The following is a 142,184-nucleotide window of genomic DNA, read 5'->3' as shown; positions in this document are numbered from 1 at the left end:
AACACTTATACAAACTCAAAGATTATATAATCCGCCAAATAGTGGCAACAACTTGTTAACCAAACAAGGAAGTTCTCGCTTTTGAGACGGGAAGGCCTTCTGTGAAGGCATGACGTCCTTTTAGGGGAAGAAGGCAGGGAAAACCACTCTAGATTAGGGGGCAAAAATCCTAGTGTGGATCACTAGGTGAAGTCTTTCTTGTATGAAAGCAAGAAAATATTAGGTTATGGTTATATATATCTTAGGAGGTTTAATTACACTTTTTATCCCTTATTTATATTTTATGTTTCAAGTTAGTCCTTATCTTTTCTACATGTTTCATGTTTGTCCCTCCTGTCAAATTTGTCACTATTACTGTTAAATTTGGACATGTGGTAAACGGAAACCACATTTGGAAAGATGACACGTGTCCAAATTTAACGGGAATAGTGAAAAATTTGACAGGAGGTACCAACTTGAAACATGCAGAAAAGATAAGGTACCAACTTGAAACTTTTAAAAAATAAGAGACCAACTTAAAACCTAAAATAAAGATAAGAGACTAAAAGTTTAATTAAGCCATCCTAATATAATCGGTTTTTATTATAATTGTTTAAGTCTTCCAAGTGTATAGGGGTGTGCATGGTTTGGAAACCACACCACACCACACCTAATTGATGGTTTTGGTTCTAAACCAAAACCATTTCAATAACAAACCGGTTATTTTTTAAAACTAATTTGGATTTGGTTATTAACCGGATCGAACCAATTTATAACCGGTTTGTAATAAAATTTAAGTTATTCACATGATCAAATTTTAAATAGGTTTTTTACTTAAACTAATTTTTTTTATTAGTTGATTAAAAAAAATAGATTTATTAATTATTTTAAAAACATAATTTTTCATTAATTTTATGATTGAATTGGTTTATAATCAACTCACAAAATATTTTTTTTAAACCCAAATTATTTTTTACTTAGCCGAAAACTTATTTTTTATATTGTTTTAAAAATATTTTTTATTATTTAAAAAAAGAGTAATTTTTAAAATTAAAAAATCTGATTTTTAAATACAAAAAAAACTAATAAATAGGAAAAAAATTAAAATACTAAATTTTTGAAAAACTAAAAACATTAAAAACTGATTTTTTAATTATTTTAAAAAAAACTGAATTTTTTAATTATTTTTAAAAATTAAAAACATTAAAAACTGATTTTTTTAATTATTTTTAAAATAATTATTAAAAATCTAATTTTTAAAATAAAATAATATTAAAATAGTATGGGTGGTTGGTGGTGGCCGGCCGCCGGAGCACCACCGCCGGCCGCCGTGAAAGTTGCCGGAGGTCCGCCGGAAACCGCCGCCCGCCGCCGCACCGGCCGCCGGTGGTCCGGCGTTGACCATCGGTTGACCACCGGTCCTCCACCCCTCTTTTAATTAATTATTTTATTATATAATAAAGAATTTTAAAAAATTGAAGATTGGGCCTGAATTAGCTATTGGGCCTAAATTTTCAAACCAATTCCAAACCAAATTACAAAATGTGGTTATGGTTTATAATTGGTGTTTTTTTATTGGAGTGGTGTGGTTTTTTTTTTAAATGGATTTTGCAAACTAAAATTGGATATGAATTGGTTAGTAATTTGGTTAAGGATAACCAAATTTTTTGCACACCCCTACAAGTGTAGAACACAAAATCACTTTGTTAGGGGGGACTGTACTAGCTAACCGATTTAGTAGTGAACCGGTATAAAAATATTGTATTATATTTCTCCTCCTATAGCCTCAATTTTTATTTATTTTTTTTACTAATATTTTAATTTTTGTTTATGTTCTTTAAGTTTTGTCATATATTAATCAGAAGTTAAATGATTTGATAAATAAAATAGTTTTTAATTGTGTTTAAAAAGACATTTTAAAAAATATTTTAAATGGGAAATACAATTCAAACCCCCATTTTTTATGTTTTGTCACTAATTAAAGTTTCCATGTGAAATTTTTTTTTTACCACCAGTTTAATCTGGTTTGAAGGTCAATTCTGGCATTAAGTGTGAATGCATTGTGATGACAGTAAACTATATGATGTTTTTAGTAGTATTTTAGAATAGTTTTTAGTAGTTTTAGTAGCAATTGAAGACCAAATGCAAGCAAATACCTAGAGAAACGAAGTTACTTAGCCAAAAAGCAAAAAAAAATATGGAAAAGGCATCAAAAAAGGGCATAAAAGGAAGAAAAGCGTGCATCCATCGTACCCACAATGAAGTCCATCGCAGCACGATGAAGGCGGTTAACAAACTGAAGAAAATCTAAAGTAAATCTTTTATCGTGCCACGATATTACCCATCGTGGCCACAATGAGGCTTTTCCTGAAGCCATCATGGCTACGATGGATTCGATGGAGCACACGAAAAAGCCCAAATCCAACCGAAAAACTATAAATAGAGCTCTTCTCCTTCACAATTATTCATTCAGAAATATTGAGTTATTCCAATATTCAAAAGAGAGTTGGGAGAACTCTAAGGAGGAAGCAAGGAGGGCTAAGGAACTTCAAGGGCATTAAGGTTCTTTTCTCTTTATTGTCTTTGTAATTTATTTTTCCTAGGTTAGGTCGAGTAAATGAACTCCCTTATGATTGCTTGAGACATGTAATTTGGTTCGAACAAGATTATATTCAATTGTTATTTAGTTATTCTCTATAATTGTCTTGTTTTAATGTTTTGTTCTTAATCTTGATCACATTATAGAACGAACTCATAGGAATTAGTTGATCACGTGACAACAGACTAGCTAATAGGCCCGAACCTAAAGACGATTCAACCAACCAATATGAGACCATTAAATTCAGTACCTGAGGTTTGGGGGTAGGATTAAGATTCACACTTAGTTAAATTCTGCATGATTAGGGTTAATCAAATAAGGTAGGAGAACACGTGAGAACTTGTTAAATGTAAAGAAACGTGACGAACAAGGGGGAAACCTACTAACGTTTGACTAAAATTTATTCAAATTGCAACAGAGATAAGGAATGGTAGCACTAAACTTATTTTAATAGAAATTAATCTATCTGATGAATAACATATAGTAAGGCAGGTATAACGTCAGTTATCAAACAGGAATAAGGGAGGAATTCGAAACACTTAATCACCTCGTGCATCTACTCGCACAACAATTTTACTTTAATTGCTCTTCATTTTATTGTTATTTATATTTAATTTCTATTTACTTTTATTTAGTCAAACTCTTACAAAACAAATAAAACGAATGCAAAGCACCTTTACTTTCCAAATTCTTATGCGAAACTAGTAGTTTTGGCACAATCCATATGGAAACGATTTACTTACTGCTTTATTACTTGAAACGGTTTTGTACCCTTGCAAATACCCCATCACATTGTGACCAAATATTAGCCAGCAATCAACAACTATAATCTATAACGGTCTCATATCAACTTTATTACTACATTGAGTCAAAATTTAGTAAAAAAAAGACATTTAGTCAAATTTATTTAGTAATAACAAAAAAGATATTTAGTCAAAATTTAGTCCAAAAAAAGATATTTAGTCAAAATTTAGTCCAAAAAAAGACATTTAGTCAAAAAAATAAATAAATGTAGTCAAAATAAAAAAATACATATTAAGAAATGAATTAAAAATTATATTTAAGACTAAATAGAGACCCAAAAAATTTCTCTATAAATTGAAGCTTTGCCTTGTGTTATTTCATACTTATAGAGAAGAGTGATCGTGACAGTGAAGTGATAATCAACTTCCATCAATTTTCATACATCTATTTAGGTATATATATATTCCTGAACTATCTTCTTTTTTCTTTTTTTTTTGGTAGAGTCCTGAACTATCTTTTTAATTATGAAATTAATGAATATGAATATAGCTAATATTATTGCATGTGTACATGTTGCACGATCAAACGATTTTGTTCACTTATGTTTCAAGATTATTTTTTTTTTTTTTTATAAGCACTTGTGTTTCAAGATTTATTTTGGTTTGTTAATATTTGTTTTATGTTTTTTTTTTATTTTGTTTATATGTTAATCATATCCTTTGATTTTGATCATATGCTTATTTGTTGGCTTATCATCAAATTTTATTTACTCATCCTATAATATCTTGTCTATGAATCCTGTAAAAATAAAACTAGTGTCTTTATGATTTTTTTTTTTGTATGGTTTTGATATTCTTGAATTAGATCGTTTATCTAGTGAAAATAAAATTAATATTTTTATTTATCTTATTTACACTGGTATACTATAGGTTCAAAATTTTATGTGCACCTACACTCTTATAATTATGAATATCTATTATATATATTGTTTGTGACTGTGTTCAAATCTCTCCAAAAAATTGTTCAAAATTTCGTACACAACCCCATATATCTCTAGTGTATATGTAATATAATAACAATGAGAAATTTATGTGTGTGTAAAAATCCCTCGCTCGACCTTTTGAGCTTTGGGTTTAAACTTTGTTAAAAACTATTTATTTTTTAATTAATTTATAAAAACTGTGAGTTTAATTATATTTAATAATTTTGAGTTTAGGCACGCTCAAACATAACCCACGAGATTGTCTAATTCTGACAGGCTTTCAACGAAACAGGCTTCTTTCAAACAACAACAACAACGATGGTTTCCGACAAGAACAAGAAGTTGAAAGTTTCCGACAAGAGCGAGAACCCTGAGGAAATCGATGGAGAACTTGTATTATCCATCGAAAAGTTGCAAGAAATCCAAGACGAGCTCGAAAAGATCAATGAGGAGGCAAGTGACAAAGCTCTTGATATCGAGAAAAAGTACAATGAGATAAGGAAACCGGTGTATGATAAGCGCAATGATCTTATCAAGTCAGCTATTCCCAATTTCTGGCCAACTGCCTTTATGATTCATCCTACTCTTGGCGATCTTTTGAACGAAGAAGATCAAAAGATATTTAAGCATTTAAGCTCTCTTGAGGTTGAAGACCATAAAGATGTCAAATCAGGCTATTCAATCACTTTTAACTTCAATACTAATCCATATTTTGAGAATATAAAGATTGTGAAGACTTTTACCTTCGTTGAAGAAGGAACAACAAAGGTCATTTCTACACCCATAAAGTGGAAAGAGGGCAAGGAAATTCCCAAAGGAGTTAGTGAGGAGAAGAAAGGGAACAAGCGGCCTCCTTCTAATACTAGTTTCTTTAGCTGGTTCAGTGATACCGAGCTAAAAGATGACATGGATGATGGGATTGCACAAATTATCAAAGAAGATTTATGGCCAAATCCGCTTAATTATTTTTCTAATGAGGATCCTAACGAGGCAGATGAGTATGAGGATGAAGCTAGTGGTGTGGAAAAGGATGATAACTCAAATGATGTCGAAGAGGATGATGATGACTCAGATTATGATTATGATGATGATTACTATTACGACAACGATGATGACTCATATGATGATGATGATGATGATGATGATTACTATTATGACGACGATGATGACTCATATGATGATTATTATTATTATGACGATGATGATGATGATGATGACGACGACGACGATGACAACCAAGAGGATGACAGTGAGGAGGAAGAATAGTGGAAAATGTAAGAGATTGACATTACCTTGTTTTATTTATTTATTTATTTAAGGTTATAAGAGTATGTTACTGATTTTTAGGACCAAGGTCAGTCAGTGGTTTTCTTTTTCCTGTAACCTATTTATTGCCCTTTGAAGAGATTTATTATGGTTTTATTTCGTGCACTTTTTTTAAGATACAAATAATCCATCAGTTTTTCCAAAGTTGTTGTGGATGTTATTTTATTTTATGTTTTGGACAACTGTTGCGGATGTTATTCATGCTCGTTAAACTGGTCTATCTGAATTTAGTTATATCATTTTATATATTAAGTTTTTGTTTTCTTTTCATCCCAACTTCGAGTGAAGTTTGTAAAGCGTCAATCGAATATGATTGCTCAAAACTTTATTAAGGTGGTCATTTTTTAGTCTAGGCGCTACTTATTTGAGTTATTACCTAATTGTATTGAGAATTACACCCTCCGTAACAAAATATAAGCAAAAGTTACTTTTAGGTTCATTGTATGATTAATGTATTTAGTCTATAATATAGTCTAAATACATTAATCATATAATGAACCTAAAAATAGTTTTTGCTTATATTTTGTTATGGATAAAGTATGTTTTAATAAAATGAGTTGAATTATTTTCAAAAAAATAAAAAAAATAAAAATGAGTTGAATTTTTTATTGTCAAAACAAAACAATAGGAAAACAAAATCACGATTTAGTGTGGGAAATCACAAAAAATACTCCTATGGTTTCTTAAAAAAATGTAGAGTGTGGATAACGTTACTCCAAAAAAAACAAAAGGGAAAAAAAACAAATACGCTTGACATTTTCAAGAGCTTCTATTTTTTTTTTTTCAAGAGCTTCTATGATTTTGGGTATGTTTGTTTCAGTTTTAAAAAAATAGATTTTTTGTTTGTATTTTTTAAAATAGATTTTAAAATATTACAAGTTTTTTTATATTCGTTTTTTCTAAATTGAAACACTAATTTTGATATAATATATTATAAACATATATTATTGAAGATCAAAACATAATTAAAATCACAATTTTTCAAAAACTTGTATTTCAAAAATGACATCATATATCATAAACATATGTTCAAACCAAATTTTCATTTCAAACTTTTATAAAAAGTTTCTTCGTAAAAATTTTTTATACAAAATTATATTACACTATAAGAATCTATTTTAAAAAAAAAAATATAACAAATAGGGTCTTTATTTAGCATCTCTATTTGTGTTACTACATGTATGGATCGATGGCGAGCTTTACAAAATCACGATATCACTGTCATTTTGTCAAACTCGCCCCAAATCCAAACAAGTAGGATAAAAGATTTTTGGATCTAAAGGGTGTGAAGAATCATAACAGAGTAAACATATATTTTAGAAACTTCAATTCAAATTTAAATGGAATGTAATACCCCTCACTAATGCACTTCATACACCTGCACATATTACATCAGCTTTTTCCTAAACTAGTTGCCAAATATAAAATGTATCCAACAAGTTGTGTACTGTTTCCATTCCTCCTTCTGAACTGAACCATGCCTTCACAGCCATGAATTTGTTGTATAAACAAGTTTAAATCCTACAACCAGAAAGGGCAGAAAAGAAAAATGCAAAAAAAGACTGTATGTTTCGCAAGGTTTCGCAAGCAGAAGAAGCGTACAGTATTAAACAAATAAATCCTACATTTTGCTGATGAGATTGAACTACCCTCTCTAAAAACACCCACTCACATGTAGGCAGAGCCAGAGTGAGCAATAAGCTTCCCAAGAAGACCAGAACAAGAAAAAGCTAAGATTATCCACAGCAACCACCCTTCTTATCATTCATATCTTGATTAGGAACAATTATCCTGGTTCCCTTCAGAAGCCCTGAACTACCACCAGGATCGGCCTCATCATTGGCAGTAAGTGTTTTCTTGCTGATAAGTCGGTAAATTTCAGTTAAAATAGTCAGAAAGGCAGTTTCCACATTAGTCGACTCAAGTGCTGATGTCTCCATAAAGAATAGGTTCTCTCTTTGTGCAAACTCCTGTGCATCTTCAGTTGGTACTGCCTTGAGAGTTCCTAGATCACACTTGTTGCCGATTAGCATTATGACAATATTTGTGTCTGCATGACCCCTCAGTTCCTCTAACCACCTTGACATGTGATCGAATGATTGACGCTTAGTCATGTCATAAACTAACATTGCTCCAACAGCTCCGCGATAATAAGCACTTGTTACTGCTCTGTACCTAAGAGAATGAGAGAAGATATAGATTTCAGATGCAGAGTAAACCAATAAAAACCTCAAATTCTCTAATCAAATTTGAAAAGAAACAAAAGTTCAGGTTATAACCAACCAATATGCAACAGAAGCTAATATGAAATTGCATGCAGAAACAACTGTGGCCGTAATAAAAATCAATTGCGCCATTTGAAACTTGTTAAAATCATGCAGAATCTATTTTGTATTTTGTTGTGTGAAAAAACTAGTTGCATAATGACAAAAATATGATCATAATTAACTATTGCGATATATATTTTTTAGAACATTTCCATATCTAACAATGATTTTTATTAACATATCCAAACAATATTTCTTTCATTTAAAGCAATTCAAAGTTCAAATTCAGTTTTAATCAAAACTGATTTTATAACATAAGATCATCCCAAATCAGGTTTACAAACAAAAACCAAAGCACCCACTAGGATGAGTTTTGGAACAATAAGGTCGCATCCTTGTGATCTATAGCTCATGCTCATGCATGACAGAGTCTCTCCACTTGCGAGGGTAAGGCTTTAAACATCGGCAGCTCACCCCAGACCCGACCAGGTGGAACCATCATACACTGAGCCGCCCTTTACCCCAAAACCCACTATATCGACAACCAACAATTAACAAATATGACTTCAAAATCAATAACATTAACACTATGCAAATCCTGATCAGTGATCACATATCCTCCAATTCCAAACAACCCCAGTTCCTAACTACATTACTTGCTAATTAAGCACACAAGAAAGTTCAAACAACATGTACTCGACAGAATAATAGAATTCTCTAGCGGGCTTATGAGATCAAAATAAATTAACAGATGAAAGAAGAAAAAAAAACAATTTGTATTAATATTTGACCTTTAAAAGTCCCTTCCAGAGTAAATGATATATACTCAATCCCAATTTCTAAATTACTATGGAGGAGCACATCGACATTAAACACAACATTTACACGCATCGAAAGGAAATAATTTAATAAGTTATTGAATTTACACATGCAACATCATCAGGCACGCCTTCAATTCAAAGTGTCAGTGTTACATGACTATACATTTTCTTTTGGTACTTATATTTATTAAATAGCATAGCTGTATTCTTTTTTTTCTTTTGTAGATAGACAATATGAAAATAGCCATTCCAACCCAAACCCCGATCATAGCGTCAGATTTCGAAATTTTGGCATTTTTTGTCAGTTGAGCTAGTATTTGTATATAATAGCATAGTTGTTTGTTGGGCCCTATTTCGATTGACTTATTTGAATTTATCACACCTTAAGACAATTTTCATAAGTTGTTTTCAGCTTATTTTCATAAGTTTTCCAATATAGCTTACAAACACACCTGGTAGCATACATAAAAATAATTTATCTTTATTTTATGTTTACTATATAAATAGCTTATATAATCTTATACATAAGTGCACGCTTATTATGATAAGAAGTTAAGAACTTATGTTGTAAGCTGCAAATAAGATGTTAAGCCAAACAAACCCTAATTCTAAAACTCTAAAATTCAATATATTTGAATAATTTATTTATGATGTGTTTGGTAGGTCCCATCATCATAAAAATTGTCAAATCAGCAATTAAAGAATTGAAGAAAAATACAAAAACAAGAAGAAATGAAATGAAATTAAACGCAAAAATACAAAAAAAGATTGCACACGCACGCACCTTTCTTGACCAGCAGTATCCCAAATTTGAGCCTTAACAGTTTTATTATCAATGATAAGCGTTTTGGTCTGAAATTCAACACCGATTGTAGCTTTAGAATCAACGTTGAATTGATTTCTTGAAAAACGAGCAAGAAGCTGAGTTTTTCCTACCGCAGAATCACCAATCAAAACAACTTTGAAAACGTAATCGATCTTTTGATTGTAATCACCGTATAAATTCGACATCCTATTTTAAACAACACGTAACTCAAATTAATCGATTTCTGATGATAATTTCTACGATAAAGATTGTGGTCATGGAGGGATAGAACCCATAGTTTTGAGGTTTGGGTTTTGGGATTAAAACGACGACGTTCGTTACGTCGCTTTTCTTGTTGCAGAAGGTTCTTTGATTTTTTTTGGTTGCAGAAAGAAAATATGATAATTTGGATTTTTTTTTTTTTGTTTTTGGTATTCAGAAAATATGATAATTTGGATTTAATCTAACAATATAGGTTTCTTCTTCTTTCCTGATCACGGAGATATGTAACTGGGTTTGTTTGTGTTTCTTTCAAAAAAGAAAAGTCTTTCTTTGAATTTTTTATTTTAACAGAAAAAGTCTTCTTTGGTTAAAAGATTATTTTGACGGAAAAGATTAATATATTTTTTTTTTGACAAACATTAATATTACATTTTTTTTTGAAGGAATATTAATATTAAAATATGTTAAGTTTGAGAAAAAATTAATAAAGCTACTCATAAGGCTGCGAAGAAAGGTAGGGCCCATTAGATTTCTTAAATCATAGTTTTTTTTTTACTAATTAAATCATAGTTTTTTTGACGAAAAATTAAATCATAGTTAAATGGGACAAAAGTTACCGATCATAGATAGTCGATGGTGATTGATGCTGAATTTGATAGGAAAGACTATGGTTTAATCGCTGCAATTGCGATTGGTAGAGGATTGAAACCGCTTAATGTCAGAACCGATCCCCAAACCAAATCAAGTGATATCAGTGAGTCGGATTCTAGTGGTTAAAAAATAATGGAACAAATTATTATTTTTTTGGAAAGAGAACTGTTATTTTGATAAGGGGGTGTTTGTTTCAAGGTTAGGAATAATATTCCTGAGAATATATGGGTTGGAATAAATATACTCATGTTTGTTACAAGGTTGGTTGACATGAAATTATTCCTGGATATGAAGTTTTCTTGGAATAAAATAACTTCCAATAACTTCTCTTATTCCCATGATTTTATTCCCAAGGAAATGGGTGGGAAAGAAAAGTTCCCATGAAAATGGGAATACATTTTAAATAACTTCCAATAACTTCTCTTTTACCCACTTTTATCAATAATTTCTAGGAATGTAGTTAATATGAACCAAACATGTTTTTTTTAAAATACCTGGGAATAAAGTTCCCATTATTATTTCCTGAGAATATGATTCCTGGGAGTAAAATTAACAACCTTGAAACAAACGCCCCGTAAACAAAAAAATTACAAGATTTTGATTTTTTTTTGTCAAACAGTCACATGACTAGAAAATCCATTTGAAAGGTGAATAAGTAAGGAGAGTGTCCAGGATTCGAACATCAACTCCTACACATATAGATTAATTGATTTAATGTAGGCATCGCTCTTTCCTTTGTCCTTCCTCCCAATTTTTTCCCTACTATTTTCCTAACTTTTTTTCTTTGTTACATATTTTCATAACTTTTTATTGTTCAATGGAGGGATGAATTGAATGATGATAATAGGGGGATGAACCTCCTATTTATGGTGTGGTCGTGTACATTCCCAATTAGTTGTAATATTCACAGTTTTTTTAGGAGAACGTTTTTATTGATTTTTATTGAGGTTGCCTTCTCACAGTCGGCACAAGGTATTTATAGTTGTTGGTCTCGACTGGTTCACTGGAATGGTTGGAGCAACAGGAGCTCCTACTCTCCCTATTAGCTGATGTTCGGTTGTTCGTCAGGTTCAACTTAAGTGATCGTTGTGATTGTTATTAGATAAGTATAGCTTCTCATTGTAATTGAACTTGAGAAAATGGACACCTAAATACATTCCATGATCTTTAAAATGATTGAAGCATGTTGGTGCTTCTAGATCCCTTATTTGTCGATGTGTTAGTTTCGTAGGGGTGAAGTCAGGGGTAATTTTCTACGATATGTCATCCGTCTTTGTCGATCTTCACAATATTTAGACCTTATCATTGGACTTGTTTGTTCGTTTTAAAGTCAATTACTTTGCGAACAATCCATAATATATTTGAGTTGGGCCTCTTAGACCCATATGGCCATGAGCTCCTTAGATTCTAAGGGTCATTTGGTTCTATGAAAAGAAAGTGAGAGGAAAAAAAATTATACAAATCAATGCATGAATGTAGACTAAAGTTACTACAGCTTATCTGATAAATTACTACAGCTTATCTCAATCCGTATTACTGTGACTAACGACATGGTTCATGGTTTCTATTAGCTTTTTGGTTTGTTTATTATTGTGATTGAGGTGGAAAGTGGTGGGGGAATAATAGGATAAGGTTGGATGGCAGGAAGGCACAAGAAAATGATGTAATGAGTCATGAAATGCATGCAGGTGCTATACTATTAAGTTCCAGTTGGTCATTAAATTAATGAAGGCGGGCGCCTACCTTTTCCTATCGAATAAGTCATAATCAATAATCAATGCCATAACATTTTGCCGGTCATAATATGCAACTCAACTCAACTACTTTGGGCAAAACAGCTTAATTAAATAATCTCTCCGTCATTGGCCATGCACAATCCTTTTATTTATATTACTTTGGTAACTGTTGGTTTGGAGTTGTCTTGGACTCGCGGTTTTTAATCGAGTTAAGCTTCATGCGGATTCGAAGGTAGTTATTAATACTCGCAATAAGAGAAGAGGGAGTGATCGAGGCTACATGTTGATTTAACACATTACTCTCGTTGACTAGAAAATGATTGAGAGGTGTAAGTGTGTCATTCATATCGTGAAATAAATTTGTATACAGATGCTTTAATTGGCATCTAATTGGTTGTGACGATAGTAGTTCGGTAATGATTTATTAGCAATGTTCGTCACATGTTAGACAAAAAACCTAAAACGATACATTAATAAGTAAATCATTTATTAATATACTATATGCTATACAAAATAACAAATATAAATAAATATTATTCGGTGTAATTGAAACACCTTTAATCTAAAGAACATTTACGTTGTGGATATGCTTTGTATGTTTGGTGTGAGAACAGATCCTCTGCCGTGTGATCTCAGTCATTCATTATAATGACTATGAGTGACTAAAGTCAAATAACAGAATTTTGGATGGTGTGGATATGCACCGGACTTCCTCCAATTAAATATTCACGGGAGAGGATCTCTTCTCGTTTGGTGTCACACCACAAAAACATATAATAGCATTTTTATATTAGCTTCTATATATGTTTTTACTTATTTTTAAGCATGATAGTAAAAGGAGCCGATCCTAAGCCATCTTTGCATAAGAAATGTTGTCAAGGAATTTGATTTGTAACTGCCTTCTGTATCCTCATACATTTGCAGTTTGCTCTTTTATCACTTAGAGACTGCAAGTAATTCAAAAAGGAGTGTGAAATTTAACCAAATAATATCAATTACTATGATGATAAGGGAGGAGTGAATAAGCAATTTCGTCCATAAATAAAATTTGTAAAATAACATCACGAATTAATAATTATGTCCCTAACAATGTAACACATCAATCAAAATAGTCTTTAAATTATGTTTAGTTATTAGACAACATAACGTCACAGTTAAACGAAGTTGTGACTAATTTATCAGAAATGATAAAAGAACACATATCCGGGAACCAAATTTCGTGCTATAATTTATCAGAAATGTGTCAACTTAATGTAGCGACAATGAGGTACAAATTAGAGGACGTAATTGCCAATTCATAAAAACTAGGGACAAATTTGACGATGGTTACCATTTCATGGACGAGTGAATAAGCAATTTCGTCCATAAAATTTGTAAATAACATCTGAATTTGTCGAATTAATAATTTTGTCCCTAACATTGTAACATATCAATCAAAATTATGTTTAGTTATTAGACAACGTGACGTCACACGTTAAACAAAGTTGTGACTGAATATGTAGACTTCATGTCACTATCATATATTCGGGAACTAAATTGCGTGCTATAATTTATAGCAGAAATGGTAAAAGAACACAAAACATGACAACCACTCCGTATATCATCAGTTGGTTTCTGAGCAAGAGCCCAATTGCTTGTATATCATCAGTTGTCAGATACGGTGTAGGAAAAAATTGTGTGCAATTTAATGTGTCATGTGATATAGTCTAATTCCTCAACTTAATGTAGGGACAATTTCGATTGATGTGGTACAAATTAAAGGACGAAATTGCTAATTCATAAAAGTTCGGGACAAATTTGTCGATGGTTACCATTTCAAGGACGAAATTGCCTATTTTCACTAATAAGCGTGGGTTTGGAAATCAGAACCAAATTAACTCTAGTTATATATGTACCTTGAATTGCTTTTGAAGATTTTTAATGTAATCAACAGCTAAATCCAACATGTCTGATGTATTAGTTTGCTGCCAAGAACATGAACAAATGTCAATCTCAACACACAACTATACCACTAATTATTTATGCAATATATTCCAAGTTAAATAAGTTTAATGTCAATAATTAGTACCTTGTCCATGTTTGGCACAAGCTCTTGTAATTTCCTCATTCTTTCACTGATCTTAGTTCTTCTTACCTGAAAATAATCACCTCTCAGAATCATCATCTATGAAGCACAGACATTCCTGGATTAGGCTTGTCTCGGTATCGAACACTGACACTTATGATTACATTGAATTATGTCAATTTTTTAAATTAGTATTGGTGTTTAGGTGTTAGTGTTTGTATCGTGTCTGGTGTCTGTGTTCATGCTTCATGGATCATCATTTACAAATTAAACACTTCCAAGAATTCAACATAATCTAAATAAAATCTTCATTCCATCCCTAAATTATTTTTTGCAAAAATGTTTCATTCCAACATAGTCAAAAATTCCTCACTGAGATTATATGATAAGATGCCTTAAAATAATTGGTTTTTGCATATAACAAAAATCATACTCTTTCGGCAATGCTTCGAGGATGAGTAGCGCAGCCTCGTTTCGCTCTGATTTTACAAGGAACAGAATCTGGAAACTGAAACAACTTCTCCATAGCAATCATCTCGGATGAAGTCTTCGGTAAACTCAAGTGATGTGATAATGTATGAACTTGATTTCCAAGTCCTCCACTCTGATAAGTAAAACAAAATATTAGTATCAAGAATATAAGAATTGAAACTTACTTGAAATCCAAAATAGGAGACATACCTGAAAATCAGAAAACATTTTCTCGTTACCGCTTCGCCCTCGTTTCAAACCACTGAGATTTTCTGAGAATGATTGAGTATCATTCCAAGAACTATAGGGGAATCCAGAACCATAATGTGTAGTATCACCATTGCTACCTCCATCATCAGGGCTAGTTGCTTCAATATCCTCACTATCTATTTCAGAGATGTGTGACAACATTCCCAACGAAGAAGCGTTTCTTGAAGGGAAGCTAACTTGACTGCTCAATCGGTTCATAGACGGACTAAGTTCTCCGTTATTTCCATTCACCGTTGCATAGTTTCCAACACCTTTCATGGTGGCAAACCCTGCAAATTATAATACTATCATCAATAGCCATTCACCGTGGCATGTTCTACCATTTGTAAAAGGTAAGCTTATAATCACATAATTCGCTATAGTGGCCAGAAAGCCGCAAATTTGTACTCGGGAACCAATTTGTGGTACGTTTACAAAATGGTTGGTCTAAATTCATTAACAATTCATCGAAAATCGAGCACAGTGAGCTTAAACTTCAAATCTTGTTTCTCCAAATTCGTTAACAAATCAAAACATGCAGGATTGGTAGAAATCACTCACACCCTTAAGTCATAATTGTCCTATTAATGGAAAAGTAACATCCTCAAAAAACTATTTTCTACTTAAAACTGAGATTCACTCAATTTAAACTAGGCAACTAACATTTACCCCCTCCGTCCCTAATTATAAGCACTCTTTCAAAGATAAAATTTGTCCCTAAATATAAGCCTCTTTTCAATTTCCTAGACACATTTATTATTACTTTTCCAAACATAACCCTACTTTACATTGAAATCCGAAAAGTCAACTACAAATACATCTTTTCACCAAGGACAATTTAGTAATTGTAATACCCAAAAAATACACATTTATTACACTACCAATTTTTCTTAATATGCGTGAAAAACCACAATGGGGGCTTATATTAAGGGTCGGAGGGAGTAATTTTTAAGTGAGATAGGAAAAAGGGCATGTCATTTCATCCACAATTTGATCATTAAATTCCAAACTACTACCTACTATACTATAAATTGTACATGTCCCCACCAGAATCATTATTTTCCATTTTCATATATACTACAATTTCTAGGCTTATGTACAGCTGATTGCAATTAAGTTCATCAAAACAAAGTACTAATATCAATTAGCCAATACTCATTACTCATAAAAATGCAATGATTCATATTTTTTTTGGCATTAACCCTCCCGTAAACCATAGTTCAGCCGCGCGAGATAAATAAAGTTTGATCAATAATTATTTTCAGAAATCAAACTCTTCTCCAGAAGAGTTCTAGGAGAGTTCATTAACCACCTGAGTCTGATTACTTGGCAATGATTCATATTTTGACCTAAAGACAACATCATTAAAATTTCCAAAAGAACACCTTGCAACAAAAAAACAAAACAAACTAAAATAAAAACATAAAGCAATAAGAAAATTACCATTTTGAAAGGAAATGTTGGAGAAAAGACCAGCAGGGGAACTACCCTGTCTAAGAAGATTTGAACCAAAACTCTTATGTGATGATGTTTCATGATCCATTCCCAATGAACCAACCAACCCAAAAGAACCATCCATAGCAGAACTTGAAGTAGCAGCTGCAGAACCATGTCTAGGATAATGAGGTGGCAATCCACCACCAACACCACCATAACCAGAATTCATTTCCTTAGAACAAGATAAACCAGAAATATTATTATCGTTACTCACAAATCTTGATTCAGAATCATCCCAAAAATGTTTACTACCTTTATTATTATTATTGTTATCATCAACAACAGAAGAAGAAGGTGTGAGATTAGAAAAAAGTGAAGTTGGTGCAGAACGAAAACGAAGCAACCCAGAATTGGGTTGGTTCTGTTGTTTGAGTTGATGGGTATTGGAATCCATTATATGTAAATAGTTTTACTGTAAAAAGATTAAAAGGGTCACAATTATATGAGGAAAAAAACAAAGAATCATAGTAAAAAAAGATATATTTGTTGTAACTTTATTAGCCACAGAGAAAAAATACTGAGAATTTGAGCTTAGAATAAAAGCAAGGGTGAGATAAGATCTTGTAAGAGAAGCAAGAAGAAAAGTTAGCACACAAATCAAAGAAGAAAGAGTGGCTATGATATGTGTTTGTGTTTGTTTGAGAAAAAATAGAGATGAAGTGAAAGGGACAAGGAAAGATAGGGATAAATATATACTAAAAAAGGGATGCTATTGATATCTATGAGTGAAGCTTTTAGATTTGCTTTTGAAAAGTGTGAAAAGAAGGAAAGATCTTTATGAGAGAGAGAGAGAGAGAGGGAGGCTGTTGTATGGTGGTGGCTATATTGAGCCAATGAGAAAGTACGGAAACCCATTGATTGGTCCCCCTCACCGAATGTATTAAAAATCAAATGAATTTGCCAAAAAAAGACTGTTAATAGTATATCAGTTTTTAATTTATTTTTGCTTTTTTTGGTAAGGAAAAAATTATTTAATTTTGTTTTTAATGGTTGCTTTAGAAATAGATTTCATACTCATAAATGTACTCACTTCTTTTATTTATTCAAATTGCTTTTGAGCTATGTGAGAGGGTTTTACTAGATTGGATCGGCATATTAGACATTGAACTATTTTACAAGTGATTTTAATAATATATTTTTACCCAAAATCTTAAAGCATTGTATTTATGGGTCCTCTTACTTATAAAATGTTCAACGTCAACTCTTCAAACCAATGTGAGACTTTTTTGTCACACTTTATAGATCTCAACATCTCTTCTCAATAGGGTTGGGAACAGGCCAGGTCAGGTCAGGCCATGATAGGGCTGAGTCTGGCCTACGATTTTTCTTCAGGCCTGAGCCTAGCCTGCGGCCTATCAAATGTTATTTTTTTTGCCTGGCCTGAGCCTTTTAAAAGTCTGGTCTGGCCTTGTAGCCTATTTAAAAGTATGTGTTACATTAAATCTTCTCTATATAGTCTTTTTAAATAGGCTAAACAGGCCTTAAAAAATTCACATTTAAATTTTTATAATTTCTACAACATTAAGAAAAAGCTAATAATATGATTAGCACAATAATTAAAAACTAATAAAATAACAAATACGATTACGACAAAGTAACCATAATACAAATTGTTTGCTAAGTGTAGTCAGCAATAAGCCAACAACCAAAATATAGGATGAGTTGCTACTTGCTCGAAAGAATGAGAGATGGAATAGAGGTAGGGTTTCTATTTTTAATTTATATGCATGAAATATAAAAACAAATATATTTTCTCTGTTTTGTTAAAAAAAAATATTTTCTCTGATATTTTGTATTTATATAAATAATATTTTTTTATAAAATATAAATAATCATTATTATAAACAGGCCGGCCTATCAGGCTTCGTAGGCCTTTTTAGAAGCTTAAGTCTGGCCTATTTATGTAAACAGGTCGTTTTTAAAGCTAAGCCTGGCATTTTTAATAACCAGGCCAGGTCATGCTAGGCTTATACAGGCCAGGCCGAAGGCCCCTGTAGGCCGTTTGGCCTATTCCCAACCCTACTTCTCAAGTGTGAGTTTCTCTTTGTGTCCATGATCCTTTGCCACTCATTTATTGCTCTCCAACCGGACTTTGATATCACTGTTGGGCCATGAAGGGGAGCTTCACCGGATTAGATCAGCACATAGGGCATTGAACAACTTTGCAAGTGACTCTAACACCACATTTTCACGCAAAACCTTCAAGCATTGGGTTTATGGATTCTCTCACTTATAAAATGTTCAACCTCAACTCTTCCAACCAGTGTGATATTTATTTCTCACACTTGATAAATCTCAACCTTACCTTCATTTCTAAATATAAGATTTTCTGTCATCGAAAGGGGCCTGAAACCACTTGATGTTAAAACTGACCCTCAGACCAGATTAAACTGGTGGTGAAAGCCAAATATATATATATATATATATATATATATATATATATATATATAATCTCCTAAGTTCTAACCCTAGCCGTCACCTTTTTTCTTCTTCTTAGTTTATCAAAGATGGGTGATTTCAGGTCAAATCTTGACCTAAAATCACCCCTCCAAATTGTTTTTTCTTTCTCGTTATTAAATAAGTGTGATTTTTCACATATTTGTTTGGTTTTGTGTTATTTGTTATCCCGTCCTTGTGCGGTGTATTCTGTTGTGCCGTCTCTGTGAGGTGTATTTTGTTTTCCCGTCTTTGTGCGGTGTTCATTTGTTTCAGGTTGAAGGATTAGATCCGATCAAGTACAAATCTATCCAATGTCGACTTTTGTGTCATCAACGTTGCAGATCTGGGGGCATGGACATTCCAGACACTTCAATATAGTCATATATGTAGGCTTATGTAATTTGCCGTTTTATGCTATTAACATGGATGCTGTGAGTTTGTTTGCAGATTCATCCTTTTTGTTTTTAGCAAATTTGAATTTGTATTACATCGATGTACTCTATCAGTTTGAATGAATGAATATCCTTTATTTTTAGTCAAAAATATATATATATATATATATATATATATATATATATATATATATATATATATATATATATATATATATATATATATATATATATATATATATATATATATATATAAGATTTCTTGGGGTTTTTTTTTAAGATTCATTTCAAATTTTCAAGTACATTAATTATTATTTTTTTCAAACATACTCCTAATTATAGTGCATTTTTTTTTCTATCATCTCTAATAAACATTCTAAAAACACATTAACTCATTCTCTCTTGAAAGATAAAATTGTAAAAATAATATTAATCGTCAACAAATATAATACTATAATTCACTTTCTTAATCTCCATAATTTTTTCAAATGAGTCTTATAATTATGAATGGATGCAATACTAATTAATTGTTAGTGTTAGTTTTTTACCTCACTAGAACCTGAATTCTGGACTTATTAATCAAATTATTGAATTGGGTTTGGATTTGCTTCATTTACTATCCTCCATATTTTGTCATATAGGATTGATATAGACACAAGTGAAAATTAGTAGAACCAACTAATTAGTGGGATCCACTTTTAATGTGTTTCACTAATATTCACTTGTGTTTATCTCATTCATAAATGAACAACGAATAGAGGAGGAAAAAATAAAATTAACTCAAATTCCACTAAATTACTTGTTGAATATCACGACCAAGTCTCGATAACTTGAAGATATTCTCTATAAAATATTTTCTTTGATCTTTATTAAATAATTTATGTATTTAGCTTGTAAATATTGTATTAGAGCATCATTATTCATTGCACACATATGAGTTCTTTAAGTGGGTCTCATTCAATTTTTTTATATTATTTTATATTTTCTAATTATTTAAACAACTCAACCACATTTAATTGTTTAAATATCCATACAATTTACCAAAAACTTTCAAATAGATCCCACTAGACGCCACAAAAGCTCACCAAAAAACATGTATTTAATTGTTTAAAAAAAACATAGGTGTGGGCCGTGTGGCACTTAAGAGCGTTAATTGTTGCAGAGAAAGACGTTCTTTAGTTTAGGAACATAGGAAAGGGGTGGATTATCCATGTTGTCAGACAATGCATTGTTTATTGCAGTAAAATCACTACAAAGAACACTGATATTCACACTACAAGAAAACATAATATTATTGACCAAACTTATTGAGGGCTTTTAGCCCTCGGTAATGCATTTGTGGGTTATTGAAGGCTCCCAGCCGTCAGTAATGCATCTTGAACAACGAAAAATTTCAAAACGGTAATATTAAGCATTAGTGACGGTGTCAGGCCGCCAGTAATGCACCAAAAGGTGTCATCAATTACGACGGTGTCAGCCCGCCAATAATTAAAGAGCCGTTTGTTGGAACAAAATTGATTTAAAAATGTTTGCCCCTAAATCTATAAAGGTTTTGATGATAACAAAGTATTAATTAACAATTGGAAGGACTAAAAATTTATTTTGAGTGCGCAGATATAAGCATCATTTAAGTCCTGAGTGGAGTTCAGAGGATGTGAACTCAGAAGTTCACAAGCGCTCAGAAGATGTTGGACTTCAGAGGTTACAACGTTCAGAGGATGAAGACTTCAGTACTTCTGTCTGTCTACGAGCTTCATCAAACTCTGAAGATCTCTTTGAAAGCTGTGAAGATTCCTTTCACCAGTCAACTCTTCTACCAATGGAGAAAAGGACCTTTCAAGCCTGATCAGTTCAGCTACCTCTGTTTTGTCTGTCCTGTCTTGAGAACGTGGGTCTTCAGTTTTGTTAGCTGAATAAGGAAAGTCCACTCTGCAGTAGTCAAAGTACCTGAAACTCTTTCTTAGTTTTGGATACAACCAACTGCATCAAGACAAACTGCTTGAAGACAAAAGTTTATCAACTCCAACGGTTCTCTTGCAACGACTCTTTTCTAGTGGTATATATACTAGAAGATTCAGCTACAACAAATATACAATTATTAAGAATTGAACGTGCGCTGAACAAACTCTGAACTCTCTGATATACAAGCTCTGAACCTTTCTCAAGTGTTTTTGCACTTTAGCCAAATACTCTGTAATATTTGTATTTGCTCTATTTAGGTTCATCTAAGAGCAGTTGTATATTTTTATATACTTTACCATTACTTGAGGAAACTTAAGCTTGTGTGCTTAAGTGTGAAACTTAAACTTGTGTGTTTAAGTGTGAAGTCTTAAGCTTGTGTGCTTGAGCATAGTTGTGAAGTCTCTTGCTTGTGTGCTTGAGCAGGTGTAATCTTGTGTGATTATAGTGAACTCCCTTGGAAGTGCAAGGGGACTGGACTACTCTCGTTTTGTGAGAGGAACCAGTATAAATTGCTTGTGTGATCTCTCTCTCTCTCTCTCTTTAACTTGTTATTTATTGTGTTACTTTTCCGCTGCTAACGTAGTTGAGTTAAGAACTTGAAAAAGTTTTAACTTAGCTAAAACACAATTCAACCCCCCCCCTTCTTGTGTTTTCACACCTTCAATTGGCATCAGAGCACCTGGTCTGTTACTTTCACTTAACAGTGAGACAGTAAAGATCTTGTGAGAACACTATGTCTGGAGGAGATGATAGTAGTACTAGAACTACTGGTGAAGGTGAGGCCAGTGGAGCTGGTGGTGGTCCTAGAAATGCTTTTGGTTATGACTACTTAAGTAATGAATCACATGAACATAGTGGCAATAGAAAAGCCCCTATATTCAATGGTGATGCTTCATTATTTGAGTGGTGGAAAGAGAGACTGTATAGCAATATTACTGCTATTGATCATGAGTTGTGGGATTTGGTTGAGTTGGGAGTAACTTTTGAAAACTTGAATGAACATGGTAGGTTGTCCATGGAGAATAGAAAGTTACTCACACCAGCTAACCTAAAAATCTACACAAAACATCATAGAGTAAAGGACATTGTTGTTGGTGCTATTAGACATGAGGACTATGTCAGAATAGAGAACAAGTCTACTGCTAAATCTATCTTTGATTCTATGTGTGCTACCTATGATGGTAATGAAAAGGTTCAAGAGGCTAAAGCTAGTCTTTTGATAAGACAATATGAACTTTTCACTATGCAACAAGATGAAAACATTGAGACTATGTTTACAAGGTTTCAAATCCTTGTATCTGGTCTTAAAGCTCTTAAGAGAAGTTATTCTACCTATGACCATGTTCAGAAGATTCTGAGAAGTCTTCCTATTGCTTGGAGACCCAAGGTCACTGCAATAGAGGAAGCTCAAAATCTCAAGACTCTGAGTCTTGAAGCTCTGATAAGCAATCTCAGAAGCCATGAGATGGTTCTGGATGCTGACTCAGAAACTAAGAAGAAGTCTAAGTCAGTGGCTTTACAGTCAACTAAGACTACTTCTAAGGCTCTTAAGACTCAGCTTCTTGATATTGAAGAAGAATCTTCTGCTGATGGTCAAGAGGATGAGATGAATGAGGATGAGTTTGCTTTATTCACCAAGTTTCAGCAATGGAACAGATTTAACAAAAGAAATTTCAGAGGAGGTAACAGCTCCAGAAATTTTGTCAGCAAAAAGGATGATCAGAAGAATTGCTTCAACTGTAAGAAGCCTGGACACTTTATTGCTGATTGTCCAGAAATGTCTGCTAAAGACAAAAGCAAAAGATACAGCTCAAAGAAGCAACAATTCAAGAGCAAATTGAAAAAGAGTCTGATGGCTACTTTTGAAGAGCTATCATCTGAGGAAGAAGTTGAGGAAGAAGAAGAGGCAAATCTAGCCCTGATGGCTTCAGCTGACTCAGATGTAGACTCAGACGATGAATCAGAATCAGATTCAGAAGTAACTGATGAGGTATTTTCTGACTGCTCTAAATCTCAACTTATAACTGCACTTAACAAGGTCATTGAGAAACATCTCAGAGTGTTAAGTAAACAAAAAGTTTTACAAGAAAAGCTTAACACTCTGACTGAGCAAGCAGAACATTTTCAAGGTCTATATCAAGAAACTCTGAATAGAGTAGATGACTTTGAAAAGGGTTGTGCTGTTTGTCACAAACCTATTGATGAGCAGGAAATAGCTCTTCAACAGTTTGTGCATCTCAACCTTGGGAAGAGCAAAGCTGCTAATAGAATTTATAATGTCTTGAGACATAGAGGAGAAGGACTTGGCTATGAATATGGTAGAACATATTCAAAGCTGAAGACCTTTGCCAAAAAGGTTGGAAAATCTTGGGTTTATTATGTTGTTCCACCAAGTGAAGAGGGAAAGAATCCTGGCATTTGTGAAAATGACAATGATGATCTGAGTGATTTAGAAGCTGACAGCTCAGAGGAACCTAGTCCCTCAGGATCTGGAAAGAAAAGTTCAGAAGATAGAAGTTGTTCAGAACCTGAGAACATTAGTTCAGAAGTTCTGAAAGCTTCAACATCTGAGACTTCAAATTCTGGATTCAAAGGAACTTCAGTACCTGAAGTTAGTCAACCTAAAACATCAGAAGTTTTTAAAAAGAAAAATTCTAAATCTCAGATGAAGTACAAGACTCAGATTATTTATGATTCTAGAGTCAGTAGATATAATCAATCAGAAAATAGGATTGATAATAGATACAAACCCTGGAATCATAAACAATCCAAATCTTGGAACAATAACAGATTTCAAACAAAGAAAAGATTTCAAAAAAGTTATTATTCCAAACCAAGGTCTTTCTCTAACACTAGACAACATAATAAGCATGTTTGGACTAACAAGCGTGGACCCAGAAGATGGGTACCAAAAGCTGAAATTATGTATCATTCAGATTTACCAACTAGGAAAGGATATGTCCTACCTAGAGTTTGGAAACAAGTTCTATGCAAAGGAAGAAGGGCTTATGTCCTTGACCAATGGCTGACAAGTTCTCAAGATAACAATCAGAACTTGATAAATGAAGAGGAAGAATATTGGGATGACCTTATCATTAACTGTGATAAAGAGTTCCACCGTAGTGATTAAAGTTGTTTCTCATACAGCCTGTCACTCATAGAAGTATCATGAATCATTCATGGTATCTGGATAGTGGGTGTTCAAGGCACATGACTGGTGATAAACAACTATTTTCTAAGCTGACTATGAAAGAAGGAGGTTCTGTTGGTTTTGGAGGAAATCAGAAAGGAAAGATAATAGGTACAGGTACAGTAGGTAATTCCTCCCTATCTATTAATGATGTTTGGTTAGTTGATGGACTTAAGCATAATCTATTGAGCATAAGTCAATTTTGCGACAATGGTTATGTAGTTGTCTTTAATAAGGAATCATGTACTGTGTCTAAACAATCTGATAACACCATGATATTCAAAGGTCTGAGAAAGAACAATGTTTATAAAATTAATCTTTCTGATTTGAATGAACAAAAAGTGATGTGTCTTTTGACCTTGAGTGAAGAAAAATGGATCTGGCATAAGAGGTTAGGCCATGCTAACTGGAGGTTAATCTCTAAGCTTAGTAAGCTTGACCTTGTCAGAGGTTTACCTAAAATTAAATATCACTCAAACACACTTTGTGGTTCATGCCAAAAAGGAAAGATTACAAAGTCATCTTTTAAACCTAAGAACATTGTCTCTACCTCAAGACCATTGGAACTTCTTCACATTGATCTTTTTGGACCAGTTAACACTGCTTCAATCAATGGAAAGAAGTATGGATTAGTGATTGTTGATGATTACAGTAGATGGACTTGGGTAAAATTCCTAAGAACAAAAGATGAAGCTTATGATGAGTTTAGCATCTTCTGCAAACAAATTCAAAATGAAAAAGGCTACACTATTTTAAAAGTTAGAAGTGATCATGGTGGAGAATTTGAAAATGAACCTTTTGAAAACTTTTGTGAAAAATTTGGCATTCTGCATGAATTCTCTTCTCCTAGAACTCCTCAACAAAATGGGGTTGTAGAAAGGAAGAATAGAACTCTGCAAGAAATGGCCAGAACCATGATGCATGAAACAAATGTAGCAAAGTTTTTATGGGCAGAAGCTGTAAACACAGCATGTTATGTTCAAAATAGAATCTATATCAGATCTAAGTTGAACAAAACTGCTTATGAATTGTTCAAAGGAAGAAAACCTGATATTTCTTATTTTCATCAGTTTGGATGTACGTGTTACATCTTAAATAACAAAGTCCATCTAAAGAAATTTGATGCTAGAGGTTATAAGGGTATCTTTATAGGATACTCTGAACGCTCAAAAGCATACAGACTGTATATTTCTGAAACACATACTGTGGAAGAAAGTATGCATGTCAAATTTGATGACAAAGAGCCTGACCAAGTGTCAGAGCTTGTGGAAGGTTTGTCTAGATTTCAGGTATCAGAGGATCAATATTCAGATATTCCAAACTACTCAGAACATCCATTCTCTGAAGTACCTCTGAACACAATAGTTCCTACAGACTCTGAACAACCAAGAACAGAAGCATCTGCTGAACCTGATGTTGATGAGTCTGAAGATGATGAGCTCCCAAGAAATACTTTCAAATACAAATCATCACATCCAGAGGAACTGATATTAGGCAACAAGGATAGTCCAAGGAAGACAAGATCTCAACTGAGAAATGAGGAATCATTAGTTGGTCTTATCTCAATGATGGAACCTTCAAAGATTGATGAAGCTCTGAAGGATGATGCTTGGATTGTAGCAATGCAAGAAGAGCTGAATCAATTCCAAAGGAATGATGTATGGACTCTAGTGCCTAAACCTTCACACAAGAACATTATTGGAACAAAATGGGTATTCAGAAACAAGCTGAATGAACAAGGTGAAGTGGTAAGAAACAAGGCTAGATTGGTTGCACAAGGTTATAGTCAACAAGAGGGGATTGACTATACTGAAACCTTTGCACCAGTTGCTAGACTTGAAGCAATCAGGTTACTTCTATCTTATGCTGTTAATCTTGGAATAACCTTGTATCAGATGGATGTTAAGAGTGCCTTCTTAAATGGTTTCATTTCTGAAGAAGTGTATGTTAAACAACCTCCTGGTTTTGAAGATGTCTCAAACCCAGAACATGTTTTTAAACTAAAGAAATCACTGTATGGTCTGAAACAAGCTCCCAGAGCTTGGTATGATAGACTCAGTAATTTCCTTCTTGAAAAGGGGTTTGAGAAAGGAAAGGTTGATTGCACACTCTTTAGAAAAACAACCAAAGAAGACATTTTAATCATTCAAATTTATGTTGATGATATTATTTTTGGTTCAACTAATGCTGCTTTGTGCAAGAATTTTTCTAAGACAATGCAGGATGAATTTGAAATGAGCATGATGGGAGAGTTGAAGTTCTTTCTTGGAATTCAAATCAATCAGAAGAAGGAAGGAACTTATGTTCATCAATCAAAATACACTAAAGAACTTCTGAAGAAATTCAATCTAGATGACTGCAAGATAATGAACACTCCTATGCATCCAACTACCAACATGGGCAAGTCAGATGATGAAGGAAAGGTAGATCAAAAGGTCTACAGAGGTATGATTGGCTCCTTACTCTATCTGACAGCCTCTAGACCAGATATTTTATTCAGTGTTTGCTTATGTGCAAGATTCCAGTCAGATCCTAGAGAATCTCATCTTACAGCTGTAAAGAGAATCTTTAGGTATCTGAAAGGAACAACTAATCTTGGACTTCTCTATAAGAAATCCAATGATTATGTGCTAAATGGATTCTGTGATGCTGACTATGCTGGAGATAAAATTGAAAGAAAATCCACAAGTGGCAATTGTCAATTTGTTGGTGAAAACCTTATCTCCTGGGCTAGTAAAAGACAAACTACTATAGCTTTGTCTACAGCAGAAGCAGAATACATTTCAGCAGCTAAGTGTTGCACACAACTACTCTGGTTAAAATATCAGTTAGAAGATTATCAGGTAAGCAGTAACAATATTCCTTTATATTGTGATAATACTGCAGCCATTCATTTATCTAAAAATCCTATCCTACACTCTAGAGCCAAACATATTGAAATTAAACACCATTTTATCAGAGATTATGTTCAGAGAGGCATTATAGATATTAAGTTTGTTGATACTGAAAATCAATGGGCTGACATATTTACTAAAGCCTTATCTGTTGAAAGATTTGATTTTATAAAGAAACATCTGAACATGTTTTCAATCTCTGAATGAAAATTGTTTTTGGCAATTAAAGTGTAAGAGGTTATGTATATCAGAACTTATGATTCAGAACATCTGAAACACAAGCTCTGAAGTACTTGACTCTGATAGAGAATTTTAAATAACTCAGAGGCTCTGAACTATTTAAGTGGGAAACGTTCAGTATTCACTGCTGAACAGTTGTCCATTAAAATAGCAGTTACCGAGTAAATTTCTGCACGTGGTCTACGTGTGTCAGGTAGTGGGTGGTTAATGATGATTTTTGGTATTCAACTTTCTGTCAATTAGCGTAACTTCCCAAATTTGCTATTTTCGTGTTAACTGTCCTCATTTAAATAAACTTACACAATACACTTGCACACTATTCACTTTCACAACCTACACTTTCATATTCTCTCTAAACCTCCAACACAAACTTTCTTTCTCTCTCGTTAGTCTTCCAAACCTTACCCTAATCTCCAACAATGGCTGGTACTTCGTCTTCTTCGTCAAAAAGGATTCCACCGTTCATATTCAAGAACCTTCAGATCGTTGGGAACGAGATGGAGTTTCCAGAATCTGAACTTACTTTTCTCTCAGAGAAGATGGTTGATTTTGATGGTCTACAAGCTAATGGGTTTGATGTTAAAAAGTACTTTATCGCTCAGGGATGGGATAAGTACTTCGACATGCTTAATGGTCCCATTTATCCAGATTTGTTGAAGAAATTTTGGATGAAAGCAAAGGTTTTTGATAAGCATGAAGCTAAGAAGGAAGAGCTTGCTGCTATTGAGAGGAATCCTAGTCTGAAGGGTAAAACTAGGAAGGAAATGGGTTTGCTGGATTATACAGGTGTACAGATTAGGTCAAATATCTGTGGGATGAACATGGCAATCTCGCCTATCCATCTCAATGCTCTTCTTGGTCTACCTAACTCTGGGATAGAGTTAGATGTGTTTGAAAAGGATACAAGATACAGGGATGATCTTCTGCATCTCATCTGCACAGATTTCTCTTTGAAAGGGAAGGTCAAGGGTTTGACTGATGAATGTAGAGTTCTCTTCAAGATCATCCTAGCTGCTATCAGTCCAAGGGTTGGTGGGACTGATACAATCTCCTGGACGCATCGTCATCTGCTGTACTTTCTTCTGACTGAAAAGAAGGTTAATCTTGGAGATTACTTTTTTGAACGTATCTGTGAAGCCATTTTTGCAAGTAAATCTCAGAGGAAAACTACTATAGTTTATCCTAGGCTGTTGTCTGACCTTCTGCATCAAGGTCATGTTGTTCAGAACTTGAGGAAGTTCCACCCTGAATTGGTTGAGAAGAGGTTCTATCCAGAAATTCTGAATGCTAACTTTCTGTCCAAGATGCGTTTGATTGCATCTAAGCCTGTTGCTCCCCCACAAGAGTTCACTGTTAGGCTTGAGGATCGTCTGTATGTCGCAGGCTATCCACTTATATCTGAAGCTGATGCTGAGCACATTATTCAGGACTATTTGGAGGTGCTCAGACAAGAAGGATTTGTTGTTGATAGAAGTATGATTCCTCCTGCTCCTGTAAGTCAGTATAATCCTAAGAGGAAACCTAAAAGAAAGGCTGAAGCTCAAGATGATCTACCAAAGCCAGATCTTCTGGCTCAGAAGAAAGTTAAAGTTGAGCAATCTATGGCTGAGCAAAGAACTAAGAGGAAGCATGAAGAATCTGCTGTCAAGGCTGCTGAAGGATCTTCTAAAAAGCCTATGGTTGTTGAAGTTGACAGTTCATCTGAAGGATCTACATCAGAAGATGAGACTGACTCTGATCAGGAGACTATTGCTGAAAGCCTTCGTAAAAGACCTGCTCCTACTCCTAAAGATAAAGGTAAATCTTCTACGTATGTCTTTAATGAAAATGAGATTGGATTAGGTTACACCAAACCTCTCAAAACCATCTTACCAACCTCTGATATTCCAACCTCTGATAACCCCCTATCTGAGCTTGAAAAACATCTGAGCCCTGACCCTCTTAATAATCACCCTTTTTCTCCTGAAACTCAACACAAATCTAGCTCACCTCCTAAACCTTCATCACCTCAATCTGAACCTCAACCAGATATTCCTGTCACTAAATCAACCTCTCCCTCTAAACAATCCTCTCCACCTCCTGAACCAACCCCTGAACAAATTGCTCCTGAACCAAACCCTGAATCTAAATCCCCTGAACCATCTCCTGAACATATTTACCCTGAATCAACTTCTGACATCTCATCACCTGAACCAACCCCTGAACCCCATCCTAACCCAAGTGCTGAACATGCTTCTCCTGAGCGTATTCACACTTGTGCTCCCAAGCCAGCTACTGAAATACCTACTCTCTCTACCATTCCCAATCCTTCACCATCATCATCCAACACTTTTAGAAATCTATCCACTCAATTTCATGAAGACTTGCTTAGATTATCTACAATAAAGGACAGGTTCTTAGTTTGTCCTTCTGATGTGGATCTTGAAGTATCAAGCATTAAGGCAAGGCTTTGCAATGCTTTGGATGTTGCTGCTGCAAAGGTTAAGGCTGTTATTGGTAAACGGGATCTGGAAGGTATAAGCTTCATGAGGAACAATCTAGCTAGGGCTGAGTTGAAAAGGTTAACGCCATTCAATCATGAAGAGCATGAGCGTGCTAAGCTTGTTGCTATAGCTGCTGCTGTGAGGCGTTTGTCTGAATTTCAAGATTGCTGGGTTGATTCTACTCTTCTGCAACGTCTTGAGGATCAAAGGATTGAGACTGAACGTCTGGAAGAAGCTGCTGCTAGAGTTGCTGAGTTGGCAAATGAGCTACCTACTGAGGATGCCACAGAAGAGGATGTACTGGATGTGCTTGCCTCTCAGAATCAAGAGGATGTGCTGATGATAGACTATCCAGAGGAAGGAGAACCCTCTGATAAAGGCAAGGCACCTATGATTGAAGAACCAGAACCTGTGATTGAAGATCAAGCTCCTGCTATGGCTGATCAGTTGCAGATTTTTCAAGAAGCACTGAGGGAACAGCAAGAAGGTCTAGAACGTCAAAGAGCTGCTCAAGAGACATTGGAAACCAAGGTGGATGGTTTAGTTTCCAATGTGGGATCCTTGAATGACAAATTTGACCAACTCTTAGCCCTTCTTAAGAAACCCTAGGACTCTATGCACATTTTCTTCATATGTTTTGCTTACTTATTTTGTCATGTTTATTTCCTTGTTTACCTTCTGAACACTTTTTCTGGTTTATCTATTTCAAGATTTTGTTTATGTTTTGATTGATTAATTATTTTATGTCCACTTGATATTTTTTTTATAAATAAGAACACAAGAACACAAGATGCTTTTAAAAAACGAAAATTTTTATTAATGATCTGATAATGTAGAGTACATTGGTAAAAAGAAAAAGAAAAAGACAACCTAATCCTAATCAGATGGATAAAACTCAGAAGAAATCTCTGATTTCTCCTCAGCATCCTCTGATGAAATTTCAATGGGATCTGGGTTTTGCTCTTGTTCTTCTTCTTCCTGTTCCTCTTCTGGAACATAGCTAGCCAAGAACTCCACATAGTCAGCATCATCTTCATTCTCTTCAGCTTCAGAGTCTGATGAGATGATTATTATCTCAGCATCTTCTGGTTTCTTGTTGTCTTTTTTATCCTTCTCTTCGTCCTCGCGTTTCTCTTCGTTCTTCTTTCTCTTAAACTCTGCGATGCGTAAACTAAATCTTTTCATTATTCCTACTTTCTCTTGCTTCACTTGTTTCTTCTTGATTTTACGTGAAGCAGGCATGCTAAATCGCTCCTTTTTATAAACCCTTGAGCGCGTTGGTTTTTTTTGTTTTTAAAATTAATTCACCTTTGTAACAACCACTCTTTCTTCTTTGACTGTCTTGGTTTTATAACTTTGTCTTACTTTTTGATAATGACAAAAGGGGGAGTAGTTACGCATTAATTGATATGTTCCAAAACTGAAACCACGCCTTTTATCTCGCTTTTATCTGTTATGTTAAAAGTTGTTACTTTTAAGTTGTTTTACGTATTTCAAGGAGGAGACTAAGTTAGTTGAAACTAAAATAAATTTCATAAGTAAGGATAAGTTAAGAGTGCAATTTTAACTTAGCCTTATGAGACTTAGGGGGAGAGCTTGCAAACCTCTCACTCTGAAGAAAGATATGAAATTTGTTTTTTATTTCAAACCATCTTAATCTTATACTAAATTAAAATATCATGGATAAAACATAAAGTTCAGACTTTATGGAGTATCAATCTTAGGGGGAGCTTGCAAACCTCAGAAACCTAAGAGAAACATGATAAGTTAATTTAACAACAATTGTCAATTAATACTTATGTTTGTCATCATCAAAAAGGGGGAGATTGTTGGAACAAAATTGATTTAAAAATGTTTGCCCCTAAATCTATAAAGGTTTTGATGATAACAAAGTATTAATTAACAATTGGAAGGACTAAAAATTTATTTTGAGTGCGCAGATATAAGCATCATTTAAGTCCTGAGTGGAGTTCAGAGGATGTGAACTCAGAAGTTCACAAGCGCTCAGAAGATGTTGGACTTCAGAGGTTACAACGTTCAGAGGATGAAGACTTCAGTACTTCTGTCTGTCTACGAGCTTCATCAAACTCTGAAGATCTCTTTGAAAGCTGTGAAGATTCCTTTCACCAGTCAACTCTTCTACCAATGGAGAAAAGGACCTTTCAAGCCTGATCAGTTCAGCTACCTCTGTTTTGTCTGTCCTGTCTTGAGAACGTGGGTCTTCAGTTTTGTTAGCTGAATAAGGAAAGTCCACTCTGCAGTAGTCAAAGTACCTGAAACTCTTTCTTAGTTTTGGATACAACCAACTGCATCAAGACAAACTGCTTGAAGACAAAAGTTTATCAACTCCAACGGTTCTCTTGCAACGACTCTTTTCTAGTGGTATATATACTAGAAGATTCAGCTACAACAAATATACAATTATTAAGAATTGAACGTGCGCTGAACAAACTCTGAACTCTCTGATATACAAGCTCTGAACCTTTCTCAAGTGTTTTTGCACTTTAGCCAAATACTCTGTAATATTTGTATTTGCTCTATTTAGGTTCATCTAAGAGCAGTTGTATATTTTTATATACTTTACCATTACTTGAGGAAACTTAAGCTTGTGTGCTTAAGTGTGAAACTTAAACTTGTGTGTTTAAGTGTGAAGTCTTAAGCTTGTGTGCTTGAGCATAGTTGTGAAGTCTCTTGCTTGTGTGCTTGAGCAGGTGTAATCTTGTGTGATTATAGTGAACTCCCTTGGAAGTGCAAGGGGACTGGACTACTCTCGTTTTGTGAGAGGAACCAGTATAAATTGCTTGTGTGATCTCTCTCTCTCTCTCTCTTTAACTTGTTATTTATTGTGTTACTTTTCCGCTGCTAACGTAGTTGAGTTAAGAACTTGAAAAAGTTTTAACTTAGCTAAAACACAATTCAACCCCCCCCTTCTTGTGTTTTCACACCTTCACCGTTAAGCATTAATGGCGAGGCTAGGCCGCCAGTAATGCAGACAGGCATTACGACGGTGTCAGGCCGCCAGTAATGAATTAGCCGTTAAGCATTTATGACGGTCCTGGGCCGTCAGTAATGCACATTTGAATTTGAAATTAACGAGCGGTCTTATATATTACTCCTATATATTCCTCTTCAACAAATCTATTACACCTTCACTTCATTTTTACATTTCTATTCTCTCTCTAAATTTTCTCTAACTTCTCTCTTAAATTTCATACTTTCAACTTAATCTCCATACAAAAAGTGGTAAGTGTTTGTGTTTTACTTTTACGAATTTAAAATTTTTGCTTTGTTATTTAAATGTATATGTTCTAATATTTGTTGTTTACCATTTTTAATAGCAAGTCTTATTCTTGTGGTCGTCGGAGGTTGTGGGTTAGGAGCGGAGTTCGTGGGCTAGGAGCGCGCCAAGTAAGAATCTACTCGGCACCTAAGTAAGTAACTTAATTTTAATTTATAATACTTAGTGATAGTTTTTTTTTACCGTATGCTTAGTAATAGTTATTAATTAGTATTTTGTAATTTGTTACTAATATTTTCTTATCACTATGTATAAAAATTATTGTTTTTGAAAAAAAAATAAAACAAATATATTTAAATTTGATTATTTCGAAAAAAGTAAAAAAAAAATTAAAAAAAGTTTTTTTTTAAAAAAAAAAACAGTATATTTATATTCTTTTTTTTAAAACCGAAATTTTTAAAAAATTCTTTTTTAAAAAGATAAATTTTAACAGTTTGTGTATTTTTAAAAAGAAAAAGTTAAAATTTTTGCTTTGTTATTTAAATATATATGTTCTAATATTTGTTGTTTACCATTTTTATTAGCAAATTCTCGTGGTCGTCGGAGGTTGTGGGTTAGGAGCGGAGTTCGTGGGCTAGGAGCGCGCCAAGTACGAATCTACTCGGCACCTAAGTAAGTAACGTAATTTTAATTTATAATTCTTAGTGATAGTTTTTTTTTTACCGAATGCTTAGTAATAGTTATTAATTAGTATTTTGTAATTTGTTACTAATATTTTTTTATCACTATGTATAAAAATTATTGTTTTTGAAAAAAAAATAAAACAAATATATTTAAATTTGATTATTTCGAAAAAAGTAAAAAAAAAATTAAAAAAAGTTTTTTTTTTAAAAAAAAAACAGTATATTTATATTCTTTTTTTTAAAACCGAAATTTTTAAAAAATTCTTTTTTAAAAAGATAAATTTTAACAGTTTGTGTATTTTTAAAAAGAAAAAGTTAAAATTTTTGCTTTGTTATTTAAATGTATATGTTCTAATATTTGTTGTTTACCATTTTTATTAGCAAATTCTCGTGGTCATCGGAGGTCGTGGGTTAGGAGCGGAGTTTGTGGTTAGGAGCGCGCCAAGTAAGACTCTACCCGGCACCCAAGTAAGTAATGTAATTTTAATTTATAATACTTAGTGATAGTTTTTTTTTACCGTATACTTGGTAATAGTTATTAATTAGTACTTGGTAATTTGTTACTAATATTTTATTATTACTATGTATAAAAATTATTGTTTTTGTAAAAAAAAAAAGTATATTTAAATTTGAAAATTTCGAAAACAGTAAATATTTTTTTTTAAAAAAAAAATTATTTATTTTTAAAAAAAAAATAGTATTTTGTGAAATAATAATCCATAAAAGAAAAATATTAAATTTAAAAAAAGATAATATATATGTTAAAAGTCGGTAGTTTTGTCAACTAAAAAACTTAGTATTTTTTAGATTTAATAAACCATAAACTTTAAAAATAAAATGTTAAAAGTTTATAATTTGCGTCAAAAAATAAAAATAAAAAGTTAGTATTCTTTGAAATCATAAAACACAACGATAAATATATGTTATTGTTGAGTAGACATATATATATGTCCAAAATACTTTTGGAAAATAAAGTAATACATTTTCATGCTCTTAGATATTACATATGATTGAATTAAATGATTCAAAATTGACATAAAATGTTAAAAGAATTACTAGGAAAAATAACTTAGTTGTATTTGGGGTGGGAAAGTAAGGGGAGAAAACTAAACTAATAGAGAATTTGAGTTTCATTTGTGGGACCTTTAAAATCAAATTTTTCTCACGGGAATTAGCAACTTTTCTCCTTTTTTAAAAAGAAAACTCAATCCCTCTCCTACCAAAAACAAAACCAATAATAAATGGTTGGCCACCACTTGGTGTATATGGCGTGCGCGTAACAATGTGGTTTTTAGAGGAGAAGCTATTAATTGGAAAGCCTTAGAAGACAAGATTATTTATATTTCATGGTTTTGGTTTATAGGTAAAATAGCTAGTAAGTCTTCTTGTGTTTTTTCAGATTGGTGTAAGGATCCTTTAAATTGCATTATTAGCATGTAATGGTTGTTTTTAGAATTGTAAGGGTTGGGTACCCCTTGTACTCCTTATAATTCAATATTTGCTTATCAAAAAAAAAAAAAACCAATAATAAATGGGTGTAAATATGTCAAAACATTGTTTGTACAATGGCCCATATTTTTTTAGATAAAAACAGGTTTGGACCCAAAAAAGTTATTGAACCCTAAAACCCGAACTGATGGATCTGATTGACCTGAAACCAAAAATAACCATAAACGATCCGAACAGGGTCTACTAATGTCGAGATATTCCCATGAGCTCGACTTGATAAGAATTAGTTTAAATCTTCTTTTGTACTAAAACAAATTTACATCATTGATTCAAAACAAAAAGATTCTTTTTTATTTTTTTACGGACAAAACAAAAAGATTCATATCATTATATAATATGTATAATATCTAATGTAAAAGCACGAGTTACAAAACTAGTTTTTTTTTTCTTCTGAAGAAAGGTACAAAACTAGTTATTATTATAAGATATGAAAAAAAAATAAACATAGGCATAAATCTATTTTTTTTTAATAAATCCTATAAAAAAAATATAAATTGAAACGTGATCTTTAAAAAGATTCTTTAAGCAAATACTTATGAAAAAAATTATTTAAAAATATTGGTTAGATTCTGTTAAAATTTTTGTTTTGGAATATTGAGACATTATTTACAAAATCTTTCACAATTAATAAAATCTTTCACAATTAAATCTTTCACAATTAATGTCTATATATGTATAGATGGGTTGGGTTGTATACACCACTTGCAATATAAGAATTAAGAAGTGTGTACTTTCTATATTTTTCTGGTACTTGAATATGTTTATTCTGTTGTTGTTGCTTCTTGTTTTCACTGGGTTGGAGACACCAGGAACAGGTATGTATCTTTATTTGTATTTTCTATTATAGTTTCCTCAACTCTTTTTCAGTAGTGTCTACTTCAAGTAACTTTCTTATGTTGATTTTTACTAAAGAATAGAAAAAGTTGTGTGTTTAAATATTGCACTAATGAAAAAACAGAAGGTATATAATTTTTGCATTTGTTTATGACCTTGTAAAATAAGTGACTTTATTCTTTGATTTTTGCATCCATATAAAACGAGAAAAATTTAGTTTTTGTTTAATTAAGTATTATTTTCTGATTTTTTTTAGCTTAATCACGTGCTAACATCACACCACTTCCATTATTGAACATGTTACTTTTCTGGAAAAAATAATCTTCCGTTACACAATAATTAGTTAATAGATCTCTAACAACAATAGGACTAAAAAGTGTAAGGGTCCGTTTAGATTGACTTCTTTTTTTTGACACAAAATTGACTTTTTTTTTGAGTTTATGCAAAACAGTTTATGCAAAAATAAGTTTTTATGTATTATTATAAGTTTTTAGAGGTAGTTTGTGATAAAACAAATTTATAAACATACACTTTTTATTAGTAAAAACTTATGAATTAACATAAAAAATTATTTATTTACATAAGCTATTTTCATAAGCTCAAAATTAAACTAAATCCAAACGGGCCCTATTTCATAAAGATTATTTTTTACCAAGATAAAAAGTTAAAATTTACTCCTTTTTTGTCTAAATATTTACTCCTTTAACTAAAATAAAAAACAAATTTGAAAAAGAAATAAAAATTTATCAATTTTATAAAAACAAAGATGACAAACATATTTAACTCAAATATTTATAATTTAATTTAATGCAGAAGCACACTCGGTTGGAGTATGCTATGGAAGAGTGGCAAACAACTTGCCTCCTGCTAAGGAAGTAATTGATCTTTACAAAACAAATGGAATTGAAAGAATGAGAATATATGATCCTGATCAACCAACTTTGGAAGCTCTAAGAGGTTCTAACATAGAACTTGTGATTGGGGTTCGTAATGAAGATATTCAATCAATTGCTAATAGTGTTTCATTAGCTACTAATTGGGTCCAAAACAATGTACTAAAATATTCTCAAGATGTCAAATTTAGGTACATTGTTGTTGGGAATGAAATAGATCCTAATACTGATCAAGCATCAAATTTTGTTGTGCTTGCAATGCAAAATATTTATACATCACTTGCATCGGCTAAGTTACAAAATCAAATAAAGATTTCAACTGCTATACAAATGAACTTGTTGGGAAGTTCTTATCCTCCATCAACAGGAGCATTTAGTGATTCATCGATTTCGTTTATAACTCCAATAGTTAATTTTCTTGTGGAGAATGAGGCGCCACTTCTTGTGAACATGTACACTTATTTCAGCTACATAAGTGACCCGAATAACGTTGATCTTTCGTTTGCTTTGTTTAATTCGCAAACGGATAGGGCAATTGATGGAAAATATGAGTATCGAAATCTCTTTGATGCATCATTAGGAGCAATTTATGCAGCTCTTGAGAAAGTTGGTGGTGCTAATTTGGAAGTAGTTGTTTCGGAAAGTGGATGGCCTTCTGATGGTGGTGTTGCTGCGACGGTTGAAAATGCACAAATTTACTATGAGAATTTGTTTAACCATGTTTCTAGTGGGACTCCTAATAGGCCTAATCAAGCATTGGAAACTTATTTATTTGCTATGTTCGATGAAAATCAAAAAGGACCTGCTGAAACAGAAAGACATTTTGGTTTGTTTACGCCTAATAAACAACTCAAGTATCAAATTACTCAAATGCATGGGTCATCAAGTTCCTCTTCCCAGTCGGGTTTAGGTTCCTCTTCTCAATCGGGACAAGGAGGCATAACTTACTTCACATCGTCATCTTCTTCTTCTCGTCAATCGGGAGGAGTGATAATTTATTTTTGTATTTCGTTATTATTTATTTTCTTTATTTAATTAGTAAGATTGTTTTTTCATAAAGTTAAACATTATATATCATGTAACAAAAAAAAACATATATCTCATGATGTAATTTTTATTCTTAGACGAGATCCACAGTTTATATTGATTTTTTTATTTGACACACAATTTATGTTGATTTGTCGTATTCAATTTATATTGATTTTTTTTTCGTAGTATTCAATTTATACCGTGTGATCTAAGTGGGATTTAGTGAAATAGTATTTTGTGGAGTTAATTGCCATTTATATATATATATATATATATATATTTGAATATATATATATAAAAGATTTCTTGGGATTTTTTTTTTAAGATTAATTTCAAATTTTTAAGTGCATTAATTATTATTTTTTTCAAACATACTCCTAATTATAGTGCATTTTTTTTCTATCATCTCTAATAAACATTCTAAAAATACATTAACTTATTCTCTCTTGAAAGATAAAATTGTAAAAATAATATTAATTGTCAACAAATATAATACTATAATTCACCTTCTTAATCTCCATAATTTTTTCAAATGAGTCTTATATTTATGAATGGATGCAATACTAATTAATTGTTAGTGTTAGTTTCTTACCTCACTAGAACCTGAATTTTGGACTTATTAATCAAATTATTGAATTGGGTTTGGATTTGCTTCATTTACTATCCTCCATATTTTGTCATATAGGATTGATATAGACACAAGAGAAAATTTGTAGAACCAACTAATTAGTGGGATCCACTTTTAATGTGTTTCACTAATATTCACTTGTGTTTCTCATTCATAAATGAACAACGAATAGAGGAGAAATAAATAAAATAAACTCAAATTCCACTAAATTACTTGTTGAATATCACGACCAAGTCTCGATAACTTGAAGATATTCTCTATACAATATTTTCTTTGATCTATATTAAATAATTTATTTATTTAGCTTGTAAATATTGTATTAGAGCATCATTATTCGTTGCACACATATGAGTTCTTTAACTGGGTCTCATTCAATTTTTTTATATTATTTTACACTTTCTAATTATTTAAACAACTCAACGACATTTAATTGTTTAAATATCCATACAATTCACCAAAAACTCTCAAATGGATCCTACTAGACGCCACAAAAGCTCACCAAAAAACATGTATTTAATTGTTTAAAAAAAAACATAGGTGTGGGCTGTGTGGCACTTAAGAGCGTTAATTGTTGCAGAGAAAGACGTTCTTTAGTTTAGGAACATCGGAAAGGGGTGGATTATCCATGTTGTCAGACAATACACTGTATATTGCAGTAAAATCACTACAAAGAACACGGATATTCATGCTCTTAAATATGGTTTAATTAAATGATTCAAAATTGACATAAAATGTTAAAAGAATTACTAGAAAAAATAACTTAGTTGAATTTGGGGTGAGAAAGTAAGGGGAGAAAACTAAACTAATAGAGAATTTGAGTTTCATTTGTGGAACTCTTAAAATCAAATTTTTCTTACGGGAATTAGCAACTTTTCTCCTTTTTTAAAAAGAAAACTCAATCCCTCTCCTACCAAAAACAAAACCAATAATAAATGGGTGTAAATATGTCAAAACATTGTTTGTACGATGGCCCAGTTTTTTTTAGATAAAAACAGGTTTGGACCCAAAAAAGTTATTGGACCCTAAAAACCGAATTGATGGATCTGATTGACTTGAAACCAAAAAACGACCATAAACGATCCGAACAAGGTCTACTAATGTCGAGATATTTTTCTGTCACTCTACTTATTTCTCGTGTGTCCTACGTCTTTTCATTTATACTCTTTCGCTACTTAAGTAGCGGACGTTATAAAAATGAGAAATTTAAAAAAAATGTCGTCCGCTACTTAAGTAGGGGACGTTATAAAAAAAATAAAGCTAGTAGGGTGTTCCTATACCTAAATAGCGGACTAGATTATTTTTATAAATTCGTAGGGCACACGAGAAAATGAATAGAATGACAAAATAAAATCCCACTAATGTCACCTGTCGGTTTGGGCCGATAAAAGATTTTGGCCCAAACTGATGCCCTTGTGCTTACTTTAGGACTAATCATGAAGTCACTGACTATTTTTTTTTTACAAAGGATTAGATTATCTCCCAATTGAGATCAATCATGTTATTAACTCATTTAGAATTGAAAATGAGTCGAGTCGAACACGTATGAGTAGGGATGACAAAATTATTCATTTATCCATTATTCATCCAATCCATTCACTAATGGATCCATCCATAACGAAAAAAATTAGTTAAGATTAAATCAAATTCATCCACCTTAATTTTAAATTTCAATGGATGATTGATTATTATTAGTTTTGAATCCAATGGATAGTCAATTTTTTTTAAAATAAAATAAAAAGAAACAAACAATTAAAAACTCAAAAAGAAAAAGTTGATCGGTAAAAAAAAATTGGTTTATTTTAAAATATTTTTTGTTATTTAAAAAATGATTAAATTTTAAAACTAATTTTTTTGTTTAAAATAAAATACAATTTTAATTATTAAAAAAAAAATTAAACAAAATACTAATTGAAATATTATATTATATTTATTATTAAATTAAAATAAAAAAGAGGGGTGGAACTGGAAGGCGGTGGCCGAACGCCAGAGTATCCACCGGTTGTTGGACCACCGTCGTCAACCGCCTCAGGCCGCCGGAAAATTTGGGTCCCACCGTCGTTCCGGCGCCGGAGGTCCGTCTTTGACCTTGCCGAGTTGCCATTTACCGGCAACCACCACCTGAATTTATTATTTATTAAATTCTATTATTAAAAAAATAAAAAAAGGGGGAAACAATTTTGGGCTTACCTAAATAATGTTTGGGCTTAGTCTTTGGGTTGTTTTACTTTTTACACCATTTCATTAAAAGAATAGAAGAAAAAAATTTGTTTTTAAAATATGAAATAATCTATTTAATTAATAAATAAATATGCTATTAAAAAAAATAATTTATTAGATGGATTGGATGGATATTCATCCATTTAAAATACCATAATGGATGGATTTGATTGGATTTTATCTCTAATGGATGAATTGAATTGGATTCTTTGAATGAATTTTAGAATTTTTTTTCTACCCCAACATTAATTTTGAATGGACGAATTTGCCTTCATATATAAACTAAAACCCTCGAGAAAAAAATTTGTTTACCAGAAAACTTTGGAAAAAAATCTTCTAGTATGTAAATTTTTTTTTGGTTACCGGAACACTTTGTATATGAAATTTTTCTAAATTATTTATTTTATTACTGGAACACTTTGGAAAAAAGTGTTCAGGTCACTTGGGGTTGGTCGAGTGGTGTTGGCTTGGGCCCTTGGAGTATGCTCCTCTCAAGGTCTCAGGTTCGATTCTCACTGGTGCCAATTTCGGTGGGCTAAGTCCATACAGAGCAAAAAAAAAACTCTGGCTTTAAATGGGGCCCCCGCAAGTGGGCGGTGGGATTGGTCCCCTTGGATTAGTCGGTCCTAAGGACGGATACCAAGTTTTCAAAAAAAAAATTCTTATTTTTTTTTTGTTATCAAAACACTTTGGAAAAAAGTGTTCAGGTATGTAAAAATTTTCTAAAAACTTGTGACTGTTCTTTGCAAACATGTTCGCTTGTGATGCCCCAAACTTTGAACTTACAAGAATAATTTCTTTTCCAAAGTAGCTGAGACACAAGCACCTACTGTTGATCCCATAATTGATCAGAGACCTTAAAAAAGAACGAAGTTTTGACATAAAAGACAAACATCAATAGCTATCAATATTCAGGTCAGTAGTTGATTAATGTTTATAGCCGAAAGATGGTTAACTTATTGTTTAGGATGGAGAATCTTGTAAAAGGATATGGATGGAGAAGAGAAGAATGGTTTATGAGAGAGTTTGGAGATGAATGATTATGATGGGATAAGACAGCAAATATTTCGTATGAATGAATCTGGTTGGAGAAACAAACGGAACGTGGTACTTGTTTTCTCAGGTGATATACACTTTAGAAAAATTTACATACCCGAACATTTTTTTTCCAAAGTGTTCAAGTATATATATATGAACACTTTTTTTCAAAGTGTTCTGACAACAAAAAATAAATTTGGAAAAATTTTATATACCTAGACATTTATTTCCAAAGTGTTCCGATAAACTTTTTTTCAAAGTGTTCCGGTAACCAAAGTTTTTTCTTCAGAGTTTTAGTTTATATATTAGGGCAAATTCGTCCATTCAAAATTAATGTTGGGGTAAATGGACAATTATTGGGGTAGAAAACAAAATCGGAATTTTAATGGATTGTTAATGGATTACTCTTTTCATCCATTAGCAATCCAATCCATTCATTTTTACACCCCTACATATGAGCTCGACTCGATAAGAATTAGTTTAAATCTTCTTTTGTACTATATCAAATTTACATGATTGATTCAAAACAAAAAGATTCTTTTTTTTTTTTACGAACAAAACAAAAAGATTCATATCATTATATAATATGTATAATATCTAATGTAAGAGCACGAGTTACGAAACTAGTTTTTTTTTTCTTTTGAAGAAAGGTACAAAACTAGTTATTGTTATAAGATTTGGAAAAAAAAATAAACATAGACATAAATCTTTTTTTTTAATAAATCCTATAAAAAAAATATAAATAGAAACGTGATCTTTAAAAGGATTCTTTAAACAAATACTTATGAAAAATATTATTTAAAAATATTGGTTAGATTCTGTTAAAATTTATGTTTTGCAATATTGAGACATTATTTACAAAATCTTTCACAATATATTAATAAAATCTTTCACAATTAAATCTTTCAAAATTAATGTCTATATGTATAGATGGGTTGGGTTGTATTCACCACTTGAATTAAGAATTAAGAAGTGTGTACTTTCAATATTTTTCTAGTACTTTAATATGTTTATTCTGTTCTTGTTGTTTACTGGGTTGCTTCTTGTTTTTACTGGGTTGGAGACAACAGGAATAGGTATGTATCTTTATTTCTATTTTCTATTATAGTTTCCTCAACTCTTTTTCAGTAGTGTCTATTTCAAGTAACTTTCTTATGTTGATTTTTACTAAAGAATACAAAAAGTTGTGTGTCACTAATGAAAAAACAGAAGGTATATAATTTTTGCATTTGTTTATGACCTTGTAAAATAAGTGACTTTATTCTTTGAATTTTGCATCCATATAAAACGAGAAAAATTTAGTTTTTGTTTAATTAAGTATTATTTTCTGATTTTTTTTTAGCTTAATCACGTGCTAACATCACACCACTTCCATTATTGAACATGTTACTTTTTTGGAAAAAATAATCTTTCGTTACACAATAATTAGTTAATAGATCTCTAACAACAATAGGACTAAAAGTCTAAGGGTCCGTTTAGATTGACTTTTTTTTTTTGACACAAGATTGACTTTTATTTTTAGCTTATGCAAAACAGTTTATGCAAAAATAAGTTTTTACGTATTATTATAAATTTTTAGAGGTAGTTTGTGATAAAACAAATTTATAAACATACACTTTTTGTTAGTAAAAACTTATGAATTAACATAAAAAATTATTTATTTGCATAAGCTATTTTCATAAGCTCAAAATTAAACTAAATACAAACGGGCCCTAAATCATAAAGATTATTTTTGGCCAAGATAAAAAGTTAAAATTTACTCCTTTTTTTTCTAAATATTTACTCCTTTTACTAAAATAAAAAACTAATTTGAAAAAGAAATAAAAAATGATCAATTTTATAAAAATAAAGATGACAAACATATTTAACTCAAATATTTATAATTTAATTTAATGCAGAAGCACACTCGGTTGGAGTATGCTATGGAAGAGTGGCAAACAACTTGCCTCCTGCTAAGGAAGTAATTGATCTTTACAAAACAAATGGAATTGAAAGAATGAGAATATATGATCCTGATCAACCAACTTTGGAAGCTCTAAGAGGTTCTAACATAGAACTTGTGATTGGGGTTCGTAATGAAGATATTCAATCAATTGCTAATAGTGTTTCATTAGCTACTAATTGGGTCCAAAACAATGTACTAAAATATTCTCAAGATGTCAAATTTAGGTACATTGTTGTTGGGAATGAAATAGATCCTAATAATGATCAAGCATCAAATTTTGTTGTGCTTGCAATGCAAAATATTTATACATCACTTGCATCGGCTAAGTTACAAAATCAAATAAAGATTTCAACTGCTATACAAATGAACTTGTTGGGAAGTTCTTATCCTCCATCAACAGGAGCCTTTAGTGATTCATCGATTTCGTTTATAACTCCAATAGTTAATTTTCTTGTGGAGAATGAGGCGCCACTTCTTGTGAATATGTACACTTATTTCAGCTACATAAGTGACCCGAATAACGTTGATCTTTCGTTTGCTTTGTTTAATTCGCAAACGGATAAGGCAATTGATGGAAAATATGAGTATCGAAATCTCTTTGATGCATCATTAGGAGCAATTTATGCAGCTCTTGAGAAAGTTGGTGGTGCTAATTTGGAAGTAGTTGTTTCGGAAAGTGGATGGCCTTCTGATGGTGGTGTTGCTGCGACGGTTGAAAATGCACAAATTTACTATGAGAATTTGTTTAACCATGTTTCTAGTGGGACTCCGAATAGGCCTAATCAAGCATTGGAAACTTATTTATTTGCTATGTTCGATGAAAATCAAAAAGGACCTGCTGAAACAGAAAGACATTTTGGTTTGTTTACGCCTAATAAACAACTCAAGTATCAAATTACTCAAATGCATGGGTCATCAAGTTCCTCTTCCCAATCGGGTTTAGGTTCCTCTTCTCAATCGGGACAAGGAGGCATAACTTACTTCACATCGTCATCTTCTTCTTCTCGTCAATCGGGAGGAGTGATAATTTATTTTTGTATTTCGTTATTATTTATTTTCTTTATTTAATTAGTAAGATTGTTTTTCATAAAGTTAAACATTATATATCATGTAACAAAAAGAAACATATATCTCATGGTGTAATTTTTATTCTTAGACGAGATCCACAGTTTATATTGATTTTTTTATTTGACACACAATTTATATTGATTTTCTTTATTTTACACACAATTTATGTTGATTTGTAGTATTCAATATATATTGATTTTTTTTCGTAGTATTCAATTTATACCGTGTGATCTAAGTGGGATTTAGTGAAATAGTATTTTGTGGAGTTAATTGCCATTTATATATATATATATATATATAAGATTTCTTGGGATTTTTTTTTTTCAGATTCATTTCAAATTTCCAAGTGCATTAATTATTATTTTTTTCAAACATACTCCTAATTATAGTGAATTTTTTTTCTATCATCTCTAATAAACATTCTAAAAACACATTAACTCATTCTCTCTTGAAAGATAAAATTGTAAAAATAATATTAATTGTCAGCAAATATAAATCCACTTTCTTAATCTCCATAATTTTTTCAAATGAGTCTTATATTTAGGAATGGATGCAATACTAATTAATTGTTAGTGTTAGTTTTTTACCTCACTAGAACCTGAATTCTGGACTTATTAATCAAATTATTGAATTGGGTTTGGATTTGCTTCATTTACTATCCTCCATATTTTGTCATATAGGATTGATATAGACACAAGTGAAAATTAGTAGAACCAACTAATTAGTGGGATCCACTTTTAATGTGTTTCACTAATATTCACTTGTGTTTATCTCATTCATAAATGAACAACGAATAGAGGAGGAATAAATAAAATAATATCAAATTCCACTAAATTACTTGTTGAATATCACGACCAAGTCTCGATAACTTGAAGATATTCTCTATAAAATATTTTCTTCGATCTATATTAAATAATTTATGTATTTAGCTTGTAAATATTGTATTAGAGCATCATTATTCATTGCACACATATGAGTTCTTTAAGTGGGTCTCATTCAATTTTTTTATATTATTTTACACTTTCTAATTATTTAAACAACTCAACCACATTTGATTGTTTAAATATCCATACAATTCACCAAAAACTCTCAAATGGATCCTACTAGACGCCACAAAAGCTCACCAAAAAACATGTATTTAATTGTTTAAAAAAAACATAGGTGTGGGCCGTGTGGCACTTAAGAGCGTTAATTGTTGCAGAGAAAGACGTTCTTTAGTTTAGGAACATCGGAAAGGGGTGGATTATACATGTTGTCAGACAATACTGTATATTGCAGTAAAATCACTACAAAGAACACCGATATTCATGCTCTTAGATATGGTTGAATTAAATGATTCAAAATTGACATAAAATGTTAAAAGAATTACTAAAAAAAATAACTTAGTTGTATTTGGGGTGAGAAAGTAAGGGGAGAAAACTAAACTAATAGAGAATTTGAGTTTCATTTGTGGAACCTTTAAAATCAAATTTTTCTTACGGGAATTAGCAAATTTTCTCCTTTTTTAAAAAGAAAACTCAATCCCTCTCCTACCAAAAACAAAACCAATAATAAATGGGTGTAAATATGTCAAAACATTGTTTGTACGATGGCCCAGATTTTTTTTAGATAAAAACAGGTTTGGACCCAAAAAAGTTATTGGACCCTAAAAACCGAACTGTTGGATCTGATTGACTTGAAACCAAAAAACGACCATAAATTAGTATTCTTCTTACAAAGTATTTTGCTTTTTACTTATAACTAACATGAATATGCTTTCTCTACGTATCACATTTTTATTTGTTTCGTTTATCGATTAATTAAAATTAATCATACATGCAAAGTTTCAATAACTAATGGAGTATATGAGACTTATTATTAGCCGACCCGTTTTTAGTGCAGATACTTGAAGCACTTGCTATAATGTCACCTTCTTTGAAATTTATTTTTTTGAAATCTTGATTAGGAAATTTAGTTTATTCATCTATGATTTCTATTTTGATTCATTGATGTTAATCATAGTGCAGGACAACGAATAAATGTGGAAAATTAACATGAAAATTCAATAATTATCACTCGGCGAGATAGAATCCGCCAACTAATATTTCAGGTTGAAACATATTCCGCGATAACTACCGCAATGGAACTCAGTCTCGCCACGCCAAAACATAATTGTTTTTCTTGCTAGGCGAGGAGCGCCGCAACAAACCGCCCGTGGCGGTATCATTTTTGTTTGTCTTATTTCTCATATATTATTATTGTTGAACTTCTAATGTATCAAAGCTTATTTGCAGAAAATAAAGGAGCAATGGGATACTCTTTTCTCTCGAGAAAACAGGAGTTTTTATCGAGGCTCATTGAATTTCAAAATTCTAGTAGTTTTTATCTCCTTACACATGTCAAAATATTTGCGTCAATAAAGGTCAACCTGATTAAGTTACGGGCTCTAAACCAACAAAAAATGGTTATCTCAAACTTGAGCTCTGAATCTTTATTAAAGATCAACTCAGATGTGAGCGCTGAACCAAAAACAAGGTTGAAAGGCCTTGGCGTTACCTGTAAGTCTTACGAGTTGGGTACGTCAGAAAAAGAAAAATTAAACAAGGTTGCAAGGCCTTGGCGTTACCTGTAAGTCTTACGAGTTGGGTACGTCAGAAAAAGAAAAATTAAACAAGGTTGCAAGGCCTTGGCGTTACCTGTAAGTCTTACGAGTTGGGTACGTCAGAAAAAGAAAAATTAAACAAGGTTGCAAGGCCTTGGCGTTACCTGTAGGTCTTACGAGTTGGGTACGTCAGAAAAAGAAAAATTAAACAAGGTTGCAAGGCCTTGGCGTTACCTGTAGGTCTTACGAGTTGGGTACGTCAGAAAAAGAAAAATTAAACAAGGTTGCAAGGCCTTGGCGTTACCTGTAAGTCTTACGAGTTGGGTACGTCAGAAAAAGAAAAATTAAACAAGGTTGCAAGGCCTTGGCGTTACCTGTAAGTCTTACGAGTTGGGTACGTCAGAAAAAGAAAAATTAAACAAGGTTGCAAGGCCTTGGCGTTACCTGTAAGTCTTACGAGTTGGGTACGTCAGAAAAAGAAAAATTAAACAAGGTTGCAAGGCCTTGGCGTTACCTGTAGGTCTTACGAGTTGGGTACGTCAGAAAAAGAAAAATTAAACAAGGTTGCAAGGCCTTGGCGTTACCTGTAGGTCTTACGAGTTGGGTACGTCAGAAAAAGAAAAATTAAACAAGGTTGCAAGGCCTTGGCGTTACCTGTAAGTCTTACGAGTTGGGTACGTCAGAAAAAGAAAAATTAAACAAGGTTGCAAGGCCTTGGCGTTACCTGTAAGTCTTACGAGTTGGGTACGTCAGAAAAAGAAAAATTAAACAAGGTTGCAAGGCCTTGGCGTTACCTGTAAGTCTTACGAGTTGGGTACGTCAGAAAAAGAAAAATTAAACAAGGTTGCAAGGCCTTGGCGTTACCTGTAAGTCTTACGAGTTGGGTACGTCAGAAAAAGAAAAATTAAACAAGGTTGCAAGGCCTTGGCGTTACCTGTAAGTCTTACGAGTTGGGTACGTCAGAAAAAGAAAAATTAAACAAGGTTGCAAGGCCTTGGCGTTACCTGTAAGTCTTACGAGTTGGGTACGTCAGAAAAAGAAAAATTAAACAAGGTTGCAAGGCCTTGGCGTTACCTGTAAGTCTTACGAGTTGGGTACGTCAAAAAAAGAAAAATTAAACAAGGTTGCAAGGCCTTGGCGTTACCTGTAAGTCTTACGAGTTGGGTACGTCAGAAAAAGAAAAATTAAACAAGGTTGCAAGGCCTTGGCGTTACTTGTAAGTCTTACGAGTTGGGTACGTCAGAAAAAGAAAAATTAAACAAGGTTGCAAGGCCTTGGCGTTACCTGTAAGTCTTACGAGTTGGGTACGTCAGAAAAAGAAAAATTAAACAAGGTTGCAAGGCCTTGGCGTTACCTGTAAGTCTTACGAGTTGGGTACGTCAGAAAAAGAAAAATTAAACAAGGTTGCAAGGCCTTGGCGTTACCTGTAAGTCTTACGAGTTGGGTACGTCAGAAAAAGAAAATAAAACAAGGTTGAAAGGCCTTGGCGTTACCTGTAAGTCTTACGAGTTGGGTACGTCAGAAAAAGCAAAATAAAACAAGGTTGAAAGGCCTTGGCGTCACCTATAAGTCTTACGAGTTGGGGGCGCCAGAAAAAGCAAAATAAAACAAGGTTGAAAGGCCTTGGCGTCACCTGTAAGTCTTACGAGTTGGGGGCGTCAGAAAAAGATACAGCGAAGAAAGGCGAGATTATTGACGCCGCCAGAAAAAGCTTATACATAACCAAAGCAAGGCGATTCATCACAACGCCAAATCATTTGCAACCGCCAAAAGGCAACAGGTATAAAGTCATTCATAAATGATATATAATTATATTTAAAGTGCTAAAGACATTGCAGGTGCAAAGTTAAAAATTTCAAAGGCGAGATTATTTTCAACACCAAACACAAAGTACAGTGGAAGGGCGACTCCAAGCAGCGCCAATTCTTTCTAAATCTCCAAAGAAACAATAGTTACAAAATAAGGCGTGCAAGCCTGACAGTACGAAAATCAACTACAACGAGACAGATTACGCTAGACTACTTACAATCTTCAAATATAGAATGTCAAAAGAAAATAAGAAACTCATGTTGAATAGAAGAAGCAGAAGTACAGACCAACAAAGTTACTATCCTCAAAGTTTCAATTTGATTTCAAGAAGACAAGGAGGGACGAATCGCGAGAGATGAAGAGGCGAGATTGGTGACAACGCTAGCTTGAAAATGCAAATACAATGAAAAAAAGAGGAAGGGCGACTCGCCAACTTGCTCAAAGTCGCCAAGAAACAATGACAACAATATTCAAAGCCACAAATGGCGTACATCAAGATATTCAAAAGTCATAGAAGGGCGTACAAATTAGCTAAGAAATATCAACAACAAAAGGAAGGCAAAGGCGACAAGCAAACAAAGAATATGAGTCAGCAACAAATGGGCGACATAGAACAACATCGAGGCATAATAATTGCCAAGTGACTTCATTCAAAAGCACTTCGCCTTCTTGAAGCCTCGTGCTTGGGGGGCTGTGTACCGGGCCATGGACCAGGGTGTGATTTGTTAAGGCCCAATACGAAAAAGCCCAATGGGAGCATCTAAAGGAGAAGCGTGAAAACAACAATGAAAAACACATGATAAGCATGATCCACCATGACTTGGAGAAGAAGGAAGAAACTTGGAGAAGAAGGAAGAAGCTTGGAGAAGAAGGAAAAGTAACCGCCCACTACCCATGAATTCCTCTCCAAGCAAGGCAGTTACTTAAGAAGCAAGGGAAGATTTTTTGCCTATAAATAGGGTCTGTTTCAAGAGAAGAGGGATAGAACTTTTTCACTGATTCTACATAGACTCACTCTCATCATGAGAAACCACCATATTTTCATTCTTGTAAAGAGAATCAATTTCTTCTCTGACATACTTGTATCAGTTATCAATCTTGAATAATACAACCCCCTATGTTCTTCACCAGATCAAGAACAACTTCTGACTTATAAAACTCTCAGGGTTGTTGGGATTGGATCAAGTGTAATCACATTCAATAATCAATAATACAACCCCCTTTGAGTTTTTACCAGAACAATCACAAACATATTTTTTGGTAAATAAGATGACAAACATATTTAACTCAAATATTTATAATTTAATTTAATGCAGAAGCACACTCGGTTGGAGTATGCTATGGAAGAGTGGCAAACAACTTGCCTCCTGCTAAGGAAGTAATTAATCTTTACAAAACAAATGGAATTGAAAGAATGAGAATATATGATCCTGATCAACCAACTTTGGAAGCTCTAAGAGGTTCTAACATAGAACTTGTGATTGGGGTTCGTAATGAAGATATTCAATCAATTGCTAATAGTGTTTCATTAGCTACTAATTGGGTCCAAAACAATGTACTAAAATATTCTCAAGATGTCAAATTTAGGTACATTGTTGTTGGGAATGAAATAGATCCTAATAATGATCAAGCATCAAATTTTGTTGTGCTTGCAATGCAAAATATTTATACATCACTTGCATCGGCTAAGTTACAAAATCAAATAAAGATTTCAACTGCTATACAAATGAACTTGTTGGGAAGTTCTTATCCTCCATCAACAGGAGCCTTTAGTGATTCATCGATTTCGTTTATAACTCCAATAGTTAATTTTCTTGTGGAGAATGAGGCGCCACTTCTTGTGAATATGTACACTTATTTCAGCTACATAAGTGACCCGAATAACGTTGATCTTTTGTTTGCTTTGTTTAATTCGCAAACGGTTAGGGCAAGGGATGGAAAATATGAGTATCGAAATCTCTTTGATGCATCATTAGGAGCAATTTATGCAGCTCTTGAGAAAGTTGGTGGTGCTAATTTGGAAGTAGTTGTTTCGGAAAGTGGATGGCCTTCTGATGGTGGTGTTGCTGCGACGGTTGAAAATGCACAAATTTACTATGAGAATTTGTTTAACCATGTTTCTAGTGGGACTCCTAATAGGCCTAATCAAGCATTGGAAACTTATTTATTTGCTATGTTCGATGAAAATCAAAAAGGACCTGCTGAAACAGAAAAACATTTTGGTTTGTTTACGCCTAATAAACAACTCAAGTATCAAATTACTCAAATGCATGGGTCATCTAATTCTACAAGTTCAAGTTCCTCTTCCCAATCGGGTTCAGGTTCCTCTTCTCAATCGGGACAAGGAGGCATAACTTACTTCACATCGTCATCTTCTACTTCTCGTCAATCAGGAGGAGTGATAATTTATTTTTGTATTTCGTTATTATTTATTTTCTTTATTTAATTAGTAAGATTGTTTTTTCATAAAGTTAAACATTATATATCATGTAACAAAAAAAAAACATACATCTCATGGAGTAATTTTTATTCTTAGACAAGATCTACGGTTTATATTGATTTTTTTTATTTGACACACAATTCATGTTGATTTTTTTTTTTGTAGTATTCAATTTATATTGATTTTTTTATTGTAGTATTCAATTTATACCGTGCGATCTAAGTGGGATTTAGTGAAATAGTATTTTGTGGAGCTAATTGCCATTTATCACAAATTTCATAGCATCTTTGGAGACTCATATTGATTAATTTGATTTTAGACGGGAAACAAATTGCGTCAAGGAAATATTTGAGGCCTATTAGTATTATTTTTTCAGTGGATCAAATTAGTAAGCATGTTTATTTTATTTTTTTACTAGCAGTAAGCATGTTAATTTTCATAAAAATCTCTTGAAGTAATATTTAACTTTTTAGACAAGATTTTGTCAAAAAAAAAAAAAAAATAGACAAGATCGATAATTTATATTGAGAGTTGAGTGGAGATTTGGTGAAAGAATATTTTGTGGAGTTAATTGACATTTGCCACACATTTCATTAAATTATTGGAATCTCATGCCCATTGTCAAGCCATCTTTGAGGGTGCACCACTTGCTTGAGCATTAGGTGTGCCCCTAAGATTAAAAGAATAAAAAAAGTAACTTAATTTTAAATTTCTTGTTCTCTCTCTGCGAATAATTAAAATATTTCTTCTTCGCGCTCTCTCTTGAACCAAACAGATTCAAAATACTCGTGAATAGGTTGCATTATTGTAAATGATCCAAGACATTTTGAAACATATGAAATATGTTAAACAATGGCTCTGGGACAGTAGTTAACCATATTAATATGGAAATTTTGAGTATTTACTATAGGAACATCCTTGGTCACTTGCAATTTAAGGCTAAGATTGATGCACACATGTAAATTATGTTGAGAAGGAAATGCATCAGCTTATGTCAATGACATAAAACTAGCTACATCTAGTTTTTCATACCTCCAATAATCTTACAAAATCAACACCACCAAAAAAGATAAAGGTTAGCCACATGAACAAAATTTACAACTTTTTCCATCCTATTTCACTGAATTTTGATGTGATCAAATCAAGGCTCTCGGACACGGTTCTCATTCTCGGTCGCAATTCTGGATCAAGCTCTGTGCAATTCAGCGCAATATGAAATGCTGCAACAACTTGTTTTTTAGCATTAACCTCGGGAAGAAGTGTTGGATCTATAATCTCTGACAATGGTTGTTCTTCCTTGAACGCTTTCCTCACAAAACTCTCAAGCTCCTTCTGATCATTTTCTGGTCCTAAATCCGGCAGCCGGCCTGTCAAAAGTTCTAACAACACTATGCCGAAAGAATACACATCACATTTCTGAGTGAACTTTCCACCAGTCATTCGCACCTCCGGTGCCATGTAGTTCTTAGAGGAAGCAGCAAATTTTGAACTCATTGCTGAGGCTAAAATAGACTGGTTTGAATTCTGCCTCTTATGTGTGAATGTGGTGTTAGATTTTAAGGTACCTAAACAAAGACGGGTAAGACCAAAGCCGGATATGTAAGGTTGAAGATCGTCATCCAATAGTATTTTCGTTGATTTTATGTTGCCATGGACATACTTCCTACCACTAAACTCGTGTATGTACATTAATCCCCTTGCAGATCCTTGAGCAATTTTTAATCTTGCCACCCATGATAATGGTGGCAACGATTCGGATGGCCCACCTGCAACCGAAAAACAGCAAATACAAAGAAAAAGGCTTAAATTTCGATATGACATAGCATAAATAAACTGTAGAGGAAAACATCAATCTATGTACGAATTTGATGTTATAGAACCAAATATGACATTGACAATGACCAATCATAATTCATAATAACTGCATGCATGTTATAGAGTTGCAACTCCACTCTTTTGAACATTTAATTTGCAAAACTGTAACAATAGAGTCAGAAAATACAACAAACCAGTAGAGGAACAGAAATCTCGAAACTTTGAGGACCGCCAGATATTCCTAGAACATGGCATTAAGTGCACTAGTCAATGCAACCCAAACAAAATCAATAGCGACAATGTTCACAATGGCCCACTATCTAACGAGAAAGATTACGACAGTGATTGCATCGATCGAAAACATGGGATTCTAACTCACTCAAATGGGCTTAACACAAACTAGTTTAAAATTTGAATTTAACACGAATTCTGCTCCTGGATTCAGTCACACAAACAGCATCAATGGAATCCAGTAAAAAAAAAATTAACTTAACAACAAATTTGTTCATGGATTTTCAGTCATTCAAATGGGGTCAATACAATCCAGTAAATATTTTGAATTTAACACTAAATCTTCACAAAGCAGGACCACAACTGTTACTTTGGACAAATGTGCATTAGAAATAGTAAAAACAAAAACAAAGGTAATCCCAAAAATGTACATACATAGAGCTATTTGTATGATCACAGACAAAAGACATTATAAAAGGGATTATAGTTCTCAAGTGCAGACACACACAATTCACTAAAGGACATGAAAACCAGTGGTCCCAAAAATAGTGCAAATGCAGAATAGTCACAGTTATCATCTTCTGTAGATGTAATGTAAATAATGATCACGGCCACAATCACAATTCACATGGCCACATCATTAGCTCTCAAAAGTAAAAAAAAGAAAAAAAAAAGACTATAATTTAAACTCAACCATACCATGATAATGCACTCACAATGAATAGTACTTTATCACCTACCCATACCAAAACCAAATCACAAGTGACACTGTAGTAAGTGTGTGATGTACAGTTGGTTTGGTTACAGTTGAGTTTAAATTCATGTTTTCTTTTTTGGAAATTGAGGTAAAATGACTCATGTTTTTGTTATTTTAACTCTAAAAAGTTAGAGTGTTAATTAATCAATTCAAACCAAAAGTTGTTCATTATCACATCACATGTCTAGTCAAACTAAGGTTTAATGAGAAGAGACAAAATCAAATTTCATACTACTATGGAACCAAACACTCACTAAGAAGAAAACTCCAACTAGCAAATACAAGCAAAGCAACTAATCAAAAATTCATTTTTCAGGTTCATTGAATAACTAATGTATTTGGTCTATAATATTAATCAGATACACATGAAAAATGAATCTTTGCTTATATATGAGACCAGAAGAAGTATACAACAAACATGAAAAGAGATTTCTTAATTACATGACTTAGCAAAATTAAGCATTAAAAATAGATAGGATCATACGAACATTAACATTGTGCACATTGGATTAAAAACATAGATTAATTTAACTAAGTAAGAACCAAAGTGTGAGAAATGATACCATGCAAAGCAGTATGCAAGCTTCCATTGCGAATGAAATCAGTGATTAGAAGCTTCTCATCACTAGCATAGTAATAAGCTCTCAAAGGGACAACATTAGGATGTCTTACCCTTCCAATAGCTTCCACCTCATACTCAAAATCCTTAAACCTTAAACCTCCATCATCACCCTCACTTAACCGCCGAACAGCCACCGCGGTCGTTGCGGGAACCGACCCTTTTCCGCCACCAACAACCTTATAAACAATCCCACTCCTACTCTTCCCAACCACATAAGCAGAAGCCCTCAACAAATCCTCCAATTCAAACCCAAACCCTTCATCCACCACCACAAATCTACCCTTCTGCTCCTCCCCACAACCCAAAACCTCACCTTCCATCTTCCCCTTCTCAAATCCCCTTTCCCCATCATTCAACCTCCTCCGTCGCCGCCGGATCACCACCACCGACATCAAAACCACCACAATCCCAACACAAATCAAAACCAAACCAACAACAAAAAACAACCCACCCCTCTCCCTCTCATTATCTCGAATCGCCCCAGTCCGAACCGCATTCGGGTTCGGATCAGGATTCTCCGGATAAAAATCAGGAACCTTTGTCCTATCTAGACAAAGGTTCCGTAACGGAAACCCACACAGTCCGGGATTCCCGGAAAAAGCAGTTGGTCCTTGATTAAGCAAGGACCCCACCTGAGGAATTTCACCAGTAAGATTATTATCTCGAAGATCCAAACTAACTTCAACCGGAAGATTACCTAAAGAAGCCGGTATCTCACCGGAGAAAGTATTAAAAGAAAGATTCAAAGTACCAGTTAAAGCAGTTAATTCAGTTAACGACTCAGGTAACGAACCATTAAGAAAATTGGAAGATAAATCACAATGGATTAACGATTTGAGTGAAGTAAACGATGGTGGAAGAGGACCAGAGAGAGAATTATGAGAAAGGTCTAAAATGATGAGATTGTTTGTAGTGTTGAAGAGTGAGTTAGGAATGGTTTTGGTGAAATTGTTGTTTGAGAGATTAAGAGTAGTGAGTTGAGTAAGATGGCCTAACTCGGAAGGTATGTAACCTGTTAGTGATTTTGAAGTGAGAGTGAGTTGAGTGACTCGGTCTTGATTGTTGCATGATACTCCTTCAAAGTTACTACAAGGTGTAGAAACTGAGTCAGACCACGAGTTGAGAATACCAGTGGGGTCCATGTCTATGGCTGCTTTGAGTGCTAGTAAAGAGAGACCATCTGAGTTGAGAGATGAAGTGAAGGAAATGGAGAGACAGAGACAGAGAAAGAGGTGAAGAACAACATTGTTGATGTTGTTATGAGATGGTGGCATTTTTATTTTTTATTTTTTATCAACGAGGGGTTGCAAGAAAATAACTGATATTTTGGCTTATAATAATGACCGGAAGGAACGGGTAGTAATATTGGTATGAGAATGAGTTAAGAAGAGAAGAATGGAAGCATTGGAAAAAGGGGATTAGATGAAGAATTGAAGAGAGTGAAGAAGTAGAAGAAGAAGGTGGTTGTGTTTGAATTAAGTTGGGGAGTGTTATCGAGGTTTGTCGCTTACTTGAACAGATTTTGAATTTTTTTGTCTTAGGACTTAGACCAGATTCCTCGGATATGGATTCAGTGCAGTCAGAATTTGGTGCAGTCATGCAGTCAAATCACCATGTGCCTTTTGATTAAAATTACAAAATCCAGATTCAAATAGTGATTGGATCCAATGGTTGTGATTCACCTGCAGTCATCCGGGAATCCATATCCCAGATTCCTCGGCTCTTGTGTTTATTTAGGGGAAAATACGGATATGGCAGGAAAGGGAAAATGTTAACGTTATTATTTTTAGACGTGCAATAATGTGTATGAGTGAGTGGTTGAGCTAGATAGAATATTTTTCAGCCTAATCATGGAATAGTTATGGTCTAATTTCTCTAATAAATTAGATATTAAAAAAAGTTAAGGTTTAATGTGTTCATATACATCTCTAATAATGAGGTATTTGGATGTTACCTGATTAGAAGGATTTTAACCGGTGAAACGTTGTATCCGTATGATTGTTGGGAAAGGGGATACACCTGCAAGACACTTGTATGACGTTAAAATAAGAGTCTGAAGTGTGAGATTTTAGATAGAGAGAGAGAGAGATCAAATACCGAGTCTTTAACCAAATCTTACAAACTTTAGTATGTGTTTGGTTATGTGGTAGACAAAATTGATTTTGACATAATTGAGTTTGACATAATTGATTTTGATAAGATCGAGTCTGATAGAATTAGTTTATGTTTGGATATATTCATACAAAAGTGAGCTGAACAATGAATTTAAGTGTAAAAGTCAATTCTAGAATCAGAAACTACGATTTCTGGCTTCAAGTATAATCAATTCTGGAGGCAGAATCAAATCTACTTTTGAGAAACCAAACAAGCCAAAATCAATTCTACACGTCTAGAATCAATTCTAGCTACTCCAAAATTGAAACCAAACATCCACTTAATCAAATTTAGAATCTCAAGTTCGCACAAACTTTGGTTAAGGGCACTTCGTGTAACGATCTTGAGATTCAAAATTTCAATGCAATTTCATTTCATATTGCTAATTCTTTCTCTATCAATTTTGTTACCTCTTTAATTTCTTGTACGCCATTCATTTTTATCTATGCCGCTTGATTATATGTAATTTTGTTTTGCATCTTTGTGTGAGGTTATTTGAATGAACTTATTGCTTGTTTCATTTAGTTCGGATAGAAATTGATAGAGTCTACAACGCCTGTAATAAGATTGATCGAATTTGATTACGACAGTGATCGTGTTTTTGTAACGCTAATTTACTATCATGATTAATCGAACATCTTGTTTTAAATCTTGTTCTAACACTAGTTTAATTTAGTAGGAGCGCTGTTTGAGCCAACCTGCTCATTGGGTCAGGGGTGATATTTGAGGCATTGTCCAAGTCCAGAACAGTATTCAAGTTAGTTTCATATAAGAATAAAGCAACTGTGAGTGCAAAGAAGGCGGTCATGGGCTCAAGCCCCCACTCTTATTCAATACTATATGTAGGGTGGATGCACATATACTGCACTAGGGCTTGCTCAAGCCCCCGCGAAAAATCAAAACTATTTATTATAGTGCTACTATGTATATCATTTTTTCAACCCTCATAAAATTAACTAGACCAACTAACTTATGCTTATTTGATCATTGATGGTGAGACTTGATACAGTTAGGTAACAATAGGCTTCAGGTATGGTGGATCATGGTGGGAAAAATACCTACAAAACATGTTAGCACTACAATGCTCAAATCAGTATATGATTAAGGTAGAATGAAAGTGAAAAGTGATTGAATTGTATACCTTAATATCAAAACTAACACTCTAGATAGACCTCTTGGATCTGTAATTTGGTACTTCAATTTTTAATTCCATAATTTTGATCCCCAATTTTAATAAACTCATACATTTTGTCAAATCTGTATGACCAAAATATTAGTGATATGACAATATTTTATATGTGGTGGACAAAATAGAAGTTTTCGTCCAAATGATTTAAAACACATTTTGTAAATTTCTGAAATATAGAAAATACTTCACTATTTTTAATTTTTTTATTTATTGTAAGTGTACTTTAGAAATACTTATTTGAGCTTGTGCCCATGTAAAAGTATTTCTCCTTATTTGAATTTGAACATGAAGATGGTTTCACTCGGTAGGTATCAGTTTGGAACAAGCTTTTCTCTTTCCCTGTTGTCAGAAAATCACTTAACAAGGACATCACGCTAGCAGGTCTTCTTTCACTTTTCGTTTGCCACTCACTGAAAGAGCTACTAGTACTTCCCAAAATCCAGCTAATCAATTTCAAACATTCAAATTTGTATAAGTTTGTTCTTCATTAACTCCCTATTCGAAGTCATCAATTCGTTATGTAGATTACCAGACACCCTCGTTTGAGTAGAAATTGAAGATAAGATTATGAGATTTCTATAATTCATACAAACCATGTATCAACCCTTACGCTAACCCAATGGTTGCAAGAATCTTACTCAAATGTGTTTTTGGATTACCTAATCGTAAATTCTAGATAATTAAAAATGGATCATGATAATATGCGTCTATTTCACTTTAATTGATCAATTTTTTATCATTCGGTCTCATATATTCTCTCTGGTCCTAAATATAAGATAACATCTACTTTTTAGATATAAGTAGCAATATAGGAGTAAATAACTTTTTAATTTTTAGATTCCTTCAATAACTAATGTATTTAGTCAATATTATAAACTAGATACACAAGTTATTGAATAGACATAAGTATTTCTCGTATGTCTTAAAATCAGTGTCCCAGTTTAATCATGTGTATAATTTACATAATCTAAGTTGACTATAAATTTTTAATGTATAAAAATAAATATTAGCATACAAAATATTGTTAAATTTATTTCAATGCATATCTTTTAAATATCGGCTTTTTTTTTGGTGAATAAATATCGGCTTTTTGTAATATACTAAAGTATAACTAAAAATATTAATAGTCAAAATTATGTATTGACATGTGTGAAGTGATCAATTATGACACTTATTTTGGGACAATGAGTTAAGTTTTTAAAGTTAAAGTCAATAATTAAAGTCTCGTTTGAGAAATTCTTAGGTGAGTCATCACCTAATCATTAATTATTAGGCACGACCAATCATAAAATTACAACTCATTAATATATTAAATAATTCTAAATAAATAATAGAGTATTAATAAGAGCAAATCTTAACCAAATCAGGAAAATAAGGAAGTAATAAAACTCACGCACTAGGTTGTTATTAGCAGTTTTATTCCCTCTAAATTGTCATGGTGTTGCCGTGAAAACCAAAACAAGGAGAAAGCAAACTGTTTCTATGTTTTCTTTTGGTACTTCTCTTCTTTGTACATCATCTATATTATTGTTTCTATGTTTCTTTCTATTTACATGGTTGTATTTTTTTCTGTTATATTCTTTTTCTTCTTTAATATTGATATTTCACTTCTGCTAATTACTTTTTATTTACAAGAACCTTACCATCATAGCTGGTTGCCTCCAAGTAGCAGTACTGATCAAGACAAACAAGAATAATTTGTTCTTAGCATCAAACTATTGAATGACATTTGACATAATTTTTGTTTTGCAATTACATTTAATTAGCAATTTTAATTATAAGTTATAATTAGACGAAGAAAATTTTATGTTGCACTATATTCCTACACTTTAAGTTTAACTATATATATATATATATATATATATATATATATATATATATATATAGACTCTCTATTTCACAATGCTAAGTTTTGAGTTCATAGCTTATTGCTTATAAGTTTATATGATAAGAGCTGTTTGGTAACATTATTTTCATACGAGCTTATAACTTTTTTATTAGGTATACATGTGCACGTATTTTTATAAGCTAATTCAATTTGCTTATAACTTATTAATTTTTCTTCCAAATTCTTAATTTAAAAAATTAAATACTAATTAAACATATTATTTTTTTAATTTCATTTCATATTTATAAACTAATTCAACCATTAACTTTACCTAACACCACAAATTAAATCAATTTTCTTGTGTCACCACACATCACACATACAAATTGGGAGGGAATATAACTTGCTAAAATTTGGCGCAAAAACAAATCAAGTTGGCATGAGTTTTGTTATTTCCTTGTTTTCCAAGATTGGTTAAGATTTGCTCTTATTAATGCTCTATTATTCATTTATAATTATTTAATATGTTAATGAGTTGTAATTTTATGATTGGTTGTTCCTAATAATTAATGCTTAGGTGAGTACTCACCTAAGAATTTCTCGTTTGAGAAATTGAGTGCACAATCTACAAGATAAATTTTTCTATTTATTTTATGGGTCTTGCTAACGAGTGTTCCGGAACATTCTTTAAACATTTCATTTAAAAAAATAATTTATTCAGAAAATGAAATATTTTAATTTTCAATGTGTTGACTTCACATATTTTCAGAAAAAAGAGGTTGGATAATCATAATTCAATCATTTATTACTTTTTTTTTAATAATAAAGATATTACTTCTGTGCAGTAGAAACCTATTTTTTTGGTAAAGTTTTGAATTTTTTTTTTTTACGGATCCAATTGTTGCTTCCTAATCCAAGCTTTTGAATATAATTATTGTATTTATCCGGTCTATATTGTGGATTTAATTTGTACTATATATCTTGTTCAAAAAAAAATTTGTACTATATATATATTTTTGAGAAAAAATTTGTAGCACAATATATGTCTCGCTTTATATTATCAATAAAGTATTTAATGCTATTTTTCCTATTATAACTTTAACTATTTATTACTCTCTTCTTTCGATTCTTCAATTTATTTTTTTCATACCATAAATAAAGGATAATTTTGTAAATCAACTCATAATCTTTCTTTTTCATACAACATTAATTATCTTTCTTAATATGTATAAAAGTGTCAAAGCGTATATTGTGGTACGGAGGGAGTAATTCACAAGTACACCAATACATGAGGCTACTTTTCCTTAAAAAAAAATGGTAATGCTACTTTAATAAAAATAAAAATATTCTTCTCTCTTTTATTTATACAGTTTTAATTTATATGAATTGATCAACATGTCAGTCATTTAGAGACAGAGAGAGTAGATAAATTAGGTTAGTAGTCCCTCCAATCTCAAATAAGTATAAACAAAGATTCCTTATACAAATTTATTGAATAACTAATGTGTCTATATTCAGATACATAAATTATTCAATAAATTTAAAAAATAAATTTCTCCTGACATGTCATGACTCATGAGCAAATAAGTTAAACAAGATACCTCAATGTTATCACATGCTTTGTTCTTTACTTTTCTCAACGGCAGCAAGGCAAAGATGATACAGAGACACGCACGCACACCTCCATAGTGATGTTGTAAAGTCTGAGACAGTTGGTAGGGGAGACCACCATTTTCACCTTTCACACCTAAAGGACTTGCATAAGTTAGTGGATAGTTTGATTCTTTAAGGTCCAATCAAAGTTAAAGGCTATCATTTTATTCATGCCAACAGAAAATACAACATAAACAGCCATGTACAATAAAGTGAATATCATTATTCCTTGGCCCATGACCATAAGGTTGCATTTTGGTTGTCTTGCAACTAGACCTATACATGACATTATAAATGTGAATAAATAAAATTAATACATGATTTTAATCTCTTCAACAATTGAAATGTGAAATGCTAGAGTTTTGACTTAGGACTCTTCTTTGTAGGAATCTCTAATGCATCATAATGACCAAACCCATGGTAGAGAACTCTAATTGGATTTTCCTTGCCATATTCTTGGCCATATTCAGCTATTGATATCAATCCACCAGCATCCTGATCATACATGTATACAGTGATTGGCATCCTGCACAACAAGCATCCTCGGATCAAAATCCAAATGCGTACATAACTAGGACTGTTCATGGTTCGGTTTAGGAAGGAAAACCGAAGTGTTGAAAATAACTAAATAATTTTGTGCAGTTTGGGTTCAGTTATGTTTGATTCAGTTCAGGTTAGCAAACTGTGTTCGAAATGTTGGTTCAGTTCATTTCTATGTGATTTGGTTCGGTTTGGTTTCTCAGTATGCGATTTGGTTCGGTTTGGTTTATCGGTGTTTGTTAACAGTCGTATACATAACTGCATGAGCAAGGTAAGTTTACTTGCCCAAGAGGAAGAGAAGTACTTACTGCAAAACATGTGAAGCAATAAACAATTCAGGTTCACCTCCCCACACATGAGGCTTCCTTATTTGTGAAATATATGAATCAAAATCACCTTCAATAAACCTGAAGATATCATGAGATAGCCATGTTCATTATCAAACAATAATCATTCATCATTTCACCTATTACAGTAAACAAAGAAACATTTAGGCTTAATTAGTTAAATGGTCCCTTAAAGACATTTTAGGTTTCACATTGGTCCCTTAAAGAAAATAAAGTCCGTTTTGGTCCCTTAAAGATATCTCCGTTTAACATGATATATAGACATAATATAGACACATTTTGAACTTAAAAAGGTTATAATATTGGCAATAAAATGAACAAAATTTGCCACTAGGGACTAAAAACAAAGGAAACAAATTTATAGGGATGAAAACAAGTGATTTTATTTTACAAGGACAAAAACCAAAACTCGCTATAAAAGTAGGGATTGAAAACATATTTTACCCTATATAAAATAAGGACATTTTTCCTACAAAAGAAAAAATTGGAAATGAATTCTTACTGTTTTCACTGAAAGTAGAAATGGTTATTGAGATACCTCGATCCTTCCAAATCCAATGTTATTTTGGTGTGTGTGTGTTTTGACTTATGAAAGGGAAAAACAGGTTAAAAAAAGCTGTCTTCACTAAAATAATGTCAAGTAGTTAATGTAATCACCAGAATGCTACAGGTATGCAATGGGAAACTCACCATTCAGTTTCTTCCCTTCTTTTAATAAACTCATCAGCAACCTGGCAAACCACGGTGCAGAGAAAAATCAAGAACATGGATCTAGGCACACAATGATTACAAACAGCTTGATTTATAAGTTATTGATAGAATAATATGAAATGGATAAGAAATCAATCAACAACGAATATAAACGTCGTATTGTAGCCAATACTGTGCCTTCAATTCTTCAGGGGTTCTCAAACTTATAATTGTAACATCTAAAAATAAAGATATTTAAAAGCACACCTTGGCCCGTAAATCATCTGCTAGCTCTCTCTGGAAGCTTCCACTAGGAGGTGGTTTTCCTGACCTTAAACAAGCCCCATGAGCAACTGAGCGAAACATGCATCTTCCATCCCCAGGTATTCCTGCTCAGTACAGTAAGTTTCATAAACAATGCATGCAGTAAATGAATATAAAAGCCTAGGTTCTTTTTTACGTCACTTTGTACATGTTAATTAATGCACAAAAAAACATAGACTATATATGTATATATTTAAGGGTCATGCTAAATAGTGCCCCCAAGGCAATGGTTAAGGAAACAAAAATGGAAATAAAAGCAAAAGTTTTAAGTCGAAAATATCATTTTTAAAAATTTCAATGCATTGAATGCACTACTTTCAAAATTATATTACCATTTTTGTTTCCTTAACCATTGCCCCCGGGGTATTGTTTAACATTTCCCTATATTTAAAGATATATTTGAGAATGTGCAGCTCACCGATTACAGAATAGTTTGTGTAAACTTTCTTCCCGTGTGAGACTTTAACATTTGACTCGTCACAGGCATCATTCTTATTCTCATTTCCTTTATCCGTCTCAGCGTGTGCAGGTTCAGAACTCAAATTACACACAAGTAATCCAAATATCAAGCCAACAGACGCACAACTGCGTGGCCAAGTTATTCGTCGCACATTACATTTAACTTTGGAAAGCATTTTATGTTTAGGTACCAACAGCCTCATACTCATACTTTGACATGCAAAGGAAATTTCACTATGACTCTTCCGAGAGACTACAGAACTAAAAACTTGAGCATTTCCCCTTTGCTTGGAGCAGCATGATCCAAGGTAACCTCCTTTTATTGTTTGGCCCATAATCGTTGAACTAGATGGTTTTCTGCAAACAGAAAGGCCGACATAATTTGTCTCTGACTTCCCAGGGTAAAAACTGGAAGAAAATGAACAGGATGTTCCTCTGGTCTGAAGACTGCAGATGTTACTGCTCATCAGCAGCCGAGTACGGCCTTTTAGGACAACAGCATTTATTGACGATTGACCAACAGGAAAGCAAACACTCATATTTACATCACCTGAATCTCCAAATTATACTTTTTGTTAGAAACTGTCCAAATAACATTCCTAGAATATACATAATGGCATTAATCTCCCCACATACAAATATTATATACTGGCGTGTTATTAAATTCTTTAGAGAACCAGTGCAAAAGATTTACAAGTCGTTACACCTGTGATGTTGATGACATGCATAAAATTCATATCACTTGGATATAAACAGCATAAATATTATTTGAAGCTAGTGTACAATATAGTTCTAAAAATACAAAAATGTGAAATTGTAGTTAGTAACCAATTCATCGAAAGCTGAGAATACCAGATTAATACAGCAGATGCTATAATCCAACAGCAGAATTAGTTAAAATGATATTAAATCAAACAAAATTTGAATGCATAAAACTACAAAGTTTTAGGAACAGTATTAACTGGCCACTGACCATATATGATATATGCATTCAACACTCATTTTTGAGCTGTTCATATATAAACGTCCTTTCACTGATTTCCAGTAAATTACAGTATAAAAATGTAGATACTGATATGATTTCATAGCATGGAATACAGTTACAGTTCTTTGGTGCTAATTAAGACCAAGCTCGACATCTTGAAGACTATACTACCTCATACTTAACATGTCTTCTGGTCACTCGCTTTAGCATTACTTGAGAAATCTCTAGTTTACATATCTAATCTTCTATTTTATTTTAAGAAAAGTCTTCACCCTAACGAAACACGGCGGAATTTCACACCTTTGCTTTCGCTTGTTCTTTTCCCCAAATCCATACAATCATGTAAGGGGTTTTTACTAGTTAGATTGGAAACTAGAAAGCTTCCTTAAAAACAGTCTATTTAACAAATGTACATATAAATTCAAATTATAAGTTAAATTATATATCTATATATTCAAGATAATTACATGTGAGTGAAAGGCAAGCGGGCAAGCTGCGCCACTAATCCTTTATAGATGGTAAAACCAATCCCCTGAAAAACTACATCCATAGACCTACGAGACAACATTACTATGCATGATCCTTTGAACTCTTTTAAGAAGATCCACAGTCTTGGGTGTTAATTAAGAAGCCAAAAGTGTAAAACTAAAATATCTAATAATCTTGTACTCTACTTTTACCAACAAGAATCCATATGAAAGAACCTTAACCCTTTATTCTAATTACATCTAAATCATTAAAGCATGTTCAAATGTAGTATATTAATCTCGAAAATTCAGCTTCTCATTGAACTCTAAAGTCCTAGACAATTGAAATGTGATATTCTGGGTTGCAACTTGCAAGTTTTTAACATGGAATTACACTATTCACATCAATCCAAATTGCACCCATTTCACAAAAAAAAAAAAAAAAAAAAAAGGATTTTTAGATGAACTAGAACCCACCCAAATCATTTAGAATCATCAACAATTAAAAAATTAAAAATCAAAAAACAAACAGGGACCTTTCGGAGATGACAACATTGTATTTATAAATGCAAAGATTCATTGGACATATATCAAACATGTAGCATGCGTCTGTCGTGAATAAAAGTACTAGAATTTGAAGAAAATAAATACTACTACTAATATAATTGAAATTCTCAAATAATTCTCTAGCTGCAATTTAGTTATATATAGAAAAAGTAAATAAATAAATAAATGAAAATGAAAACGAGGGAGAGGAACCAAACCTGTTGATTGAAGAGAGAGGGTGGAGGGAATGAAAGAGGAGAAGCAGAGAATTGTAGGGAAAAGTTATACTGTGGAGTTGAAGAAAAGAAAAGTATATTAGTTGGAATTGGAAGAAGATAATTGAATTTTGAGGAAGAAAGTTTTCAAATAATGTTCTAGAGAAGCCTCTCCTATGGAGATTTCAGCATGACGGTCTTGACCGATAAACTTCACCATTTTTTTATTTTTTTTTTCTTTCAGGCAATTTTTAACATAGGTCGGTTATGTCATCAAATGATTTTAGTTATTTTCTGATCACAGTTATTTTCTGATCATAGTTGTAGGAATCGAATCGTATCCTCTCTACCAATTTTTTTTTTTACTATTTAAAATGTTCTTCTCATTGCTATATTCATATTGTGTTCACAGTTTTTACATGCATCCACTAACATTAAACAAGGTATTAGTAAATTTCTATTATCTTCGAACAATTGTACTGTAAGTGTAAAAATACATACGTTCAATAATATACCAATACATTATGTATGGTATTTAAAAATACATGATGTGTCACGTTCATTAACACATTATTGAATGCATGTGTAAAAAATCTTTACAACTGACAGTGTACAACAATTAAACTAAAAAAAATAAATAAAATAATTATAAAAAACAAATAAAGTTAGGCAGAATCTTAGGAGCACACGATAAAATCTAACCCCAAAATTGAGATTCTTAAAGGTCCAGAAGAATCTCTTCAAGCAAGAGGAATGACTTAAAGTATGTGCTTCAATCCATTTTTGGTTTTTGTTGTCTTGATAGAATTTTGTTTTAAATTCTTATAAAATTTTAACATTGGACCGGTAATCAATTCAAAACAAGTCTAGGTGTAGCCAAAAGATCAAGAAACCGTCACTAAAAGCTGAAACACACAACAAGTCAAGCTATTACACACTCTGGGACTTGCCACGACTGTGACAGGCAAATCAATAATTGAGAATCGCGCATAGAAGACCCTGCCACAGTCTGCAGTCGTGGCAGACTAAAACTCAAAATTTATCGGTTTTCGTCACTTCGTCATGCTTTAATGTACTTAATATGTAATAATGGCTTGGTTTCGGATTTGTTGGAGTTGAAAGGTGATTTGTTTATCTCACTTTGTTTCCTAATTCGTTTTTAGATCTGCTGAGATTTGTAGGTCAATAACTTATGGGTTTGCATCTTTTGCACTTGAGGATTTGGGGTTGCTCTTGAATCTGTTTCAAACCTTCGTGATTGAATTCATATGCTTTGACTCGATAGAGTCTTTGGTGCTTGCTATGTTTTCATTGGTACGTTCACAAAACACTCTCTCTTTTTTTCTCGCTATTTGGTTGTATACGGGTGCTCTAGGTAGTGCATCTTGTGTGTGTTTGATTCAGTTGTTTTTAATCACTTTTGTTGTATTTAGATTGTCTGAATTGAATATCCATTTGGAATGATTATGTGGTTTAATAGGGTTAGGTTGATGTCCCACACAATATTTTGTATTTATTTTATTTGGTTCGCGAGTCAGTTTTGACATCAAGTGACTTCAGTCTCTCCCGATCGTAGTTGTGGGGATCGAACCGTGGTCTTCCAACCAAGTTAAGCGTAAATTACCACTAAACCAAGTAACTATCGATTTCTCCTACATTATTTAGATTTAGAGAAGAAAACTATTTTGCTATTTATTTTCTTTTACGCATTTATTTGCTATTTATTATGTACAATTTTTTTGATTAAAGTACTAGTTTTTTATTTTTTATTTAAAACTAATACTTTAATAAAATAAAATAACTAATGCTACTCTATAAAAAAAAAAAACTAATACTGTAGTAACTTCAATATTTTGACGCAACATTTAATCAATATAATCCCTTTTAAAAATTAAGAAAAAGTGTCCCCGTGAGCTTAGCTCAGTTGGTAGGGACATCGCACTATATGTGCAGGAGCCCGGGTTCGAACCCGGGACACTCCACTTATTCACCTTTAAGGTGGATTTTCTAGCCATCAGGCTACTTGACCAAAAAAAAAAAAAATTAAGAAAAAGTTTTTGCAGTCCCAAATAATCATTCTTTTCCACTCAAATTTCAAATTTCTTCATCGGAAGATGCTAAAAATATAGTAATGATTTATTCATGCACGTGTAGTCAATAGTCACGACAGACAGAGAACTGAACTCAACTCAACTCGCTCACTCACTGACTCACTCACTGTCTAATCTAATCTTCATAAACCCTAGTACTTCACTCTAATGGGTTGGAACCTCTTCTTTTGGCTTATCATTTGTTTCCCCACTAACATTGCTCTTCTCGCTTCAACTTTCTACCAGGTATTAGTATTACCCTTTTTTTGTTTTTATGTATTATTTTCTTTCTCAAAGATTGATTTTTTATTATTTTTTTAATTGGGGGTTTAAGGTCTTGATTTTATATGACTTGGAAGCTGATTATATCAACCCATTTGATGCTTCATCTCGGATTAACTACTTCATTCTACCTGAGTTCATTGGACAAGGACTCTTATGTGTTGTCTGTCTCTTCACTGGTCACTGGTTCATGTTTTTGCTCAATGTTCCTATTACTTGCTATCATGCCATGCTGTGAGTCAAGTTTTTGTTCTTGTTTTTTTTTGGTGGCCAAATTAAAGTTAACTATATGTTATTTGCATGAGTCATGACTTATGAAGCACATACAATGACACGACACAAACACCGATAGGCCGACACCGATAATAATTTATGAAAATAACATGATTCAATCTAATTATAGGTGCCTGTGTCGTGTCGGACACGCCTAATTCGAGAAGTTTTTGTGCTTCATAGGTCATGACCTTGTGCCCAATGCATTATTATTTAGATTTGATGTGATGCTTTTGCTGTGAATGCTGTCTTTCCTAGCCCTTATAAATGTTCTAATTTTTTAATTTTTAGTTTTTGAGGAATTAATTTCAATAATTTGTTTTTGGTGTTAAACAAATTGGTAAACAACATTGAAACTAACACACACAAATAACTGCAAGGTCCTGGATTTGAACCCGGGTGAAGAATTCCAGCCTAACAATATCGGCATTTGCTAGTTGAGCTAGGACTTGTGGACAATTAATTTTATGTTTTAGTCTTGCTATTTCAAATAAGTCCCTTTTGGTTATGATAATGTCATTAACATAAACTGTTAGAAGGGATTCTACAAGCCATTGAGAGGTTTCTTCAGTTTAGGTAATAGGTACTCTTCCCTAGTACTACTTCCTCATCCACATTAGTCAAGAATGCTTTGAATCCTGCTGATAGATTGCATTTGTTAAGATAATTAGAAATGGGATGCTGTGATCATGATCTTCGTTCCTTTTAAGAGGCTACAGGGATATCCAAATCTGTATAACTCTCAGGTTCTGCACTTCTGCTGTCTCTACAAAATATAGTTTTCATTGTCATTATCGAAGTGCAGATCAGTGCTGGTCATTTCATAAATTCTAAGCCTTGTATAAGTGGTTTAAGTGTATGTTTGGATTAGTTCTGGATTTGGCAAACTCACGATGGCACTGCAATCTTGTTGAAGCTCAAAAGTGTAGCTTTTGCCAAAATTGCAGTGGATGACCGTAATTCTAATAATCCCACCGTCAATCCAAACATGTGCTAATATTATGTGTTTTGTGAAAGAATATCACCGGACTTGTCTCTCCCATGGATCCGTTTCCCGAGGTAGTTAGATTCATGGTTCAGTCTCAGGTCGGGAGATGGAGGAGAAGACACACATTTATAAATTTAGACAGTTGAAGTTATAAGTTTTAGATAAAAGGAGAAGAGAAATAAAAATAATAAGATCTTGAATATTATTGACAATAACTTGATGCTAGTAACAAGACTAAATGATAACCCCTATATATAGGGATACAAGACTTCTAATCCTAATTTAATAGGTAATAGGTAAATCAGGATACTAATCATAATCAGGGACGGACCAAAGGGAGGGAAGGCATAGGCCCCTCCCTCTTCATCACTGAATAATATGGAAGCTAGATGTCAAATGGTTTGGTGCAGGATTGAATGAAACATTGGTTTTGTTTTTTTTAGTATTAGAAGATGTCAAATACTTAAATTATACAAATGTTGTGAATTTGGGCGAATTTTGCTTAAAATTTTTCTTTGACTCTATATAATGATTTGCATTTATTGAAGAAAAAATAAATCCTAACAGATAATCTTAGTTGTTCCAAGATTTTTAGTTGATCCTAGAAAAAAACTAGATACTGTGACATAAATATCAAAGATATTCTGAAATTTTTAATATATTCTAACAACATTAGTAGATTAGATTCTGAGGCCATGTGATCTATAATTTCTGTTTAGAATCTAGATGGTAATGATACAGTTATGTGATCCAAATTACAAGACCCTTTTTTCCTCGTATTCATCTCCTCCTGAGATATGTATTATCAAAATAAGATGTTATGTCTCATGTCATATCCTTGTTGGGTCAAGTTTTGAGTTTGAAGGATTTTGCTTAAAAATGAAAGTTGTGCACTCAATGACTTTTGGAATTAAGGAGTTCAAATGGTAGGATAAAACTACATGAGTAAACTTTAAGGATAAAACTACATGAGTAAACTTTAAGGAGGGTCTTGATGTTGGTAACATTGGAGCGAAATCTGTGTATTAGGGTAGAGCAGCTAGAAAACATAATTTCCTTAGTTTCAGTAAGGTGATAGTTTTCTCTTTCTACTTTCCATTTTACTGTGGAGTATATGCATTAGAAGTTTTGTGAACATTCCCTTCGGATGAGAGATATTGTTAAAGGTTTTTAGAGATATTCCCTTCATTGTCAGTTCAGTTCTGAACATCTAAGTTGAAGTTTGAAAGGCATTGATAATTTATGGAAGAACGAGTTTTTGTGTAAATCAAATGAACTTATGGTGCTATTAGGTTGTTTACCTAGTTTACTGGTTATGAAAAATGTAATGAAAGTATAATGCATATGCACCACGACAAAGTTACTTGTTTTTAAATATTTTCCAGCTACAAACCTAAATCAATGCCGATGAACTTATTTGGTGATATAAATATTAGAAAGAAAATTACAATAGTGAGAAATTGAGTTTTTTAATTATTTTAGGTAATCTACTTCCATTTAAGATTAATCTTATGAACTTGTTGTATGTTCTTTGTCATGAATTATCTCATTTGAAATTTTCAGGTATGTGAAAAGAGAGCATCTTATTGATGTTACTGAAGTGTTTAGAGTACTCAATGCCGAGAAGAAACTCCGGATAGCCAAACTTGCTTTGTACTTAATAGTCCTCATTGTCACCGTGTTCAGGTTTGTTACCCTTAAAAAAATGCTTAACACTGTATCCATTTCATTTTCTAATTAAGATCTTCTATTTGAATTGTTGCTGCTGAGAGAATGATATTTTACAATTCCGAATCTGAAGAATTAAACTCCAGGGTGAACAATTTTGGATGACAATTTATTTACTTACGTTGGTTTCCGTTTTCATTGGCAATAAAAGCATTGAAGAATGCATTTTACACGTTTTTGAAAATGCATTATGGATGACTATTTATTTAGTGTTTCTAGAAATTTGGAAAGTGTCAAAAAGCTATTTATAGTATTTCCAAAACGCAGTCTTCCTAGTTAGTCATCTATTTTCTCTCTGTCGCAATTGTTCAATGCAGTAACCTTTCATCCATGGCATGATGAAAGGAGAATTGAAAATGAACTTTGCAAATGTTTTTTAATAGCAAACGGCTCCTTAGATTTTGATCCATTGTATTCTTTTTACTAGATTAAACTGAAAAGGCCATGCTTCCATTTTTGGGAGTCGTATCCTATCATACATTTTTAGGAAAACAACTTATGACTTGTCCATAAGCTGTTTTCAGCTTATTTTCACAAGCTTTTCAGGATAGCTTATGCAAACAATATAAAGTTTATCCTATTCTACACTAATAAAAGTTTTTATTTCACTACAGCTATTTATAACTCTTTCAAGGAACCTGAAAGTTGATTTTTCTAACAACTTTTATTTGCAGGCTTACATTGATCGGTGTCTACTATTTAGGCCTAGAAGACGATGATGACTTGAGATATCTTTGGTAACTCGTGTGCAATGTGGCAAAAATGTGTGAATCCCCTCTGTTTTGATGAAATTGGGATTTGATATGTACCATTAGGCTTAGGACTTAGACTTCAGAAGCTCACAAAAATAGATCTTAGGCACTAATTTGAGTGAGATTGCATACCCATCTTTCAATATGTTAAGGGTATGTTTGTTTTATATTTTGTTGAAGTTTATGTGAAATTTTGAAGTTAAAAATTGATTTTTTGATGGTGAATGTTAAGTGTATTCTTTGAGTTTGCTTCTTTGAAACATTGTGTAGCAAATTGGTTGGCTGGATATGCACATTCTTTGGGTTTAGGATTTGATATATTTTCTTCATTTGTTCTTCTGTGCTTTAGCAATTAGCAACATAATGAAGACATTTCTTTCGAGGCTTTGTCTAATGTGCACAAGTGAGACAATTCTTGTACCATCCACAAGCTTGTTTTCACCGTTAAATCAATAACTTTCACAAATTGGATCAAATGAAATGTGATGTGACATATTGATCCAATGGTGGAAACAACAGCATGATGCAAGATTTGTCTCTCGTGGATAATTAGATTTATGCCATATGAACTCAATTGAATTTTCAACCAAATCATCTCAATGTAGATACCACATAGTGATCTTAGTACATAACCTCATAGTGGAAGAGCCAAAGAGGTGACAATATTAACAGTTTCTAATGTCACTTTACCCGGCTGGAAAGTTTAAAAATAAACAACCATACTATTTTAATTTACATGTCAATGTAAATTGCGATTACACTACAAATTTTGATACTGCGGTAAAATAAAGATAAATATAGTTGACGCAATCACAATTGCAATGTGGTTACACTAGACATTTAAGATATTTATATTGTGACCATGATTATTGTTGCAGACTGCAATTTTGAACTGTAAATTGAACCAAACATCAAGCTTCCAATTCATGTTTCTCTGTCTTGAAATCTTGTCCCCCCTCCCTCAGTCTCTCTGTGGCTAATAACCTTCAACAGTTACAATACATATGGATGATATGGGTCATGGATATGGTATGGGCAAGTAATTAAACCAACACTATAAGAGCTAGTGGAATCTCCATCACAAATTGGAAAGAGATATAGCATAGAGAGCTACATCACAATATTCTATGGTCCACACTTGGAACTAGGCCATTGTGTGTTGGTTAACATTAAAATCTAATGAACTAGCTAATGTGGCAATGTAACAAAGCAAAAAATATGTGTATGCATGGTCTTTTTTGGGAGAGGATACTCTCCGATTATGTGGCAGTGAAATCCGGACCATCCAATTTTTATTACTGCAGTTTTAAACTAAAATAAATAAATATATAAATAGAATAAATGGACACTAATGTACCAAAAAAAAAATAGATGGACGCTGAACCTCATCCAGTGAAAAGTTGACGAGATGGGATTCAGGTCCGTCTTTTTTGGATTATTATAACTGGTGTGATAATATTTAAATTATAAATTGAGTTGCATTATTAGCTACTGTTATAATATTTAAATAATAATTTGAGTTGCATTATTAGTTATAATAAATTTAGAAGCATGACACAAGTTTAGTAAAATATTAGTTTTTTTAATAGTTTAAATTTTATTGAAAATGTGGTCTCAAGTACAATAGTAAGAATATTAACAAATACAATCAGAATTCATTGGATGACCTCTTATCAGATTTTTTATATGGAATTGCACATTATTTATATTCAAACACCAAATCCAATTATACTAAACGTGACGGTGTGTGTTAAGAGTCTTACATTTGATGTGGTCATATAACAAATGCACCAAATTCAATAGTACCGAACATTAAAAGAACATTTTGTAAAGTAACTCATATTATTATTGTCCATGTTCTTCCCAATTTTCTAAAACTTTGTACATATTATTATTGGCTTAGGTTTGCAGGGTTTAAGTAAATTTATAGCACGATACATCGTAGGTACATTATGGTTTATGGTTGGGTGTCATGAGTGAATCTACTTACTAACGTATTGAGTTGTACTGTACGTAAGAAGTAATTAACCCTATTTCTTCCGTAAATAAATTGTTAGAAAATATAATATAGGATAGTAGACAAAACATTAATCTACTTATTATAAGAAGAGAGATGTAGTGTGGTGAAACTCTTGATACTATTGTCATATTTCGGAAACTCTTAAAATGTGCATCGTATTTTAACACGTCTTTTGATTCATATTTCGGCAACTCCAAGCATGGCTTGTAGTTGTTTAAATATGAATTTTTGAAACTATTCTCATGCACTACTCTTGTATAATATTTTGTTGAAGACTTCTATTATGGATCATTTTTTCTCTTTAGTTGCACTTGCGACCATCCTTGTTAGTTTGTTAAAGACTTCTAATAAGGACTCAGCCTCTTGATGTTTAGTTGAATGTGAATCTCATTGTTGATCTTGTTGAAGACTCGCTCCCCCCCACCCCCTTCTCTCACACACACATTTTTAGGTTTGATTTTGAACTCGAACAAAATTGGGTCATGTGGCTACTTGTAAGTACACTGTTTGAGTCAGCGACCAAATTTTCTAGTTTAGTAAGACAATATAAGTTATAGTTCGTGTAGAATTAATCGTTTAAAAAAGTAGTTGGTGAAAAAATAAATTATTTTGCTATGTCCAGCCCAAACTGAAATAAGCTTTGATACCATTGTTTAGTAACATGATACTAGACCAAAGACAAATCTTTATAATTAACTTTAGGAGTACAGATTTAAGCTTTTAATAGGAGTGATGATGCACCAAATCAACTAAAAAATAGTTGGAAACTCGATTTGATAAGTAATTCATTGAACTTAATTCATAAACCGAATATGTTGAACTTAAACTAAAAATAAGCTCGAAAAATAAAGAAGCTCAACTTAAACTAAATCGAATTTGAACTATTTAAGTTTAAAGTGGAAGGAACGCACACAATATTTTATTTTCATGAATTTTAATCGAACCAAATTCAAATTAAAAATACATTCATGACAAATTCGAGTTGAATTTTAAAGTGATTCAAATTCAATTCAACTTTATCATGAATTTTAAACTGAACCAAATAAAGAAAGTGATAGTTTTAAAAGTAAACTGATAAGAGGTTTACCAATCCAACAAAGCAACTAATAGTTGGCATATTTTGTTTTTGTTTATAAAATGTAATTGAGAATTAACCAAGGATGTTGATACCTCAACCACATCAAAATCAAACCATAGAATCCATTTTATTACAAACATCAATCATATTCAACACTTCCGTTACAACAGTACGGAAAAATACAATACCCGTTTATCCAAACAAAACAAAACCGTAGCGTAACAACGTTGCTTTCTTTGCTACTTGAAATGCCACAGAAACAAGAAGAACCAACATAAAATAAAATAAACACTATTTTCCACTCTCTTTCTTTCTCTCCTTTTTCTCTCTTTCATAACTTCACAACAACACAACACTCTCTAAAAAACTTAAAATCAAATCAAATCAAACCAAACCGGTTCGGTTCAGTTCAGTTCGGTTCAATTGGATCATGGAGCAAACCACACTCGAATCCATTCAATTCAACGAAGAAATTCAAGGAATCATGGCTCCGGCATCGGAAACCGCGAACTCTTTCACTGCACTTCTCGAACTACCTCCGACGCAGGTCGTTGAGCTTCTTCACTCACCGGAGATTACCGGAAAACCTCCGAAACCCTATCCTCTAACTTGCGACACCGGTAATTTGACTTTCCCTTCCAACACCACCGCAAGATTCTCCGTACTCGCCGGAGAGAATAAGAACTCGCCGGAGGTGAAGGATGAGGTACCGGAGACTGAAGGAGGTGGTTGTGTCTCTGATCCAACAATCGAGAACAAGAAATCCAAAGGTGCGAAGAGGAAAGAGCGAGAGAAGAAGGTTCGAAGTTCGAACTCAATTGTAACCGTTTTAGAGAATAATTAGGGTTTTCTACTTTTCAGTAATTTAGGAGAAATTGTGTTGTGAAACGCAGGTTAAAGTGTCGTCTAAGAAAATCAAAAGTATCGGCGATGAGAATTCCGGCAACGGCGGCGATGAACTTCCGTACGTTCACGTTCGAGTTCGTCGAGGTCAAGCTACAGATAGCCATAGCTTAGCAGAAAGGGTAAACACTCTTATTACTCTTTAATTAATTAATCACTAATTCAGTTCTTTAATTACATTTATTTATAATAAAGTTTTGTTAATTTATTGTAGGCTAGGAGAGAGAAGATAAATGCTCGAATGAAACTGTTGCAAGAGTTGGTCCCCGGTTGCAACAAGGTTGGTCCCTATTCTTTCTTTTCAAGATGTTGATTAATTAATTAATCCTCATTTAATTAAATTAAATAATTGGAGTTTATTTAATTAGTATCATGATTATCATGATTATGCCATAATTTTATCTAATTGTCTCCCAAAAGTACTATTCTGTCTCTAGATTATGGAATTTAGTGATTATGCCAGCCATGTCTTTATCACCTTTTCACCAAAAATGAAAGTGCATGCTTTTCCACCAAGAAAAGTTCTCATATGGCATTCTTGTAATTTCATCTCTCATCAAACACACTCTCACTCTCTTTTTGTTTTAGATGAAATATTCATATTTAGTTTTAGATGAATTAAAAATGAATTTAAATGTTTATTAATTTTAGAAATTTAGAATTGATTTTGACATGTTTAGCTCTTTTAGAATAAAATTGATTTTGCCTTCAAAATTAATTCTATTTAAAATTGGAAATTGAGTATTTTACAAGTCACTATAAATGTGTCCAAACATAAATCATTTTACTTTCAACTCAACTTTTGTCAGAATCAAACATACCGTAGGATTAACTACGGTGGAGAACTTTTGGAAAACAAAACCAAAAAGAATACTACTACTTTCAGTCATTTTTATAAGAGACATTTCACATTTCTAGATTCATTATTAATTAATCTATTTGACAAGTATATTGATTATTCAATGAATTTAGAAAGGTGAATTATAAAACGGATCGAAAGGAGTGTCTCTTTACTTAAATATATTAGTCTCCTTTAGAAAAATTAAACATATTATCTCTAAATAAACTTACCTTTATTATTTTTTTTCTAGATATTTTTTGTTAATATTTCTAATATGTTTTGAGAGATAAAAAATCACAATTGAACACATCTATATTTAAATGGAAATTTAGTAATATATTTATTCCCAAAACATACACTATAATTTATTTTTTAATATATGCGAAAAATTAAATAAGAAGGAGATAGTATATAGTCAAAAAAATAAATGGAGATAGTATTTGTTACTACCACTTACAAAGTTAGTACCTTTTATTTTTGGTGAAAGCTTACAAGTTACTAATACACCCAAAAAGTACTGTAATACCAATCCTCCTAAACAGATTTCATTGCCGTAACATTTTTTTCTAAATGTGGAAGATGCTCAAAACCTTTACAAAAAAAAAGTTGATATCAAGATAAAATTACATAAAAGTACTACTAAGTAATATAGTGATTCTTTTTGAAAAGGACAAAAGCAAAATACACGTCATGGTTTGTACAGAACAATTAAGGTAATCCACTCTTGTTCCTTTCTTTAGCTTTCTGACTTATTGGAGAGACAGAGAGGTGGGTGTGGGCGTGTGGGGTGTGAAGGGGGGGTTATCACTTATTCTTCTAGCTGGATTCTGGCTTTAACAATTGGAAGTGTGTTGAAAATTGTATTCATGGGTCCCCTAAACAAGTGAAATACTAATCCATCTTAGGGAATGTGATGGTTACCATCAACACTTAGTTTGGTATCTATCAATCATTTATGAGATAAGGATAATAGAGTGGGAAAATAAAGCATACCTTTTAGAGGGTAATATCTACCAAATCAATAACCTAACCCAACTGGCTTTGAGTATTTTACATAATTGAATTAATTTCACCTAAACTTTAGTTAAATACACACTTCAAGAGTTTTTTCCTAAATTAAAATTTTATTCTGCATTGTTTTTTTCTTTGGTAGTTTCAGGGTTCTTACAATAGTGATGTTTTTGAGTAAGGCCTTGGAGTCTTTGGATTGTACTTGTATGTTTTGAGCTGGCTGTTAATAAATCATATTTGGTTTGATTGGTCTCACAAAGTCTTTGGATTGTACTACCCATCGGCATGCTTAATTAATTGATTTAAGGTTGCACCCCATTTTCAGCATCATTCGTTGCTGTATCTTCAAAACTAAAACTAAAATTTCGGTGAATAAAATTTGGCTGGTCTCACAAAGTGCATATACATTGTGTTGATATTTTTTCTAACAAAAGAACTAATCTAGTAAGTCAGAGATAGCTGACATGATAAAGTTTTCTTTACAGATATCAGGAACAGCATTGGTTTTGGATAAAATCATCAACCATGTGCAATCTCTTCAGCATGAAGTGGAGGTCAGATTTTATATGAGTGACATTCTCGGCAATTGTTTAGACAAACAAAGATAAGGATAAAGTTTTAGCAGCAATGTGCTGGCATGCTTACAAACCTGCGGATAGTTCTTACAAACTTTTTAAATTAGTGGCTTGTGTTCCTTTTTTCCCTGCCTTTATTTGATCCTTCAAAAATGATAGTAGTCCCATAGAAAGTTATTCGATTCTTCAAAACTAATAGTAGCTTGTAAAAAACTACTGTCAGATTCAGGAACAAATAAAGTATTGCTTACTTTTTGTTTTTTGACTATTGACATTATAAACTGACTACTTTTATGCTTTATGCAAAAGTGGTTTGACTCTAATCTTCATGTGCCTCATTTAGAATTGAGGCTTGAAATTTCATGCTCCTAGACTTATGCATTTTGGTTGACTATATCCTTAAAATTTATAAAATGATATAAATGGTATGGTATTTCCATTATAATGATATCTTTCTATTTGAGTTACATCATAACTGTGATTTTGTTCTCATTGATTTCTCTGGTTTCAGATTTTATCAATGAAACTAGCAGCAGTTAACCCAATAATTGATTCCAACCTTGAAAGCATATTGGCTACAGAAGTAAGTATTTATTTTTTTTCACTTTTATATTGAAAAAACAGGGAATTTCTTTGGCTCGAGGTGTAATCTGAACTACATGTACTTGTCTAGCTTGGCACTAAATATATTTGAAGAAAAACACATGTCATCACTTTCTGGAGCATTTTAGTTCTTATTTATTGGGAGTTGGGACCCATCTATGCTTGTGCTAAGCAATCCTGATGTAGTTTTATGAGACTGCTATCAGAAATTCTTCTAAGTTTCCACATTGATTAGAGAGTTATTCGTCGCTATTTTTGTTTACTAGCCCATCTAATTGTTTGTATGTATACATATATGTTCAAACACTGAGATAATGGAAATGGGGATAGAGAGATGGCTTGTAGTCCCCGTCATTCATTCCATTCTGTAGGCCGTCATAAGAGACCAACAAAGAACACTGTAAATACTTAACAAAAATCAACAATATGAAACATAAATGCTTGCACTTGCAGGGAGTGTCCCTCATGGACAGTAACTTCGTTTTAATTTTCTTCTGCTAATAATACTTTATTGTGACCTGTAGGGTTTGTCTCTCATGGACAGTAACTTCCCTGCCACAGTTGCACCCGTCGTGTGGCCGGAAACCCCACACAATGGAAACAGACAGCAATTTCAGATACCGTGGCAATCTGATGCATTCCACCAACCACTTTGGGGGAGGGGAGAAAACAACCCTAATTTCATGACCCCAGAAAACTCACTTTTGAGTTACGACTCATCGGCAAATTCAGGTAGACTATAGTGCTTCTATTGCTCGTTTCCTCCCAAAATACTCCACAGATATTGGTCTAATTTAATCACATTATGGTTGCGCTTTCCATTGGCATTTGGCTTCATAAGACAAAGATTGGAGCTAAGCTGTGGCCTGTGGGGGATAAAGAAATTAAAAGGCATAAAGAAATCTGGGAGGCATGCTAATAAATAATTGGCATTCAAGCAACTAAACTTATTGTTGAATTTTTTAAAATTGGCCGAATGGGATTATTTTCATTCACGAGTACAAAACTGTTAATTTGCCGTTATTGATGAATCTGAGTTTAACAACAACTTTAATAATTTGCATACAGTTTCTCTGCACTCAAATCAGATGAAGATGGAGCAATGAACCAGTACAGAAGCAGTGGTACTAGTTGCAATTAGTCTAGTAGTGTATATAACAAATATAGTTGTAGAAATTAGCCTTGATTTGAGCAGGCCCAACATTCAGCAGGACTTCGTTGTTGATTGTCCTCTGTTTGTCTGAGTAAGTTGGAAAACCTGCATTTTATTCAGCCAGCAGGCTAGCAAGGAAGAAGAATTCGTATGCTATTTTTATATGATATATTAATTAATATCATTATGTATACTAACTACAGGGGTCATTCAGTCTTAGGCGATTGATGATTCAGATTGTAAAATCATTGAACAGACTGTTAGTTACTGTATTTATCATCGAAGTTTGTTGCTTTGTTTGTACTCTTGAAGATTTCTAGTCGGTATATCTTATTTTCTTTTGTTTTTATTATTTTTACAACTTTCACTCTAATTTGATAAATACATGCGAGTTTCACCACTATGTGGAACTTATTTCCAAAATATTGAGACTTGTGTGAATTTCACTAAATAAGAGAGTGAGTGTTGATAGAATGAGTGTTGTTACTCTTATTGAATTGTTGCAGGCTTGATGTGCTTCTGCAACATTAAATGAGGGAACTTATATTCATGGGTATGCATTGCAAATGAAACGCACCGTTTCACTTAAATAATAACAAATGAAATTAAAATAAATAAATAATAATAATAAATAAACATAAACATAAGAAACCCACATCACACCCATTTCACTACATTCTTTCTCTCTCCCTGTGTATTTCTCTCTCTCGGCCAGTATACCCCTGTTCTCACTTCTCCAACCTTTCCTTCTTCCACTTTTAATTTTTTTAAAATCACCAAATTTCAATTAGAAACCAAACAACCTTGAAGATACTTGCTCCTTCCAAAGTAAAGCTTTAACAAATGTGATTGGGTATAATTTTGGGGCTAGGGTTAATGATCTAAGGATGAAGATGAGTACCCGTTCCTTAAAAATTTCTTATTGAGACTCTGTGAGGTAAATATATCATCTATAACTCAACAATTATCTTTGGGTATATGTAATTTGGTTTAGAAAATTAATGTTAGAGATTAGAGTAGATATTTGGGAAATTTATGGTTCCATATGCTTAGTTTAAACTCTAGAATGATTTTCTAAATTTTAATAAACATGATTGATGTTCAGATTCAACCGTTGCTGCTTCATCTGCTTCTCCCGGAGTCGTTGGAAAGCAAAATTAGCCGGTCTTCATAGTTGTGAGTTGATGACAATCATTATCACTTATTTTAACTACCGTTATAAATTATATGTTACTAATTTTCTATGTTAATATTGATTATAAATATTTTTATCGGGAAACATGCCTTCGAAATCGTCTTCGTCATCCTTATTTGTTTACATATGGACTCTAGTTTGATTTCTTATGATAGTTTGATTTCTTATGATATATAAAGTAGCGGATTGAAAATTATGGTTTGATTGTGTTTAATTTTACATAAGTTTTAGAAATGTGTGAAACATGGTTTTAAGAGATGTATTTTAAGAATTGCGGTTATAATGACGACGGCCTAGGTGCACCTAGTTATATGATATCAAGGAGAAAAGGGCTATCCGTTAGATGGAGCCGCCCCTAAGTGAAAGGCCGCTCTTAGGAGGAAAGGGCTATCAACGAGATGGAGCCGTCTCTTGATTCTATCGTAACGAATTCATTTTATTTGATTGGATGAGAATGCGTTTTTGTAATCGGTGAGAAAAGGGCTATCCGTTAGATGGAGCCGCCCCTAAGTGCAAGGCCACTCTTAGGAGGAGAGGGCTATCAACGAGATGGAGCCGTCTCTCGATTCTTTCGTAACGAATTATTTTATTTGATTGAATTTCTATATTTGTTTCTTATTTCAATTTTTAAACTCTATAACGAATTGAATTGAATATTATTTATATCACATAGTTACTACTATACAATAATTGTTACAAGCTTCTAAAAATCAAACGCTCGTGCCTTTGTGTGTTTCCCATCTAGTTGGTAGTGGTTGTTATCTCTCACTAAGTCTTTGTGACTTACCCCTTCTTCTTACATTTTTTTTCAGATTCCCAGTCAGCTGAGTAGCAAGTTGTTAGCACATTCAAATCTTCATCAGTCTCACTCTTTTGGTAGGCCTCCTTTATGGAAGGCTAATTTGTATATATATCTTTTGGTTTGATCGAATATCTGCAGCTATTTTGAGTCTAGGAATATTTCATTTTGGAATGTATAAAGTTAAGAATGTAAATGTTGAAACTTTGACTAGTGATGTATATGCTGCAAACAGGTTTATTTTGATTTGGAAACATTGAAAATACAGATGTGATTTTGTCGAAATTTCAGTAAATATTATTTTTTTGAAGTAAATGGTCATGTTGGAAATCTTATATTTATTGTTAAACTCGGTCATTAGGCTTGCCGGACTAGGTATTAGTTCGCGCGCCGGTCACGATTTGTGTTGGGTCGTGACAAAGTTGGTATCAGAGCTCGGTCGTAGGTCCAAATAGCTGCAGACATAGAGTGATAATAGATTTTTGTTAGTAAATTGTGAACCCGGGCACCATTTACTCGCAAAAGCTATTCGCACTCTATGATGGTCTCCCTTGTTGTCTAAATTTGAAATTTCATGTGGTCTTTGATTTGTCTCACTTTCTTTGTCGTCTTGTCCTATATTTGATCAATGTTCTTTCACTAGGTAAGGATGCCACCCAAGACTAGAAACAATAATAGAAGAGAAGTTGTTGATGAGTCTGTTGCCGAACCTCAAGAATCCCGTCAAAGAGGTCGAGTTCGTGTTCGAGGTCGACGTGGGGGTAATGTTAGAGGTCGCGGGGCTAATGCAGGTGGACGTGGTTTGCCTGCAGAAGTATTCAATGTTGAGGTGCCTAGAGGGAGGCGAGGAAATCCAGCCATGGAAGAATATAATGCTGGTTTATTGGGATTACAACAGATTGTACAACAACTTGCTGGGGTTGTGGGACAACAACAACAACAACAAGATAATCAAGGGCAGCCAGCTGTTGGTGGTCAGCAAGAAGCTGGACAGGGTGAGCAGCAGGAGACAACTCAAGCAAGAGGGATTGAGGTTACTCTAGAACAATTCATGAAGCTTAAACCCCCTACTTTTTCTGGGTCTGATGCAAGTGAGGACCCACAACGTTTCATTGACGGTCTAGAGAGGTTATGGAGAGCATTAGGATGTTCAAATATAAGGGCAGTTGAATTGGCATCATTTCAGTTGGAGGGTGTGGCATATGATTGGTTTGATACGGTGTCACGTGGAAGAGAAGTGAGATCACCTCCAATGGCATGGGATGAGTTCTCTCGATTGTTTATGGCTCGTTTTCTCCCAGAAAGTGTTAGAGATAGTTTGGCTCATGAGTTTGAGCGATTTGAGCAAACTGAGGGAATGTCAGTTTCTGAGTATAGTGCTCGTTTTACACAACTTTCTAGACATGCTCGCTACACTGTCACTGAAGAGACGCGTATCAAAAAATTCGTTAGAGGATTGAGAGAGTACTTGTTTAGATCTGTGGTTGGGTCTAAATGTTCCACTTTTGCTGAGGTTTTGAGTTTGGCACTTCAAATTGAGCAGCGACAAAAGGATAAAGGAGGTAATAAACAAGATTCTCGCAAGAAACAACGAGTTGAAGGATCACATAGTCATTACTCTAGTAGTGGCGGTGGCTCTATGTATGGTCATCAAGTGCAACAAAGGTCAGGTTCACAAAGGGGTGGTTTTAGCGGACAATCTTATCGTACTGTGCAAAGTGGTAGATCGGATCATAAGGCATCAACAGGGTCTACTTTTCCTCAGAAACATTCTAGTGGTACGACTGGAAAGTTTTTTCAAGATGGTAAGGAGTGTTTTCATTGTGGTCAAATAGGTCACATCAGGAGGAACTGCCCAGTAGCTATGACACAACCATCATCTAGTCATGTATCTGCCCCAGCAGCTTTAGCGCCTAATCGGGTTCATTCTACACCTATGCAAAAAATGGGGAATTCTTCTGTTCAGGGTTCGAAAACATCTCAACATGAGGGCAGAGGACCTGGAGGTAGAGGACAAATGCAAGCAGGAAGAGGCCAGGCTCGAGTCTTTGCTTTGACTCGTCAGGATGCTCAGGCATCAAATGCAGTGGTTACAGGTATTCTTTCTATTTGTTCCCAAGAAGCTCATGTTTTGTTTGATCCTGGAGCTACACATTCTTTTGTATCTTTATGGTTTGCCTCTCGACTTGGTAAAAATTCATCTGTTCTTGACGAGGCCTTAGTCGTGGCTTTACCTGTTGGTGATAAATTGTTCGCTGAGTCTGTATATCATTCTTGTGACATATCGATTGCGGGCCAAATATTATTTGCAGACTTAGTAGTTATTGATATGATAGATTTTGATGTGATTTTGGGTATGGACTGGTTGTCGTCTCATCATGCTACCTTAGATTGTTACAATAAGATCGTTAAATTTGAGATACCTGGAAAACCACCTTTCTCATTTCAAGGCAAACCCACATGGATGCCCCATAACTTAATCTCAGCCTTGAGAGCTAACAAGTTACTAAGAAGGGGTTGTCAAGGATACTTAGCTGTGGTTACAAATATACAATGGGATGAAGGCAAATTAGAAAAAATTCCCATAGCATCTGAGTTTCCTGATGTTTTTCCCGAAGATCTTCCTGGAATGCCACCTGATAGGGAAATTGAGTTCTCCATTGAGTTGGTTCCCGACACTCAGCCCATATCTATACCCCCTTACCGAATGGCTCCAGCTGAGCTTAAAGAATTAAAGGAGCAACTACAAGATCTTCTTGATAAGGGCTTTATTCGTGCGAGTACTTCTCCATGGGGTGCACCGGTATTGTTTGTAAAGAAGAAAGATGGGTCGATGCGATTATGTGTAGACTATAGACAATTGAACAAGGTGACAATAAAGAATAAATATCCTTTACCCCGCATTGATGAGTTATTTGATCAACTTCAAGGAGCCCAGTGTTTTTCCAAGATTGATTTGCGGTCTGGGTATCACCAATTGAAGATTAAGAGGGAGGATATACCGAAGACAGCTTTTCGCACTCGTTATGGACATTATGAATTTCTTGTTATGTCTTTCGGACTCACTAATGCTCCAGCAGCCTTTATGGATTTGATGAATCGGATTTTTAAGCCATTCTTGGATCAATTTGTGATAGTGTTTATTGATGATATTCTTATTTATTCCAAGAGTAAGGAAGAGCATGAACAACATTTAAGGCTTGTTTTGCAAACATTAAGAGAGAATCAATTATATGCTAAATTCTCTAAATGTGAATTTTGGCTAGACAATGTGACATTTCTAGGTCATGTGGTATCTAAAAATGGAATAAGTGTTGACCCAAGCAAGGTTGAAGCAGTGCAAAATTGGCCTCGACCCACCACAGTAAAGGAGATCCGAAGTTTTCTTGGTTTAGCTGGATATTATCGGCGTTTTGTGAAGGACTTCTCCAAACTTGCGTTCCCATTAACTAGGTTAACCCAAAAGAAAGTTGAGTTTCAATGGACGGATGCGTGTGAAGAGAGCTTTCAGAAATTAAAGCAGTATTTGACTTCAGCACCTGTTTTAGCATTACCAACAAGTGGTGGAGGTTATGCAGTTTATTGTGACGCTTCTAGAGTTGGTCTTGGTTGTGTTCTTATGCAGCATGGTAAAGTAATTGCTTATGCATCGAGACAACTAAAAAGACATGAACAAAACTACCCTACCCATGATTTGGAGATGGCAGCAGTGATTTTTGCACTTAAGATTTGGAGGCATTATTTGTATGGTGAAACTTTGGAGATTTATACTGACCACAAGAGTCTTCAATACATCTTTAAGCAGCGAGATTTAAATTTAAGACAAAGAAGGTGGATGGAACTCTTGAAAGATTATGATTGCACGATCTTGTATCATCCTGGTAAGGCCAATGTTGTTGCAGATGCCTTAAGTAGAAAATCCATGGGCAGTCTTGCTCATTTAGCAGCAATAAAGAGACCTATAATTAAAGAATTTCAAGAACTTGTTGAAAGCGGAGTTCAATTGGAGATTGATTCTTCAAAGGCATTGTTGGCTCATGTGCAAATTCGTTCCACCTTAGTTGATGATATTAAGGAGGCTCAAAGTAAAGACTCGGACTTGGTGAAGACGGTGGATGATGTACGAAATGGTAAAGTTTCAAACTTCTCAGTTGATTTCGATGGTGTCTTGTGGTTGAATTCTCGGTTATGTGTTCCAAATGTTGGTGAGTTAAGGAGAAAAATATTGGAGGAGGCTCATCATTCTTCTTATACCATACATCCAGGTTCTAACAAGATGTATCAAGATTTGAGAGAATTTTATTGGTGGGAAGGGATGAAGAAAGATGTAGCTGATTTTGTCTCTAAATGCTTAGTGTGTCAACAAGTAAAGGCTGAGCACCAAAAGCCTGCAGGTTTACTTCAACCTGTTGAAATACCTGAATGGAAGTGGGAAGACATTGCGATGGATTTTGTCACAGGTTTATCGCGAACTCAAAAGGGTTATGACTCTGTGTGGGTAATTATAGATCGGTTGACCAAGTCTGCACATTTCTTACCTGTGAAGACAACCTATACTGCATCTCAGTATGCTAAACTTTATTTGGAGGAGATTGTCTCTCTACATGGTGTTCCGGTGTCTATTATCTCTGATCGTGGGGCTCAGTTTACCGCTCAGTTTTGGAAGTCTTTTCAATCTGCATTAGGGACTCGTTTGAACCTTAGTACTGCTTTTCATCCTCAAACTGATGGTCAATCCGAGAGGACTATACAAATCCTAGAAGATATGCTTCGTGCTTGTGTTCTTGATTTTGGAGGAAGTTGGGATCGATATTTGCCTATGATGGAATTTGCATATAACAATAGCTATCAATCTAGTATTCAAATGGCTCCTTTTGAGGCATTGTATGGCAGACGGTGTAGGTCTCCTATAGGATGGTTTGAAGTTGGAGAAGCTAAACTAGTGGGTCCGGAGTTGATTCAAGATGCCATCGAAAAGGTTAAATTGATTCGAGATCGTTTAGTGACAGCCCAGAGTAGACAAAAGTCTTATTCTGACAAGAGGCGTCGTCCCTTAGAGTTCACAGTGGGAGATCATGTATTTTTACGTGTTTCACCAATGAAAGGAGTTTTACGGTTTGGCAAAAAGGGTAAATTAAGTCCAAGGTTCATCGGCCCGTTTGAGATTTTGGAGAGAGTCGGGCCTGTAGCTTATCGCTTAGCACTTCCACCGGATCTGTCAGGAGTCCATCCGGTCTTTCATATTTCTATGCTTCGGAAGTACCTTTATGATCCTTCTCATGTTATTAGTCATGAAAATATTCAATTAGATGAGAATTTGTCATACACAGAACATCCGGTAGCGGTAGTAGACAAGGAAATTAGACGACTACGTTCAAAAGATATTGTTTCGGTGAAGGTTCTTTGGAAAGGACCGTCAGGTGAAGAGACAACGTGGGAATCCGAAGAAGTCATGCGTTCAAAGTATCCACACTTATTTGAAAATCGAGGTTAGTTGTATAAATTCGAGGACGAATTTTTTTTAAGGGGGGAAGATTGAAACGCACCGTTTCACTTAAATAATAACAAATGAAATTAAAATAAATAAATAATAATAATAAATAAACATAAACATAAGAAACCCACATCACACCCATTTCACTACATTCTTTCTCTCTCCCTGTGTATTTCTCTCTCTCGGCCAGTATACCCCTGTTCTCACTTCTCCAACCTTTCCTTCTTCCACTTTTAATTTTTTTAAAATCACCAAATTTCAATTAGAAACCAAACAACCTTGAAGATACTTGCTCCTTCCAAAGTAAAGCTTTAACAAATGTGATTGGGTATAATTTTGGGGCTAGGGTTAATGATCTAAGGATGAAGATGAGTACCCGTTCCTTAAAAATTTCTTATTGAGACTCTGTGAGGTAAATATATCATCTATAACTCAACAATTATCTTTGGGTATATGTAATTTGGTTTAGAAAATTAATGTTAGAGATTAGAGTAGATATTTGGGAAATTTATGGTTCCATATGCTTAGTTTAAACTCTAGAATGATTTTCTAAATTTTAATAAACATGATTGATGTTCAGATTCAACCGTTGCTGCTTCATCTGCTTCTCCCGGAGTCGTTGGAAAGCAAAATTAGCCGGTCTTCATAGTTGTGAGTTGATGACAATCATTATCACTTATTTTAACTACCGTTATAAATTATATGTTACTAATTTTCTATGTTAATATTGATTATAAATATTTTTATCGGGAAACATGCCTTCGAAATCGTCTTCGTCATCCTTATTTGTTTACATATGGACTCTAGTTTGATTTCTTATGATAGTTTGATTTCTTATGATATATAAAGTAGCGGATTGAAAATTATGGTTTGATTGTGTTTAATTTTACATAAGTTTTAGAAATGTGTGAAACATGGTTTTAAGAGATGTATTTTAAGAATTGCGGTTATAATGACGACGGCCTAGGTGCACCTAGTTATATGATATCAAGGAGAAAAGGGCTATCCGTTAGATGGAGCCGCCCCTAAGTGAAAGGCCGCTCTTAGGAGGAAAGGGCTATCAACGAGATGGAGCCGTCTCTTGATTCTATCGTAACGAATTCATTTTATTTGATTGGATGAGAATGCGTTTTTGTAATCGGTGAGAAAAGGGCTATCCGTTAGATGGAGCCGCCCCTAAGTGCAAGGCCACTCTTAGGAGGAGAGGGCTATCAACGAGATGGAGCCGTCTCTCGATTCTTTCGTAACGAATTATTTTATTTGATTGAATTTCTATATTTGTTTCTTATTTCAATTTTTAAACTCTATAACGAATTGAATTGAATATTATTTATATCACATAGTTACTACTATACAATAATTGTTACAAGCTTCTAAAAATCAAACGCTCGTGCCTTTGTGTGTTTCCCATCTAGTTGGTAGTGGTTGTTATCTCTCACTAAGTCTTTGTGACTTACCCCTTCTTCTTACATTTTTTTTCAGATTCCCAGTCAGCTGAGTAGCAAGTTGTTAGCACATTCAAATCTTCATCAGTCTCACTCTTTTGGTAGGCCTCCTTTATGGAAGGCTAATTTGTATATATATCTTTTGGTTTGATCGAATATCTGCAGCTATTTTGAGTCTAGGAATATTTCATTTTGGAATGTATAAAGTTAAGAATGTAAATGTTGAAACTTTGACTAGTGATGTATATGCTGCAAACAGGTTTATTTTGATTTGGAAACATTGAAAATACAGATGTGATTTTGTCGAAATTTCAGTAAATATTATTTTTTTGAAGTAAATGGTCATGTTGGAAATCTTATATTTATTGTTAAACTCGGTCATTAGGCTTGCCGGACTAGGTATTAGTTCGCGCGCCGGTCACGATTTGTGTTGGGTCGTGACAGCAAAATCTGGTAGTTTTCTGATGGGGAAGGCATGCATTGCCTAGTGATAAAAACAGGCTTTTCTGACGATATTTTGCTGACTTATCTGCTTAATATGTATTCCATGTGTGAGAAATTGGAATTATCAGTTCAACTGTTTAAGAAATTCATTTCTAAAAGTAACATCACCTGGTGTTTATGAAACACAAACCCTCCTTAGATTAGGTGTGTACTGTGTTTTCTCAAATTACATTGAATTATGTCATTTTCTCAAATTATTATTGGTGGCAAAGTGTCGGTATCCATGTATCTGGTGTCCGTACTTCATAGCATGGTGTACTTGATGTCTTGTTTCATGTAAAATGGTTATTTTATAGATGCAATAGTTTTGTTCCAAAAAATGTAAGCTTATGATCTTCCATATTGTCCCTAAAATTTGGAGAAATCTACTTGATGCATATGCAAACCAGGGAGCTTTGAAATTAGGCAAATTTGTTCATGGTTACCTTCTAAAGCACTTGTTTAATGGATCTATCGGATGTAATATACACTTGGAAACATATATTTGTTGTATACACTTGGAAACATATATCTGTTGTGGCAAGTATGGGGTGATTTAAGTCTCATATTGCTTAGAAAAATAGATTGTGGTAGCGTGCTTGAATAGTTGTAGTACTAGTACTAGAGATGTACTAGTACTAAGATTTACCATTTCCTATATACCATAATAATGATTCTCACTTCTTTTAAGCTGTCTTTATTCACAGTCAGACTTGTTCTATTAGAAAGTTATATTGGAAAGTTTATTAACATAAAATCAACAAGATCCCAACAGATTTCAAAAAATCAAAAGGACAAAGAGTTTTCTTAACAGATGAAAAGAAAACAGATGAGAGAGAGAGAGAGAGGTAGAGAGAGAATGCGGTATAGCGGAGTTTTTCCTTAGAAAGGGTTTCGAGGTATGCGGTATGTTGGAGGACGTTTATGTAGCTAATAAGAAGAATAAGTTCGGCGAACCCTATGGATTTGTAAGATTTTCCAATGTTAAAAATGTGCCTAAATTGACAAAAGCCTTGAATGATGTCTGGTTCAGAAACTATCGGGTCCGAGCTAGTGTGGCTTTATTTAATCGTTATAACTCTGGAGAGGACGATAGTCTTGCTTATAACAAGGGTGGACAGTCAAAGGGTGTGGACCAAATCCCAACGAAGGATGGTTCCAAAGTGTTAGGGCAACCAGCTTTGCTGAAAGGTAGTGAGGATCCTCTGGTGGAGCATAAGTTACTTCCTGAGAAGGAGGACTATGGCCCTATGGATAGTGTGCAGGTGGGGGATGTAGTAGTCAAAGTTGGGGCTGGACAGAAACGAGTTGTTCGATTTGATGCTCAGAAGAAGGAGGGGGGAATGAAAAGCATCGAGATGGTGAAGCCTAAACAAGTTGCAAAAGCAAATGAGTGCGGTGTTTTCTTAAGCAAGTATCGTCCATTGTCAGATGACGTGGAATGGGTTCAAAAGGGCCTGGTGGCAACAGTCCTTAATGGAGAGGCCATTCCCGTGGTGCAGAATAGATTATCCGACGAAGGCTTCAGTGATTTGATACTTATTCCCATGGGGGCTGACAAAGTTTTTGTTAGGAGTTTGGAGGGGGTGGATGCGTTGTTAATTGTGAATGGCGCAAAAGAGTTTTTTAAACTCGTTTTTTCACACTGGATACGATGGGACCAAGATGTGACGCCTTACCGGAGAGGGGCTTGGGTTCGTCTGTATGGTGTTCCGTTGAATGCTTGGAATATCAACTTCTTTAAGCTATGTGTCCTTGATTGTGGAAGCTACTTACGCACGGATAAGTGTACTGCTGATAAAGATAGGTTGGATTTTGCTCGGGTCCTTGTAGCTACGCCTGACTTAGGTACCATTAATAGTGTGGTGACTATACTGGTGGACGGGGCACAGGTACAGATTCAGGTTGTGGAGGAATGGGGGTCTGCTTTGGGAGAGGACACTTGCCTTTTTGAGGAGGAGAGCGAGACTGAAGATTATTATTCCGACCTTGGAGAGGGGCCTGTTGATATGGAAGTTCGCCGCGATGTTGACGGTTTGGTTGAGAGCCTTGTGGAGGGACTGAGGAACGATGATTGCGACGGTCATCATGATCAGGGGGATGTTGAGTTGGCAGATAAGAAAGAGGTTAGTCAGGTCGACGAGGAAGCTGTTGAGAAGGAGGTTGAACGAGTTGCGGACACCGTTAACGCTGAAGGGAACGGGGTGGAGTCTTCCTTAAAGCATTCTAGTTTTCCTAAACCGGGCACTTTATTTGGACGTGAAGAACACAATACGCTCTATCGAAAGAGATCTGAATCTTGTCCTCCTAAAGTGAGTCGCTCTATTATCTCGGGGCCATGGAGTCTGGAATGGCTTCATGATCACAATTATGGGGATGCTGGGGTTATTTTTTCGACACGTAAGAGGCTTACCTCGAAGGAACTTAGTGGAGTGAGGAAGCAGAAAGGCAGTCATTTTGAATCTAGGAGAAGAAAAGAAAGAGGGTTGCTTAGTCATCCACTCCATAGTATCAAAAAGGTGGCTAGAATGCCAAGTAATGATCGTAGAGAGGTTCTAAAAGTTTTAAAGAAGAATGTGCGGCGTCGCCGGGGTGGGGATGAGGTGAATCGTTCTTGTTTGATGAGTCGACGGATGTCTTCTGAGGAGTCTTCTTCATCGCTCTCCGTAAACAACGATTGGCAGAATTGGGTGGCTATGCAAGGTACTGCACAAATGGCAGTGGATGACGTGTGGGGGATAGGAAAATCTATTGGGGTAAAGTTTAATGGTGATAATGTGAATATGTTTCAAGTTTTATCTAGGGCAGGAAAAGGTAAGAAGACGGCATCAGGCTCTAGATTGGAGGGGGGAGCACATCATGACTCGGAGTGCTAGGTCTGTGATGTTTTTGTGAAGCGAGGGGGGAGTGTGTTTGATGAAGATTATATCTTGGAATATAAGAGGCTTGGGTGGGTTTGAAAAGAGGAAGGAAGTGCGTAAGTTGGTGGGGGACCAGAAACCTTTCATACTCTGTCTTCAGGAGACCAAGTTATCACAGTGTGACGTTTTTATGTGCTCGACCCTTTGGGGTAGCTCGCAACATGCGTTTTCATATCGGCCTTCAGATGGGGCATCGGGGGGTTTGCTAACACTCTGGGATACATCTGAGGTGGAGGTGTGGACGTCTGATACTAGCGACCATGTGTTGTGGTGTCGGGGTAGGTTTGTTAAATCTGGAGATGAGTTTCTTCTGGCCAATGTCTATGCGCCATGTGATGATGGTGCTAAGCAAGGGCTTTGGGACTCTTTATCGGCTCGGATTAACTTGATGGGGAGGGAGAGGGTGTGTATTTGCGGCGATTTTAATGCAGTTAGACAACCTGAGGAAAGGCGCTCCTCTAGAGGGAACCATCGTAATGTGGATATTGCTCCTTTTAATCGGTTTATTGATGAGAATACTCTTATTGATCTTCCCCTTATTGGTCGCAAATTTACGTGGTTTAAAGGGGATGGCCTCGCGATGAGCCGCTTAGATAGATTTTTGCTTTCTGAGGAATGGTGCTTGACTTGGCCCAATTGCAAGCAGGTGGCGAATTTGCGAGGGCTTTCTGATCACTGTCCCCTAGTTCTTTCTGCAAGTGAGGAAGATTGGGGACCCCGTCCTTCAAGGATGCTAAAATGCTGGACAGATGTTCCTGGTTACAATTCTTTTGTTAAAGAGAAATGGAACTCACTGCATGTCGATGGATGGGGTGGGTTTGTGCTTAAGGAGAAGCTTAAGATGATAAAGGTTGCTTTGAAAGGTTGGCACCAAGCTCACGTTCAGAATTTGCCTAGTAGAATTGAGTCTTTGAAAGAGCGCTTGTCGTTTTTGGATCAGAAGGGGGAGGAGGAAGAGTTGACGGAAGTAGAGTTAACGGAGCTTCATGGGGTCACAGCTGGTATTCACTCGATGTCTCGCTTGCATGCTAGTATTAGTTGGCAACAATCGCGATCGCTGTGGCTTAAGGAGGGTGACGCTAATACTAAGTACTTCCATTCAGTCTTGGCGGATCGCAGACGACGGAATGGTACCTCGGTAATTCAAGTGGGTGGGGCTACTTTGGAGGGGGTGAATCCGATCCGACAGGCTGTGTTCTCGCATTTTGCGTCTCACTTCAGGAATCCAAATATGGAAAGACCCGGAGTGGATAATCTTCAGTTTAAGAGATTGAACCATATTGAGTGTAGTAGCCTTATCAAACCTTTTACGGAAGCAGAGGTGAAAGCAGCTGTGTGGGACTGTGATAGTTATAAAAGTCCTGGGCCTGATGGGATAAACTTTGGTTTCTTTAAGGATTTTTGGACGGAGTTGAGGGGAGATGTCATGCGTTTTATTTTAGATTTTCATCGGAATGGAAAACTGACAAAAGGTATCAATTCTACTTTTATTGCGCTGATCCCAAAGGTTGATAGTCCTCAACGGTTGAATGATTTTCGACCGATTTCGTTAGTTGGTAGTATTTATAAAATCCTGGCGAAGGTCCTCGCGAATCGGTTACGTCTTGTTATTGGAAGTGTGATATCGGAGTCTCAGACGGCGTTCGTTAAGGACAGACAGATTCTGGATGGAATTCTTATAGCTAATGAGGTTGTGGATGAGGCTCGGAAGTCTAAGAGGGAACTTATGCTTTTCAAGGTGGATTTTGAAAAAGCCTATGATTCAGTGGATTGGGGTTATTTGGACAAGGTTATGGAGAGTATGTCATTTCCTACTTTGTGGAGGAAGTGGATTAGGGAGTGTGTGGGTACGGCTACGGCATCTATTCTGGTCAATGGTAGCCCAACTGATGAATTCCCTCTCGAGAGAGGTCTTAGACAAGGAGATCCATTATCTCCTTTTCTGTTCCTTTTGGCTTCGGAGGGGTTAAATGTGCTGATGGAGGCTATGGTAGAGCGTAATTTGTTTGTGGGGTATAGTTTAGGGGAGTCGGATCCTATTTCGGTGTCGCACTTACAGTTTGCTGATGACACTCTTCTAATGGGGGAGAAGAGTTGGGCTAATGTACGGGCACTGCGAGCGTTACTAGTGTTGTTTGAGACTATGTCAGGTTTAAAGGTCAATTTTAACAAAAGTATGCTTGTTGGGGTGAATATTTCCGAATCCTGATTAGGCGAAGCTGCGTCTGCTTTATGTTGTAAAGTGGGAAAAATTCCTTTTATTTATCTGGGTCTTCCTATTGAGGGTGATTCGAGGCGTTTGGGCTTTTGGAAATCGGTGTTGGAACGTTTAAAGAATAGATTATCTGGGTGGAAGAGCCGCTTTCTTTCTTTTGGTGGTCGTCTGGTTTTGCTCAAGTCTGTCTTGACATCTCTACCTGTCTATGCTCTATCCTTCTTCAAAGCTCCTTCAGGTATCATTTCCTCTATTGAGTCTCTTTTAATTAAATTTTTTTGGGGGGGGTGTGAGGTTTCTAGGAAAACAGCTTGGGTAAATTGGAAAACTATTTGTTTACGGAAAGAGTATGGAGGTTTGGGGGTACGTCAGTTACGGGAGTTTAATTTGGCACTGTTAGGTAAATGGTGTTGGAGGATGTTAGTGGATCGAGAGGGGTTGTGGTTTCGTGTGTTGGCAGCTCGTTATGGGATGGAGCGAGGGAGATTGCGAGATGGAGGGCGGCGAGGGTCCGTGTGGTGGCGAGAGATAGTGAGCATTCGGGATGGTGTTGGAGAGTCGGGGGGAGGTTGGTTCAGGGAGCATGTTGTTAGGATGGTGGGGGATGGTTCAGATACTCTTTTTTGGACTGACCCCTGGGTGGATGAGTCTCCTTTATGTGAGCGATTTGGCCGTCTGTTTGCTTTATCAGAGACCAAATTGCGTACGGTGGCTGAGATGTTCTCGTTAGGGTGGGGGACAGATGGGGCGGCTTGGGTTTGGAGGAGGCAGTTGAGGGCGTGGGAGGAGGACATGTTGAGGGAGTGTCAGTCTTTACTTGCTAACATTTCTCTACAGGCACAGCTCTCAGATAGGTGGCAGTGGCAGCCAGATCCTGACACAGGTTACACTGTTCGAGGAGTTTACCAGCTTTTGACCACTCGTGATTCGGTTACTATGGATGATGCAGATCATCTTATTTGGCATCCTCAGGTTCCTTTGAAGGTATCCATCTTTGCGTGGCGTCTACTTCGCGACAGGTTACCTACAAAGACAAACCTGGTTATTCGAGGCATCATATCTTCTTCAGCACAGGTGTGTGTAGCTGGTTGTGGGGAGGCAGAGTCGGCTCATCATTTATTCATCTCTTGTAGTTGCTTTGGTTCTCTTTGGGCTTTGGTATGCACGTGGATTGACATTTCGTTGACGGACTCCAGTACTATCCGGGACCACTTTGTTCATTTCTCATCATCATTGGGTGGTTCTCGGGCACGCAGGTCTTTTTTGCAGCTTATTTGGCTTGTCAGCGTATGGGTCATATGGACGGAAAGAAATCATAGATTGTTCAGAGGCTCAACTAGCACTCCTCTTCAGTTATTGGACAAGATCAAGTTATTCTCGTATAGGTGGTTGAAGTCAAAGAATATTACTTTGGCTTTAAACTACCATAGCTGGTGGTCGAGTCCTTTGTTATGCTTGGGCTTTGTATGATTTTGATCTTTATATTTTTCTTTTTGTCTCTTTGTAAACTCTTGTAGCTCATCGAGGCACACCTTGTGCTGAGGTGACTATTTTTAGTTAATATATATCTCATTTTAGCTTCTTCAAAAAAAAAGAACTCATATTTTTTTTTTCTTATCATTAGAGCAACCGTGATCATGACATAGTGAGTATAAAAAAAAATTCAAAATATACTTTATTTAAGGTGTCGTATCATCAATTTAATATTGATTTTTTTCTATGAGTTGCATAAAGTTTGCCAAAAAAATCAACTTAAATATGAGTAATTATTAAATGTTAAACAAGTCTTGTTTAAAGAAATGACAAACCACCATTTTAGTCCTTGAAAGTGTATCTCGCAGTCACATTTCTCCCAAAATGTATCAAAATTGCAATTAGGTTGACAAGTGTCTCTTTTATTAATCATTTTGATCTTCAAATATGATTTCAGATAGTCAACTTAGCACTCAAATGTATTTTACGTTGGTCATTTTAGTCCATAACATTACTAATAAAAGAGATACTATGAGTGTATTTACAATTTCAATATATTTAAGGATCAATATAACAGCGAGTTACACATCCAAAGACTAAAATGATGGTTTGCTCTTAAAGAAATGATACTATATAAATGAAAAACATATACATGCATTATAGTGAAAACACACTATGTCATTCGTTGTTGTAATATATGCATCTTTTTCCAAAAATAAAAGTATTTTAAACTATGTATTGCTAAGCACATATACATATTACTAGTACATAGTAGCAAATGAAAATTGAAGTGGGGGCTCCTGCCCACACAACCATGTAAATGGCTCCGTCCCTGATTACATACGCACTTAATTTAGGAAGGGCAATGCAATTTTCCTTAAAAGAGAAGAAAATCACATGTTTAAAAAAAATTAATACTATTGACAATTTTGATTGTATGATTCTTTTATTTTTTATAAGTTGATGGCTAGAATTTACATTTAAATAAATAAGTAAAATGTAAAATGCAATTGATCAATATGAATCTTGAGAGTGGATGGTTGACCGCCGCCCCATTGTCTTGGAGAGTAGCTTTGCTCCATTTCTATTAGCTCCTTTTACTCCTTTTCTTAGTATGGATGTGTGATATGTGGCAAAATTTAATCTAAAGGCTGATATTAAAAACTTAAATTAAGAATTTGTTTAATAAAAGGAGTAAAAGGTGGTAATAGAAATAGAGCAAAGCTGCTCTCGTCCTGGAGGCTTTGTTACGATTTTCATGTCTAAGTTGGACTTCATAAACCCAATTTGGAGTCACACATCAAATGTAATGGACTCGGTGTGAGGATTTATATAGAATTGACCAATTTAAGGTGGAATTAGGTTCGATTAGTATTAATGTACCAACTTAGCGGGGACTTGGTGTGATTCTATTAATTTGCGAATGATGTTGCTGACTTGCTGTTGTTTCTACCTTTTTTCATACTATACAAATACTATTGAATTACCCCTTTGAACAACGTTAACTCATCATACCTTGTTGTTTGTTTCCATTCCAAATCAATGTTTCTCACAAGACGTAAACATGTCTTACATTCAATCCACCAATCCTTCTATTCAAACTCACGCACTCTCACCATCTCCACCACTCACATTCACCTACAACAACCACTTCTACAAATGGCCCTTACTGGCTTTAACATGAAGTTTCAAAACTACTACGAACTCTTGAACGAATGCGTGCATAAAAGGGCATTCAGAGAAGGCCAGAGAGTCCATGCCCACATGATTAAAACCCGTTATTTTCCTCCACTGTTTCTCAGAACAAGGTTGATTGTATTTTATACGAAATGTGACTCTTTGGGTGATGCTCGCCATGTGTTTGATGAAATGCATGAACGGAATGTTGTGTCGTGGACTGCTATGATTTCGGCATATTCTCAGAGAGGGTATGCCTCTCAAGCTTTGAATCTTTTTATTCAAATGTTAAGATCAGGTATATATTATATATACTCGGACCTTGTTTGGTTAAACATTTTAATTAAATGCCTATAGCATAAACGCTTATGTATAAGCTAATTCTATAATGTGTCAAGAAAAAGATGCTATTTTTATAATAATAGATACAGTAAAGTGAAATTCTTTTCATATAAGCTATAAGTTGTTTTCATAAGCTATCATGGAGTGCTTGTGAAAATAAGCTGAAAATAGATTATGGACATGTCAGATGTTCTTTATTAGCTCTCCCAAACCGTATTAAAAGTACTTATCCTAGTAAATAAGCTCAAATAATACAAACCAAATAGCCCTTGGTTTGCACCTTGCACAACTATAACAAAATTGATAATTCTTAATTAAGGACACATTACAAATGATTATAAAAAGAATAAACCATTGATTTAGTCCCAAAACTATGACTTTCTCTCCAATTTAGTCCCTAAACTAAATAAATATAATAAATAATCCTTAGAGTATATGAAATCCTTCAATTAAGTCCTTGAAGTATATGAAAATTCATCAATTTAGTCTCGAACATCTTAATAGCAGGGGCTAAATTGATGGACTTTATATACTTTAAGGACTACTTTTTATATTTACCAAGTTTAAAAATTAAATTGAAGCGAGAGTGATAGTTTAAGGACTAAATTGATGGTCCAATCATTATAAAAATGTCGTAATGTTTGTTTCCTTTTAAATTTTGTATTCAAATATTTGAAAACTTAAAATAACGTGAAAATGAAATGGTTTTCAAACCAAACAGACCTCGTCAGTGAGGTGATTTAGGAACTGATCTACATTGGGTGCTTGATTTTGCTTTATAAAGTATGGCTTGTATGTTGGAGTAGATGTTTTGTCAGTTGTTATACTTGTGTTGTTATACCCAAATTGATAACATAGAATTCTATGTAATGGTCTTTTGAAAAAAGGACTTAATCGCAGATACTTGTGTTGACTTGCACCTAGATTGTGCATAAAAGACCTATTGATCTTGTGATAAGCATGTTGAAAGAGCTAGAAGTTAAAAATTTGAATTTTCTTGTGTATCAACTTTGGACTTAATTTTTGGTTTTTTTTTTTTTTTTTAGTGGTTTACAAGTGCTGACGTAACCGTGCCTTTTCATAGGTACGGAACCTAATGAGTTCACTTTTGCTACAGTGCTCACTTCATGTACAAGTTCTCTGGGTTTTATTTTAGGGAGGCAAATCCACTCTCTTATCATAAAATCAAATTATGAAGATCATGTTTTTGTTGGCAACTCACTCATTGACATGTATGCCAAAGATGGTAAAATTCGTGAAGCTCAAACAGTGTTTGAATGCTTGCCAGAAAGAGATGTAGTTTCTTGTACTGCTATAATCTCTGGATATGCACAACTTGGTTTGGATGAAGAGGCATTGGAGCTATTTCGCCGTTTGCAAGGGGAAGGAATGCAATCAAATTATGTTACTTATACTTGTGTTATAACTGCGCTTTCTGGGCTTGCTGCTCTAGATCTCGGAAAACAGATGCACAACCATGTTCTTCGCTCTGAAATTCCCTCATTTGTGGTTCTCCAAAACTCATTGATTGACATGTACTCAAAATGTGGAAATCTCACTTACTCAAGAAGGATATTTAACACCATGTATGAGAGAACTGTTATGTCTTGGAATGCAATGCTTGTTGGGTATAGCAAACATGGAGAGGGAAGAGAAGTGCTTGAGCTTTTTACTTTAATGAGAAAAGAAAACAAAGTCAAGCCCGACAGTGTCACAATTTTGGCTGTCTTATCTGGTTGCAGTCACGGAGGACTGGAAGACAGGGGACTGAATATTTTTCAGGAGATGACCAGTGGAAATTTTGGAGTTTTGCCAATGATGGAGCACTATGGGTGTGTTGTTGATTTGCTTGGTCGTTCTGGTAGAGTAGAAGAAGCTTTTGAATTCATTAAAAAAATGCCTTTTGAACCAACAGCTGCTATATGGGGTTCCCTTTTAGGTGCTTGCAGGGTACACTCAAATGTTGACATTGGTGAATTTGCAGGTCATCAACTTCTCGAAATTGAGCCTGGAAATGCTGGGAATTATGTTAATCTGTCTAATTTATATGCGTTGGCAGGAAGATGGGAAGATGTAAGATCACTAAGGGACCTCATGTTGAAGAAGACAGTAACAAAAGAGCCCGGAAGAAGCTGGATTGAGCTTGATCAGGTACTTCATACTTTCCGCGCAAGTGATCGCTCTCATCCAAGACGAGAAGAGATATGTGTGAAAGTGAAGGAATTATCAGTTAAGTTTAAAGAGGTTGGTTACGTTCCTGATTTGAGTTGTGTTTTACATGATGTGGATGAAGAGCAGAAGGAGAAGATACTTCTAGGCCACAGTGAAAAGTTGGCTTTGTCTTTTGGTCTAATTGCTACACCTGAAAGTGTTCCAATTCGTGTCATAAAAAATCTGCGTATTTGTGTTGATTGCCATAACTTTGCTAAATATATCTCAAAAGTCTATAGCAGAGAAGTGTCTTTACGGGACAAAAATCGGTTTCATCGAATTGTCGAAGGGAAATGTTCCTGTGGAGATTACTGGTAAGAAGACCCTGATAGAGAGCACTCAATGACTAGGTTCTTGGTACTGTGCAATTTATGAGGTGAAACAGAGGAAGATGGATGAAAAAGGAAACATTGGCCTGCCAAAAGTGGGATGTAACTTATGAGAAGATTCAAAGTAGTATGACAATCGGGTCATAAAGAATTCAAATGCTGCATTTTTATTGGTTATTTCTTTACTCAGAATCAAAGAATTGAAAAATTACACCTACAGTGCAGGAACTTTCAGAATTTATTGCGCTTCTGTCCCTGTTAGCCCCGATAACCTCGACCCTGGCTTCTTCTGTCTTATCTGCCTTGGGTCTGCCTGTTGCTGCTCTCTTTGCAGTGCTTATGGCTTTTCCTTCATAGCGGATATAGTTTTCATTTCCAGGGTGCCTACCATTCTTGCCTGTTGAGGAAATCATCTAAGATGTACTACAGATATTCATATTTATTCTTGTAGTTTTTGTTTTATGATTTTGAATTTCATATTTTGATTTTGTTATGCGGTTTTTATTCAGAAGCTTCATTGGTAAGCGGTTATGTGATGGCTGCAACTTGTGTTAGTTTTAGGATGTTTTCCATGGGAATTTTCTTTAGTGGGTATTTTGTGAATGAAGTCCTTGTTAAACTTGTAATGTTGCTGCTTTTTAGCTCAAATTTAAATATTTGAATTTTGGAGATGTAGGTGTCATTTGTGTCTGTTATTCATTTGAATTTTCCATCTTTGACACATAATGTTCAAAGTAAACCACAATCTTTTGTCTCTGGCAAATAATGTGCTGTATATATCTCTTATAGAAATTGCCTCTTCTTTTTTTCCTCCTGTTCCATTTTTTTTATTCTTCGTTTCAAATTTGACAAGTGCTTCACTTATTCATGATGCGATGTCTGATCTGTTTTTTCAGCTGAAATTTGGTGCATTGCACAAATAGAGGCTTCACTTTGCTGTAAATGGATTCAATGATGACGGGTGATTTGTACTGAACTGTCTATGTTGGTGTTGAAGTTGTATGAATTGCAGTTAACCACTTCAAGAATTTGAGTGGAATTTCTATTCCAAAAAGTTCTTTACATTCCTTGGAGGCTTTCTCTGTGCAAAAGCTCATATGTTTCTCAAAGTGAGTCTGAGAACCCAACGGCGTGATATTTTGATATTGTTTTTGGAATGCAAAATTTTGATAAATTGAAAAATGAGTTCTCTGTGCAAAAGCTTATATGTTTTATGCAGAATGCTTTTGCAGTTGCTGCTTTTCCTTTTAACTTGCACGTATCTGGATCAGGTGGCATCTTTTAACAAGTAGAACTGGGTGATCCCTCAAACTTTATCCCTGAAAGTTTCCTTCCCTTCATGAACATACCTTTTGTTTCAGGAGAATGATCAATTAGTTTTGGCTCCTTGTTCGGACACCTTGTCGTTTAAATAAGCTTTTCGGGTCTTGCGTCCTTTGCAGACTCCTATATCCTGGTATAATTTGATTTTCTCTCATCAGCCATCAAGATCGTTCCTAGTATGGGGAATTTTCCATGGTAGATTGTCTACTGATGATAACCTCAGAAAGAAAGGGTGTGTTACAGTCTCTATTTGCATTCTTTGCGGTCTGCGGAGCAGCAGCTGAAATGAAACAACTTTTGACCTTTTCTTGCAAATCATGTAATCCTACAACTATTCTTATTAACACCAACCATGAAGATGAGAGACACTAACAAAAGAAACCTCCACTTCTCAATATCTCTGCATTGTTAAATTCATGCCATAACCTTCCAACCATTAAAAAAGTCCATTCCTTTCTCATTACCTCCAATGCATATACCAATTCAACTGCTTAAAAAATCCTCACTTTGTATGTTAAGTTTCATGGAGTTTCACTTTCATGACCAAATTCAGTTATTTTATAAGTTTTTACTAACAAAAATTGTAATTTTATAAGCTATTTTATTGTAAACTACCTTAAAAAGCTTATAATAATACATAAAAGCTTACGTATTTAATTGTATAAGTTGTTTTGTATAAGCTCAAAAATAAATCAACTAAAACAAGCCTTTAGTAATAGATTGAATCTCTAGCACATTCTCTAGTTGTTAAGTATTTACTCCTGACTTACTTTTTTTTTTTTTTAATATGTAGAGAAGTCATAAATTGAATCTCTAGCACATTCTCTAGTGTTTCACCGCTTATATCATTTGATTAGGTTATAATTATAAAGATAACAAATAATTGATATTATGTATGAAGTTTTTTTTTTTTTTTTTTTTTGAGAAATTATGTATGAAGTTTTTATTGTCATCTAATTGACCACTAGGTAAGGAACCCCAAAACCGGTACCACAATCACTGTATATGTATTGTTGGACAAGCAACTGATAATTTAAAATTGGTCTATAAGTTCTAATTCAACCAGCAAAAAATGCCAAAATTTTTAGGTCAGATGTCACGACTGGGGTTCTAACCCCGACTCCCTCACTTGTGTGTGTGTGAGTTTATAAAAACTTTGTCATGTCGTCTATTAAAAAAAATTATCAAAAATTTCCATTTTTTTTTTCACGCAAAATAAATTCCAAATTAGATAAAGGATTTGGTGATTTTTATTTTTTTTGGGTACAAAGATAAAAGATTTGATGCTTGATTCCTAATAAAAAAATAAAAAAAAACTAGCCGTTAATATAATATCTTTTTTATCACCAAAACAAAATAATAATATCTTTTTATTTGGGCTGACCCGATTGAAACGTAATCTAATCTTTGAAAGATTTTGCAAATTAACCTAATATCATATTCATATAAATACATAATAATAGCAATCAATAACACTTCAGTTCACAACAGTACTCTAATCTCTCTCTCTTACCTAATCTTTCTTTCTTTCTTTCTTTGTTTTCTTTCTTATTACTTGCGCGCCCTAATCTTTCTTTCTCTGTTGCTGCCAAAAAGAAAACAGAAACAATCATGAAACGCAAGAACATCGATCATGATGATGTTGTTGTTTTTGGTGTCCGTGTCTCACCAGGTGGTTGTGGTGGTTCTCGTCATTTGCAAGATGATGTTTTTACCAAGAACATCATCAACAACTCTGTTACAAATGATGATGTTGAAGATGGTGTTGTTTTTACCAACAACTCTGTGTGTCTCTGTCTATCGTTAGCTGCTGCCGATAGTGTCTCTTGCCGTTTTCCATTCCATTGTGAGACAAGCGATGATGAAATCCATTTTGCAAAGAAACGAAAAATTTCCGTCCAAGAAACAAATAAGAACAACATATGCAATGCTGCTCCTGCTGTTGTTCATGTTCCTGTTCCTGTTGCAAGAAGACCAAGAAACTGGAATTTTTCAACCGGGTTGGTTCTTTACGATGATCCATGGAAAATCAAGAAAGTGTTGAAACGAACTGATCTTGGCAGTAATTGTAATATCTTGATCAAGAGTGAATTGGCCAAAGATTTAATTGTTCCGGTCTTGGGTGGTCGTCAAATTTGTGAGAATAGAGACGTTCGTGTTCCGGTATGGGATTTAGACACAAACTCTGTCCATTCTCTTGTTTTCACCATTCGCCCTTCGAATCAAAGCCATGTCTTTAAAGACACGTGGATAAGAGATTTCGTACTTCGAAGGAACTTAAAGATTGGAGATGAAATCGGATTACTTTGGGATCAATACAACCGTCAGTTTGTTTTCTCGGTTCTCCGTCCCTATTGGGTCATCAAGTCAGAGGAGATCAACATTAGTAGTTATGATTGTGGGTAGTTATTATTCATTATGATGTTGGGTCTGTATCAAAATTAGGATGATCAAAGGAGACCAACATTAGTATTTAGTTAACAACATCATGAGTTGTCTCTACTCTCTACATCATTGTTAATTTTAGAGTATAGCTAGCACAAACCCTCTGTTTGATAGGTTCATGATTTGTTAAATACTATTAATTTGTTTATCTTCATACAAATTTTGTTGTCCAATTGGTTTTTCATCAATTGAGAACATATGTTGAATCCTGTATTCTTTGTGCACAACTTGAATAAAGTTTAACTATTGCAGTTATATTATATAAATGAATAAGTGACATTTTCTGTGTTTGAGGTTACAAAAACAGTTTTGCTTCATGATTGTTTTCTTATTCACTAAGTATGCCCTGAAAATCAGGGCTTCGTTTTGGAGGATTATATGCATTAACTTGTTATTGTATTGTTAGGTTCAGGTAAAGGAGAAAGTTGTACTTATGGTTGAGTTTCTTATTTGTTATTGTCAATGAGAAGTTCTAGTAATGTTCAAACCGTGTCGATGGAACTTCTGATTCGTGGACAAATATTATTAGTAATTTCATTGTTCTGGATAGTATTAATGATATCTTGTGGAAATGGTTATTTGCAGCAGAAAATTCTCATTCACCTCGCTAAAATTCCCATGCTTTTCTCTATCACCTCGATAAAATTTGGTTTTTGACAAGTACTGAATCCATGGTTCGTTTATGCCGAATCCAAGGATTGAGGTAAGTTTGTTAGATACATCAACAACTTGACCCTTGCTATTAGTAGTTCTCTCCACAAAGGAAGTAATTGCTCCCCGTGATGCTTCAGTTATTTGGCGAAGAAGCTCTACATCCTTTAATACTCCTTTGTCACTTAACCTGCATTTTCGGCCGGAGGAGTCAGATAGCTTATTGTATTTGCGTAGCTCCAGCGTTTGGCTAGGGTAGCCTCGGAAGGGTTGTTTGCAGCATAGTAATAGACATTTGGAATATTCCCGATCAGACTGTCAGGGTAACATACATCACTCATCCCTACCTGCTTTCCAGGCATGAATTCAAGGGAACCGTGTGTCCCGAAATTAAGAACAGCATCAGCTTTGAAAATTTTCTCGACAGTAATATGCTGCAAAACAATGATGAGGGCTAGCAGATTTGGAGAAAAGAAACCGCATAGGATCGCCTTCATAACCAAATGTAGGTTGAACACCGGTGAATACATTACCGTATTGTTTCCCGTATACCAATAGATTCTTTCCGTCTGCATTCAGATTCCCGGGAGGTTTTCCCCAATTTTCTTCTAATGCTGTTGAATAGGGAGTGAGAGCTTGGTATTCACGAACATTCATTTTGTAAGCAATGTTGAGATTTGGGCTGCTGAATTGCGCTTCTTTGTCGTGCAATATATCTTCAATCAATGCTTCTGAAGTCTCCGGAAGACCTCAACATTGTAACCATCACCTTTAGGTACGCAGCAGTTCTTACATTTCCTTTGTCTGGTGGGAAACTGAAGACAGTAATTGCTAGTTTCTTATCTTCCTGTACGTGTACACATCAATAGAATTTCAACAATATAAGTCAAACTTCTCATAAATCAAATGAGAATATGCAGTAATTTCAAAATGAAGGTTTTACTGCATTGCAAATGCATATGATATTAGTGAGACACACTTATGATACTGGCGACACTGTATGATGAGAAATTGAGATCAATATGATTTTTAGATATTGGTGAGACAAAATTATGAATTTACATGAAAGATGAAGTTCGAATAAATTCCTATAGGAAATGAATAAAAGATCAAGAATGCAACGAACATTTATATTGTCCCACAATATAAAATGCCAAGACATGAGGCTACTCTTTCTGTTAACAAAAGGCGACTTCTAACTAACATGTTTTCATTTAGGCCAAATCTAACAAAAGTAAATATCAAAATTTCACTGATACTATTAACTTCTTTTAACTTTTTCTTCCCAAAGAGCCTAGTCGTGAAACTCACACACTAAGTGCGGAGAATTCACCACAGCCTTTTACCATCTCAGCTGCACTTATTGGACTCTTTTAACAGAATAGAGTATGAAATATGGTTCAAAGTAACAGAATTTATCAGTACAGATTATTTCTATATCATTTACAGTTTGAGTAAATATCAAATATAGAAACTCGCAGATTATTTTCGATTTCTAATTCATTGAAATTAACTCTTAATAAGACAATAGGAACAAACAGAGAAAATTCATATTGGATATCAACTTCAATCTTCATTATATTATTTCCCTACACAACCTTATGAAATAATCTTGCAGGCAATTTTATGATTTTCCTTGAACCAAATATGCGATAAAGATTTTGAAAATGTTAAGTACCTTTGTTTTTCTCTTCAATTCAGCCCATCTGATTGCCCTGGTGCATAGCTGCTCCACTCTCTTGTGAAGAGCATGAGATTTTCCTGAAAACATAGCCAGTAAACAATAAACATCACTGAATTGTTCTTACAAGTAAACGGTTAAAGGACGTGATAGTGAGAATATTTTACCAGTTTTGGGATCTCGACTGGTGAAAACTATTGGCTCCATGCCACCATCTAGCTCAGGCAATGCAACTTGAAGAGCAACCTGAATTGGATGCAAACCCAAAGTACTGTTCAGCCATTCTTCAGTTGTTTGGAAAACCAGTGGCAATGCAACAATATAAGGAACATCAAGCTTCATCAAAGCTTCAATAGCCCTTGGATGATCTTGCCTAGCAGATCCTCCAACAATAGCAAAACCAGTCAAAGATATCACCGAATTAACAAACGGTTTCTTAGTAATAGGATCAATAGAGAACCTCTCTTGCTTACTTCTCTAAAAAATTACTTCTCTTGAAAGTGAATTAAAATACATTATAACTAAGTATCTAATGCTAAGAATGTGTTTGGATGGAGGAATGTTTGGAAGAAAAGTAATATTTTGAGGAATTTAATTTTATAAGTTTAAGCCTGCAACAATTCAATAAGAGTAACTGAATTTTATTATTGGACAACCTGCATTTTATTCAGCCAGCAGGCTAGCAAGGAAGAAGAATTTGTATGCTATTTTTATATGATATATTAATTAATATCATTATGTATACTAACTATAGGGGTCATTCAGTCTTAGGCGATTGATGATTCAGATTGTAAAATCATTGAATGGACTGTTAGTTACTGTACTTATCATCGAAGTTTGTTGCTTTGTTCATACTCCACTCTTGAAGATTTCTAGTCGGTATATCTTATTTTCTTTATTTTGCATTATGTCATCCATTTTTGTTTTTATTATTTTTACAAGGTTCACTCTAATTTGATAAATACATGCGAGTTTCACCACTTTATGTGGAACTTATTTCCAAAATCTTGAGACTCGTGTGAATTTCACTAAATAAGATAGTGAGTGTTGATAGAATGAGTGTTGTTAACACTCCTCAGTCCTCATCTTGTTTATTCATTGATCGCCACAACACTACATCATCGTGCTGAGTGTTTTTTGTCTTCGGATTACCTACCATGCAATGGTTTTCGATGCTTAATTTAAGAGTGTTCTTTGCAAAATGTCCCAGAATTTTTGGTTCCGAAGGAATGGCAGACTATCAATTCTACAGAAATTGAGGTGCAATGTTGGCAAAATCTATGCATATACCAATTCCACTGCTTCAAAAATCCTCACTTTGTATGTTAAGTTTCATGACCTTAATTGTGTCCTTGGAGTTTCACTTTCATGACCAAATTCAGTTACTCTTATTGAATTTTTGCAGGCTTGTGGTGCTTCTGCAACATTAAATGAGGGAACTTATATTCATGGGTATGCATTGCAAAATGTGGTAGTTTTCTGGTGGGGAAGGCATGCATTGCTTAGTGATAGAAACAGGCTTTTCTGACGATAGATCCATTAAACAAGTGCTAATTTCAAAGCCTAATTTCAAGTGCTTTAGGAAAATTTGTTCATGGTTGGTTACCTTCTAAAGGGCTTGTTTAATGGATCCATCAGATGTAGTGTACACTTGGAGACATCTATCTGTTGTGGCATGTGTGAGGCGAGTTAAGTCCCACATTACTTAGAAAAATTGATTATGGTAGCGTGCTTGAATAGTTGTAGTACCAGTACTAGAGATGTACTAGTACTCAGAGTTACCATGTCCTATGTACCAGAATAATAATGATCCTGACTTCTTTGCAGCTGTCTTTATTCATAGTCAAACCTGTTCTGTTATACAGGAAAATTTACTACACATAAAATCAACAAGATCCCAACATATTTCAGAAAATTAAAAGGAATCAGAGTTTTCTTAACTCTCAACGAGTTTTTAACACGAAACACATGATACAAGGAAAAGATTATGAACTACTCTTACTTTTCATAAAAAAAGGACACGTCACCGATGATGCCATTAGGAGTGGCGCCTCCAATGGTGCCACCATCCCTTCATGGATGGAGACGTTGACACCGATTTTTATAAAAAAAATTGTGAGTTACATAAGCACTTAATTTTTTTTTATACGCACTTAATTTAGGAAGGCCAATGAAATTTTCCTTAAAGAAATACATATGTTTTAGAAAAAATTAATACTACTAACAATTTTGATGGTATGATTTTTATACCATACAGTATTGAAAAACCCCTTTGAACATCGTTAACTCATCAACCTTGTTTCCATTCCAAATCAATGTTTCTCACAAGACGTAAACATGTCTTACATTCAATCCACCAATCCTTCTATTCAAACTCACGCACTCTCACCATCTCCACCACTCACATTCACCTACAACAACCACTTCTACAAATGGCACTTACTGGCTTTAACATGAAGTTTCAAAACTACAACGAACTCTTGAACGAATGCGTGCATAAAAAGGCATTCAGAGAAGGCCAAAGAGTCCATGCCCACATGATTAAAACCCGTTATCTTCCTTCAGTGTTTCTCAGAACAAGGTTGATTGTATTATACACGAAATGTGACTCTTTGGGAGATGCCCGCCATGTGTTTGATGAAATGCATGAACGGAATGTTGTGTCGTGGACTGCTATGATTTCGGCTTATTCTCAGAGAGGGTATGCCTCTCAAGCTTTGAATCTTTTTATTCAAATGTTAAGATCAGGTAGGTATATATAGACTTTGATGAAATGCATGAACTTGGGTGCTTGATTTTGCTTTATAAAGTATTGCTTGTATGTTGGAGTAGATGTTTTGTCAGTTGTTATACTTATACCCAAATTGATAACATGGAATTCTATGTAATGGTCTTTTCAAAAAAGGACTTAATCGCAGATACTTGTGTTGACTTGCACCTAGATGAGTATAAAAGACCTATTGATCTTGTGATAAGCATGTTGAAAGAGCTAGAAGTTAAAAATTTGAATTTTCTTGTGTGTCATTTTGGACTTATTTTTGGGTTTTTTTTAGTGGTTTACAATTGCTGACGTAACTGTTCCTTTTCATAGGTACGGAACCTAATGAGTTCACTTTTGCTACTGTGCTTACATCATGTACAAGTTCTCTGGGTTTCATGTTAGGGAGGCAAATCCACTCTCTTATCATAAAATCAAATTATGAAGATCATGTTTTTGTTGGCAGCTCACTCCTTGACATGTATGCCAAAGATGGTAAAATTCATGAAGCTCAAACGGTGTTTGAATGCTTGCCAGAAAGAGATGTAGTTTCTTGTACTGCTATAATCTCTGGATATGCACAACTTGGTTTGGATGAAGAGGCATTGGAGCTATTTCGCCGTTTGCAAGGGGAAGGAATGCAGTCAAATTATGTTACTTATACTGGTGTTATTACTGCGCTTTCTGGGCTTGCTGCTCTAGATCTCGGTAAACAGATGCACAACCATGTTCTTCGCTCTGAAATTCCCTCATTTGTGGTTCTCCAAAACTCATTGATTGACATGTACTCAAAATGTGGAAATCTCACTTACTCAAGAAGGATATTTGACACCATGTATGAGAGAACTGTTATCTCTTGGAATGCAATGCTTGTTGGGTATAGCAAACACGGAGAGGGAAGAGAAGTTCTTGAGCTCTTTACTTTAATGAGAAAAGAAAAGAAAGTCAAACCCGACAGTGTCACAATTTTGGCTGTTTTGTCTGGATGCAGTCATGGAGGACTGGAAGACAGGGGACTGGATATTTTTCAGGAGATGACCAGTGGAAAATTTGGAGTTGAGCCAAAGATGGAGCACTATGGATGTGTTGTTGATTTGCTTGGTCGTTCTGGTAGAGTAGAAGAAGCTCTTGAGTTCATTAAAAAAATGCCTTTTGAGCCAACAGCTGCTATATGGGGTTCCCTTTTAGGTGCTTGCAGGGTACACTCAAATGTTGACATTGGTGAATTTGCAGGTCATCAACTTCTCGAAATTGAGCCTGGAAATGCTGGAAATTATGTTATTCTGTCTAATTTATATGCGTTGGCAGGAAGATGGGAAGATGTAAGATCACTAAGGGACCTCATGTTGAAGAAGACAGTAACAAAAGAGCCCGGAAGAAGCTGGATTGAGCTTGATCAAGTGCTTCATACTTTCCATGCAAGTGATCGCTCTCATCCAAGAAGAGAAGAGATACGTGTGAAAGTGAAGGAATTATCAGTTAGCTTTAAAGAGGTTGGTTACGTTCCTGATTTGAGTTGTGTTTTACATGATGTGGATGAGGAGCAGAAGGAGAAGATACTTCTAGGCCACAGTGAAAAGTTGGCTTTGTCTTTTGGTCTAATTGCTACTCCTGAAAGTGTTCCTATCCGTGTCATAAAAAATCTGCGTATTTGTGTTGATTGCCATAACTTTGCTAAATATATATCAAAAGTCTATGGCAGAGAAGTTTCTTTGCGGGACAAAAATCGGTTTCATCGAATTGTAGGAGGAAAATGTTCCTGTGGAGATTACTGGTAAGAAGACCCTATTGAGAGCACTCAATGACTAGGTTGGTGAAACGGAGGAAGATAGATGAAAAAGGAAACATTGGCTTGCCAAAACTGGGACGTAGCTTATGAAAAGATTCAAAATAGTATGACAATTGGGTCATAAAGAATTCAAATGCAACATTTTTATTGGTTATTTCTTTACTCAAAATCAACGAATTGAACACTTCTGTCCCAGTTAGCCCCAATAACCTTGACCTTGGCTTCTTCTGTCTTATCTGCCTTGGGTCTTCCTGTTGCTGCTCTCTTTGCAGTGCTAATGGCGTTTCCTTCATAGCGGATATATTTTTCATCTCCAGGGTGCCTATCATTCTTGCCTGTTGAGGAAATCATCTCCAGGTATTCATATTTAGTCTTGTATTTTTTATTTTATGATTTTGAATTTCATATTTTGATTTTGTTATGCGGTTTTTATTCGGAAGCTGCAATGGTAAGCGATTATGCGATGGCTACAACTTGTGGTACTTTTAGGATGTTTTCCATGGGAATTTTCTTTAGTGGGTATTTTGTGATTGAAGTCCTTGTTAAACTTGTAACATTGCTGCTTTTTAGCTCAAACTTGTAACATTTTCTTTAGTCTGTTATTCATTTGCATTTTCCATCTTTTACACACAATGTTCAAAGTAAACCACAATCTTTTGAGTCTGTCATAGTATCTAGCAAATAATGTGTTGTGATATGTCTTATAGAAGTTGCCATTAAGATTAGTTATCTTCAAATTTGATAAGTGCTTCCCATTTTTCATGATGCAATGTCTGATCTGTTTTTTCGGCTGAAATTTGATGCATTACACTTATAGGGCTTCACTTTGGTGTAAATGGATTCAATGATAACAGGTGATCTGCACTGAACTGTCTATGTTGTATTAATTGCAGTTAATTACTTCAAGAATTTGACTGGAATTTCTAATCCAAAAAGTTCTTTACATTCCTTGGAGGCTTTCTCTGTGCAAAAGCTTATATGTTTCTCCAAGTGAGTCTGAGAACCCAACGGCGTGATATGATGATAGTGTTGTTTTTGGAATGCTAAATTTTGATAAATTGAAAAATGAGAAGGACATTTTATGCAGAATGCCTTTGCAGTTGCTGCATTTCCTTTAGACTTGCACGTATCTGAATCACGTGGCATCTTTTAGCAAGTAGAACTGGCTCTTGATAGCAAAAGAGAATTTTTCTCCATTCCTCAGTTTCAGATTTTACTCAAGACAAGAAATGGGTCCCTCAAGATTTATCCCTGAAGTTTTCTTCCCTTCATGAACATACCTTTGTTTCAGGAGAATGATCAATTAGTTTTGGCTCCTTATTCAGACACCTTGTCCTTTAAATAAGCTTTTCAGTTCTTGCATCCTTTGCAGACTCCTATATCTTGGTATAGTTTGATTTGGTCTCATATCATTCGGCCATCAAGATCGTTGCTAGTATGGAGAATTTTCCATGATAAACTGTCTACTGATGATAACCTCATAAAGAGAGGGTGACAATCTCTATTTGCTGTCTGCAGAACAGCAGTTGAAATTAAACGACTTTTGGCCAATTTGGGATTGGCCGAGCTTTTGCTATTAATATTAACATTTTGGCCGAGCTCATGTGATTTTGCACCTTTATTCTCTATTTGTAACAGGAATTGGAGCTTTCAAATAAATGATGTCCTTCGGCTTGGAATCATTCACACCTATTGGTTTAATTAGTATATTCACAACAATGGCAAAGTTGACGGTCAGAATATACATTGGAAGTATGCCATTAACTGATTGTAGCATCTACTTATATGGTTGGTAAATACTTTACAGGTCATATACCCTCCTGTGTCCCTAATTTACTCATTTTAAAGCACTTTGATGTACCAGGACATATTAATAAAGTTCCTTGTATCATTCAAGTTGACCGGATCCCTCCACCCTGTTGGGATAAAATGTAATGCAAATGGAGCTGCTAGAGCCTCTCTTAATCATGCAGGAGGAGGTGACATTTTTTCGTTTAATTTCATCTCCAATGTCAGTTGCATCAAATCCCTACCCCCCTTAAATCTCCTAAATATTGTGTTAATTATATATTTCAATTATATCTTGAGTTATACCCAGGCTTCTTCAGAGATCCTAAATTCTAACTTGCATTTTGAAAAAAATTCAACCACCCATGTCGCAATAGATAATATCGTTTATCAAGTATTATCTACTTGGTTTTTTTGACACAAAAATTGTTACATGTGAATTCAATTTGTGGATACTTCCACCGATGTGAAGCTAAACATTGCAGCAATTCCTCTATTGGGAGAATATACAATTTTTAGCTGCAATGTCTGGTATCACATCAAAGAGAGAGAATAATGAGGAGGATCCATATATCTAAAACAACCTAAACAACTTAAGAAAACAACGGGCATGTACTAAAAAAAATCTATTTTTTTATCTTACTCTTGTGTTTGATTCAGATTTTTTCAAAAATCATTTTATTAAAAAAATCATTTTTTTCATTAAAATGAGAATTTATTTTCAATAGCTTTTATCAAAATCTATTTTGTTATCATTCATCATCCCTCACCATTTTAAAAAAATAGATTTTAATGATTGTAAGCAAACGGCAAATAGCTTTAGATTTTTTTCAAAATCTCTAAAAAAATTATTTTCTTGAAAATTATTATTTTTAAATCTCAAACAAACGGGCCCAAAATTGTCTGAGTAAAATTAAGTTTAAAATTCTAGAATCCAGACATGTAAAATCTTGAAATTTTAGATATGTATAGGGGCGTTTGGATTATAGAATTTTTTAGATTTTAGAATCATAGTAAGTTATTTTTGAAAATTCAAGGATGTCTCGAGAGGATTAGAGGAAGCAAAAAAATAATTTATTTTGGGTGTTTCTTTTGGCGCCCGCGAAGTTTCTCGCGCTTCGTAATCACTGTCTGCTACTTAAGTATTTATAACATCTACTACTTAAGTAACAGACAATTAAAAATGGAAAAGAGCAGGACGCACGAGAAAAACAAGGGCGCTAAAAGACCTCATTTATTTTCTGTAAAAAAAAGAATTTTCCTCTTCCCACCTCCCATGTTTCTTCCTACCCTGTGTTTTCCTTTTTTTGCCCTTGTATAAAAATTTCATAACACGTTTTTCAAAGTTTCTCTATTTCAAATTCAGAAATTTTTTGTAAAATACATTCCAAAAATTTTTTCCAAGGAAAAAAAGAAATCGGAACGCACATTTCGAAATATTTATTCAAGGATAAAAATATAAACCATCGGGTAGAAAAGAAATACAGGGTGTGGGAAGAGAAACAATTTCCCAAACTTCCACCAAAGGTCTACAGGCCCACTTGAAAGCAGCTTAATCCAAATCCCTCTAATCACACACTCTTTCTCTTTCTCTTTCTCTTTCCCACACAAGAGGGATCGAACAACAACAACAACACAAACTCTACAATCAATCGCATCCACCATGCTCCGCCAGCGCCTCCTCTCATCTCTCCGAATCCGCGGCGGTTCAAGCACCGGTGCAAGCCGATGGACATCCCCAGGCCACGAAGAAACACCCAAAGGCTATCTCTTCAACAGAACACCCCTACCTCCAGGTCAATCTCGCAAATGGGAAGATTGGGAACTTCCTTGCTACATCACTAGCTTCCTCACCATCGTTATCCTTGGTGTTGGTCTTAATGCTAAGCCTGATTTAACCATCGAAACTTGGGCTCATGAAAAAGCACTCGAACGTCTCAGGATTGAAGATGCTGCAAACGCTAATAATGAATCTTCTGAATAGAGGTTAATTCGGATCGGAATCGGAATCGGTTAGGTTAAAGATGAAATGTTTGGTGTAATAATATGATGGTATAACTCCGAATTTGAATTTCTTTTGAAGTTTTTTTTTTTTTTACTATGATTTTTGCACATGTTTGTCAAGAAGAGATTGTTGACTCGCTTGTTATAACTTGTTTATGATCTTTTTGTTTGAATGTTAATAAGGTATTCCAGTTTTATGTTACTTTCTGGTTTCAATTTAATGTTGTTTTTATATAGTTATTTTGGTTCCTAAATGTGTGAGATGCTGTCACAATAGTCTCTGAATGTGTCAAATCTATGAAAATATACTTAAATGTGTCTTTCTGTTTGCTGCTCCAATGTAGCTCCTTTTGTTTAGTTAGTTTGATCTTGAAATCTATTAAAACGGACACTCCTCAGATTAGGTGTGTCTTGACACTGATAGGTGTGTCTCGACACTGACACAACACCGACATATATGATTACATTGAATTATGTCATTTTCTTACTATTATCGTTGTCATGCGTCAGTGTCGTGTCCGGTGTCCATTTCTGTGTTCGTGCTTCATAGCCTGAAATGTCTTCTGATGTCAATTTGTCCATAAAATTACTGACAAAAGACACACTTGAAGATGTTTGTGTAATTTTGAAACATTTTACAACTATAGTGGCAGACAGCACCTCACATATATTTAGGAACAAAAAAATAATTTACTCGTTTCATATTGCTTTAGATGAATGATGCATGTTTGGAGATATACTTGAAATAAAGCTAGAATTTGTTGCAATAATTTTAGTATGGGCATATTTGAAATTGTTCTTCTTGGCTTTAGATTAGATCATTGAGTGTTATAGTTAACATTGGGTTGGAGAATTTTCACCATTGATTTTAGTATGGACATATTTGAAATTGTTCTTCTTGGCTTTAGATTAGATCATTGAGTGTTATATAGTGAACATTGGGTTGGAGAATTTTCACCATTGATATGTGTATGCTTGTGTTGGGATTGTGTGAACAAATGTGTTGATTGTGTTATGTTGGTTTTCCTTGTTGATGATTATGGAGCATGGAAATGGTTTAGCTGGCTTTCGTCTTTAGGTTTAAAATTCAAGCTCATTTCAAGGTTTCATATTGAGAGAACCTTAACCTGCATTATCTTGTTCATTTTACATTCAAATTATTGAAATGTTGCGGACCGCTAATCGTTGACATGGAATATTGGTAGATCTTTTTGACTTGGTTCAACACACACTTTTAAGGTTGGCACTTATCATTTGATAATTTTCAGTAGTAGTAGTAGTTTAGGTTTGTGGGGTAAGTCTTGCATTCCTCTTAATTAGGTTACGGACCTGTGGGTCTTGCTCTACTACCTTGCTGGGTTTTGTAGTAGTTTCAAAATTGTGGTGCTGGGTTTTATCTTTGGATCAATTTGAATTTAGTACCCAAGTAATTTGTAGATGGCAGAAGAAGTACTTATGTGTGAGGGTAGTATTGAAACTCGTTCAGATGACTATGATCCTCTGGCTGTTTATATTGTTGTACTTCAGAACAGAGTCATTGAGATACACAATAGTTAGAATGCTGTGTGCTTTACTCCACATCTTGTTAGGATGATTAATACAGTGAGAGTAAACTAATCCAGAAAGCCTTTATAGTATATGTAAATTGTGAAGTAAACAAACAAGTCTAGTTCATCTATTTTTATATCTCCAAACATAAGGTAAGTTTGGTACTGTACGTAATTTGACATTGTATTTGAATACATTCAACAAGTGGGGTATTGCAAATAGTGTTGTGTGTGGTATTTGAATACATTCAACAAGTGGTGACCTATTTTCAGTGTTCTGATTAGTTGTTTCATTTGGAACGCTTTTAAGCAATTTCAACCCTGGTTTTCTTGATGTTTGTTGATGTTAGTTTACTTCAGATTAGTTAAGAGGAGTGTTAGCAATACTCTCTAACACTCTGATTGGTTGAAATCTATGCGAGTCCCTGACTTTGGAAACAGGTCCCACATAAAGTGGTAAGGCCCACATGAGTTTTGTCCAAATAGAGAGTGGTTGTTAGGAAGAGTGTTCAAAAGAGAGTATTGCTAACTCATCGATTAGTTAATATCATTGTAATGGAGCCAAGATGTTTGATATTCAGTTATTGATTACCTTAGTGGGTCTTCAAGGGAGTGGAATTCTAATGAGGTTTATTCATCTGGCCATTCCCACCTCTTTGTTGCCATTGCAGTTGTGTCCCTTATTGGAATACTGTTAAATATGACTGGTTTAGCATTTTAGAATTGCTAAAGAAAATATTGCTGGTGTTTAGTTCAGTTTTTTATTCATTTTATGCTGTCATCTACAGGTATATTGAAACCTTTATTACTCAAAATCTGGTTTTGTGGATTTCTTTAGGGGTTTTTCCCTTCTCAATATGGTTGTTTATTTTTTGCAAGTCATGGAAATGACAATGTGTAATGAATTATGATACCCTTATGAAATGGGAGACGATTTTTTAATACTTTGGTTTTTTCCCGCTTAGGAGTACTTGCAAGACACTCTGATACTCTTTCTAACAGGCTTTTCATGATTGAGTAAAATTCACTCGAGTCCCGTTTAATTAGGTTATCCCATTGTCTATTTAGTGAAATCTGTTTTACTAAGTGGTGTGACTACATGAATTTTGACCTATCATATAGTGATTGTTGTAGAGAGTGTATTGTTAACACTTTTTTCTTGTCTACGACAAACGTCCCAACTCTCCACCAATATTAATATATGGCCATGAATTTTAATTGATTAAAAGCATAAATATTTTTCAAAAAAATACCATAAACACTCACTTTTTAAAACTTCATAGTAGCTTTCTAATTATTTTGCCACGATTGGGGGCAGCTTCTCCATTCTTCTCGTATAAGAAGTTAAATAACCATTAAAACCAACCAAGGAACAAGGGTCATGAACATGAAAAAATTGCCTATGATCATTGATCAACAAAAAAAATAAAAAGGGCATCTACTTCATAGCAAAGAATGATAATGAAACCAACACACTTCACAACGATTTATGCTTTTACAACTCTAACTCTTGGCTCAAAATGCCAACCTTGAATCACCAAATTTTGCGACTTGCAAGCCACGACACCTGTAATATGAATATGGATAAAAATAGGAATATAGAAATAGAAACATAAACAATATTATTATTATAAAAAATATATATTTTTCATAAAATAATGAAAAGAAATATAAATAATATTACTACGAAGTTTACTACTGATTATTAATAATAATATAATAAATTTAATTACTATTAAATTTACTAAATTATCCTAAATATTCTTAATAAAATTTTTAATTTTTGATTAAAAAATATACACGGGACCATTAATAATAATATAGTAAAGTAAATTACTATTAAATTTACTAAATTACCCTAAATATTCCTAATAAAATTTCTAACTTTTGATTAAAAATATACATGAGACCATTATTTGTCACTGATACATAAAGAAATGGATAAATAAATTTTACAAGAAATAGCAAAATAGTTTCATTTATATTTTAACAATATTATATAACAAATTTTTAAATATTTTATTCTAAAATAAATTTTCTACCTAAATATAATGACAAACTTAAATATCGAATAAAATTCACTGAACCCGTACGGATGCACGGGTTTTTAAACTAGTTTTGTGATTAAAGTAATATTTTTTAATAATTAAACTTGGTTCTTCTAGATAAATAATATAAATGTATTAATCTAGTGTTTTAAAAAACAAAATCAGTTCATAGTGATAAGAATGGACTTAATATTTAGAATTACTACAAATCTTATTTAATTTGTGCATTAAATTGTGAAACTGATATTTTTAAATGAAACACAAAATAGCTTATAAGAAAAAACACAAAATATAGGTTGTAGTAAGTGGTCATTGGCCCATATCTCACTTTTGTTTTAAAACGATAATGAGTTTTGGTTGACCTTTCGATAATAATTCCTGAAAATAATTCTTGAAAACATGAGAAAAGAAACTGGAAACCTGGAGAAAAAATCATTTTATGTTAGGTAAGAATAAAAAATATTCACCTTTGTGTTTTTCATAAAAATAAATAAATAAATCAATCACCTTTATGATTGTCTTTGGAAATTGAAAATATCAATCACCTTTGTATTTTTCATTTGTAAAAAACATCATTTATTTCTCATTAAGTATTTGCTCTCTCTCTCCCTCTTCCTCCCCCTCCCCTTATGTGTTTATATGTCTTCCTGGATGTCTTATTACTCCCCCGTCCCAAAACTTTAGTCTTTTTAGAGTTTTACATGGAGATTAAGAAATGATAAAGATTGATAAGTTAAGTCATTTTTACCCTTAGTTTATTAAGAAAGAGAAAAATATATTTAATTAATGTTTTAACTTTAGTAAGGGTACAAATGATAAAGTATCACTAATTGTGTATTGGTTTCTTAAAAGGACTAAAGATTTGAGACAAAACTAAAAAGGTAAAAGGACCAAAGATTTGAGACGAAAATAGTAATTCTCTTCTTTTAGAAGTTCACAAAAAAAAAAAGTTTATTAGCCTCTAGTTTCACCATCTCTCTTGAGCCTCTCACTCTCTATTCCACAAAGTTTGTGATTCATGAATGAGCTATTGTACACTTTTTTCATCAATTGTACAAATACACACATAACGTAAAATGATTGGGATCTCTCTTCTATTGTGCATAGTTGCAAAGCTACCACCTTTACTAATCCTTCCATCTTTTGTGAAACTCCACCTCAAAACCTAACCACCACCACCATCAGCACCACCAATAATATTAAACACACACAATGAAAAATGATTGGGATCTATCTTCTATTGTGCGTCGCCGCAAAGTTGCCACATTTACTAATCCTTCCAACTTATGTGAAACTCTACCTCAAAAGTCAAAACCTAGCCACCATCTTCACCACCACGACCACAAATAGCCTTGTATCCCCTATAAACATCAAACCATCTTATTTTGCTGATTTTACTTTTAACCAAAAAAATAGTTCAGTTTCTATTAGCTCACCTAAACCAAATGACTTCATAGATCTGAAGAAATTATATTGAGGGTCAACTTCAATATCTCAAGTCATCTATTGCATACAAAGTATTAGATTATTAGAAGCAATTGATCGGGAACATGAGATCTGAAACACTAAATATAATCCCCAGAGATCATAAACATACATTATAAACATGTTCTAACAAATCATTTTGAAGGTTCAAATTCAAAGTTGAAGAAAACTTGTATGCATGAAGACTCATCAAGTCAAGATCATGCATTCAACACAATGTTTATAAAGTTGGATAAACCTTTACTACCATAAACACCCCACATTCAGTTCTCAATAAATTTAAACACAATATGGAAATTTTCTAAAACAATATTAAAGTTCTATTTATTTAAAATACTAAAAACGGTCCATGCATCACATTGAAAACCAAATCCACAAATCAACAAACTTTTAAAGGTTCATATCCAATAAGAGCTAGAAGCTAAACCCATCAATGTTTAATTCCTTTCCTATATCAAAAGAACAACCTTAAAGATTGGAATGATTAGTCTCTGCAGTTGCAGGATACTCGGTTTACACCAAAAAAGAACAACCTTAAAGATTGGAATGATTAGTCTCTGCAGTTGCAAGATACTCGGTTTACACCAAAAAAGAACAACCTTAATCAACATATATCATCCTCCAAGTTTCCCATGTCAATCATTAATCTTCTGATCCTCCAAATTTCCCATGTCAAAATCTTTGTTTGTTTGATCATAATCAGCTCTGAATGAAGTACTACCATTATCTACTACTCCTTGGTTTGAAGAGTTTCCAATATTATTGGTTGTTATTGCAACAAACTTTGAATGTTCAATATTAGTAGAATGATAATAATCATGGCTCCCATTTCCATCTTTTCCAACTTCATAAACTGAATGATTACTGAAATCATAAAGTATGATTGGAGCTGATGAGTTCATGTCATCATCATGTTGATGTAAAAGATGATGACGATATTGGTATTCTTGAAAAATATCAAGATCATGTTGATTTGAACTTTGCATGCCACATGAATTACTTTCGTTACCACCGGTAAAAGATCTGCGCATTTGCACGGGTTGCGTAACATTCTCTTCTTTCACTTTCTTTGTTGCTGCATCATATGCTCTAGTAGCTTCTTCCTTAGTGTCTAAATAATTAATAATATATGTTTGGTTAATAATATATTTGCCATTAAAAAAATAATAATAATATATGTTAAAAATAGACCAGAAATTACACATAATGATTAGAAGCAAACAAAGAACAATTTGCTACAACGACTAGAATCTCAGTGATTAATATATTGACATGTACCTTTAAAAAAAAAATTATACTCCATAGTTTTTTATCATAAGACTAAATAAATTTTATATGATTCTTTTATAGATAAAAGATATCTCATAAAAAATAAAAAAAATCAAGCGTCTAAAAATGATGGTCCGACTTAGAATAAAGTGATAACGGATAAATAAAATACGATAAATTAATGAACTCACCAAATAATCCCAAGTAATAGCTTGGCCTCCCATTTGCATTTTCCAATCTCACTTCCCATTTATCTCCATCAAGTCTTTTAGATAACGATGTAAAGCAAGAGATAAATAGTTAGAGGGGATTAAATAGCATAAATAATATTATTAATTTTGACAGAATAAATAATATTATTTAACATTTACTATCATATTCGTTAGTAACACACATTAATTTTTAATACAATTATTATTTTTTCACAAGAATCAAGTTTGACAAACATGAAAATATGACAAACATGTTTTCACAAGAATCAAGTTTGACATGAGATATCCTTCAAAAAAAAATAAAAAATTTGACATGAGATATATAGAAATCAATTCTAAAACTCTCTCATGGAAAACTAAGCACATATAATTAAATAAAAACGTGAAGTATAAAAGTAAGCAGTCAATAATAAATAAATAAATAAAAAAAAGAGAGAGGTTTGTCAAAAAATAATAAAAAAAGAGAGGTTTGTAAGATATATACGAACCTTGTGACACGCACGTATTCAATACCAGTCTTCTTTGAGGTCCTAAAATATTAAAGAATTAATGCAGTCATTAATTAAAATATCTAATTTGAAAGATGATTATTATTATTATTAATATAATAGTAATAACAACTGTTTAAGATTTTTTATTATTAGTTCATTAATTCCTTGCTTTTTATGGAAAACAAATATATTTATTTTAAATTTGAAGGTCAAATTAAATAAAGTATTTTTCTAATAAAAAAATTAACTAAAGTTTTAACATTTTATAAATTATACCTTTAAATTTTTTAAAATTATTAAAATATATGTGTCTAATATGAATCTCTAAAAATGGTTCAAAGTTAGAATCTTACATTGTTTTGTAAAAATGATTTTTTTTTTATCAAGTAGTCTAGTGGCTATAAATTTCACTCTTAAGATGGATAAGTGAGATGATCCTACGAAACAAGTAAATATTGCAAATGAAATACATGATATAATACAAAAGAAGTGATCTCTTACTTTGTAATATTAAAAATCAACTGATCTTTGTTCATACTTTTCATTTGTGAGATTTGCTTTGAGTAACCACTCACCTGAAATTCATATTCATATATTAGTATATATATATATATATATAACTATGAGATTAATTGTCAATGAGGATCGAACCTAGGACCTCATGAATATTACTCAAACCCCTCACCATTAGACTAAACCTAATGGCTTATATGAGATTAAAAAATACTACAAAATTGTAATTAATATTCAACTAACTATTGTTTTTTAACATATTGTATAGGCACGTAGTTTTCTAACACTGTTTAATCTCTGTCGAAAAAAATTTATTACACACTAGCGGTTAAATATGGCGTGTTCCGTGTCTGTCTGTGTCTATTATGTAAATTTGTGTCAAAAAAAATATAAAAAAAAAGCATGTCTTATTATGTTATGCCGAGTTTGTTAATAAAAGATTTTTTGCTGCTAAAAAAAAAGTTATGTTTTGGTAGGTTTGTTAATAAAAGATTTTTGCTACAAAAAAAAATCAAGGATATTGTTGGCATTATGAAAAATCCACACCAAAAAATTTGTATCATCTTTATATTTAGGTGTAGATATAAAGGTGATCCAACTAAATAATGGAATATATTATACATACCGGAAAATTTGTAAGTGTAGATTCACCCCACGTCTTAATAGCGATTAAATCATGAGCTATGGCTGCTTGAACTTCAGTTTCAAATCGTCCTGCCATAGAGAGAAAGAAAGAAGTTAATGTTAGAGAAAGTTTAAGCTTGTTTTCCTATAAATAAGTATTGTAATTTAGTTTTTTTAGTTAAGATTTTAACCATGTACTCCTTAAGGTGTTTTCTAGGTAATTTTGGAAGGAAATGTTATAAGGGGAAGAGAGGTAATAATTTTGTTTTCATTTTGAAATTAAGGAAGCTATAAAATATTTTTAAATATGAATGTGTGATTGAAATGTTATATAATGATTCATCATATTATTATTTTGATTTTTATAAATTTCAAATATAATATATGTCAAAACATAGAATTAACTTTGCAAAGTTCTCCCCTCTAAAAGTCTAAAAAAAAAACAATGGAGGATGTTGCACTCAGTGCCTTACATTCAAGCTTTCTCTGGTTTGTTTTTCAGTCAAATTTTAAATTTTTTTTTTTCTTGTAAGCTTAATTGTTTATTTAAATAGTATTTAAAATATTAATCACAAAAAAATTGGTTCTTATAATTTTTGCATAAATTTTATATACATAGTATTTCTAGACAAAAAAAGTGACTAGTGATTTTTTAGTCTATCATTAATCATCTTCGACAATTTTTTATTTTTTTAAAAAAATCTATTGTTTTTTAGACAAGATGAAGGTTCAATGCATGAACCATATTAATTTCTCAATTAATATTAATATCTATATTATATATTTTTAATCTTTTTCCATCTTATCACATTTTAAATTTCTGAATTTCTTTCTCCCTTTGTAAGATATCTACTACTAAGGGGTTTTAAATCATTAATAAAAATCGAGAGGTATGAGACAACTTAATTATATGAAACTATATATTCATTCTCAGATTTATGAAGATCTTAATCTAGTATATATCTATTACACATTCTTTTGGATTCATTTCCACTTTCATGCTAATCTAGTAATAGACCCGTGCGAATATGTTAATTAGCAAATTATGGTTGTTCGACAAATTCGAAAAACGTTTTCTCTGATGTGTGTCATAGTTTTATTAGCAATTTGTTGCTTGTTGATTTATTGGGGTGTCCACCCTCGTAATTTCGTTGTAATCTTTTCTTTCTTGGACTAGGCCCTCATTGTTATAAAAAAAAAATTAATATATTAATATTCCTGCCATTAAAAAATCATTTTAAATTAAATATTGAACAAAAGTAACAAATTATATGCATGTACTTACCAATATATACTGGCATGGTTGAGAAGATCCAAACCAGACAACAAATTAAACATAAAACTATTAGTATAAGTGTTTGATGGAAGCAAAATAAATATAAGAGGGTTTATTAAAAAGCTATATGATTTTCAACCTCTCTTGCCTCTCCCACTCCTTCTAGTGTTGTACTCCCAAAGAAATGCTTCATACTCATTATTACTGTACCTATATGAAAAAATAAATTATATCTTAGGAAATTTAGAAATATATAATAAAAAAAAATTAGTTGTTTATATCAACAAAATCACAAAATTATACTTTGTAACACCCCGGTATTTAGAGATCTTTAGATCTATATCGTTTTCAGTGATCTTACGGGATCTTTTTGCCCAAGTTGGTTTTATCCATTCATCCTCCTTTTTTACCGAAGCAATCCTGCGATATAGTTATATAGGGAGTGATTAAATTACACTAGTATAATATTTAGATAATGTTATACCGTTCAATTTAAAATATAAACGAGAAAATCATATTTTAAAATATCAACAATATATTTGATACATTTAAATAGATTATATAGTGGTAAAGTTGCTTAGATATAACCAACCTTTCACGTTTGGGATTAATCTCCATCAATTGAGCAAATTTAAATAATTCACTTCCATCAACAAAACTCAACATTGAATAGGTATGATCTTGAGCTATGTTTATCATTTCATCATTTCGATCTACTGGAACACTGCTTGTGATTGCAGATTGACCATTGTTACATGACATATCTTGATCAGTACCATCCATTTCACTAAGATCCTACAAAAAAAATTATCTGGATATGATTAGACATGAAATGAGCAAAATCAAAGATCAATTTTGGTCCTTATATAAACACTATAACAATGATGATAACCTTGGTATACTTATTTTTCTTTTTTGGTCCTTTATATTTTATTAAAAAAAAATATGTTTATAATAATTTATTATTTTCATTTAATACAACCATTAAAAAAATAATTTTGACTAATACTTTTAAATATTTTTAGCCTTTATTACAATCTATTAATTAAAAAAAACAAATACCCTATCAAAAATTAAATTTTGGCAAATACTTCTAAATATTTTTAATTAATAATAAATTTAGGTCAACCAAAACAATTTATTACAAAGAGTAATGCTATATATAGCGAAGAGCATCACCACGAAAATTTCACGAACGTGTATGTGGACTTGAAAATAGCACTTGAAAACCTTTGTTACCTCCTTTAAAGTTATCTACTCACAAACCCACTATTTATTGGTTTTCCTTTTAATAATAAAAAATTGCAATAAAATATTTCACATACTGCAAAAGCAAACATTAACCGCCATCACCGTCACAACCATCTTCAATATCAAGAATGTTCTTTTTAAATGGAGAAATTAAAAGAGGAAAAAAAATTAGCAAATTGTACTACATAATCATGTATGCACACTGTGATTTTCTTCAAACCTGTAACTAGAGAGCTGTAAAAAAATTGTTAGAAATCTAAATAGCATCAACGTTGCCGTGAAGAAATGAGGAAATTGATTGTTGAAACTTATGTATGGTGTCTTTCTTTGGAGGTAGAAAATGAGGGATCTATATGTTCTACTATGCCATGGAAGCGAAGGTGCAAGTGTTGACTGTTGATGAAGAAAAAAAATGAAAAGAAATAAGAGAGAAAAACGGCAGTTGCATTGTGACACGTACTTCGTGATAACTTCGTGAGACGCGTATTCGCTATACTTAGCATTTTCCTATTACAAATTATACTTTTTTTATGAAATATAAATTCATCGTTATCAAGTATACAATTATTATATATGTTTTTTTAGGTAAATTAAGAACATAATAAAAAATTACAATTATTTTCCCAAAAAAACAAATTTACAATTATTATGTGTTTTTAGACCCATTTTCTCTCAACTTTTTTCTCTTTTCATTCATCATAGGGGTGGTTTTTGGCCTGAAATCACCCCTCAACATCATTTTTGTCCCTCTTTTTATTTAAATAAATGGTTATCCACATAGATTTGCTTCTTTATTTTTTAAGTTTATTTTGTCATATTTGTATGCACTTTCATGATGTCGTTGTATGCTATTAACTTAGGTGGTGCAAGATTGTTTGTAAATTCACATTTTTTTAGTTTTTAGCAATATTAAATTTGTAGTGATCTATGTATTTTCAATTTAAATGAATGAGTACCTATTTTTTAGGCAAAGAAATATATATTTTTCATATTAAATGTTATTTTATATTTTCGACGTAATAATATTAATTTCTTGTCAGCGAAAAATATTATTAATTTCCTATGCAATTTGTCCCACAAATAATACACCTATCAATGACATGCAAATATTTGTATGGTTTTTAGTGGTATTTTAATTAAATAAAATAAATTTTAATAGAATATTTTCCTTGTTAATTAGCCTAAATGGCATTTTTTGCCCATCTAACTTTCACAAATTTTTAAATTTGGCCCCCTTAACTTTCAAAATAACACTTTTGACCCCATAACTTTCAAAAATTTGCAATATTGGCCCCTAACTTTAGCTCATTTTCAAAAGGATGACCCTCCACTGATTTTAACCAAGTCAATGCACATGTGGCAAGTAACTCATATGCCATGTTAGCATGTCTTTCCATGCGGACAATGACTCACATACCACATCAGCATGACTTGCCACATATGCTGACATAGCATGTGAGTCATTGTCCACGTGGCAAGACATCATGATGTGTCATGGGAGTCACTTATCACGTGTGCATTGACTCTGTAAGGGAGACAAATTGCAAGTTTGTGAAAGTTAGGATGCCAAAAATGTTATTTTGAAAGTTAAGGGGCCAAAATCGTAAGTTTGTAAAAGTTAGGTGGTCAAAAGTGCAATTTAACCTTTTAATTATTAGGTATAAATTTGGAATATAAAAAGAAAAGTGGAATAGATGCAAATAATGGTAGTGGAATTACTCCCTTAATAAAAAAACAATAAAGGAAATTCAATGCAAATCAAGTTTGAGTGTTGTCAAAAGGTCGAGAAACTGTCACAAAAAGTTAGAGCAATTGAAAGTCATCTCCCATCAATCACTTTGACTTCTCCAGCTTGTAGTGTTGTGCTACAATCGTAGCTGGAGCAATTGTAGTGTTTTCCCAGCAACTCCATAGCTTCAGAGATACTTTCATTAGATTCTTCTTCATCCTCCAGTTCTTCTTCATTATTTTTAGATGAGAAGGCAATGCTCTTATTTTTCTTTTCACTTCTTCCATTTGCAACACTTTCATAAGTTTGGAGTGATCCAACCAGTTCATCCAGCTTCATCTGAGATATGTTTTTGGCTTCTTCCATAGCTGTGACTTTCATATCAAATTTCTTTGGAAGTGATCTAAGCATTTTTCTTACTAACTTTTCTTCGGGAATTTTCTCCCCCAAAGCATCAAATTGATTATCATAGTCTAGAATAGTCATATGAAAATCTTGAATTGTTTCCTCCTCCTTCATGCGTAAATTTTCAAACTGAGTAGTAAGAATCTGTAATTTAGACATTTTTACCTGAGGAGTACCTTCATGAACAGTTTCAAGAATCTTCCAAGCTTCCTTTGCTGAGACACATTTTTTGATCAGTTTGAAGATGTGTTTGTCTACCCCATTGTATAATGCATATAATGCTTTTGAGTTTCCCAAAGCAAGCTCATCCTCTTCTTTAGACCAGTCCTCCTCAGCTTTTAGTTCAAGTGTTGGCTTTCCATCCATGTCCATGACCACAGGGGGGTCCCATCCTTTCAGAACAGCCTTCCAAGTTTTGCTATCCATAGATTTTAGGAAAGCAATCATTCGTGATTTCCAATAATCATAGTTGGAGACACCAACTAGAAGCGGTGGTCTGCTTACAAGCCCTCCTTCTTTTTCCATGTTGCCAGACATTCTCCCTGGAGCTCACCCTATAACCAGAAAGGGTGCCTGCTCTGATGCCAATTGAAATCTGGCACGCAGTGAACACAATGCTGCACAAGATGCTATAGCACACGTTGCAGCAAGACAGTCGCAGAACACAGTAAATAAATAAAAAATTGCAGAATAATAAATAAGACAGGTAATTGTTAACCCAGTTCAGTGCAACGTCACCTACTCTGGGGGATACCAATCCAGGAATGAATCCACTATAATAGCTCTAGTTCAAAGCCCTCGACCAACACCCGGTACTTGACTTATCACCTAGACACTACCCGTGCAATCCTACCTAAGAACCTCTTAGATAATGAGACCCCGTCCCAAATTCCCTCTAACAACACATACCATGTTGCTGTCAATAATAATAATCAGGATGGAGACACTCTCCTAAAAACTAGACCACACTCTTGCTTAAAAGCTTTTGAGTGAATCACACACGCTAACTCCGTGCTTCAAAGCTTAGGAGTAGCTTACAATTAACAACCAAAACACAGTCCTAAACTTGCATCAAAGTGACACAAGAAAGGCTGACAAAAGACACAAACTCTAAACCCTAAAAACTCACACTTTGTAAAGAACACGGTTTAGAATACATGAGAATAATAGCTTGAGGCTTCACATATTTATAGTCTTCAATGTCTTGATGGGCAAGCTAGGGTTGCAGACAGAAACCCTTGCAACAGCTGCGGCCAAACCTAGATTAAAATTGAAAATATGTTTTGTGTTGTACCAAACAAAAAAAGCGAACAAAAATATAATATAATTATATTTTTGTTTTTAATAACTTTCCTTAGGCCGACTTGGACAATTCTTGTGCAGTAAGTCTCGTCTTGCATATACACACGTGCTGGAATTAATATTTGAAGCAAATCTTGAACGAGATTGACAGAAAAAATTCTGCACTTAAAACAGAGCATCAGGATGCTGTACGAGGATGCTGCAGCATCTTTGTCCAGCATCTGGCAAAGTTGGCTTTTACAAAATGTAGCCAAACACAAAACCCAACAATCTCCCCCTTTGGCAAATTTTGGCTAAAACAACTTTGGCCCAGTGCATGGAGAGATACTGTCTAGACTTTCCTTCGAGTCAACATAAACACACAACTAGGAAAGAAAGTAGAACAATGCTAGGCTATTTAAACTTTCCTTCAAGTCAACATGAGCACACAACTAGGAAAGAAAGTAAAATTTCATCAGATGAAAAGGTAGCTAGCATGTAAGCATCAGAGGCATGCAACAGCGGAACATAACACATCTTAGCCTCAAAGTACAGACAGAGAGAAATAAACTCTCACATAGTGGATTCAAGATCGGAGAAATAAACTCCTTAAAATTTAAGCAACGCCACAGAGAATAGGAAAAATAAATTCCTATATAAGCATGCATATTAAAAGTAGTAGAAAAATAAATTCTACCTACTCCCCCTCAATATATGCAAATCTTCACTCCCCCTCAAAACATGCATATAAACCAACAACATGCTATACTAGATGCTATAGCATTCTTCATCACATCATGCACAACATATTACTCCCTCTTTTTAGCCATAAATTCTGACAAATAAAGTCAGTATCACATAGTAGGAGCAAAATACATATTTCCACAGAGTTATCAGATCATAGAGAACATAGAGTGCAGAGAGAATCAGAGCATAGGAACTCATAAAGTGCATATACAAACCATCGGGGCATAGAAAACCTGGAGTATCGGAGCCAACAGACATGGATTGTGCATGTTACAATCCAGAGAGCATCAGGGCGTAGCCTACAAAATTAAAATCCGAAAGGACATGCAAATAAAGCATAAGCAGGTCACATAGAAGGACTTGCGTCAGAGTCCTCCTCCTCTACCTCAGTATCACCACCTGCAATATCATTAAGAACACCAGGATTGACATTGAAAAAACACCTTGAGGTCAACAGTCATTGGCTTCCTAGGCAAAACATCAGTTTGACTGGTTGACAGATGATGCAGCACAGTCTGCAGCATGTGTACCCTCAAACAGTCTAAAATCAAAAGACAAATCACAACCTCTCTTACTAGGAACACCAGCCTTAGTACAAATGTCAGGATGTTGAGCTAGAATAATGTCACACATCAGTGTAGGAAAGACTATAGACATCTTCACAGTACATGACTTACCATGCAGAACAGTTTCATCAAGAATATAAGAACCAAAGGCAAAAGGTGATCTGGTCCCTACAACATATATAAACCTAGCCAAACCTGTAGCCACAGTATTGGAATGAGTAGTTGGAGCCCAGTTGCAGTTTTCATCAATCCAGCTGCATTAATCAAATCAACAAGCTTTTGGCATTGTAAAAAAAACTTCACTTAAATTCCTTTCCACAACAAGCCTTCTTTTTATCACAAATTCCTCAGAAGTGATTCAGTAATTAATTAAATGAAATCTTCATGAATTTTTATTTCTATTCTAGTTAAATCCTCTTCACACATTCACTAATGTATCGAGAGTAATATTAGAAATCTGTTTTTTCTCTACTCCATTCACAATAATGTATCGAAGTTTTTCATAGAATTCGAATATGGGCAAAATTATCATTACCATATATAACATAAAACTTCTCCGCCGATTCTTTCTAATCTAGCCTCTCGATCTGTCATTATACCCCTAGAAGTAGAAAGAATTACAATTCCTTTACATATAAAAATGATTTATAAAGTGGACTAATCCAACCAATTTTTTTCGCTATCTTTTTTAGAGAACCTCCTATAGTTCCGACTAAAAAGACGAAATGATTTTAAATTATCTCAATTGAAGTAATGAGCCTCCAATATTACGATATTAGGGCTCATTACTTCAACTAGTCACCGTGTTCTTCGAATGGATCTCTTAGTTGTTGAGAGGGTTGCCCAAAAGCAGTATATAAGGCATACCCAGTAAAACTAACAATTAAACCGGATAGAGAGATGGCAATTAGGGTTGCTGTTTCCATGATTATATAATATCAAGACTACAGTGTATTTGGATCTATAGGATTATATTCTAGATCAGAATGGTATACAAAGTCAACAGATCTCAAAAAAAAAAATAGGATTTATGGCTACACAAACCGTTGAGGGTAGTTCTAGATCTGGTCCAATACGAACTGCTGTAGGAGATTTATTAAAACCATTGAATTCAGAATATGGAAAGGTAGCTCCGGGGTGGGGAACTACCCCTTTGATGGCGATTGCAATGGCTCTATTTGCAGTATTTCTCTCTATTATTTTAGAGATTTATAATTCGTCCATTTTACTGGACCAAATTTCTATGAATTAGATTAACAAGAACCGACTAACTAGCTTTTCAATAGAAAGTCAAGTTTAGCATTTAGATCGTTCATTTTTAGCCCATTCCTTTTTGATTTGGTAGTTCGACCGCGAAACTTCTTTGTTTCTGTATTTCCGGAATATGAGTGTGTGTGACTTGTTATAATTGATCCTATTGATAGTACAGAACATAAAATAGATACGTCATCTTCTCTTGATAGAGATGGCTTTACCCCGTCAGATATTTATTCGAGTATCTGGAGCACGGAATATAGAAAAGAAATAGATTCTAAAGTATTAGAACTATGATTCATACTTAATATTTATATTTAGACCTCGCAACCGGACGAAAAAAATGAAAGAGTTAGAATAATCAATTTCGAAAAATAAATGGAACTATTTTTATTCTTTTAAACTGCCGCCGCTTTTAGTTTGATCAAAGGACAAAAGTTTCTTTGTATTTTTTTTTCATTCTATACTATTCATTGAATAAGTGATGATCCAGCAGTTCTTACTCAGGGAATTTTTGGACTTCGATTAAAGGTTTTCTTTGGAAATCATCACGGTTCTGGTATGAATCTGAGGTTTTTAAATTGATTCTAGAGGGTCTTAACAAGAAAATTCCTATCAATAAAAAAAAACTACAGTAAAATCATATTACATACACGAATAAAAAACAAAAAATGAAGTAATTAGAGTAGAATATTCAAGAGGCCAGTAAGGATCAAGAGAAAAGACAAGTGAGCCGACTTGAAATTTTGGCATTATAAACACAAAGAATAGCTTTTGGATTTCCATTTTTTTATCTTCCAAAAAGATTGGAATCATAGGATTAAGTTAAGAAGTTTAAAACTTTCTATTACACATATCCATTTTCCGAATAACCTGTATTTGAGTATTTTTGTTTGAGCCGTACGAGATGAAATTCTCATATACGATTCTCAGGGGGGTCCCTTGGTTTACCTATCTCAATAAAGTCTATGATTGGTTCGAAGAACGTCTTGAGATTCAGGCGATTAAGCTGTGTTATGAACAAAAAATATATTTACTTTGATATATAACGAAAATATAGACCTTTAGTTGAATAATAGAATGTTCATATAGACCTTTACATAGCTGTGTTAAGATCAAACCGTCTGTGTTTCTTTTATTAATCACAATCTTAGTACCTTATATATATAAGATAAGGAATTAACCATCCATATATAAGAAATTAAGGAATAGAATTCAAATAGATATACTAAATCCTTATGGATTCGATTGTATTGTCTATTTTCAAACTAATGAGCTGGTTAAGCTGCGTTCAACTCCGCTAAATGTTATCTTTTTTCTTTTTTCTGTCTATTTCCCCCGTTTTTTTCTCGGGTTTCCCTTTCTCCGCTTTTTTTCCTTTTTTTTGTTTCTATTGTGTTTTTTGTTTTTTTGTTGCCTTCGGCCCTGATTTGGTCCATTTTTTTTTTTTAGAATGAACCAAAAAACCAATACGCAAAAACAAAAAGAAAAGGCCAAGCGAGGATTTTTAGACGCGTTTCTCAACGCGGTTTTCCACAGTTTCGTTAGAACTGAACGTATTCCGTTTAATAGGAATACTACAATTTCTTCCATGTTCATTTTTTTCCTCTTTTGGATTTTTTTTGAAAAAAAAGAGACCAAGTCTCCTGAAATAGCAATAAATAATTAAATAGCAATAAATAATTTCTAAAAAAGTGTTTGATACGGAAGGAAGTTCGTCGGTTAATTTAATTATTCACGTAGAAAATTTAATTATTCACGTAGAAAAAGAATAAGATGTCCTAGAGCATAAGCTCTATTTCATCTTATTCTTCTTACACGATTAGATAAAAGAGTCGTACCAATCAAGAATTCTTTCCTACGAACTATATTCGTAATTTTAGTACCTTATATATATTAAGGATAAGGAATTAACCATCCATATATAAGAAATTAAGGAATAGAATTCAAATAGATATACTAAATCCTTATGGATTCGATTGTATTGTCTATTTTCAAACTAATGAGCTGGTTAAGCTGCGTTCAACTCCGCTAAATGTTATCTTTTTTCTTTTTTCTGTCTATTTCCCCCGTTTTTTTTCTCGGGTTTCCCTTTCTCCGCTTTTTTTTCCTTTTTTTTTGTTTCTTCTATTGTGTTTTTTGTTTTTTCGTTGCCTTCGGCCCTGATTTGGTCCACTTTTTTTTTTAGAATCACTAAAACAACCAATACGCAAAAACAAAAAGAAAAGGCCAAGCGAGGATTTTTAGACGCGTTTCTCAACGCGGTTTTCCACAGTTCCGTTAGAACTGAACGTATTCCGTTTAATAGGAATACTACAATTTCTTCCATGCTAAAATTAGGATTCATTTTCATTTTTTTCCTCTTTTGGATTTTTTTTGAAAAAAAAGAGACCAAGTCTCCTGAAATAGCAATAAATAATTAAATAGCAATAAATAATTTCTAAAAAAGTGTTTGATACAGAAGGAAGTTCGTCGGTTAATTTAATTATTCACGTAGAAAATTTAATTATTCACGTAGAAAAAGAATAAGATGTCCTAGAGCATAAGCTCTATTTCATCTTATTCTTCTTACACGATTAGATAAAAGAGTCGTACCAATCAAGAATTCTTTCCTACGAACTATATTCGTAATTTTAGTACCTTATATATATTAAGGATAAGGAATTAACCATCCATATATAAGAAATTAAGGAATAGAATTCAAATAGATATACTAAATCCTTATGGATTCGATTGTATTGTCTATTTTCAAACTAATGAGCTGGTTAAGCTGCGTTCAACTCCGCTAAATGTTATCTTTTTTCTTTTTTCTGTCTATTTCCCCCGTTTTTTTTCTCGGGTTTCCCTTTCTCCGCTTTTTTTTCCTTTTTTTTTGTTTCTTCTATTGTGTTTTTTGTTTTTTCGTTGCCTTCGGCCCTGATTTGGTCCACTTTTTTTTTTAGAATCACCAAAACAACCAATACGCAAAAACAAAAAGAAAAGGCCAAGCGAGGATTTTTAGACGCGTTTCTCAACGCGGTTTTCCACAGTTCCGTTAGAACTGAACGTATTCCGTTTAATAGGAATACTACAATTTCTTCCATGTTCATTTTTTTCCTCTTTTGGATTTTTTTTGAAAAAAAAGAGACCAAGTCTCCTGAAATAGCAATAAATAATTAAATAGCAATAAATAATTTCTAAAAAAGTGTTTGATACAGAAGGAAGTTCGTCGGTTAATTTAATTATTCACGTAGAAAATGGAAAAGATGCTCGTTGACCTGAATTTACACCAGTATCATAAATTTACCTAGCTTGGATACCAACACTAACCATCTATCTGATTAGATACCATATGAATCGACTCGAGAAAAACCTTGTATAGCTTCTTCGATTTCTCGATAAAAAGAAATATGACCAACAGTGGTTCGAATGTATATACAACGAATTTCTTTTTTTATACTTCTTATTACTAAATAATGTTCATAAATCTCATAATAGGTACCAAAAGATTCATAGTGAACTTCAATAGGAACTTCTCTCGAAGACATAATGCGTTGATCTATTGGCCATCGGAGCCAAAAAGGACTATCGAAATTGATTTTTTTCTGCCGATAAGCCCCAATTGCATCATAGGAATTGCAAAAAAAGGGTTCTTTTTTTTTCATATACTTAGAGTTATTTTTGCTCATTTTTTCATTTTTAGAATTCCTGCAATTAAACGGATTATACCTGGTTGCACCAATACCTCGACGATTTCCGCTAGTTAATACGTAAAGTCCAATAAGCATATCTTGAGTTGGTACGGAAATGGGATCTCCCATAGCCGGAGACAAGAGGTTCGTATCAGAAAACATAAGTAAATGAGCTTCTGCTTGAGCCTCCAAAGATAAGGGCACATGAACAGCCATTTGATCTCCATCAAAGTCTGCATTGAATCCCTTACACACTAATGGATGTAAACAAATAGCACGTCCTAATTGCCATCTCTCTATCCGGTTTAATTGTTAGTTTTACTGGGTATGCCTTATATACTGCTTTTGGGCAACCCTCTCAACAACTAAGAGATCCATTCGAAGAACACGGTGACTAGTTGAAGTAATGAGCCCTAATATCGTAATATTGGAGGCTCATTACTTCAATTGAGATAATTTAAAATCATTTCGTCTTTTTAGTCGGAACTATAGGAGGTTCTCTAAAAAAGATAGCGAAAAAAATTGGTTGGATTAGTCCACTTTATAAATCATTTTTATATGTAAAGGAATTGTAATTATTTCTACTTCTAGGGGTATAATGACAGATCGAGAGGCTAGATTAGAAAGAATCGGCGGAGAAGTTTTATGTTATATATGGTAATGATAATTTTGCCCATATTCGAATTCTATGAAAAACTTCGATACATTATTGTGAATGGAGTAGAGAAAAAACAGATTTCTAATATTACTCTCGATACATTAGTGAATGTGTGAAGAGGATTTAACTAGAATAGAAATAAAAATTCATGAAGATTTCATTTAATTAATTACTGAATCACTTCTGAGGGTATGTTCCAGGTTGCTTTAGAGAAATAGAATAAAAATGAGATTCTAGTCTATGTTTCAAAAAAAATTCGACGTACTTTATGGATACGACCGGTAAGGGAAAAAATCGAAGTATAAGTCACTTAATTTAATTAGACTATTTTGTAACTTCAACCTGTTTTTTAGGAAAAACACGTTGAAGTTAAAAATGTAAGGAAACCCTATTTTCTTCCAATATATAGATTCAGCATTAAGTTTAAATTAAGGAGTTCAAAATATGAAAGTAAGAGCCTCTGTTCGTAAAATTTGTGAAAAATGTCGATTGATCCGCAGGCGAGGTCGAATTATAGTAATTTGTTCCAATCCAAAACATAAACAAAGACAAGGATAATATTTTCACAAAAGCTTTCTATTAAAAAGAAAGTACCGAATGCAAATAAAAAAAAATGATAATAAAATTCAATTTTCTTATCTATTTTCTTAATTAAATACTAAATCATAAAAAAATTATAATTTAGATTCTATATTCCAATCTAGTCTATAGTTATAAGTATTATAATTAATATTATTGCTTACTGCTTGATATTTCAAAAATGGTATTCTATATTAATCGAATTATAGAATACAATAGCATAGAATAGAATAAGTAGTTAGAAAATAGTAAAGAATCCGTTTTTGACAGGAAATGGATATATCCATATATTTCGAACTTATATTTTTTAAAATAATAAAAAATGGCAAAATTTATACGAAAAATTGGTTCACGTAAAAACGGACGTATTGGTTCGCGCAAGCATCCTCGTAAAATACATAGGGGGGTTATTTATGTTCAAGCTAGTTTCAACAATACCATTGTGACTGTTACAGATCTACGAGGTCGGGCGATTTCTTGGTCCTCTGCCGGTTCATGTGGATTCAAAGGTTCACGAAGGAGTACACCGTTTGCCGCTCAAACCGTAGCAGGAAATGCTATTCGACCAGTAGTCGCTCAAGGCATGAAACGAGCAGAAGTCATGATAAAAGGTCCCGGTCCAGGAAGAGATGCGGCATTAAGAGCTATTTTAAGAAGTGGTATACGATTAAAGTTTCTACGGGATGTAACACCTCTGCCACATAATGGATGTAGGGCTCCTAAAAAAAGACGTATATAAAACTATAAATAAACATTCAAGAAAGATATTTCAAGAGAAATAAACAATTAAATCACGAGTTTAATAAAAATATATTACTATGATTCGAGAAAAAGTAAAAGTATCAACTCAGACACTACAGTGGAAGTGTGTTGAATCAAGGGTAGACAGTAAGCGTCTTTATTATGGACGCTTTATTCTGTCTCCACTTATGAAAGGTCAAGCAGATACAATAGGCATTGCAATGCGAAGAATTTTGCTCGGAGAAATAGAGGGAACATGTATCACACGTGCAAAATCTGAGAAAATACCACATGAATATTCTACCATAGTAGGTATTCAAGAATCAATACATGAAATTTTAATGAATTTGAAAGAAATTGTATTGAGAAGTAATCTGTATGGAACTCGAGACGCGTCCATTTGTTTCAAAGGTCCTGGATATGTAACAGCTCAAGACATTATTTTACCACCTTCGGTGGAAATCGTGGATAATACACAACATATAGCTAACCTAACAGAACCTATTAATTTGTGTATTGAATTACAAATTGAGAGGAAGCGGGGATATCGTATAAAAACAATAGACAACATTCAAGATGGAAGTTATACTATAGATGCCGTATTCATGCCTGTTAGAAATGCAAATCATAGTATTCATTCTTATGTGAACGGTAATGAAAAACAAGAGATACTCTTTCTCGAAATATGGACAAATGGAAGTTTAACCCCTAAGGAAGCACTTTATGAAGCCTCCCGGAATTTGATTGATTTGTTTATTCCTTTTTTACACGCAGAAGAAGAAAACTTGAATTTTGAAAACAATCAACACAAAGTTACTTTACCCCTTTTTACTTTTCATGATAGATTAGTTAAGGATAAACTAAGGAAAAAAAAAAGAAATTGGATTGAAATCCATTTTTATTGACCAATTAGAATTGCCTCCCAGGATCTATAATTGTCTTAAAAAGTCTGATATACATACATTATTGGAACTTTTGAATAAGAGTCAAGAAGACCTTATGAAAATTGAACATTTTCGCGTAGAAGATGTTCAAAATATATTAAACATTTTACAAATCGACAAGCATTTTGCATAAATTTGCAATCCACTGGATTTTTTTTTCATCTTTCATTAAAAAAAAGAAAGGTAGACATGGGTATAGGAAAATGGTTATTCCTTGCCCCCTTTATTCCACTATTTTCTATGTTAATTTCTATATTTCTATATTAAAGAAAAAAATTTGGAATAGAGAATCCATACCAAAGTTGGAATAGTGGTATCTATTTTTATCTCAAACATTGAGGTCAGTAACATTGATGAACTTGATAAGGGTGCGGAAAGAGAGGGATTCGAACCCTCGGTAAACAAAAAGCCTACATAGCAGTTCCAATGCTACGCCTTGAACCACTCGGCCATCTCTCCTACATAATGATTATGTCCCTAAACCAAGTCAATAGCGAGGCATTCTTATTCCATTTGCGTAGGCGCACTCAATTAATTTAATTGAAACTAAAAAAAAGAAAGAAATTATTTTTTTTTTTTTAAACCCTTACTTCGAGGCCTGCCGTAGGATAAAGTAATTTGATTAATAAGTCCATTTTTACGTTATCTCGTACTGTATTGTATAATTCCTTTGTTTGGGGATTCTTTTATCACGCGATAAAAAAAAATGAAATTATAGAATGGATTGCTACCCATGACTAGATCTCGGATAAATGGAAATTTTATTGATAAGACCTTTACCATTGTAGCCAACATCTTATTACGAATAATTCCGACAACTTCTGGAGAAAGGGAGGCATTCACTTATTACAGAGATGGTGCGATTTGATTCTTTTTTTTTTTACCGATCTCAGTCTTAGGAGAAAAATACATTCTTCGGAGAGAAAGCAAAAAATTTTGAAAAAAAAAACCTACGCTTGCTGAAGGTGAAATTGGGAAATAAAGTAATTAATCCCTTCTGTCGTGTATTCCCGATTAATGCAGCCTCATATGCTTCCATTTAGGTTTTTAGTATTAAGCGAAAGGTTATACCTATACCTATGGGGTTAGGTTAATCCTACTCCACTAGTACCAATAGGCCGCGTGGGGGAAGAAGCACTACGTTCAGGAATCAACAACACGAGAAAACTTTGTAAAAAAAATCCTTCCTTTCTGATCGGGATTGGGACTAACTAGAATGGTTGGGACAATAAACATCCATCTCGTTCGTATTTTGGATACCCATAGAACCATCGAAGACTGTTGAAGTGACTAATTCCGGCAAATCAAAGCGGCGTTGAGGACAAAGTCATTGTTGAAGTTACTATTTATCCAGTAATAACCTACTTGATGTTAATAAAAGATCTTTTACATGAAGGTTGGCTAGAGATTTCGTGTAAAAACACTAGTCCCACTCAGTTGATAATGAGAATATTACAATCTTTTTTGATTTGATTCCATGGATGTTTATCATTTCATTATACACATAAAGGAGGAGCCGTATGAGATGAAAATCTCACGTACGGTTACCAATGGGATAGGTGCATTTCGGTAGTAATATTCCATTTCAGTTGGAAAATGCAGTCAGATGTTTGGGGTAGTATAAATGATCAAGGAGTAGTAACTCATATCACAGGAGGAAACTTTGCGCAGAGTTCGATTACCGTTAATGGGTGGCAAAAAAAAACTTCCACCTGTCAACATTTTAAAAAAAACTTCACTTAAATTCCTTTCCACAACAAGCCTTCTTTTTATCACAAATTTCCACCTGTCAACATTTTCAAAACGATGAAAGGAAATATTTTCAATGGGTACAGGGGATACATCTTGAGGGATCCTCTTTTTCTTCACAGACTTCTTTGAGGATGCTGCAGGCGATGCAGTAGCATGTTTGTCTTCCTCAAACTCTGAATCACTAGAGGAAATAGTCTTCCTCCTCAAAAGCTTCTTCTTTGGCTCAGAGGGCCTAGTAATCTTACTCCACTGTCTTTTAAGACCATAGATTTTCTTTTCCTTGGCAATCTTGACAGGAACATTAGAAACAACTACACCTTTACCAGCATTGCTCCTTAACCTCCTAGTACTAGAAGCAGGAGTCCTCTCAGTAAGGTTGAGATTGTCCACATAAATAACATTTGAATCTTTCTCAGCAGATTCATCAACATTCAAAGGAACAAACATAGTTTTACCACTATCATCAACATAAGGGATCACATAGATATCATGAACAAAAACATTATCAGTAGTAGTTGCTTCAGAACCTTTTTCTTTGTCAGGAACAATAACATCGCCTGGAGACTCGGGTATCACGATGTTATCCAAATTTTCCCGTGCTGCAGATGTTGTAGCATCATGTGCAGCATCTTTCTCAGGAACACTCTTCTTGACATGTTCCAACACAAAGTCATCTTTGACCTCAGTTGGAGCGCAAATATCATTACCAACAAATGTTAAACACAGCAGGGGAGAACACCACATAACTTTCTCTAACAAATACTTTCTCACCACAAGAAACATCCTTATCATCAACAAACACACAATTCTTACCAAATCTTCAGATGTTTCAACATTACCCTTAACAGCGTGCATTACTAAATAAGTTGAAGAGAAAACTGCACGCCACACTTGCAATAATTGCTATAACTCTTCAGATAGGCAAATCCCAAGTTTGCCTCGCAATTTTTCAAATTGGACCGCATCTAGAGCCTTAGTAAAAATATCAGCCAGTTGTTCTTCAGTGGCAATATGCTCCAGAGTTATAATACCTTCTTCAACAAGATCTCTGATGAAATGGTGCCTAATATCAA

General features: G+C 33.8%; 18 protein-coding genes and 1 non-coding gene across 22 annotated transcripts; 12 read left to right on the top strand and 7 right to left on the bottom strand.

The window, feature by feature from the left end:
• Positions 1-4,622: 4,622 nt before the first annotated feature.
• On the top strand, positions 4,623-5,570 carry LOC123896057 (NAP1-related protein 2-like). The gene is made up of 2 exons (XM_045946503.1): positions 4,623-5,337; positions 5,497-5,570. The coding sequence occupies exons 1-2, from the start codon at positions 4,623-4,625 to the stop codon at positions 5,568-5,570; spliced, it is 789 nt and encodes a 262-aa protein (XP_045802459.1).
• Positions 5,571-6,942: 1,372 nt separating this feature from the next.
• On the bottom strand, positions 6,943-10,114 carry LOC123899165 (ras-related protein RABA4d). The gene is made up of 2 exons (XM_045950234.1): positions 9,503-10,114; positions 6,943-7,805 (listed from the first exon to the last, which is right to left on the bottom strand). Exons 1-2 carry the CDS (start codon positions 9,727-9,729, stop codon positions 7,367-7,369), a joined length of 666 nt encoding a protein of 221 aa, XP_045806190.1. The 5' UTR covers positions 9,730-10,114; the 3' UTR covers positions 6,943-7,366.
• Positions 10,115-12,602: 2,488 nt separating this feature from the next.
• On the bottom strand, positions 12,603-17,211 carry LOC123899154 (transcription factor bHLH130). Its single transcript, XM_045950218.1, has 6 exons — positions 16,361-17,211; positions 14,879-15,207; positions 14,631-14,801; positions 14,201-14,266; positions 14,028-14,096; positions 12,603-13,079 (listed from the first exon to the last, which is right to left on the bottom strand). The coding sequence occupies exons 1-6, from the start codon at positions 16,806-16,808 to the stop codon at positions 13,008-13,010; spliced, it is 1,155 nt and encodes a 384-aa protein (XP_045806174.1). The 5' UTR covers positions 16,809-17,211; the 3' UTR covers positions 12,603-13,007.
• An 18,912-nt stretch (positions 17,212-36,123) lies between these two features.
• LOC123896056 (glucan endo-1,3-beta-glucosidase-like) lies at positions 36,124-38,891 on the top strand. Its single transcript, XM_045946502.1, has 3 exons — positions 36,124-36,259; positions 37,095-38,158; positions 38,886-38,891. Exons 1-3 carry the CDS (start codon positions 36,124-36,126, stop codon positions 38,889-38,891), a joined length of 1,206 nt encoding a protein of 401 aa, XP_045802458.1.
• A 4,198-nt stretch (positions 38,892-43,089) lies between these two features.
• Positions 43,090-47,114, top strand: LOC123896055 (glucan endo-1,3-beta-glucosidase-like). The gene is made up of 3 exons (XM_045946501.1): positions 43,090-43,159; positions 43,985-45,048; positions 47,103-47,114. Exons 1-3 carry the CDS (start codon positions 43,090-43,092, stop codon positions 47,112-47,114), a joined length of 1,146 nt encoding a protein of 381 aa, XP_045802457.1.
• Positions 47,115-50,070: 2,956 nt separating this feature from the next.
• On the top strand, positions 50,071-52,278 carry LOC123896054 (glucan endo-1,3-beta-glucosidase-like). The gene is made up of 3 exons (XM_045946500.1): positions 50,071-50,110; positions 50,803-51,884; positions 52,246-52,278. The coding sequence occupies exons 1-3, from the start codon at positions 50,071-50,073 to the stop codon at positions 52,276-52,278; spliced, it is 1,155 nt and encodes a 384-aa protein (XP_045802456.1).
• Positions 52,279-52,740: 462 nt separating this feature from the next.
• On the bottom strand, positions 52,741-56,907 carry LOC123899429 (receptor protein kinase-like protein ZAR1). Its single transcript, XM_045950550.1, has 2 exons — positions 55,293-56,907; positions 52,741-53,692 (listed from the first exon to the last, which is right to left on the bottom strand). The coding sequence occupies exons 1-2, from the start codon at positions 56,623-56,625 to the stop codon at positions 53,022-53,024; spliced, it is 2,004 nt and encodes a 667-aa protein (XP_045806506.1). The 5' UTR covers positions 56,626-56,907; the 3' UTR covers positions 52,741-53,021.
• A 5,432-nt stretch (positions 56,908-62,339) lies between these two features.
• Positions 62,340-67,156, bottom strand: LOC123899043 (OVARIAN TUMOR DOMAIN-containing deubiquitinating enzyme 4). The gene is made up of 6 exons (XM_045950095.1): positions 66,752-67,156; positions 64,495-65,085; positions 64,020-64,141; positions 63,753-63,793; positions 63,024-63,122; positions 62,340-62,701 (listed from the first exon to the last, which is right to left on the bottom strand). The coding sequence occupies exons 2-6, from the start codon at positions 65,072-65,074 to the stop codon at positions 62,530-62,532; spliced, it is 1,014 nt and encodes a 337-aa protein (XP_045806051.1). The 5' UTR covers positions 65,075-65,085; positions 66,752-67,156; the 3' UTR covers positions 62,340-62,529.
• A 1,645-nt stretch (positions 67,157-68,801) lies between these two features.
• On the top strand, positions 68,802-73,154 carry LOC123898036 (protein cornichon homolog 1-like). Its single transcript, XM_045948882.1, has 4 exons — positions 68,802-69,084; positions 69,173-69,354; positions 71,945-72,067; positions 72,784-73,154. The coding sequence occupies exons 1-4, from the start codon at positions 69,007-69,009 to the stop codon at positions 72,848-72,850; spliced, it is 450 nt and encodes a 149-aa protein (XP_045804838.1). The 5' UTR covers positions 68,802-69,006; the 3' UTR covers positions 72,851-73,154.
• Positions 73,155-75,986: 2,832 nt separating this feature from the next.
• On the top strand, positions 75,987-81,350 carry LOC123898433 (transcription factor bHLH48-like). The gene is made up of 7 exons (XM_045949377.1): positions 75,987-76,758; positions 76,853-76,984; positions 77,077-77,142; positions 79,200-79,268; positions 79,801-79,872; positions 80,417-80,624; positions 80,961-81,350. The coding sequence occupies exons 1-7, from the start codon at positions 76,390-76,392 to the stop codon at positions 80,996-80,998; spliced, it is 954 nt and encodes a 317-aa protein (XP_045805333.1). The 5' UTR covers positions 75,987-76,389; the 3' UTR covers positions 80,999-81,350.
• Positions 81,351-98,307: 16,957 nt separating this feature from the next.
• On the top strand, positions 98,308-101,789 carry LOC123900170 (putative pentatricopeptide repeat-containing protein At3g13770, mitochondrial). Its single transcript, XM_045951491.1, has 2 exons — positions 98,308-99,045; positions 100,174-101,789. Exons 1-2 carry the CDS (start codon positions 98,613-98,615, stop codon positions 101,616-101,618), a joined length of 1,878 nt encoding a protein of 625 aa, XP_045807447.1. The 5' UTR covers positions 98,308-98,612; the 3' UTR covers positions 101,619-101,789.
• Positions 101,790-104,531: 2,742 nt separating this feature from the next.
• LOC123898950 lies at positions 104,532-105,610 on the top strand. The gene has a single exon (XM_045949994.1). The coding sequence runs from the start codon at positions 104,564-104,566 to the stop codon at positions 105,356-105,358; it is 795 nt and encodes a 264-aa protein (XP_045805950.1). The 5' UTR covers positions 104,532-104,563; the 3' UTR covers positions 105,359-105,610.
• Positions 105,611-106,233: 623 nt separating this feature from the next.
• LOC123896053 (magnesium-chelatase subunit ChlH, chloroplastic-like) lies at positions 106,234-106,705 on the bottom strand. Its single transcript, XM_045946499.1, has 2 exons — positions 106,601-106,705; positions 106,234-106,482 (listed from the first exon to the last, which is right to left on the bottom strand). Exons 1-2 carry the CDS (start codon positions 106,703-106,705, stop codon positions 106,234-106,236), a joined length of 354 nt encoding a protein of 117 aa, XP_045802455.1.
• Positions 106,706-106,766: 61 nt separating this feature from the next.
• On the bottom strand, positions 106,767-108,647 carry LOC123896052 (magnesium-chelatase subunit ChlH, chloroplastic-like). The gene is made up of 4 exons (XM_045946498.1): positions 108,585-108,647; positions 107,897-108,206; positions 107,727-107,809; positions 106,767-106,895 (listed from the first exon to the last, which is right to left on the bottom strand). Exons 1-4 carry the CDS (start codon positions 108,645-108,647, stop codon positions 106,767-106,769), a joined length of 585 nt encoding a protein of 194 aa, XP_045802454.1.
• A 1,096-nt stretch (positions 108,648-109,743) lies between these two features.
• Positions 109,744-114,418, top strand: LOC123899605 (putative pentatricopeptide repeat-containing protein At3g13770, mitochondrial). Of its 4 annotated transcripts, XM_045950775.1 has the most exons (4): positions 109,744-110,477; positions 110,821-112,633; positions 113,170-114,064; positions 114,141-114,418. In XM_045950775.1, the coding sequence occupies exons 1-2, from the start codon at positions 110,045-110,047 to the stop codon at positions 112,263-112,265; spliced, it is 1,878 nt and encodes a 625-aa protein (XP_045806731.1). In that variant the 5' UTR covers positions 109,744-110,044; the 3' UTR covers positions 112,266-112,633; positions 113,170-114,064; positions 114,141-114,418. The 4 variants fall into 4 exon arrangements, with proteins under 4 accessions (XP_045806731.1, XP_045806732.1, XP_045806730.1 ...); XM_045950776.1 differs by having other exon boundaries at positions 113,915-114,418; XM_045950774.1 differs by having other exon boundaries at positions 113,170-114,418.
• A 1,200-nt stretch (positions 114,419-115,618) lies between these two features.
• On the top strand, positions 115,619-116,270 carry LOC123897712. The gene has a single exon (XM_045948450.1). The coding sequence runs from the start codon at positions 115,728-115,730 to the stop codon at positions 116,046-116,048; it is 321 nt and encodes a 106-aa protein (XP_045804406.1). The 5' UTR covers positions 115,619-115,727; the 3' UTR covers positions 116,049-116,270.
• A 21,726-nt stretch (positions 116,271-137,996) lies between these two features.
• LOC123897547 (30S ribosomal protein S11, chloroplastic-like) lies at positions 137,997-138,864 on the top strand. Its single transcript, XM_045948233.1, has one exon. It carries the CDS (start codon positions 137,997-137,999, stop codon positions 138,411-138,413), a length of 417 nt encoding a protein of 138 aa, XP_045804189.1. The 3' UTR covers positions 138,414-138,864.
• LOC123897546 (DNA-directed RNA polymerase subunit alpha-like) lies at positions 138,493-140,903 on the top strand. The gene is given in 2 exon segments (XM_045948232.1): positions 138,493-139,283; positions 139,285-140,903. Coding segments are annotated over 2 exon segments (999 nt in total). The 3' UTR covers positions 139,493-140,903.
• On the bottom strand, positions 139,731-139,818 carry TRNAS-GGA. Its single transcript has one exon. It is a non-coding gene; the product is annotated as a tRNA-Ser (tRNA).
• Positions 140,904-142,184: the final 1,281 nt, after the last annotated feature.

The sequence above is a fragment of the Trifolium pratense genome, linkage group LG7 (assembly GCF_020283565.1).
Source record: "Trifolium pratense cultivar HEN17-A07 linkage group LG7, ARS_RC_1.1, whole genome shotgun sequence".
NCBI lineage: Eukaryota > Viridiplantae > Streptophyta > Magnoliopsida > Fabales > Fabaceae > Trifolium > Trifolium pratense.
Note: the sequence above shows the minus strand (reverse complement) of the source record. Positions and strands in the feature narration are given on the sequence as shown.

What these genes read in the sequence shown, in the direction of transcription:
- LOC123900170 (XM_045951491.1), top strand. Translation starts at nt 98,613, where the DNA reads ATGTTTCTCACAAGACGTAAACATGTCTTACATTCAATCCACCAATCC. An exon ending in TATTCAAATGTTAAGATCAG is followed by an intron (nt 99,046 to 100,173) that starts GTATATATTATA and finishes GCCTTTTCATAG; the next exon opens with GTACGGAACCTAATGAGTTC.
- LOC123898433 (XM_045949377.1), top strand. Translation starts at nt 76,390, where the DNA reads ATGGAGCAAACCACACTCGAATCCATTCAATTCAACGAAGAAATTCAA. An exon ending in CTCTTCAGCATGAAGTGGAG is followed by an intron (nt 79,269 to 79,800) that starts GTCAGATTTTAT and finishes CTCTGGTTTCAG; the next exon opens with ATTTTATCAATGAAACTAGC. An exon ending in CGACTCATCGGCAAATTCAG is followed by an intron (nt 80,625 to 80,960) that starts GTAGACTATAGT and finishes ATTTGCATACAG; the next exon opens with TTTCTCTGCACTCAAATCAG.
- LOC123896056 (XM_045946502.1), top strand. Translation starts at nt 36,124, where the DNA reads ATGGGTTGGGTTGTATACACCACTTGCAATATAAGAATTAAGAAGTGT. An exon ending in GTTGGAGACACCAGGAACAG is followed by an intron (nt 36,260 to 37,094) that starts GTATGTATCTTT and finishes TTAATGCAGAAG; the next exon opens with CACACTCGGTTGGAGTATGC.
- LOC123899165 (XM_045950234.1), bottom strand. Translation starts at nt 9,729, where the DNA reads ATGTCGAATTTATACGGTGATTACAATCAAAAGATCGATTACGTTTTC. An exon ending in GATACTGCTGGTCAAGAAAG is followed by an intron (nt 7,806 to 9,502) that starts GTGCGTGCGTGT and finishes TCATTCTCTTAG; the next exon opens with GTACAGAGCAGTAACAAGTG.
- LOC123898950 (XM_045949994.1), top strand. Translation starts at nt 104,564, where the DNA reads ATGAAACGCAAGAACATCGATCATGATGATGTTGTTGTTTTTGGTGTC.
- LOC123896054 (XM_045946500.1), top strand. Translation starts at nt 50,071, where the DNA reads ATGAGTCAGCAACAAATGGGCGACATAGAACAACATCGAG. An exon ending in CGACATAGAACAACATCGAG is followed by an intron (nt 50,111 to 50,802) that starts GCATAATAATTG and finishes AATTTAATGCAG; the next exon opens with AAGCACACTCGGTTGGAGTA. An exon ending in CTTCTCGTCAATCAGGAGGA is followed by an intron (nt 51,885 to 52,245) that starts GTGATAATTTAT and finishes ATTTGATTTTAG; the next exon opens with ACGGGAAACAAATTGCGTCA.
- LOC123899605 (XM_045950776.1), top strand. Translation starts at nt 110,045, where the DNA reads ATGTTTCTCACAAGACGTAAACATGTCTTACATTCAATCCACCAATCC. An exon ending in TATTCAAATGTTAAGATCAG is followed by an intron (nt 110,478 to 110,820) that starts GTAGGTATATAT and finishes TCCTTTTCATAG; the next exon opens with GTACGGAACCTAATGAGTTC.
- LOC123896053 (XM_045946499.1), bottom strand. Translation starts at nt 106,705, where the DNA reads ATGAATGTTCGTGAATACCAAGCTCTCACTCCCTATTCAACAGCATTA. An exon ending in CAGACGGAAAGAATCTATTG is followed by an intron (nt 106,483 to 106,600) that starts GTATACGGGAAA and finishes ATTGTTTTGCAG; the next exon opens with CATATTACTGTCGAGAAAAT.
- LOC123899154 (XM_045950218.1), bottom strand. Translation starts at nt 16,808, where the DNA reads ATGGATTCCAATACCCATCAACTCAAACAACAGAACCAACCCAATTCT. An exon ending in CAACATTTCCTTTCAAAATG is followed by an intron (nt 15,208 to 16,360) that starts GTAATTTTCTTA and finishes TATAATTTGCAG; the next exon opens with GGTTTGCCACCATGAAAGGT. An exon ending in TTGTGCCAAACATGGACAAG is followed by an intron (nt 14,097 to 14,200) that starts GTACTAATTATT and finishes TGTTCTTGGCAG; the next exon opens with CAAACTAATACATCAGACAT.
- LOC123896057 (XM_045946503.1), top strand. Translation starts at nt 4,623, where the DNA reads ATGGTTTCCGACAAGAACAAGAAGTTGAAAGTTTCCGACAAGAGCGAG. An exon ending in TAGTGGTGTGGAAAAGGATG is followed by an intron (nt 5,338 to 5,496) that starts ATAACTCAAATG and finishes ATTATTATTATT; the next exon opens with ATGACGATGATGATGATGAT.
- LOC123899429 (XM_045950550.1), bottom strand. Translation starts at nt 56,625, where the DNA reads ATGCCACCATCTCATAACAACATCAACAATGTTGTTCTTCACCTCTTT. An exon ending in CTTGCATACTGCTTTGCATG is followed by an intron (nt 53,693 to 55,292) that starts GTATCATTTCTC and finishes TTTCGGTTGCAG; the next exon opens with GTGGGCCATCCGAATCGTTG.
- LOC123896052 (XM_045946498.1), bottom strand. Translation starts at nt 108,647, where the DNA reads ATGGATGACATAATGCAAAATAAAGAAAATAAGATATACCGACTAGAA. An exon ending in TAGAAATCTTCAAGAGTGGA is followed by an intron (nt 108,207 to 108,584) that starts GTATGAACAAAG and finishes GTAATTTTTTAG; the next exon opens with AGAAGTAAGCAAGAGAGGTT. An exon ending in AATTGAAGAGAAAAACAAAG is followed by an intron (nt 106,896 to 107,726) that starts GTACTTAACATT and finishes GTACACGTACAG; the next exon opens with GAAGATAAGAAACTAGCAAT.
- LOC123897547 (XM_045948233.1), top strand. Translation starts at nt 137,997, where the DNA reads ATGGCAAAATTTATACGAAAAATTGGTTCACGTAAAAACGGACGTATT.
- LOC123899043 (XM_045950095.1), bottom strand. Translation starts at nt 65,074, where the DNA reads ATGAGTGTTTGCTTTCCTGTTGGTCAATCGTCAATAAATGCTGTTGTC. An exon ending in CACAAACTATTCTGTAATCG is followed by an intron (nt 64,142 to 64,494) that starts GTGAGCTGCACA and finishes TGTACTGAGCAG; the next exon opens with GAATACCTGGGGATGGAAGA. An exon ending in AGAAGGGAAGAAACTGAATG is followed by an intron (nt 63,123 to 63,752) that starts GTGAGTTTCCCA and finishes TGATATCTTCAG; the next exon opens with GTTTATTGAAGGTGATTTTG.
- LOC123896055 (XM_045946501.1), top strand. Translation starts at nt 43,090, where the DNA reads ATGTTTATTCTGTTCTTGTTGTTTACTGGGTTGCTTCTTGTTTTTACT. An exon ending in GTTGGAGACAACAGGAATAG is followed by an intron (nt 43,160 to 43,984) that starts GTATGTATCTTT and finishes TTAATGCAGAAG; the next exon opens with CACACTCGGTTGGAGTATGC.
- LOC123898036 (XM_045948882.1), top strand. Translation starts at nt 69,007, where the DNA reads ATGGGTTGGAACCTCTTCTTTTGGCTTATCATTTGTTTCCCCACTAAC. An exon ending in ACTTGCTATCATGCCATGCT is followed by an intron (nt 69,355 to 71,944) that starts GTGAGTCAAGTT and finishes TGAAATTTTCAG; the next exon opens with GTATGTGAAAAGAGAGCATC. An exon ending in CTCATTGTCACCGTGTTCAG is followed by an intron (nt 72,068 to 72,783) that starts GTTTGTTACCCT and finishes TTTTATTTGCAG; the next exon opens with GCTTACATTGATCGGTGTCT.
- LOC123897712 (XM_045948450.1), top strand. Translation starts at nt 115,728, where the DNA reads ATGCTCCGCCAGCGCCTCCTCTCATCTCTCCGAATCCGCGGCGGTTCA.